Raw genomic sequence first — 144,179 nt, forward strand, 5'->3', positions numbered from 1 at the left:
GGCATATTCCCAAGGAGCTATCGCCAAATTTATGGCACTTTATCGCAGCCAAAGTCGTGATAAATTTACCTCCCCATTCACAAGCTGGTGCTTACAGCCTACAGCACCAGTTTACCTGTGATAGCAGCCACAAAAAACATCGCCACAGAGGACCCCCGCAACTATCGCTAATGATATGCAGAGTGGGTGTTCCCGTGCAAAAAGCCACGACAACACCACTCCTCAACATTCTCAACAAGCAGCCAGATCAGCGAAAAGAACACAAAACCAGCGATAAGGCGCGTTAGGACCAGGAAATCTACACCTGCTCTGACCTGGTATAAAGTCGGACAGCAGCAAGTACCACAAAAGGGAGCCCAGCCCAGGGCCACATCGGAAGTGCAACAGATGCCATGGAGCCACTCATCATGCGGCCCGGACACCCAAGAGGGCCACAACACCCACCAACACCACACCCCGGCCCACACCTCCCTGGCACCCCCCCGAACAAAGACATGCCACATCAGCGACACCAAAACATGTACAAAATATTCTGCTTGATGTCCCACAATCACAACTGGTGAAATGCATGTGTCGTCACACTAATGAGCATCACACATTCACTTTAAGCAACAAATGAAATGTTATTAAAATGAACACTGAAATTAAATGAAGACACATGGTGGCTCCCCTCGGGACACTCCATAGGTCACAGCCTGCTAGACAAAAAACATGATTAGAAGGTGTGTCCTGCGCACATCAAAGGACAGAGAGAGAGCTAAGGAGAGAGAGAGAGGGAGATAGAGAGAGGGAGAGAGAGAGAGAGAAAGAAAGAGAGAGAAGAAGAAGAGAGAGAGAGAAAGAGAGAGAGAGAGAGAGAAAAAAGAAGAGAGGGAGATATATAGAGAGAGAGTTCCGCCCCTGCGCACCCAGGCCACACTGCTCACCTGCTGCCACCGGTGTGTCTACAACCACTTGCCGGTATGTATAGCAGTATACCAGGTCACACATCTGAGTCAGAGCTGTCATCTGAAACAGAGTCCAGATACATGACTGGCACAGTACACACACTTGCACAAGACAAAATCGCCTGCCCGCCCATGCACACCCAGGTAGAGGCACCCCAACCCTTCCTGCCGCACGTTGGAGCATGCCGGCCCATGCACACCCAGGCCACACTGCTCACCTTCCGCCTGTGTAGACAGGATGTCCCACCACGTGCTGCTGCAAGCCACAAGCCCGGGCCCACGAAGATGGCACCCTCCACACCATGCAGCCAGACTCCGCAGGCCACCAGGTCTCACGTCTGGTGCTGGATCATGATACCTCCATGGCATAGGATATACCAGTGCACCCGGCCTACACTGCAGTCCAGCAGGGCACACGAAACATGAGTTGTACGGACCTCCGGGACGGGCATCATCACAGGCTGCCCACCTGCTCAGCAGCTTAAGTTGCCACTGACTCAGTGCACCCAAAGTCACCGTCCTGTGGCGGGGTGCCCGTGCCAGCCGCAATCCGCCGGGTGGGACTAACCCTGTGCAACCCCAGTCAGCGCCACATGGTGGTCTGCCCGTGCCGTACGCACGCCTAGGTTGCCACTAACCCTGTGCACAACAACTCTTGTGCCCTTTATGATTGAGAACCGTGGCGTCCGTCCGCCAGTCACCATGGCAGAGGGGACTGTAACGTCGTCGGCCCCTTATGTTGGCGGAGTCACATGGCCTGTGATGCTTGTGCCGGATGGGTGTGGTGTGCGTGCAAACCTGCCCTCAGGGAGTGTCTGTGACATGCTGACAACTAGACCAGTGACCTGCACACCACCAGCAAGTTTGTCTGCGACAGGTAGCAATGAGGGCACCCCCTCGGAGTGTAAGCGGAGTGGTCTGGCCTGCTGTAAGCTGGACCAGCGCAGGGCTTGTAACAATGACTCGTGGGCTCTCGGCGTGGTTCAGTACATGTCTGGACAAGGAAGTGAGTGATGCGTGTGTCCCTGTTGCAGTGTCCACGGGACGCGGTACACAAAATGCAATGTAGCACCCTCTGACTAGCATCCCTCAGGATGAGCATCATTGACGCAAGGGAAATCACTGTCCCTACATTCATCCACACATGCATGCATGACTGATGAAAGATATGACACAGCAGTGTGTCACTGGATGTTTTTTGCACATCCAGTGCTGTCATGCAGCTGGAGCGGTACAGGGCAATGCCGAGCACACTACACGATATGGGCCCGTGGAGGGCCATCCAGAGTCCATCTGGGATGACAAGTGCTGCGGAAGGGAAGGGTACAGTCCGCAGTCTGGTCGCCGTGTCATTGGTCATCAAACAGGATGTGGCAGTCCATGTCGCTGTCCAAGGTGAGTGCATTGGAGAGTATCGGGGGTCAGTGTAAGGTCATGAGGCCATGTGCGGGACCAAGCAGAAACAGGCCTGGTGGCGGGAATAAATGCCAGTGCCTGGTCCTTCTGACCGCAGTCCCATCCACGTCCTCATTCCCGGGTGTGTGCCCTGCCCCACCTGTGGGTGTTGCAGAACTGGCTGCGTCACTGTGTGCCACTGACACATCAGGGGCCTGAGATTTCTGCTGTTCAGGCTTTCCGAACATCTGTGTTGATGTCATTGCCATGGGCAATGCTCCCAGTGCCTGCGGAAGCATGCTGGCTGTTCCCGGTGCTCAAGTCAATGCCACAGCTGTAATGACTGTCAGTGAACCCCTCTACCTCACCCCCCTTGCCCGAACTGAGAGATATGGCAGCGGCTTCCCTACACACACCAACCCTGGGTGGCTAGCCACATTTTTCTGTGGTGACTATGGGAAACCGGCAGCAGACTGTGCATGCGTTTAGCAGGGGGATGGTGAGGCGAGTGAATGGGAGGCATTTTATACAAAGTGAGCCTGCCGGAGGAAAAAAGGCTGTGACTGCACCTTGCTGAAGGGGCCGATGCGAATGAGATGAGATGAGGGCAAGAATTACAACCCTGTTTAAAGAAGCAGATCCCGGAACGCCCCCTCCTAGTAAGTGCTGTTAGAAAAAAAGAAGTCTTTAGAACAAATTCTATAATGGGACAAGTGTAAGGATACAAGTAATTGGGAAGTGCCCTGTGGGAGCAAACAAAACCCGCAAATGTGGGACAAAGTCAAAGGATTAACCACTAGCAAGCATACATTTTTGAATGACAACCAAAGGGAAAAATAAAAAAGTCAAGGGGCGCAGAGTAAATGCAGCATGTATTGAAGAGACAGCGCAAGCGCTGCCTAGGCTTGACCTAAAAACACAATACCTCAATTTACTGTGAGAGCAGTGGACGGATACTAATTAGGTTAAACCAATCTGTACTTGGTCCATGATCCCCACAAACACAGGTAAGTCTCACAGTAAGTGGCGCCTTGCAAGTACTGCCGAATAAGGATGCCAATAAATGATAAGTAATGCACGGGCTTAAAGCCCCTTTTTATTTAAAAAAATATATTTTTATTAACATATTCTGTTATAAACATTGATGCAGTATCACTCATAGTCATTTTTGCACACATGATAGTGCAGGACAATAGTTTAGCCACATTATTTGGTAGGTCCGATAGTACATACACAGGGTTTTCTTTTGCATCCTCAACTTTGTTCATGTCCAAATCCAGTAGGAAGTGTTTTTTTCGCAATAGCTAGTCACTTTCTTCTGATAGCGATTCCTCTTGTGGGGCTTCACAAATATTGCTGCGATATGTATTCCACTTTCCCCACACCTGGATCCACTTTTTAGGGTATATTCTATGTAAATACACAGATTTTTCAGTTACCATTACACCGTCCATGTCCTGGCACCACCTTCTAAGGGTAGGGGTCGATCTGGAGCCCCATAGTTGCGCTATATTTCGTTTCGCTATTGCCATACCCAACACCACCCAATCCTGAGCCGCATGATTAAGATCCGTGGGCTCCCATATGTTTAGAAGACATCTTTTCGGTTCTGGTGGAATCGTTACCCCTATTACTTGGAAAACCGTGTGCATGATCGTTTCACAGTATGTGGTGATTTCTGCACATTGCCAGATTGTGTGCCAGAATGTGCCCAGTGCACCGCACTGTCCCAGGCAAAGTGGTATATCAGTCTTATCTATTTTGTGCAGTAGTGTTCTTGTATAGTATGTGCGATGCAGAACCTTCATTTGTATTAGCTTTAATCTAGAGGCGATCGCTATCTCCTTGGGGGACGCAAATGCTTCTTGCCAGTCCGCCTCGTCTAATTCTCCGAGGTCAGCCTCCCATCTGGTTTTTAGGACAGCTGTGGGGTTCGGCTGGTTGTTTATTTTTTTCTTATATGTGAGCGATATGGCTTTCTTTGTCATGTGGTCAGTGAGTAGCCGATCTAAGGCCAATGACTCCGGCAATTGAGTGCCCGGTGGGATCAATGTTGTGAGTGCATGTCTGATCTGTATATATCTGTAGGCTTCCGTCGTCGCTAGGCCGTAGGTATGTTGTAGTTGTGTGAATGGGATAACCTCACCTTTTTTCCACAGGTACCCCACCTTCGAGATGCCTATCAGGTCCCATTGCCTGAATCCTTTGGTATTTTGTAGTTTGCCTAATTTTTGTGTCCCCCATAGTGGTGTTGCCTTCGTCATGACACCCTCCCATCCTAGTGTCCATTGCGCCTCATGCAATATCTTGACTGTATGTGCCGTTGGCCCTGTCAGAGTCCTTGTTCTAGTATTATTATATAATTCCCTCATCATCCCGTCCATTCCCAAGAGATGTCTATCCATGCGATAGGCTCGGTCATCCTGTGCTGCATGTAACCATTGATTCAGCACCGCCAGTTGGGATGCCCAGTAGTATATTTTGATATGAGGGAGGGTGATGCCTCCATCATACCAGCTTTTTACCATTTTATGAATGGCTATACGGGGTATTCTGCCATCCCACAGTAGCTTATTCACTTCAGTGTCGATTGCTGTGATGTATGCCGGGGGAACCGGGAATGGCGTGTTGTGCAAGGCATAGAGGAATCTGGGGAGCGCCATCATCTTAAAGAGGGCTGCCCTACCCAGCAATGTGAGTGGTAGGGATCGCCAGTGGTGGACATCATGGCGAAAACGCGCTAGGGGCTGCATGAGGTTTTCTTCCCTAAAATGCGTATCTTGATGTTATATAGATACCGAGATATTTAAACCCTTTGTCAGCTATTTGTATGTCGCAATTTTGCGGGAGTCCCGAATGGGAGCCATGAAGTATAAAAATGAGTGACTTCGCCCAATTTATGGTATAATCATGTATAACCTGACACCCGCCCGTATGCCGCACAGATATCTAGGAGGCAGTTAAGGGACCGTGCGGGTGAAGCCAAGTATAGCAACACATCATCGGCATACAGCGAGATGCGATCTTCCTATCCCATAGCCCACTTGAGTCCACAAATTACCGGATCTTGCCGTATCCATGCTGCTAGTGGTTCTAGAACTATTGCGAATAAGGGTGGTGACAGAGGGAAGCCCTGCCTTGTCCCCTTACCCAAGAGGAAGTCAGCCGAAATACGTCCGTTTGCCATCACCTGCACCATGGGTTTAGGGTAGAGCAGTTTCACCTATTAACAACATTTGGGACTGAATCCTATGTGGTGAAGGACTGCAAAAAGAAAAGGCCATTCTACCATGTCGAATCCCATTCGTGCGTCCAGGGACAGAATAATCGCATCCTCGTCTATAGTGGATCTACACGCCTTGACACTATGGACCCTCCGCGGATTCAATGCCGTATTGCGATGTGGCATAAATCCGGACTGATCCGGGTGAATTACCATTTCTAAATATGGTTGTAATCTCAAGGCTAGTACATTTGCAAGTATCTTTGCTTCCGCATTTATGAGGGAGATCGGTCTGTATGACATGGAGTCCTGCAGTGGTTTGCCCGGTTTATATATTGCGACTATCATTGCCAAGCGCTGATCTCTAGGGAGTTCCCCTTTTTTCAAACTGTCCTCATACATGTTAAGTAGGTGTGGCCCGAGAGTAGTGGCCATCTGTTTATAGAATTCTACTAGAATACCGTTTGGTCCCAGGGCTTTACCTGTATGTAGGGCATGTATCGCTCGAATAAGTTCATCGTGGGTCAAATCTGTCTCCAAGGATTGGGTTGACGTATGGTCTTGTGTTGCCATTTTTATGTCTTTTAAAAAGGCTATATTTCCCCTACCGTAGTCATGTCTGATGGTGTGTAGTTAGTCTCATAATGGGTCGCTAATGTGTCAACTATTTGTTGGGGGTCGGAAGTTGTGACTCCCTGCTTTACTTGTAGTTGAGCTATCCATCTATTAGCTCTTTCCTTTTTATCTAACCACACTAGGAGCTTTCCTGCCTTATCACCCTGTTCATAAATGGTATGTTGCGTGGCCGTGAGTCTCGATGTTGTCTCCTCCCATGCGAAGGCCTTCTATTCCTGTTGAGCTAGATGGAGCCTATGTGTTGTATCATCAGTGGTATCTGTGGGGTGGTCTGTCTCTGCACTTGCCATCTGTTGCTCTAGCGTCTGGATCTGGTGTTGCTGCATCTTTTTGTGATTTGTCACCAATGAAATAGCCTGGCCGAGCAGGACTGTTTTGTATGCCTCCCATAGCGTCGTTGACGTGGGTACCGAGTGTTCGTTTTCTACAAAATATTGATTTTTGGTTTTGGTCAGGCCTTTCCTGACCGCTTTGTTTTTTAGATAGCTGGGGTATAATGGAAAAAGTCTGGAAAAACTGAACAAATGTAAACAAAAACCCCATTAACTGAACCCAACCCCGCTCACCTCCACCCTGCCTCCCTGCAAGGCGGACTCTGAACTACCCGCCAACCCAACTGAGCAGAGTGCTTAGTCCCCAGAACTTTGTACTTGCGTGAAGGGGGGGAGCTGTTTGCGATCCTTTTCGGAACCTCCCGTAGTCTTGATTTGTGCCCACGGACTGACATATACCGTTCAGTGATACAGGCACCATAGCCTATCGCCATCGATGAAAACAGTGCATATCTTCTGCGAGTTTGGGTCCACTTTGTTTCCACCACAGCATATGGCGTTATCAGGTCCACAGACATCTTTTTCAGTGGTGAGTGCTCCTTTTCTCGTTACACTGTCCTGACAGTTTTGTTCTTTATCTGAGTCTCCATGTCATGTTTTGCGTCGGTACTCCAGCAGTTGCTCCCTTTTCCGGTCTGTCCGATGCCACCAACCTCTCGGTGGACTATCTGTTTCTCTGTCCTGGTCTTCTGGGCCCCGTGGCCTTACGCCACACATCCAACCAGTCATTGGCCTCCTGCAGTGAGATAAAGAACCAAGTCTTTCTTTCAGCCTCCACCCTCAGTTTTGCAGGGAAGAGCATTGCGTACTTGAGTTCTCGTTTGCACAGCTCTTTTTTCACCTCCATAAAATCCCGTTGCTGCTTGGTTACCAGACCGTGTAGTCCTGGTACCACTTCACCTTGCTGTTTTCCACCTGTATGGGGGGTGCAATATGTGCAGCTTGCAGAATTGCATCCCGGTCACGAAAGTTGAATATACGTGCAAGTATACTAAAGGCCTGGGTGGGGTGCCCGGCCGGGGTCTCTCGCCAGGTACTCGATGCGCCCGTTCCACAGAGAAGACACTGGACAGTCCACATGGTTGCAGTTCGGTTTAAATGAGTGTGAGGGGGTGCTGTACCTGACGTGCCCGATGTCGGGCTCTACCCACACCTTTTTTCACAACGACTTACCGATCAAGACGGCCGCAACGGAGCTCAAGAACGGAAAGACGCTATGTTCTCATGTAACTCCTCCCCCGTGTCCTCTGCCTGTACAGCGTTGTGACACCCACACCGCCGGAGTGAAAGGAGGTGGAGCTAACACCGGAAGTGGTCCATCGAGGGAGGTGAAAAGGACCAGAGAAACCAACGAAGGACGCGAAGAAGCCAGAAGGAAGTAAGAGTGCTGAGGGAACCGAGACAAGGAAGGAGAAGTCGCAGGAGAATGGGAAGAAGAAGACGAGACATGGTGCGAGGACAGATGGTCCCCACCGGAGGTGGCTGAAGAGCGGTCGCAAATCAGGAGAGTTGTGGCGGAGCCGGTGAGTGTCCAGAATCAGGGGAAAAAGGGAGCGGGGAATCGGGTGGTTTAAGGGTGTACAGGAGGGTGGTGAGAGGTTGGTAAGATAAAAGGGGGGGCGGTTTCTTTATACAGCGCATCGTTTTTATTTCCCTTTATCCTCACTATTGCACCCGGCCGGGGAGTGAGATTGCACTATACCTTAGGAGGGTTGCATTTAGTTTCATCCTTTCTACCACATTATATGTGAGAGCAAGAAGTAACTCAGCTCATAATAATTTGTGGCACCTTTATTTCACCTCCTCTTCTATTCGCCTGTCACCTCTGTGCATGGTAGACACCCCAGATTACTCCTCCACTGCCTTCCCTCACCAAAAACCAACCCCTCTTCACATTCCCGTCAAACCCTGGTACCCCTGAAAACACCAACCGGGTGTTGTCTGGAGAGCGTAAACCCAGAAACAACTGACGGCTCCCTTTTTGTTTCTTTCCTCTTCTGAGCCTCCCGGGGAAGACCATCCAGCACAAAGACGGCCCAACTGAAAACGGAGGAGACCCAGAACCATCAAAGAAGAAAATCCCGAACAATAGCCGCGGAACCCCAAAGTCGATACCTGGAGAAACACCTTGACTTCTTTGTATTGAATAAAACAGTCCAACTGGCCCACTATATACAGCCTCCTCGTCTGTTTGTCCGGCCCGCCCTCCTACAATGAGTTCTTCCACAAAGAGGTCGAGAGCCCGCCCCTTCACACCTTCGGGCATTCCCACCAGGCGAACATTATTGCGTCAAGAGCGGCCTTCCTGGTCGTCAAGTTTAGCCTCCATTTGTTTATGTGCTCTTTCCAGATTTTGGACTTGCCGCTGTAGCATCACTGTGTCAGTGGGCAGAGCCGCCGTCGTGGATTCAACCTCTGTTAATCTCGTACTGATTTTGGAAACATTTGCTCGCAGCAGCGTGATGTCAGTGGATACAGCGCCAACTGATGTTTGCATCTGGTTCAGGGTAAGCATTATATCCTGTAGGGTTATCTCTTTAGGTTTTGCGGACTGAGATCCGTCTTCACCGCCCATTTATGTCTACGAGGCAGGCGGTTTATCTCCTCGGTAGTCCTATTTCTCTAATTTATTCAGTTGCATCGTGCGCTGGACCCTTCCTCGCATATCGTCAGGATCGCCTGGTGGCTCTACCAATGCTGTCGCGTGTTAGCCAGTAAACACCGCTGCCTCACTGCTTGAATAATTTCTACGAACGGCCTTTCGGCTTTGCCAGTCCCTACCGCCGTCGGTGCTAAGTGCTTAAAATGTATGTGCCCTACCTATAAACTCCACGGCAATACTGTGTTTCTTTCGAGTGTCGGTTTACTTTTGGCAGGTTTTGGTCTTCTTTTCCAGTCAACCTGTATTTTCCCACAGTCCTTTTGTGCACCCTTCGGTTAGGATTTCAGTCGCGCTGCGCCCCTGAACATGGACGTTTCGCCGCAGTGTGTGCGTAGTTAATAGGCCGTCTGTAGGCGCGCGTCTCTTACCTACGGTCCGTAGCTGGATTGCGCGATGCGCTGAGCACTCTCCCGTGTGGGCCTCTATGGGCCTTCACCAATTAATTTGTCTTCAGTGAGGCACTCAATGTGGGCGCTGTCTTCCAATTTTGGGTTTGCGATGTAGTGTGTCTATCAGCTGAGGCTCCGCGCTCACGCTGTGTCTGGGTCTAAATCAAGCCACCGGGATCATGGCACCACTCCCAATGATTTCTATGAGGGCTGCCACGGGGAGCAGTCTCTGTCAGAGTTTCTTTTAGCTCGCCTTTCAGTCTCTGCACTCGATATCGCGGCACTCGATCAGCGCCCGTGTCCTGCTGCTCAACTCCTTGTTCCCCGCCGCCAGCCCTCTTGTTAACTGCGCTGCGTTGTGTGCATGCGCGGCCCTGACTCACATCCACTGCCTAGGCCTCGGTCTCCTCACATGACGGAGGTCTCGTCCTGATGGTTGCAACGTATCCAAGTCAGCTTCTGTGGATACCAAATCAGTCCCGCGGCCTCTTCTGGTGTTGGCTTCCGCTCTCCACTTTGGTCCCCTATTCAAGGCACTGGGGGTACGTCACCGCTCTTAAGTTCCCTTTGTGCAGGCGGCAATGAAAGTCTTCCTTGTCCGGCCTCCTTCAGTCGGCTCTTAGTCACGCTGTACCTGATATCTCAGCACTCGGTCCGCGTCGGCACCCCCTAACGCAGCTTTCCATCACTCGCCAGGAGCCACTGCGTCAGCTGTGCCGCGCTACGTGAGGCCCCGGCCCACAATGGCTGTGTAGGCCGCGGTCCCCTCACACGACACCGCTCTTTTCCGGGTGTTCGTAGCACTCCCAAATCAACATCGAAGAATGCTGCGACGTTCCGGTGCCTGCTCCCAGGTCTAAATTTTACTGTGTCGTCAGATTTATGCCAGGATTGATGGGGAGAGATGCTGTTGATCGCGGAGCTCCCCTAGGCTGCGGCTATCTTCGTCGGCTGCTAGTCACGCCCACTTGAAGCCCCTTTTTTTATTTTTTAGATACAATAGGTCATTCACAAGCAACAGTGCAGGCTTGACTTAAATACGTAGCTGCCAAGAGATAGTGCATGCACACTGCCTCACAGCTTGGTCTATAAAGAGGGCTCGTCTTACAGGTCACTCTCAATTGTACCTGTGGGTCAATCAACAGGATATGATACTGAACAACCACCTGTCGGTAATGTTCATCACCTCTATGTGTTGTCAACCATGGTGTATGCCATTATGTTGGTGTTGTGTCTTGCCCAATATTACCGTACCAGATTGAGATCCCTAAATACCATTATTATTACTTTGCTTACACAAGTGTGAACAGGGAAACGCCCCTTGTCATGACCGGAATACTTAATTACCCTTCATGTGAGTGTAAGTAGGTGATAAATAAAGAGTGTTCTACACTTGCATGCCACGATTGCTGTGTGGTAGTGAAACATAGTCCACTTTCAATGGGGGACACAGCCTTAAAGTGAATTGCAGTAGCCACATTATGTTGGGGTATAGTGATTCACATCAAACAAAGAAGAAAAAAAGCATTGGAAAATGTAATGAATTTGACACTAGTTTTAATGTAGCCGGTTACAGTAACTTTGGGTGACCACGTCGGGCAGGGAGCCAGTCAGAGGGACAAGCAATGCAGGCAGAAACAGTTACGTCCACAGAAGTAATCTCCAGAGTGTTCCAGGAATGTTATCCTCATTGCAATGGATTCCTATGGAAGTGGTCCTGATGCTAGGGATACAGGATGTTGCTGATGATCAAAGAAGATATGGATGCAACGTGGTTGACAGGGGTCTTCCTGCAGCTGATTCTCGGGCCATGGGCTTTGTGAGGAAATCGTGGCCACAGGGTCGATGTCTTCTTGGGCCTGGACTGTCATTAGTCTGGAATCGCGGTCTCAGCTAAATGTTTCTCTGGACAGTAGCTTGCCTTCTTGGCAACCAAGCTACCCTATGGCTACCCTCCTGGGTTCAGCAGACTTGAGTGCAACTTCTGAGAGTCAGGTCTTGGTCCTTGGTGCTGCACAACAATGAGGAACAGTGGTCTTGTGTAAGACAAGCCTTTGCAAAAACAACAGTTGATGGACAGAATGCAGAACAATGTCATACATTCACCCCAGTACAGAGATCTGGGCCTAAATCCATCGTTTTTTTGCTCACCATGCCATTCCAGTTTGAACCCAGCCATATGCAAATCAGTCTTGACCCAGTGCTTCATGGGAACAGTCCAGCCCGAACTGCCAAGCCAGGTCCTCCCTGGACTGGAACCAAACATCCTAAGACCGGTTTCGGGATTTCACCCCTCTTCAGCCAGGATAGCTTGATTACAGTTGCATGGAGAGCACGGAACTCACGTCTGAGCATACCCGTCCCACTCGGGGTGACAAATGCAAAAACAACAATTGATGGACAGAATGCAGAACAATGTCATACATTCACCCCAGTACAAAGATCTGGGCCTAAATCCATAGTTTTTTTGCTCACCAGGCCATTCCAGTTTGAACCCAGCCATATGCAAATCAGTCTTGACCCTGTGCCTCATGGGAACAGTCCAGCCCGAACTGCTAAGCCAGGTCCTCCCTGGACTGGAACCAAGCATCCTAGGACCGGTTTCGGGATTTCACCCCTCTTCAGCCAGGATAGCTCGATTCCAGTGGCATGGAGAGCACGGGACTCACATCTGAGCATACCCGTCCCACTCGGGGTGACAAATGCAAAAACAACAGTTGATGGACAGAATGCAGAACAATGTCATGCATTCATCTCAGTACAGAGATCTGGGCCTAAATCCATCGTTTTTATGCTCACCATGCCATTCCAGTTTGAACCCAGCCATATGCAAATCAGTCTTGACCCTGTGCCTCATGGGAACAGTCCAGCCCGAACTGCCAAGCCTTTAGCAGACTTCTTCAGCTTTTGTGGCCCTGTGCTGCAAACAGCAGGCCAGCAGCTGACGCTTGGAATCTCTTGGTCCAGCTGGGCTTTGGAAACAATAGCTTTATTACACACATCAGCAGGGCAGTCTTTCTTCCAGTCCAGTTGAGATTGGAGTTCAGAGTGCCAGGAGTGCCCCATTTATCTTTCACCTCCCAGACCTTCTCCCTCCCATGTGGCGTTCCACAGGGCTCATCGCTAAGTCCAACGCTTTTTAATATCTATGTATCGGACTTAGCGAGGGTGATAAAATCTTATGGAATTGCCCTGACAACCTACGCCGACGATACCCAATTAGTACTATCAGTGCACAACAACGGAGCATCTATCGCCGCCAACTTTCAGGAGGGAATGAAGGCCATAAGCTCCTGGATGTCATCAAACTGCCTCAAACTTAACTCCGATAAAACGGAGGTGATGACATTCGGGAGCTTGCGCCCAGCATGGTCCCCTCAGTGGTGGCCACCTCAGATGGGTTCCCCCCCCCAACCGGTGGTCAAGGTCCGAAACCTCGGAGTCATTTTTGACAATAAACTTACTTTCATACACCACGCCAACGCTGTTGTATCATCTGCCTTCTACACTCTAAAAAAAATTAAAAAATTACTTCCTTACCTACCACAGTCCGCGGGCAAAACACTCATCAGCACCTTAGTGTTCTCGAGAACCGATTACTGTAACTCTCTTCTCCTGAATGCCCAAGAACAGGTCCTCAACAAGCTCCAGACAGTACAAAACGCGGCGGCCAGAACCCTACTATCCATTCCTAAGTTCACTTCAATCTCAGCTCATATCAAGAAACTACATTGGCTTCCGGTTAGGAGCCGAATTAAATTTAAGGCTCTATGCATAGCCTATAAAACTCTGAACAATGCAGGACCACAGTTTCTAAAAAGAGCTCTCCGCCCACTGGAACAATGCAGGACCCTTCGATCTTCCTCTGCCTACCTGCTGAACGTTCCTAGGACAAGAAAGGCCAGCTGGGGAGACAGATGTTTCACAACCGCCACGGCCAAATTGTGGAACACCCTACCACTTCATATTAAAACTGCCCCCACGCTCCTCAAATTCAGAAAGAGCCTTAAAACATGGCTGTTTTCATTGTCCTAAACTCCCCCGTCACACCATCAGCGAGCTCTGTAAACACTAGCGCCGAGACACCCGTAGGGGTATTTGCGCGCTTTAAAAATTGCAATAAATAAATAAATAAAATAAATAAAAAAATGTCATCAGGGTAGGATGCGGTTGGTAGCCAATGGGCTACTAGATTCCGTCCCCCCTGATTACCCCTTCCTGCAAAGGGAGACATCTGGCTATCCCAGGATGCACCATTCTGCCCACTCCCAACATGGTGTCCATTGATCCCTAGCCAAACCCAGAGGTGTGGCAACCAAAAGGCAGCATGTCCCTGAAAAAACAATTTGGCAACTGGTTTTCCCTTTTCTGTCCCTTGTGCCATCCTGTCTGCCCAGACAAAACAGCAGCCCCTCTTCCAAGTGTTTCCCATTTGCCCTTCAAAGATTCTCCTTTGAAACTCACCTTTTGGGCCAACACCCATGTAGCTTCATGCAGAAGGGAGATAACACCTCCTTCCAGTGAAGGCCCCTATTGTATCCTTTCCTGGGAGTCCCTAGCACTTCTCCCCAGGAAAGCAGAAAGCAGACTTAGCGACAAGACCCGATGTGCAACCATTAAGGTCACTGGGGATTAAAAGCAACCCAATGGCAATTTTGTAAAAGTTGCACATCACATCTGGTTACATTAATTTCCTTTTGAGAATGAACTTGAGATTAATGCAATGATTGTTTGATACCCTCGAGTATCAACTTTCCAGAGTTAGCACATCTGAAGAGTGAGCATTCTAACTCTGCACTCGCCATCTGGGTGACCAAGACTTTCCTCAGGAAAAATGAGAGGTCCACAGGTTTACTGCCAGAAGATGTAAAACACATGTTCTACCCATGAAATATGCTGAACCCTGCCTTAGTGCTCGCTTCGCTTGCAATAGAGGTGACGTACACATAGTAAAGAGAGAGCATTCGTTTTTCGATTACTTTTAATGGCAAAGTCAGTCCAGCAGTTTAAAACTGCTCCTCAGGTCTACAACAGTGGACTGGGAAACATGATTTACTTGTATCACACCCAGAGTGGCACAACCAGTGCCGCAATCCCCTGGGTGACCCTCTAACGTGCATGCCCTGGGTGCCATATCCTAAGGACTGATAGGTAGGCTAGCTTATGCCTATTTGATACCAGAGAATTCCACATACATGTTTTGGGGTCAGGCACTAGCACTGAGGTCTGGTTAGCAGGCCTCAGTGCACCCATAGGTTAAAAAAAGCAGCAGCACCAGTCCAGAAACCTGGGAGGGACCAAACAAAAAGAGGCCTTTCCTTACAGGGGTGCTGAGTGGAAGCGAGGAGATAGGGACAGTTGGAGGGACAATGGGGCCATGACAGCATCCACCTGCTGTTCCTATAACAGAAGAAGGAAACATGAAATAAAGAAGATACCTGCTACCTGTATGAAGACCATACACTCCGACTACAACATAGATCTTGACACTGAGCGGTGACAGGGCTCCTTTAGTTAGTGCACAAGGCCTTTTAGTAAGTAAGGAGCTGCTCATTAGTCTTCCCGAGGACTGCCATTTGGTGAATGGTAGGAGTGAGGGGTGGGACTGCAGACTTTCTGAAAGAGGAGAAAGCTGCCTGCCCATTGGTATTTCCCTGATTACACCTTTGATGGGCTGATGACAGCCGGGTGCAGAAACCTCACACCTCTTTGTGTCACTGTGGTGGGTTCTCCAGAAAGTAGATGACTGCTGTGAAGAGCGTCACTCTATGCAACGCCTGCATCTGTGAAGAGCATCACTCTACGCAACGCCTGCATCTGTGAAGAGCCTCACTCTAAGCAACGCCTGCATCTGTGAAGAGCATCACTCTATGCAACGCCTGCATCTGTGAAGAGCATCACTCTACGCAATGCCTGCATCTGTGAAGAGCATCACTCTACGCAACGCCTGCATCTATGAAGAGCATCACTCTACGCAACGCCTGTAGCTGTGAAGAGCATCACTCTACGCAACGCCTGCATCTGTGAAGAGCATCACTTACGCAACGCCTGCATCTGTGAAGAACATCACTCTACGCAACGCCTGCATCTGTAGACCAGTCTGGAATAGACAGTGCGTCAAGTGCTGGACGCTGGGTCCTCAAGTCCTTTTTCCACTGTGGTTGGGTGACACCCTGGCGACCCTTTCCAGTAGCCACAGTGCCGTCCACGGAAAGTAGTCTCATTGGACTACTGCTGCCTTCAACAATGAGCCCCCAAGGAGGAAAAAGCCACAAGGACAAAACACCTTCAGTAGTCACTGTAGCTGAATCCAGAGGAAAATGTAATCCCAGGCGAAAGGAGTTCAATCATCAACAGGTGAAGCACTGGGCTGACGAACCAGGATTTGGAGGAAGGAGACAAGGCAGGAACAGAAGGGGAGAAGTATGTGATTATAGAAATCCGAAAGGGTTCAGGCACACCTTCCTCCAGGGGTGCAGAAACCTCACACATCTTTCTGTCTCTGTTGTGAATTCTTCAGAAAGCAGATGACTCTGCTGTGAGGAGCCTCACTCTACACACTGCCTGTAATGGACAATGCACCAAGAGCTGGACGCTGGATCCTAGAGTCCTTCTTCCACCATGGTTGGGTGAGAGCTGGATGACCCTTTCCAGTAGCCACAGTGCTGTCCAAGGAAAGCAGTCTGACAGGACAACCGGTCCCTTCCAAAATGAGCCCCCAAGAAGGAAAAAGTCACAATGACTAAAAAACCTTCAGTAGTCGCTGGAACTGAATCTGGGGGAATCAGGAGTCCTAGGAGAAAGGAGTTTTGTCATCAACAGGAGAAGCACTGGCCTGACAAATCAGGACTTAGCAGAAGGAGACAAGACGGGGAGAATTATGTGATGAAAGAAATACGAAAGAGTTGTGACGCACCTTCCTCCAAGCCGTGGCTGTTTAAGTACTCCCCAGACAGGAAGATAGACCACAATACTCTCTGCTGCCATCTTAGATTGGGCTAATCTGAAGGAAAAACACAGAACACAAATGATCTTGGATCGGGCGCATAAAAAGACTCTGATTCACTTCCTGCAAGGTCAGCTGGGAAGATGGAGATATAGACAGATGCCAAGGAACCCCAGAAGAGCGGCAAGATTCAGGCCCTAAATGTTACAGGAATGCTGACAAAAGACACGCTGGAAAAGAGCGTGGCCCTGAACAAATGGAAAAGCACACTCCGGCCTTTATGCTTGCCTTGGGAGTGGTGTATAGTAGAGTGTCCCGTTTGAACACAGCTTTGCCCACTCCCATCCTTTCTATTAGTGCGAGTAGAAAAGGGCCATTCTACAGAATCAAAAGCTTTGGCTGCGTCTAAAAACACTGCGACTGCCCCAATATCTTGGTCGATGTGGTAAGAGCCCAAGAAAAAGTGTGCTAAGGTTGTCTGCGGTTGATTACCCCCGGAATGAAACCGGACTGTTCTGGCAGGACCAGGAGAGGCAAAAGAGGAAGTAACCTGTTAGCGATCATTTTTGCTAGTATTTTATTGTTGACATTTATTAGTGATAATCAAACCTGTGCAGTGGCTTATCAGGGTCTAATAATGTAATCACAATGGCTTCTCACGTGGTTAGAGGTAGCTTAGACATCTCAAGCCTCATTGTACGCTTCTACAATAGCAGTGCAAAATTCCATATAAAAGTCTGTAATTTACTGAAGAACTTTAGTTGGGAGGAGCCTAAGTGCACCATCCAGAGTTTCTATTGCAACTATGTCTGAAGATGTCGGCTGAATCATACCGATCAGTGTTAGGCCAGATGCCCACTTTTGCTGGTCCACGGGGGCAGTAGTATGCTTTCTAGGAATTTACCTTCACTGTGCCACATAAATCCAGCCTTTTTATGTTTAATATACCTAGGGCCCAATTCACAGAACTAACTTGAGACAAAATCCTAAACTTACTACCATTTTGGTATTCAAAGAAGGCACTTACTCATTTTGGTATTCACAGAAGGCACTTACTCATTTCAGTATTCACAGAAGTTAGGAGTCCTAACTTTAGGACTCCTAAATGCCTTCTGTGAATACTGAGAGCCCTAAAATTAGGATTTTTCTCAGTTTCGTAGTAGTATAGTTAGGATGTGTCATGATTTTAATTGTGCAGCATTTGCAGTGAAACCAGGCCCTAAAGCTCTAGGCACCCCACTAAACACATAACATTGCTATATTTTACTACTATATAGGCAGTCACAAGTGCAGTTACCTTGCAAGCACTAGGGTCATGTTTTCAATAAGGCTGCAGGTGCAGTGACACTGGGACCTAAAGCTCCAGGGACCCCCCCCCCCCGCCCCAATAAACACAGATTATTGCTATATTTCACAACTAAACAGGCAGACACAGTTGCAGTCATTTTGCAGTTAAAAGGGGCTGGATGTGGATGGTACAGTGGCATAGGGCCAACAGCTCTAGGAACCCCACTAAATGCAGAATATTACTATATTTAACTACTAAATAAACTTTCACAACCGTAGATATCTTGCAGTACTAAGGTCATGATTTCAATGGTGCAGCAGGTTAAGTGACACCAGAGCCCAAAGTTCTAGGTACCCCTCTAAACACTAAATATTGCAATATTTTACTACTAAACAGGCAGTCACAAGTGCAGTTACCTTAGAGGCAATAGGGTTATGATTTGAATGGTCCAGCAGGTGAAGTGGCACCCGACTCAAAAGTTGTCAGAACTCCATTAAACACCAACTTATGCTATATTTTACTACTAAAAAGCCAGTTACAAATGCAGCTATCTTGCAGGCACTAGGGGCAGGATTTGAATGGTGCAGCAGGTGCAGTGGCACTGGGCTCAAAGATTGTCAGAACTCTTCTAAACACGTAATATTGCTATTATATCAATTCATTCTATTTTTTCCCGCTTCCATTTCTCAAAATGTTGCTATTACATACCTGCACTATACCACTATTAACAGCACAACATATTGCGTTTGTGTACATAAAAAAGTCGTAACACTTTAATAGACTTCCTGTAACTTATATTGTACAACTACTCAGCAAGCTACAACTTACAAAAAAAGGCTGCTTAATATAATCACATAGGCAAAGTATAATGCATTTACCAATGCTTGCCTTAATAGTCTCAATCCAAGAATCAATGTCTCCAGGATGGCGAAACAATTACCTATCAATCGCCCCTTCTGTCCATTCAAAGAATGAGGATTCCTCTTTGTATTCTTCCCATTGTGGCTCTTTGGTCAACAGCTGGGTCCAAACATTTCAGTTATATTATGTTTTTGTCTTGTTTATGAGGTGGGAGCCCAGCCGGAGACGGGAGTGTGGTACAGCGCTGTTGTATTTGTCATTACAGTTTACTATAGTAGGCTCTGGAACAGGAATCATCACAACCAGCAGTGACATCACAGACCACCTCAATCTAAGTAAGCAGATATAAAGTTGATAAATTCAAACAATGTCTCTCTCGCATTGCGTCAATGGTTTGAAAGTTGTATTGAGCTTATATATGTAACCAAAACAATATTTTTCTATGAACAGCGCTCGGATTAGTTTGGGTCATGTGCACACTTGATAAAACCCTGTAAATAAAAATAAACAAATAATTATATAAACAATTGGGATTGAATGAATTTCTGCCACATCAGCATCATTGCAAGACACCGTGGGACGGAGGGAGCGGGTAATAGATTACTTACTCACTTTGGAAGAAATTAAGGGGGGGGGGGGGTCCATCGACCAGGTGCTCACATTTTATAAGACTAAGGGGTTGGGTACACATAGCTGACATCTCATGTCCCTCTCCATTGCTTCTAAACATCAATCCTCACTCCGAGTCTCCTCATTAACCCCCCCCCCATTTCTCCCCAATGGTGGCCATGAAGCTTATCCTTTTGGAACAAGACTCGTGGGGAGATAAGGCCTTTGCTTTGTCTTTCCCTATTCAGGCAAACAGATTAATTTGTGTTTATCTATTGCACGGGCATAACCTGTATGGACATTAGATAAGTAATAACCTTCATATGGTGTAATACCGTTTACATTGTTCAAAACTCTAGGATTGCAGTTGGTAATTTTAGGAGATGTTAATTTTATTCCAGATCAGCGTGTTAAAAAATACACTGCACAGAAGTAGAAAGAATACAATTGTTTCCTCCATGTGAGATAGAAGATTGTAATCAATGCCCTAAGTAGAGGCCTCTTTTTCACAGGTTGTCCAGCAAACTGTCCTGCAATATCTGTACAAGTGGTGGCAGCTTCTGTCCCGCATGAAACCATAAACCTGATGCACACATGCCTCGGGGGCTGCAAACCACTAAGGCCAGTGGCATCCGACTTCCAACTGACCCTCAAACTCCACTTGTCGTCTCCCAGGCAGTGGTGTTATTGACAGAAACAATGCCAATGATAAACTGCATGAGTATAAGATCCTATGTAACAAAGTCTGAATGTTATATCACAAATATCCCCAAAACTGTGGATACGAGCCCTAGAAGGCCCTGCAGAACAAACCCCACATAACTGAGTAAGTAAGCAGAGCCAGGTGATATCACGAGGAAGCCAAAATAGTCCTAATACCACAGAAGGCCAGGAACAGGGAAAGAAATCTAGCGGCTGCTTTCTGTAACATTTGCATTCTGTTGTCGTTTAAGGCTCCCTGGAGTCTGCATAGTGTCACTGCTGTGGGAAACGGGTAAGTTGTCCTGGGACCTTTTCTTGACTAAAACTGCGGCACCTACGATGACCGTCACTATTTCTGTTTCTTTGCTCCACATTTAGTTTAGGTGTTTCAACCCCTATATCTGTGTACAGATGTGGATTTTTTTTACATAGACACTGATGACTGTTTCAAATGAAACACTTCACAATCAGTACAGCCTACACCCTGGTGGCCTTTTTCATACATCATCAGAGTGCGTGTTGTAGGAAATGCTCTTTCACGTCTATATTATTCAAATGGCTTCTCCCCAGTGTATAATTTCAGATCAAGTGTTAACTATTCCTGGGGGGGGGCGGGGGGGGGGCGTGGCTATGCAGGCAATTGAGTCGGGCATGCTTTGTTAGAGCTCTATTGCTGACTCCCCTTTCCCTGCTGCAAACATCCATCACAGTGGATTTTCAGGGCCGGTGACCAGCTCGGCCGGGTACTGGTCTAACCTGCGACACACTGTGAAACTTGGAGAAGCCGCGGCTGGGGCCAAACAGTGGAGGAGACACCGAGAGGAGGTGAAGGGGGCCCAGTAGAAGTCTCCACGCAAGTCCAGGGATCCGCCTCACTCAGTGGGTAGCGGTGCACAGCGATTAGTGCGCAGCTGCGCTGGACTCCCGCTGGCCACTAACAGGGCCTAAAGGTACTGACAACCGGCGTTTCAACAGAACTACCGGTACAGCGACCGACATCCAGCTGGGGGAATCGTGCAAGACATTAAAGTGCACACAGGGCCCAAAATGGCAGATAAGCAACCCAGAGCCTGGCGGTGATTTTTGAAAGTCCATTCAGACCCTGGAAGCACACAAGAGATGATGCTAGAGGCATACTAGGACCAGGCAAGCCCCCGATAACAGTGGAGTTGTACTGGGTGAGACACGGCGACCGACGCCCAGATTGGGGAATTGCACAAGAAATTAAAGTGCACACAGGGCCCAAAATGACAGACAAGTAACCTGGAGACCGGCGGTGATATTCGAAACACATCCAGACCCCAGAAACACACGGGGGACGACGCCGGAGACACATTGGGGACAGGCGAGTTCACGATAACAGTAGAGTTGTGATGGGTGAGGCTCAACGGCCAACGCCCAGCTAGAAGAATCACGCAAGAAATTAAAGTACTCACAGGGCCCAAAATGGGAGACATGTAACCCGGAGCCCGGTGGTGATATTCAAAGCGCATCCAGACAGCAGAAGCACACAGGGACGACGACGGGGACACATTGAGGCCAGGTGAGCACACAATAACAGTGGAGTTGTGCCAGATGAGAGTCAACGGCTGACACCCAGCTGGGGAACTCGCCATGGAATTAAAGTACGCACAGGGCCCAAAATGGCGGATATATAACCCAGAGCCCGGCGGTGATATTCAAAGCATTTCCAGTCCCCAGAACCTGTGCTTACCGACAACACCCTGGGGCTCCTGGGCTGAATACGTGCGTTGTGGGGACCCCTGCTGCGACTGGAGCTGGGAGGCTGCATGGGCCTGGGATCCTGGACGCAGCGGCTGGCGCACCAGAGACGTGGATTTGCACCTGCATGTATATTCTAATACACCACTTTCTGGTCTGATGGAGTTGGGCAACGACCTCCTCTTGCTCACTTTACACCGCCGCGTTAGGGTGGTTGGGCCTAGGCATTCCGCCTCGGCCCTATGTTGCGTAGGGGCCGACTGTGGATTGGCACTGGGGGCTCACTGACCCAGCCCCCCTGACCTGCGCCCAGTCCGATAAGATTCCCGAGGAGGCATCACCTGCCCCAATGTCCAGTAAATTGGATGCTGTGTTGGCGGCGGTGGAGAAATTGGGTGACGCTGTGGACCAGACCCGTACGTTCCTTGAAAGCAAAATAGACAAGGTGGCCATTGACTTGAATATCCTACATCTGGACAACCGCAAACTTACGGACAGAACGTCGGCAATGGAAACAACCATGGTGGAGATCTCTCCACATATGACAGCTGTGGAGAAACACAGTAAAGACCTCACGACCCGGGTGGAGTTCCTGAAAATCAGAGCTGAAGATGCCGAAGGGAGATCGAGGCTCAATAATGTAGGCGTAGGGGACCTGCCGGAAGGCACGGAATGTAGGGATGCGGTAACCTATACTGAATCTTGCCTGGGAGAATTGCTGCCAGAGGAGACACTCTCTCCCCATTTCGTCATTGAACAAGCACACAGGGTACCGGCTAAGCCTCCACCTCTGGGGTCCAACACCAGACCACTCCGGATACGAGTGTTTAACTACAGGGATAGGGACCCCATTCTCCAGGAAACCAGGAATTTGCATGACATACAAGAGGATAATCACAAAATTATGTTCTTCCCCGACTTCATGATACTGGTACAGTGGCAGCGATACTCCTACATGGCAGTGAAGAGGAGACGTCGGCAGCAGGACCTTAAATACTCCCTGCTGTTTCCAGCCCATTTACGGGTAGTGGCAAGTGGCACAACTTACTACTTTGATACCCCGGATGCAGCGGGGGACTAGCTGGACACACGAGTTTCCACAGAGGGCGCCACTTTGACGGCGGGAGTAAACGACATGAACACTGTCGGCCTTCCCGGAAGACGTAGGATGGGGGAAGAGGTGCAAAACAGCTCAATTATTCCAGAACCTTGGACCCAATCCAGAACAATTGCTACAGGGTCAATGCAACGCCCTTCAGGCGGCAGCAGAATTAGGAGGGAAACAATGAGAAGCATCCTCTGTATCCAGTTTGCAAGGACGGGACAGTGAGGGAGAATTATCAGACGAAGTCCTGAACTCACAGGACTCAGATAACCTACTGCAGATCACTCCTCAGACTGCAATTGGCATTATTTAGGCTACGGTATAGAACTCTGGACAAGCACCGATCTGAACACACTGCTGCCCACGCAAGTATAATAAGACTCTGTTATTGATGTATCACAATGCTGGTCTGCTGTAGTGTACATGTATGCTTACATAGAATATAGATCCTGGGTGTGGGGCCTGGGATGGAATGGGCTCACTCCATATGATGCGCAACTTCTCCCAAGCAACCGGCCTGTGTTCATTGCCATGAGGCCCTGATTTATGCAGTCTTCTTTGGGGACAGGGAGTCTTCACGATAATGTACCTATTGTATTGGAGACACACTCCGCTTGCGCGAAAACCCCCCCCTTGTCGTTGACAGAATGAGGTTTTCATTTACTGTTTGGACGACTGCATGTTGTACTCTCGCCCTTTTGGTATTATTAGTTTGTAGTAGATTTGCCGTCCGCCACACACTAGGTCGATGCATACAAAGTATTGGGTATATAGCCGTCCAACAGCAGCTCCCACCTCAGACACGCGTTATGCCTATTAATACAGCCATCAGGCCTCCCATAAGTTACATGCCATTCTTGATTTTACATCATGGCACCTGTTAAAATATGCACATTGAATGTGAGAGGCATTCACAGTCCGTCCCGCAGATACCTCATTTACTCGCATCTCAAACGGTACCACATACAAATTGCTCTTCAAGAGACACACTTGCCAGGGTCGGAGGTGAAACAACTGTAGAGAAGATGGAGAGGACAGTTACATGCCACAGGTTACTCAGCATAAGGTAGGGGAGCTTTAATTTGGGTTAGACCAGGCAGCCCATTTCGCATAGAGGACTCACTCATTGACACAGAAGGCCGTTATGTTATCACGCGGGGAAGATTAGATGGCCAACCCGTTGTCATTGCATCCATATAGGCACCTAACATCGATCAGGCTGCATTTTTAGAGGCCCTGTTGAGTAAGCTGGCTACCTGGCACGGGGTGCCGATGATTTTGGGGGGATTACAATGGCGTTCTGGACGTTTATTTGGATCGCTCCTTTCCTTACCTCCCCGGTGCGCCCATGCCATGAAGGCGCTAAACAACTGGGCTACACAATGGCACTTAACGGATGCGTTGAGGCATAGGAACCCATATGATAGGGTATACTCATTTTTCGCCCAGGCACATGGGCTGCCTGTTCGCCTTGATCAAATAATGGTATCTGATGACCTTTTAAAAGCTGTTGCGGAACCCCAATACCTCGGGAGGACTCACTCGGACCATAATCCACACACGCTACAACTAGAATGGATTAGTGACGTACCACCGATTCCGAGATGGCGCCTACAACCAGACACACTATTAGATGCGATGTTCCAGGAGTCATTGGAAACAGCCGTAGCACAATACTTTGAGGTCAATGCAGCCACTGCCTTGTCTCCTTTGATAGAATAGGATGCCTTTAAGGTAGTCACCCGAGGGCATTGCCTGGGCACACAGGCCGGCATGCGGAAAGAGCTGGAGACAGACCTCACTGATTTATAAAGGAAATTGTCCCATGAGAGAGAGGCGGTTGAGGGCTCAAACAGGAGGTTAATTCACAATAGAGAGGAAAATGCCCGATTACAAGAAAAACTCCATTGCCTTAACTATGCAGCACATTCAGTGTGTACACATGATTCAGGCGGCAAGGCTGGCAGGCTCTTAGCTTGGTTGATCCGTCATGACGACGCCACCTCGTCCGTCACTTCCCTCTATTCTATGCAGGGTGCTACAGTATACTCACAAGACATACACCGTGAATTCACAGCTCACTATACCACATTATACAAATCCCATACTTTAGCCACAGTGGATGAAATACGCAGGTACCTAGAAGACAGTGCCCTGCTACTGATCATGCCTGAGCAAAAACTCGACCTGGATGACTCCATTTAATTGGATGAAATTAGGGCGAGCATACGCTCATTGGCAAACGGCAAAACTCCAGACCCGGAAGGCTTACGTGCGGAATTTTACAAGACCTATGTAGAGGTACTAGCGCCCCAACTCAAGAAGGTCTATGAGGCCTCAATAGAGAACTCTACCCACTCTGACACACAGAATGAAGCACTACTGATCTCTCTCCCTAACCCCGGCAGGGACCCGGAAGTGCTTGGCTCATACAGGCTATTGGCGCTACTTAACACAGACTAAAAGGTCCTAGCATCCATTAAAGCAGCTCGCTTGGCTCCACTAGAAGGGACCATGGTGCATGCGGACCAGAATGGGCCTGTCCCCATTAGAAGTACAGCGCTTAATATACAAAGGCTTTTCAGGGTGCAGCATTGTGCGGCAGACATTTGGCACTGCTCCAGTTGCTTGGTCTTGGACCTGGAAAAAGCCTTTGACTCCTTAGAATGGCCATAGATCTTCGAAGTGTTGCGGGGGTACGGGTTAGGAGATATATTTCTACATATGGTTCAACTATTATATATGTGACCCTCTGTTAGAGTTCTGATGGGTCGACCGATATCAAATAGCATATGGGTGAATAGAGGTACCAGGCAGGGTTGCCCCCTGTCCCCACCCCTTTTCTCATTCGCTATGGAACCGCTAGCGGCATGACTCCGCAGGGAACGAGCGGACTGGGGCATCCGTCTGGGAGACGTCCTACATACCGTTTCATTGTATGCTGATGATCTGCTCTATACCTAAGGGACCTACATGATATCCCCACTACCATAGCGAACATACTTCAGGACTTTGAAAGGATATCAGGTCTCTGGGTGAAATTGACAAATCAGGTCTGTACCCCTTTTGTGACAAAATCACTGAAACAAACGTGTGTATGAACAACTCTTCTCTGCGCTGGTACCCATCTACGTTCCAATACCTAGGCATCTTTATATACCGGAACCTCACCGATATTCTGGTGGGAAACCTGACGAGGGCTATATCTGCCATCAGAGCTCAAATTCAATTAAGTTGCTTCCTCTTAACATGATGGGTAGGGTCACACTGACCAAGATGGTAATATTACCAAAATTGTTGTACTACTTTTCCAACCTCCTGGTCTATGTTCTGGTCAGAATATTCTGCGACCTCGAACAATTGATCTGCAACCTTATTTAGAGCAAGGGCCGACCCCGCATAGCGCTATGGAAACAGCACAACCCTACCATTAAAGGAGGCTTGGCGGTCCCCATAATGGAATTGTATTATCTGGCGGAGAAATTAGATGATGGTTTGCAGGTCTGGGCCAAGAAGATACAGTCCCCATGCAGCCGCCTTGGTCCCAATCTTAGATATATCACCTGTTTCACCCTATCGCCCGACCAATGCTCCCATCGCAGACCTGTCTTGCCCTAGCACACCATTGTTACAAGAGGAGCCTATACCTCACCAGAGATACGTTCCCTAATGCCCAGTTTCTGCCTCTTCTAGGGACTGCCAGGGGCAGGATGGGCACCTCTGGCGGGGTGGTTGCGCGCTGGCATGCAGCAAAATTGTGTACATTGGGCGATCTCTACGCAGAGGGCGCTCTGATACCCTTTGAGACTCTAGCGGAGGATTATGACCTGCCCACAGGTCAATTCTTACTGAATAATTAAATCACAAGATCACTTTCCATGACATGGGGCGATATCACCTCCGAACCGGAGATGCATCTCCTCATACAATACTTACATGTCATGGGCAATGGATCACACATTTTACACTGGCTGGCTGAGGCGCTACTTACTCACACAATAACACCCACGACTGCCCTTTGATTACGGTGGGAAGCAGATAGGAGACAACAATGGACAGGCCAGGTTATAAACACAGTGGTAGCTAGCTCCACTTGCATTCTGAGAAATTCTAAATTCAGGCTTAGACAGACATTCAGGCTTATACAGACATATACAATGCAAAGGGCTTACCTCTCCCTGGACAAACTAAACAAATATTTTCACATTACCACTTCGGCATGCTCACTCCATGACACAGACCTCCTCCATATGCTCCGGTCTTGCGCCTCCCTGCATACATATTGGCAAGACATTACCAGGGCACTTGCAACATACACTAGCAGGCCAATAACACACATGGGAGGTATGGCTATGAGGCCTTTTCTCCAGATCAAAGAACCACAAGGTTACATCCAGATTTATTGACTTAGGATTAATTGTAGCAAAGAGACTAATAACCAAGAGATGGAGCACACTGAACCCCCGGTCGTTACCAGTTGGAAACAAATCGCTCCCTGTGTGGGCACAAGCAGAAAGCACATCACTGCACAGAGAACAAAATATCCGGACTATGCAAATACCCTATTGCACAGTACTGGGATACCATACTCACTGATTTGGCACGCATGGATGGGGGAACAGTTCTTCACAAGCAGCTGATGCACGAGGCGTGGACACGGACCCCCAGACACATAACACTCCAAGTTCAGGATAGACCACGGATTGACATGGAAAAATAGGCTGCACTCAGGATACACGAGCCTCAACGGAGGGGTAACCTAACCGCCTACCCTATCAGGTCTTCCTGGCGAGGACGGAATGGTGAGCTTGACACACTTGTGTTGGGAAGGCAACATTTATACCACATACACATTGACCCAGACATGGCGAGTAGACAATGCGGCTGTTTATTTGTTTGATTATAAACTGTATCATATTTTGCCTCGTCCTTTCTTCCCAATTGCATGATCAGGTACAAACATTCATGTGAAATACCATTTGGGCGCATGGATAAAATGACAACACAACGGAGGTCGAGACAAGTATCTTGCTATCCCAATGGACCTAACAGTGCACCTTCTTGGACATTTGAACGCGACGCAGTGCATGGAGGTCACAATATGCATCTATTTTCCTACTATATGGAATTGATATTAGGCTCAACTTGGCATGCCTCAGCAGTGAGAATGGGACTCTCACGTTTGATGTAGTCAACTGACCCCTGCTTCATATATGTATGCGGCCATCTGTTATTTTGAAAGAATAAAAAATGAAATAAAGATATTAAAAAGGAAAAGTGTTAGCTATTCCTTTGTAATGAATGTCTTGTCACACTGAAGGCGGATACAGTTTCTCCTTGGAATGCATGTTGACAAATTGGGTTCCCCGTGCGAAGAAAAAGCCTTTCAAGAAAATATGGCCTATCTGATCAGCACCTGGTCACATGTATTGATTGCTTCTCCCCGATGTGGATTTTCAGATGTTGCATTAATAGTCCCTTTGCAACGATTGTTTTGTCACAGTCCTCAAAAAATAATAAAAATGTGACTGGACCTGCAGCTCTGTTGACTTAAATAATCTACTTGATCTAATTGTAATGCTCTTGACCCAGAAACTGCTTTTAAATTATGTGATATCGGGCAAATATTTAATTTCACTGAGCCGCCGCCATCTTCTTCATTGTCACATATGAGAGCACCTTCAAATAAACAAGTTCAGCATGCCTGATGTACAAAAAACTCTTATTTGATTTAACAAATTACATTTCTGGTGCATATACAATACAAATTTAGCCATATTTAGCATACCCTCTAGTTGCCTTTTTGTTCATTAAGAGCATTGTCATCAGAATGTTTCTCAAAACATATTTAAAAACCTCTCACTTTTTATACAAACATAACTAAAGCATGAAGTGGTAGCACACTCACTGACATGCGGTTTCACTTATAAAACTATAGAAAGTACAAACAATAAGGTTTGGAAATTGAGTTTCTGCAAATATTTGTCATTTGCACATCACCAAGTAAAGTGTTCTGATTCATTTTGCTCCTATTTAAATCTTTGTTTGCAATACACTTTTGAATTTTAAAAAATGTGATTTCCTAATTCCTGACATATTTTGAATATTTGCACTATTTAAACGTGGTTAGAAAAAAAGTGACTTTCAAAAGTCTTTTGTTTCACAATGAATGTTCGACAGCTCACTTGACAAAAAAACTAAAACTGTAGTAAGAGAAAGAAAAGTACACACCAGTTCCCAAGATAAGCAGCTATTTGACCTCTGTCCTTGAACAGACAGCAAACGTGTCCAGATAAAGCAGTTTTAAAGCAGCTTTATTTCATATTCACTTTCTGAATGAACAGAAAATCTGTTCCTTTCCAGCTTAAGCTCACTTACCAGAACAGACCCGTAGGTCCTGAAAATAGGCTGGTCTGATTAAATCTGACTCACCATAGTGTGTGGGCAAATAGATTTTTCAAGGCCTGCTATGTAGTCGCTCTTGTGTGGAGGACAGGTGTCCCACAAATAATGACTATCTTTTTTTAAAAATAATGTTAAAGATTGGCATATATCAACAGACATGAAGTATAATATGAAGCAGTTAGAGGCACACATCAGTGAGAATATAAGTTTGTGCAAATATGGCATGACATAATTTACAATAACAACCGTTTCATTCGACCCATTATACCCCTTAGACGTGGTACAGTGTGGCAGGTCCTGTCTCACCAGTCTGTGTTGGTTAGTCGTTATCATCCGATATCTGCTCAGGTGGGGGGGGAGGGGGGCTCGCAGATATCACCCCGATAATGGTTCCACTTGCCCCATATTCGTGTCCATTTATTGGGGCAGCCTCTGTGGATGTAGACAGCTTTCTCTGTTACCATTGTGTTGTCCATGTCGTGAAACCATTGCTGTGATGTCGGGGACTGTTCCGAACCCCAACGCTGGGCTATGTTTCTTTTGGCTAACATCATTCCTAATGTGACCCAGGCTTGGTCTGCATGAGTCAGGTCTGTGGGGTCCCAAATGTATGTTCAGGAGGCAGCATTTTGGGGCGAGCTGGACAGTAACATTAGTGACTTGGGACATTAAATGTAAGACAGAGATCCAAAAGGGTGCAATCTGTGGGCACTCCCAGAGTGTGTGCCAAAAATTACCCTCAGCTCCACATTGTCGGAGGCAGAGTGGAGTGTCTGCCCTACCCATCTTGTGCAAGAGAGTTCTTGTGTAATAAATGCGGTGTAGGACTTTCAATTGAAGTAGCCTAAGGGTGGAGGGTATTGCCACTTCCCGTGGGGACATCAGGGCCGTTTGCCACTCTTCCCCATCAAGGTCGCCCACCTCTACCTCCCACCTCCTTTTCAAGATCTATGTTGGATCCTGACCACCTTCTTCCACCACAAGATCGCAGACATCCACAACAGCTTCAATGCCGCGACTGCCCCGGCAACCACTGAGACCCCCGCCCCCACCATCCGCCTGCTCTCCTGGACCAACATCAACGACAACAACACGATCAAGATCATGAAAACCGTCCACTTCGGATCCCCGTCAGACCCTTGCCCACACCACATCTTCAACAAAGCCAGCACCACCATCACACCCCATCTCCGGAAAGCCATCAACATCTCCTTTGAGACAGCGACCTTCCCGGAGAGCTGAAAGTACGCAGCGATCAATGCCTTACTCAAGAAACCCAAGGCAGACCCCAAGGTCCTCAAGAACTTCCGGCCCATCTCCCTGCTCCCGTTCCTGGGGAAGGTCATCGAGAAGGCTGTCAACAAACAACTGACCAGCTTCCTCAAGGAGAACAGCATCCTAGACCCTTCCCAGTCTGGGTTCCGCAGCAACCACAGCACCGAAACTGCCCTCATCGCTGCCACCGATGACATCAGGACCCTGCTAGACAACGGAGGAACAGCAGCCCTCTTCCTCCTGGACCTGTCAGCCACCGCACACTACGAACACGCCTCTACGACGCCTGAATCCAAGAGAAGGCCCTGGACTGGACCACCTCCTTCCTCTCCCGCAGAACACAGAGCATCCGCCTCCCCCCTTCCACTCCGAAGCCACCGAGATCATCTGCGGCATACCCCACGGCTCATCCCAATGCTGTTCAACATCTACATGGCACCGCTCGCCCACGTCGCCCGACCTCAACATCATCTCCTACGCCGATGACACCCTGCTGATCCTCTCCCTTACCAAGGACCCCCACACCGCCAAACCCAACCTCCAAGAAGGAATGAAGGCCGTGGCCGACTGGATGAGGAACAGCCGACTGAAGCTGAACTTGGACAAGATGGAGGTCCTCATCCTCTGATCCACCCCCTCGGCCTGGGACAACTCCTGGTGGCCGACTGCACTAGGAACAGCCCCAACACCCACCGACCACGCACGCAGCCTAGGGGTCATCCTCGACTCCACCCTCTCCATGACGAAGTAGGTCAACGCCGTCTCTTCCTCTTGCTTCAACACCCTCCGCATGCTCCGCTGGATCTACAAGTGGAACCCCACCGAAACAAGATGGACGGTCACCCAGGCCCTCGTCAGCAACAGACTGGACTACGAAAACGCCCTAAATGCAGGAGCCCCGGCCAGACTCCTGAAACGGCTCCAACACATCCAGAACGCCTCCGCACGCATGATCCTCAACATCCCTCGCCGCAGCCACGTCACACCCCACCTGAGAGACCTGCACTGGCTCCCTGTCAAAAAGAGGATAACCTTCAAGCTCCTCACCCACGCACACAAGGCACTCCACAACACCAGACCAGCGTACCTCAACAGCCGACTCAGCTTCTACACCCCCACCCGCCAGCTCCGCTCCGCAGACGTGCCCTCGCCACTATCCCCCCGCATCTGAAGAGGGACTGCAGGCGGCAGATCATTCTCCCACCTCGCCGCCAAGACTTGGAACACCCTCCCCATCCGCCTACGGCAGACCCAAGACCTTCTGACCTTCAGAAGACTTCTCAAGAATTGGCTCTTCGAACAGTAGCAGCATTCCCCCCCCCCCCCCCCTCAGCACCTTGAGACCCTCTCAGGTATGTAGTGTGCTTTACAAATGCTATGATTGATTGAATATTATTTTCTGATAGGTCAGGGATATGGCTTTCGTTTGGAGGTGGTCAGTGAGTAGTCTGTCCTCGAGCGGCGAAGATTCAGGTAACAGTGTGCTCGCTGGGATTGCTGCCTGCAAAGCGTGCCGTATCTGGGCATAGCGATACGTTTCGGTCATCCCAAGCTTATATGTGTCCTGCAGCTGAGTGAATGACACCATCCCTCCCTTCTGCCATAGGTCCCCCACCTTGGAGATCCCTATGAGGTCCCACTGGTGGAATCCCTTGGTGTTTCTCAGTCTTCCAAGTTGTTGGAGGTCCCATATAGGCATTTCCTGCGTTAATTTTCCCTCCCATCCCATCGCTCTCTGTGCCTCATGCCAGATTTGCAGTGTATGGGCCGTGTGGCCCATGTTGTGTGGCTTTTTATTGTTGTTATACAACGCTCCCATTATCCCCTCAGCGTCAAGGAGATGGCGATCCATTCGGAACGCAGGCACATCCTGCGGTGCATGCAGCCACTGGTTTATTGCAGTGAGTTGCGATGCCCAATAGTAAGTTCGTATCTGCGGGAGAGCAATGCCACCATCATACCACCCCATAACGAGTTTATTCATGGCGATGAGAGGAGTCCTACCGTCCCAGAGGAGTTTGGTTACCTCAGTATTTATCAAAATAAAAAAGGAGGGGGGGGGGGAACATAAAAGGGGGTATTTTGTAGGACATATAAAAAACTGAGCAGTGCCATCATTTTAAAGAGCGCTGCTCTGCCCAGTAGCGTAAGTGGGAGATATCGTCAATGCTTCACATCACGGCGGAAGCGGATCAGGGGCTTCATGAGGTTTTCGTCTGTGAATTGGGGGGTGATATATATGCTAAGGTACATGAAACCCTGCTTCGCTATCTGGATATCACAATTGCGCGGTAGTTTTGGGAGAGTATCGTGTAAGATATACAGCAGTGATTTCGACCAGTTAATGGTGTAGCCAGAGGCTCTACCATAGGCCGCACAGATGTCCAGGAGACAATTTAGCGACCGGGCGGGAGACGCCATGTAGAGTAAGATATCGTCCGCATATAATGATATGCGGTCTTCCCATCCCATCGTCCACTTGAGCCCCCTGATGATGGGGTCCTGACGGATCCACGCCGCCAAAAGGCTCCAACACTATTGCGAACAGTAGAGGGGAAAGTGGGCACCCCTGTCTAGTACCTTTATCCAGAGGGAAGTCCTTTGAAATGTGGCTGTTCGCCACTATGTGCGCCATGGGTTTATTATAAAGGAGTTGTATCCAGGCACAGAACTTGGGGCCGAATCCCAGGTGCAGGTGCACAGCAAAGAGGAAGGGCCATTCCACCAGGTCAAATGCCATGCGGGCGTCGAATGAGAGGATGGCCGCATCTTCATCAATAGTAGAAATGCGAGCTATGACCCCCTGTAGCCTATGTAGATTCAGGGCCGTGTTACGGTGAGGCATGAAGCCCGATTGATCCGGATGGATCAAAGTGGTGAGGTATGGTTGGAGGTGGAGCGCCAGAGCTTTGGCAAGTATTTTTGCCTCGGCGTTCATAAGGGAAATTGGTCTGTACGATGCACAATCGTGCGGAGGTTTACCTGCCTTGTGAATCGCAGCTATGGTCGCTAGGCGCTAATCCCTGGGAAGCTCACCAAGTGCTAGGCTGGCCCTGTAGATATTGAGGAGGTGAGGCATGAGAGGAGTCGTAATCTTTTTGTACAGCTCTATCGGAATGGCGTTCGGGCCTAAAGCCATGCCCGTTTGGAGTGCCCCAATGGCAGAGGCCAGTTCGCCCTCGGTCAGTTTGGCGTCCAGCGGCAAGACCGCATCCCGTGATAAGGAAGGCATGCGAATATCCCTTAGAAAGGCAAGGTTGTCTTCTGGTGTGTTAGTGGCTGTTGGCGTGTATATCCCCGTATAATAGGTGGCAAGAGAATCAACTATTTGCTGCGGGTCCCTGGTCATCCCTTCGCCTTCCATTTGGAGCTGAGCTATCCACCTGGAGGAGCGGTCTTTTTTGGCTAGCCAGGCAAGGAGCTTCCCCGCCTTATCGCCTGCTTCGTAAATGGTGTGTTTTGTTGCCATGAGTTTTGCCTTCGCTCCCTCCCAAACAAATGTTTTGTATTCCTGTTGTGCCAAACTCAGTGCGTGTGTAGTGTCGTCAGTCAAGGCAAGTGCGTGGTTCACCTCGGCGTTTGCAAGCCCTTGCTCGAGGTCTTCCAGCTGCTGTCTCTGTAATTTCTTGTGGCCGGTTATTAATGAAATCGCATACCCGCGCAGAACTGTTTTGTAAGCTTCCCAGAGCATTACTGGGGAGGACACGGAATGTGTATTTTCAGTGAAATAGTGCTCTGTGACTGTACGAAGCCCCTTTCTTATTATCGGGTTTTGGAAATATCCTGGTTGTATTGAGAACACCCTCCGTCGTGTAGTGTACTGAGAGGAGAATGTTAGGAAGAAAGGTGAGTGATCCGATATTCCGCAGGGTAGGTGTCGGATCTCCGTTACGCGCTCCAGCCCCGTCGCTAGCGTAAATATATAATCAATTCTAGAGAGACTATTGTGGACACCTAAGTGGTATGTGTATTGCCTGACGTCGGGGTGAGTAGATCTCCAAGTGTCTATTAAGCCAATGGCTTCAATAAAATCCATAAGTTTGACGTTTGCGCTACGTGGATCTCTGGGAGGTTGTTTGTCAAGAGTTACATCAATCACAGCATTAAAGTTTCCCCCCATAATTTGTGTCACCTGTCCGTAGGGATAACAAGAAGGTACCCAGGCCTGGGAGAGCCGTTTGGTGCAGCGCTGGAGGGAAATTAGGTTATAAAGTCACCCTGACCATTGGCAAGTCAGTGCTGCGCAGCGTCCCTGGTCGTCTGTTTTTGAGTCAGTGAGTACGAGGGGGAAGCGTTTGTTGAGCAGAATTCCCACCCCGCGAGAGCTAGAAGTGAATTCCGAGTGGACCGCCATCTTATATCCCCATCTATTTAAGGCTTTGGTGCCGAGCCAGTGAGGTGCGTTTCCTGTATCAGGACTACTGCTGGACCTTTACGCTTTATATATTGAAGGACCAACCCCCTTTTAATCTTATCACCCAGTCCGTTCACGTTCCAGGAAAGTACCGTGAGAGGAGGGGCCGGGCCTTCCGGGTTGTGAGGAGGGTTGTTGGGGACGTCAATCATAGGGGTCGCGTGTGCCATTTGCGTCTAAACTTACACATGGTTATGAAAGGACTTGTAGTGCCTATCTTAGTCTGTTGATGTGAGTGCCATTGTGGAAACAAAAAAGAAACAATAACATAAAAAACAAAAAATGTTCCCCTGATCGGGGGGGAGAGGGGGGGAAATCACCCTCCGTGCCCAGAGGATCCCAAACTACCCGCCTCCCCAACTGAGCAGAGTGCTTCAATCAATCCCATAACAAGTACTTGCGTGGGGGGTGAGAGTCTGTCCAAAAGCATCTGAGGCCCCCTGTACGATGATGCAGCAACGGCCTATGTGACGTTCATAGGTGCAGTCCATGCCCACAGAAGCATGGATTTTCCTATGCATGCTCCTCTTGTCCGAAATGGGCGAACAGTAGTTGTGAGCCTCCCAACAGAGCAGCCCGAGTCACTGTATTGAGCTGTTCAATCCCCTTTGTCACTTGATTCTGCCGATCGTGATCTCTCCGACTCCTGTCGTCAGTGCTGTTGCTGGGTCTTGAGTTTCGCAGGTTTCGTCGCCGGTCGCCAGCCAACCAGCCAGTCAGGAGCCTCCTCCGGTGCAACAAAGAACCAGCTCTTCCCCTCCATCTCCACTCTCAGTTTTGCCGGGAACAGCATGGAATATTTAAGTTCACTGGCTCTCAATTCTTTAACGTCCATAAAGCCTCGCCGTTGTTTGGTTACGGCAGCTGTGTAGTCTGGATACATCGTGATCACTTGGTTTTCAACACGGATTGGTGGGGCGATCCTGGCAGCCTGGCGGATAGCATCTTGACCACGGAAATTGAAAATGTGTGCCAGAATTGGTCTAGGGGGAGCATGCAGCTTGGGCCTCCCACCTGGTACACGATGTGCCCTTTCAATCGCGAAGAAGCTTGAGAGTCCACGCGGTTGTAGCTGAGTTTTGATGAGGTCCTCTACAAAAAGGTCAAGGGCCGGCCCGCCCGTGTTCTCTGGCACGCCAATAATGCGTATGTTGTTGCATCTTGAGCGGCCTTCCTGGTCGTCCAGTTTGGCCAGGATATGTTTGTTGTCAATCTCCAACTGGCGCACCTGGCGCTGCAATTCTGCGGTGTCAGTGGTCAGCACCTTTGTTGTAGACTCTACCTGAGTTAGTCGTCCAGAGAGTTTAGAAAAGTCTGCACGGATCAGGGATATGTCTGTGGAGATTGTACCTATAGAGGATTGGACTTGTTGTAGGGCGGCCATAATGTCGATAAGTGTGACTGAGTCTGCTGCCTGTTGAGTGGGAGTTTCCCATTGTGTGGGATTTGCCTGCTGCTTGTCGCCCTGGTCTTTAGTGTAGGCAAATGTGTCCAGCTTTCCAGCAGGTGCACCCCGTGGGCCGCGGCCCGCCATTTTGGCTCGTTAGTACGTTGAGCTGCCGGTTCTGGGGGGTGGGGGCGGTAGTCATTGCTGCCTGCCGCGTTGTAGTGCGCAACGCGCAGCCTTTCAGGTTTCCTGCCTCTGGCCCTCTGTAGCTTAGGCAGCGAGAGAGGCATAGCTCGTGTCCGTGCACTGCAGGGTGCTGTAGAGCCCAGGTCGTCGGGCCTGTAAATACCTCTTGTGCGAAGTGTCGACCCGGTGGTGCAGGTTGACACTGTTAATGAGGCCGGATTTTCGTGCCCAGTGGAGTGAACCCCGCAGCGTGTGCTGTACCTGGGTCTTGTAAGCTGTAGGTGCCAAGGCTCTCCGATGTGCAGATCGTGAAGCCCCCGCCCGCTGCCTCAGCCTGTCCCCATATGCGCACAAGACACTTGTCTCTGGGGGATGCTGGTGGGTTTCCAAGGTCGGACTGTCGTGGCTGAGGGAGGATGATGTGTCTGCGCAAGGGTGCCTCGCCCCCACCAGCTGAATCTGTTGTGGCCTGGTCCACTCCTCGTGCAGGCACCGGGGCACAGTCTCTATCCTCGAGGGGCCCCCACTGGAGCGAAATTGCGGGCCCTGCCCAGCTCACCTTTGTCTCTGGTGCACCGGAGCAAGGACCAGTCGTCGCCCCTAGGTCAGGGGGGGGGGGGGTCACGCGGGGTTCTGGAGCACGCGAGGTCCCGGCGTCAAGTCTGGCAGAAGGCCTCCCGCTCCCCTCACGGATATCTCCGGGGCCACACGTTGTGGGAAGCCACGGGATGTCTCAGTCTGCGCCGCTCAACCTCCGGTGTATCTTCCTCTCAATTCTGCCGTGTGCATGACGGATTAATGCGCGGATTGATGGTGGAGGCTCTCGCGGAGCTCCTCTAGGCTGCGGCCATCTTGCTTGGCAGCAAGCCACGCCCCCTGAGTAATTACTTTCTGATGCTGCATTAGCTTTGCCTTTGTAAAGGATGCCTTGTCACAGAGTGCAGTGATGTGCATTCTTCACCGTCATTATTATCTCCCCTGTGTTGACTTACGGTTATTGTATCAGCTGGACCTGCCAATAAATTGACTGTCACATTCAGTACATTTATTCAGCTTCTCCCCAGGGTGGAATTTTTGATGGTGGTCTTTCTTTTGATGCTACTTTAGGTTGGTCTTCCTTCAGAATACTTTATTACATTCTGTACATTTATATGGTTTCTCTCCTTTGTAAACTTTCTGAAGTTGCATTAAACTGTGCTTTACAATAATCGTCTTGTCAAATTCAGCACACTGATATGGCCTCTCTCCTATGTGACCTTTCAGGTGGTGTATTAATTTTTGCTTTTCAATAAGTGCTTTGTCACATTCAGTGCATTCATATGGTCTCTCCCTACTGTGGACTTTTTGATGTGTTAGGTTTCCATTGGTAATAAACGTCTTGTCGGACTCTGTACATAGGGTTTCTCCCCGGTGTGGACACTCTGATGTTGCATTAATTGAGATGGTCTAATAAATGCCTTCTCACATTCAGTGCAGTTGAATGGTCTCTACCCAGTGTGAACTTTCAGATGGTGTATTAAATTTTGCTTTCCAATAAATGCTTTGTCACATTCTGTACATTTATATGGTTTTTCTCCAGTGTGGACTATCCAATGTACTGTTAACCTTTGACTTGTCATAAATGCCATGTTGCATTCTGTACATTCATACGGTTTTTCCCCGGTATGGACTCTCTGATGTCTTATCAACCTATACTTTGTAATAAATGCCTTGTCACATTCAGAACATTCATACGGTTTCTCTCCTGTGTGAATTTTCAGGTGGTCTATAAATGTTTGCTTTTGAATAAATGCTTTGTCACATTCAGTGCATTTATACGGTTTCTCTCCGGTGTGGACTTTCTGATGTTTAATTAAGTGTCCATGAGTAATAAATGCCTTGTCGCATTCAGTGCATACATATGGTTTCTCCCCAGTATGGAATTTCTGATGTCGCATTAGATGTGCCTTTCTATTAAATGCCTTATCACATTCTGTACACACATAGGGTTTCTCTCCTCTGTGGACTTTCTGATGTTCTGTTAGATGTGACTTGCTAATAAATGCCCTTTTGCAATCAGTGCAGTTGAATGGTCTCTCTCCAGTGTGGACTCTGTGATGTTGCTTCAGCTTTGTAGTTGTTATAAAAGCCTTGTCACATTCAACACAATTATATGGTTTCTCTCCTGTGTGGACTTTCTGATGTTGCGTTAGTTGTCCATTGGTTATAAAGGCCTTGTCGCATTCAGTACATTTATAGGATTTCTCACCAGTGTGGATTTTTTTATGCACTTTTAGATACTTCTTCCTTCGGAACACTTTATTACATTCTGTACATTGAACTGTGTGAACTTTCAGATGGTGCATTAATCTTTGCTGTACATGAAACCCTTTGTCACATTCAGTGCATTTATACGGTTTCACCTCGATGTGGATTTGTTGATGCTTCTTTAGGTTTGTCTTGCTCAGGAACATTTTATTGCATTCTGTACATTCATACAGGTCCTCACCAGTGTGGACTTTCATATGTAGCTTTAGACTATTTTTCCTTTTGAACACTTTATCGCATTCAGTACATTTATATGGTGTCTCTACAGTGTGGACTTTTTGATGTTGCTTCAGCTCCCCATTTCTTATAAATGCTTTGCCGCACGCTGTACATTGATATGGTTTCTCCCCAGTGTGGATTTTCTGATGTTGTTTAAGCTGTCCGTTTGTTTTGAATGTTTTGTCACATTCATTGCATTTATATAGTTTCTCCCCAGTGTGGACTTTCTGATGGTTTTTTAGATGTCCATTGGTAATAAATGCCTTGTCAGATTTTGTACATTTATATCGTTTCTCACCAGCGTGGATTAGTTGATGCTGCCTTAGACTGTTCTTCCTTTGCAACACTTTATTGCATTCTGTAGATTGATATGGTTTCTCCTCTACTTGGACACTCTGATGCTGCCTTAGGTCTTTCATTGCAAAGAAAATGTTTGCACAGTCAGCCCATCAATATAGTTTTTCTACAGTATGAAGCTTCTGATGTCTTTCTCTGCCTAATAAATGTGTTGCCACATTCTAGATATTCATACAATATCTCTTCTGTGTTTTCTTGCTGATATCAGGTTGGCGTTTCCTTCGTAATGAGCACCTCATTAGACTTGTGTCAGTATGTCAGTGTGTTAAGTCTTCAATGTACATCATCTGATGCCTAAGAGCCAAGTACAGACCTCATTGGGCAGAGTGGGTTTTCTGCTGTAGAAAGACTTTGGTGAAGCATTAGAATTCAAGGGAAAAGATTGAGGTATACTGTTTTACATCACTTCCTACACGTGTAATGGCTTTACCTTCTTCATTTATTACTGCATTTATTTCACCTGTTGGATTAAGAAAAAGAGACACTAAATAAGCTGAAATGCAGAGTCCATCACATAAATCTATTGGAATTCAATTAGACATTTCATTGTTAATATACACAAGTGTGCTCAGAAATTCTAGATTACACTTTCAAAATAAAGATGCAGTAGGCAGAGTAAGAGTATACAATCCTTCCCCTTCTATTGAGTAGTTTGGGCTCAAGGAGTAACCAACTCCAGACAAGATTCCCTTTTCAATGAGTCAGACCCTCTCCCTGAGAAAACACTACAATGTTAAATTCATAGCAACAAGAGGTCTCCCTTCTTGTGCAGGGAATGCTTCCTATTATCGCACATACTTACAAATAATACAAGATGGAGTCTTTTCCAGTAAATGGACCATGCAACACAGAGCATCACAATAACGTCAGGAAACAGCAACTGCTGCAAGGGAGTCTTTTACATTATCAGAAAACCTGGACTAGGACCCGAACAGGTAATCTGAGCATCTTCTACATAGTTTAACTCCAGAGATCCGAGGCTCTGACCAGGTCTGCACAGGGAACAGGAGGTCTACAACCATTTTAAACACACATTGGCAAAGTCAATAAGTCTCCGCTTTTAGATGTATCTGCTTTTGCAATGCTGCACAACATCAGAAACAAACAAGCATTCACAATGCAATAGGTTTTGCATTTGGGAGGGTTTGAGCTCTTGGCTTTGTAAATGATACCTTTTATTTATGTGTTCTGAAAACCTGCAAGCGGTGCGTAAACACACACTTCGAACTTATAGTACTTGCTTATGAGGAGCAAGGCTGGCAGTAAAAGAGGCACAGTTCCTGCCAGCCTTGCTTTTTGTAAGCAAGGACTAGAAGTACAAAGTGCGTGTTTGTGCACCGCCTGCAGGTTTTCAAAACACATAAATAAAAGGCACTGCCATTTACAATGCAAATAGCTCAAAACTCTTGCAAATGCGAGACCTATTGCATGGGAAATGCTTGTTTTAACATGGAGATTGGCGTTTACAAACACTTCTCACTTTGCAGTTAGCGAAAGAAAAGTAAAGTGAATTATGTGACAATCTTGCTGGGCTAGTAGAAGAATGAAAGGAAAGTATGTCATATTTTTATAACGCACAACAAAATGTAAATACCTATATATGAATGGTATACTTTGAGCAGTTAGGACAGGAAATATGAAGCAAATGTTTGTGTAATTCTGAAGTGTGATAGAAACAAAGATTTTAGTGGTATCAAAACAATTTAAGACACTAATTGGAGAGACATAAATGAGAAAATAATGCAGAACACAAAGAATAAGACTCCCGCCATTCCTCTCAGAACCGACAGAGATCAGATGCGGAGTACCCCAGGGATCCTCCCTCAGCCCCACACTCTTCAACGTGGCCCCCCTCGCAACCATTGTCAGAAACCACGGGCTCAACATCGTGTCATACGCCGATGACACTCAACTCATTCTCTCCCTCATCAAGAAACCAGGCACAACTTCCAAGAAGGGATGAAAGCCATTCTGACCTGGATGAGTAACATCTGCCTGAAACTATACTCGGAGAAGTCAGAAGTCCTCATCCTTGGTTTCACCCCCTCCACATGGGACAACACCTGGTGGCCCCCCGCCCTCGAAAACCACCCCACCCACCCACCCCTAGGTTCATGCATACAAGCTCCGCATCATACTCTACTCTTCACGCACCATGAAATGCAAGATCAACGCCGTATCCTCTGCATGCTTTAACACCCTCCTCATACTTTGCAAGACATTCAAGTGAAACTCCCCAACTCAAGGAAAACCATCACCTACACACTCATCACCAGCAGACTGGACTACGGCAACACCCTCTATGCCGGAATCAACAAACAAATCCTCCTCAAACTCTAGAAAGCCCAGAAAGCCGCAGCCAGACCTCGATATTCCATGACACAACCACATCACCAAACACCCACAACTCCACAACCTTCACTGGCTACCCGTCAAAAGAAGAATAGCCTTCAAGCTGCTCACACACGCCCAAAAAGCCCTCTACGACACTGGACCCTAATACCTCAATGAGCGAATCTCCTTCCACGCCCCCAAGAGAAACCTCTGCTAAGCCGACCTTGCCCTAGCCACAGTCCCTCATTTCTACAGGACCAGAGATGGTGGAAGACCCTATCTCGCAGCCAAGACCTGGAACGAACTCCCCATTCACCAACCGAAGGAGCCCGACACCGCACCCCTTCAGAAAGGACCTCAAGACCTGGCTATTCGAATGACCCTAACGGAGCTGCTTATCCCCCCCTGCTTTGAGACCCTAACTGTTAAGTAGTGCACTCTACAAAACCCTGATTGATTGATAAATATTCACTGAAACCTAATTTCCACACATTATCTTTTGTGCGCAATATTTTTTTTGTCAGTATGACAGTGTACTACCACACCATGCTTTAGACACATTAAAAAAAATCACCCAGCTTGTGGTTTCTATTAAAGCTAGGTTGCTGGTTTGTCATTCTAAAAATTTGGTTATGCTTCTTAATTATTTGGGAAGCACTGAATTAGCCACCACAACATTCTATTATTGAGGTCTGCACATAACCTGTCAACATGGTTCCCTGTCAAATACTACTATCGCCTAAAACCATACATTGCCATGGTATACTCCCGGAGCTAAATCTTATTCCAGGCATGAACTTCTGGTATAACACTCCCATGAATTAGGCCTTTGGTAGATCTTGACAAACATCTTATAGCAATCATCAACAAATGGTCGGAGGTACCATGGAAAAGGCACACAATAGAAATAGTACAAACAGCAAGTTTCTAATGAGACAAGAAAGCTACACACCAAGCAAAAGCAAACAAGAAGAAAATAAAATATAAGAAACTAAAATAAAGGCTCCAGTTCAGCATCTGCCTATTTGGTAATCTCAGAGGAGACGGTGTTCCTGGGTGTTCTACAACTAAGTGAAGTCATGGTATGCACTAGGGAGAGGGACAACCTCAACTAGAGGAGATGAAAAGGAGCAATTGCTGGGCACCTACAAAGAATGGTATTTCAAGTCAAACAACATCTGACAGAAATCAAATTATCTGTGGCCATGGAGGTACAGCAGGCAAGGGGATGCTTTGGGATATCTTCAAATATTGGAAGAATGAGGCGGTAACTCCAACAGTGGTGATGTATATTGAAAGAGAAGAGGGCCCAGACCTTCGGGATGCTCTAAAGGAAGCAATTGGAAGTCTCAGAATGCCACTATAAGTTGTATGTAGCGTCAGAGTAGTAAGAGAAGAGCAGGCAAGGGAAGAGGCAGAGATACCCAACTCAGCCATTATTGACTGGTAAATGTTGTAGTTCATGATGCTGACAGCACATAGAGATCAAGTAGTTTAGAGGGTATAAGTAAGGGGCACGTGTTATATCGTGATTGAGTTTTGAAGACAGTGGGCAGGTCGCAAGCACAGACACAAGTTGGCAGACTGATGTCATTTAGGAGGAGGGTACTCAAGGAAAGGGAGAGGTACGGCAAGGATGCCAAGAAGGATGTCTAGTTTGTGGAAGAAGATGGTCAGCAAGGAAGAACAACTGTCAAGGGTGTCGGTGTAAAGAAGCAGCTACAGAGGCACTTGAAGGATCGGAGAAAAGTCTGAGAGGGAACAGGGATTGTGTACTGTGGAATAAAGAAACATTACTGACCTGCGGGCAGGTGAAGCGTTGCTGCGTGCGGGTCTAGTGAGTCCATGCATCCTGCACCTCTGCTGGTAAGCAACATTTTTACCAAATAAAGGCACACAAAAAAACTGAAAACACACAGTAAGCAAAACCTGAGCACGAGCTGCCATGTTAGAAGATGAAGCACGCCAGGCGCTGTGTTGATGAAAGAAAACAAGCTGCGTGCTTCCTTAAGTGGCCGGCATGCTGCACCATGCAAGTAATAATCAAGGGTGGTATAGGAATGTGGAAGGCCTACAGAAAACAGAAGCAGGGAAGCTGAGAAGAGCATGGAATGGTGGATGGTCAAGAGTCAGACACTGTATTGATTGAGGCCGCCTTGCTCAAGGGCAGAGTCCTGCGAGCGGTATGGTGATGTTTGCCACCGCCATTGTTAAACAGAAATGAAATAAAAACAGGAAGTAGACGCCATTGCTCACAGGGAGTGTACCGTGAGTGGTGTGTATGGCGCAAGTTTAAAAAGTAAAAGAAACCCAAAGACTCCCCAAAAGAAGCCCAAAGCTACATCTCAATCAACGGGGAGGGGGCATCAGGGGAAGAATTACGAGACTCCAAAGGCTGGGGTGTGATTTGACTGTAGGTTCCTAGGGCACAAGAAGGATGATTCTGCATGCACCAAAAAGTCACCCATTGGGGACATTCTTAAGGGGATAGCCAGTGTAGGGATAGGGGTGGAAGTTGTCCCTGGGGATTTCAAGGGGTACACTGAAGCCACATTAATTTCCCAGGGTGGTGAGGAAGTTGAACCTTTAGCCTACTGGCCTGTCAGTATTTTAAGAACAGGTGATGGAGCAAGGACTCGTAGGAAAGAGACTTGCTTGTAAGCAATCCCCTCGTCTAACTTACTAACATGGTATTAATTACGTATTGTGTAAAACTGATGCGCACCACACAAACACGTGGGTTAGAGAAGTTTGCTTATGTATTTGCTAACACTAACAACATGAATAAAGGACTAAGACTGCTTAAACGGGGAAATCTTTACTGCACATGTGTCAACTGCATTTACGCACTATGACAGAATAATGCTTGGAGGGAAATTCTTGCGCATGAGCAGAAAGCACTAAAATGGCTTCTTTAAAGACCCACATGCATGGCACCTGCGTAGCTGAATAGAAAACAAGCTACTTTACTAATGCTACTGCGGGAAGAGTATTAATAAATAAAGGGGAATAGAGTAGAGATGGGTGGTATACAGTGAAACCATTTATTTTTTCAAGTAACATTTGTCTTTTTTGACTATTATTAGTGCACATTTGGGCATCTCGTGTATGACCAAAGTGAGCTGAGCCATGTGACAGCTGCACATGACTCTTGAAAGTGAACCCGGAAGGATGGTGAAGAGTTTGAATGGAGTCAAAGGACACAAAAGTATCCTAGTATGAGAACGGATGGTAAAAACTTCAGCTGGATGGACCTCAATATTACAAATGTTGCAAGTGTAATGTGAATGCAGGTGGGAAAATAAAGTTTTAATAAAAAGTAAGGGGATGGGTTTGTGAACAATGGTCAAATTGAGTTAAGTGACATGTAAGCATGGTGTGATGATCATCCTCCCCTGCCTGACCAATTCGAATTTGTAATTTGACGATATTGCAACTTTAGTGGGTGGTACATGAAGAATGAAAGTTATAATTGAGGGAGCCTCAGTTAGTTAGTGAGATGCAGATGAAGAGATGAGGATTTGCTTAATGCTGCAGAGCTCCGGGTGCTGTCGGAGTAGCGAGAGATGCTGATGCTGTGAGACAACTATGGGATCTGCCACCTGTCACAGGGCATCACCCATGCGGATCATGCACAGCATGTCCCCTCACCGCAATCCACAAGACTGTCCAATTCCATAACAACTTTAAATGGGAGTTGCGCCGTCACACTAATTGCAACACAACTAATTGCGTGTATTTAATCACATGCCCCTGCAAACTACAATACATAGGCATGACAACCCGCCCAGTCAAGACACGCATGATGGAACATCGCAGCAATTTTCGTTGTAAAAAAATCGACACCAGAATGTGTACACACTTTCAAGAAAAGGGACACCTCCCTGAATCGTTTAGATGGCTTATTTTGGAGTCATTCTCCAATATCACTAAAGAAGCCTTACTAGTTAAAGAACAGAGGTGGGTGTACAGATTGGGAACCCATGTCACAGGACTCAATGATGCCATCCCTTGGTCCTCCCTCAAACCACCCTGAACATCACTCACCAGACATTAAGTGATTATCTGCACCAAGCTATCTTCATAATACTTAAAGTTTGGGCAATTACATTACAAGTCCCTAACCGTTGTCTCCCCTTAAAACATGCTTGAGTAATGAACAAATCCGCTATAATTGACCTAATCTTGGTATATTGCAACCACACATTAATGTCCATCATCATATGTCCATACCTTTATATAACTGATCACGACGTTACTAATTTGAGCATAACATCCTTCAGCACATCATATTTATCAATACTTGAATGGTGAATTTATCTGTCTGAATATTACTTTCGAGCAGTTAGAAATAAAGGCATTTTGAATCATTACATGCTAAGGATCAACACACTTTGCATTCACCCGGTATTAGATATGTCCCCATCCAACATGGCGACCACATTGAACCATCAACACAACCGGCAACGGACTAGCGGTATCCCGACTCCCACTTCCGCTAGCGAAAGCGGAACACCTCTTATACACTGTACGATACCGGGAACCTCACCACCCAGACCTGGTAGAGCGGGGTAGGTGAACTGGAGACACGGACACGGCGTGTCTGTGAGTATTTCGAATCTAATCGTTTTATTCTACAACTGAGATGATGCCCGAGCACACGGGTCAATCCTGTTAGAATAGGCTAAATTAGAGAAACCACCTACACGTTACATACACCAGCAACATGGAGCTCGAGGTCTTTACAAAGAGTATTTTTAGACACATTACGAGGGTGACGCACGAGAAATAGTGGCTACCAAGTAATTGTTTAACTCTGTAGAGATCATATCTCTAAGGCTAGCGACGAGAGGAGGTACACGCTTACACGAGAGCATGATCCGCATAACAGTTACGTTTCTAAACGAGTGAAACCTGTACATCAGATCCAAGTAAACTTCGCAAAATACTCGTGTGAAATATTCTTAAAAATATTTCTAGAAATATGGAGGTTCCAGAAAACATAGCGATCTCGAACACCAGTGACCCCCTACCAGTATCAGTCTTTTTTGCAAGACTATGTGTGACAGAGACTAGGGGCTAGATATAATCTTGAATACATCACCTCATATGACAAACGTTTTTTCTTAAGTGTGACTGCATAAATAAGAGAAGGGGATAAATTTACCCTGGAGTATTATGGTGTAACCATTTCTGAACTACTAGCTCTTTCCACTATATGACTTACAGAACGCAAGGAACTCCTTGCTTAGCCTACCAGGAACTGCAGAGGATTATCCTATGGAAATCTTAGGGTAAGTCCACCAACACAGTTCCTCTAGCAATTTTAAATGTTTTAATAACCACCACTGGTCAGAGTGATCACTTCATGAGGCTCTTATTCACTGTAATTTATATGTTTTCACCACCACGTATAGGGTGCACTATCACTATAGTAAACTCACGAGACACACCATGTTTATACACAGTGATTGTTTAAACGCGTTCTATAATCATCTTGGTCTTTTCCTTCTTATCCCGCAGGTAGACCGAGCTGCAGGTAAACTACTGGTTAAATATTAATATTGAGAATGTTCACTGTTATTTAGGATTATCAGTGTAAATTCACATGTAGATAGAACAACTCTTGGTCCTGAAGAATCGCCAGAGAATTTCTCTATTTGAGCGAGAAACATGTCGACCCCAATGAGGCAGTGTACATAACCTAGTTCATTATTCTAAGTTACCAACACTCCACCTCACAGTTTTAATTAGGCAAGGAGGCTTCCTAAATAAATATTTTGAGACAAGCACTCCGAACCCTATTTTAATTATTGTCTTTCATCTACATTACAAAAAAAACTAGCCCCACACTCCCACCTCACCCAACGGCTGTACCGGATAAAAAGATCTCCACAAGAGTGCTCCCTAAAAAGAGCCCGTCGGGTATTGCACCAGCCGACTCGACGCAGGAGCAGCCCGATGATGACACGATACATCCTGAAGGGTACGTGATTCACGACATCCTGATGGTTGTGTGAGGGCCACAATATCCAACAATCAAAATCCTTTGCACACTACATGGTTTGTCTCATCCCCTTTGTAAAGGGACAGCTTTGTAATTAATTTTCTGATGCTGTGAGATGCCAATGAAGAATCGAATGCAGAACTTTCTATCCTAATTAATTGGGTTAGATAAGAAGATTGCGGAAGAATCTCGAGGAGGAAGAGCGTGTCAGAGAGGGGTGTGGTGCAATCGTCAGTTCTAGAGAGGTCAACTATCCTGAAGCCTCTGTTGCCTGACCTATCCCAGGGGACCCTTACCAGCTCCTTGGCTAGGGGGTTGGTCTTCACACCATTCTTGGTAATTATAAATTTTGCATATTTGCCGATGTTCTTTTCTCTCTATCCTCTCCTTTCTGAGCATAGGTCATTGCATGAGTTCGAAGTATGTGTTTGATTAATTGACTTTTCTCTTCTACGAATGATGGTGTCTGTATTGTGTTTTTGAAGTGGTTCACATGCACTTAAATTTTAGATAAAGGTTTTGAAAACTTCCAGAGTTTGTGGTTATTTGCTTCAGAATTAACCCCTTCGATGCGAGTGACGGAGCGGTTCCGTCATGCGCGTTGGTTGCGCTGTGCGCATGACGGAACCGCTCCGTCATGGCCCTGCCCACGCACGGAACCTTCAGCACGGCGCGGTAATCCGCGCCGCGTTGAAGGGGTTAAAGGTAAGAGTTAGAATTATGTTCCTTGTCACCATCAACTAGTTCAACTAATGGTTCATCGATCAGAGGAAAGAACTTTTTGATCAGTGAAAGGTTAGTTAGGAATGAGGAATAACTTAACTTGGATATTGTGAAATCATATAAACTTTGACTCCAGCGGTTTACTCGATTGTATGTGTGTTTAATGGGCCCAGGTGAGTATATGGTAGTGGAGTATCTGTTAGTACGCTGCTAGATCAGTTTTCTGGTAGCAGAGTTATGGTTTTAATTGACTAGTTTGGTGATGGGTATTGATTATTGATTTATGTTTAACAAAAGAGTTAGTTTCTTGTTTTATGTTGTCTGGAAATTCCCGGGGAATGAATAGTGGGTCGTGACAGAAGCCACACTGCAGTGAGGTTACTCGTCCGTTGGAACAGCACTGAGAAGCTACGCAGTGCTGGCAGTGTTAAATTAAGGACTATTTCGTATAAAAGTTGGGATTGAGTGATAGCAGAGAGTTCGCTGGTGAAACTTTGGTCTTATTTCCTAGTAAGGGTAACACTGAAGGAGTAACAGGCTCTTCCGAGCCTGAATGAAGGATAAAACAGAGGTTTTTACTCGCAGTAGAAGAGGAGCAATTCTGAGACTCCAAGAATAAGTTGAAATCTATCATTTGCTTTTAGTAGAACAGGCAGAGTATCGAATGTTTTTATGTTGTTATAAATGAAGAATTTAATGAAAAAGTATTAAGAAATAAGTTTTCCAATTACCTTGTGAAGGGAGGGTCAGTCGCCGGAGTTATACTGACGTCACAGAGAACCGCACTGGGATCGGTTGAAACTGCGGCCGTGAGACGGAAGCAGATTGTAAAAGAGGAGTCGGTCGTAAGGAGTGATACTGACGTGACAAAAGGCCGCGCTGGGATCGGTCAGACTAAGAGCGTCAGCCTGAGTCTGATTGGTTGAAAAGATAGAAGCAGCGCTACGATTGGTCGAAAGAGAAATTATATGTTGGATCTGATTTGAGTGAGTCGTGCAGATAGAAGATTTCAAGGGTTTGTGGAATATAACTATACATCGTTCATCCAGAATGTATGGAGAAAAGAGAAAAAAAATGTAATAAAGAAAATTAAGAAATTTCTTTAAGAAAGATAAGCCATTGTTGACTAGAGAGGGCATTCCTATTCCGCCACCAAAAACACCTGCTTCCTTTATGATGATAGAAAGAGGGTATCATACTTGTGTATGGTTAGAGAATTGGATGGAATATACGAAAGGTGATGGAGTGCTAGCTTTTCCTGAAAATGGTACGTTTAATGGGAGAATTGTTCAGAATTTGAGGATGAGAATGAATGATTTAGAATCAAGACCTTGGTTAACTCAGTATGAGGCTTTAGAAGAATGGGAGACTGAGTCATATGAACGAGAGAAATGCAGAGCTTGGAGATATACAGGATTTTTCCCTGATATTTGCGTGAGTTATGTCAAGGTCAGATGAAACAATGGAGAAGAGCTATGGTATCAGAAGGTTTATATCCAGTTTTAATGGCTGAGGAACAGTCTGGAAGCAGCTGTAGGGAGAAAACGAAACACCTGAATGTGACAAGATTTAGTGAATCAGATGATGAATTTTGGGAGGAAATTTTAACTAAAATTCCTCCACCGTATCAAGAAGAACCAAGTAGAGTAGTCACCCCCAGTGCACCGGAAATGGGAACACCCTTAGTTCCTCATATTTTACATGATACATCAGTCAATAGGGTACTTCATGATAAAGAAAGAGAAGCATTAAATAAAAATAGGGGAGAATTGATACAGAAAATAAATCAGTTGAATTTGAATGCTGAAGCCTTGACAGTTCCAGTGACTATAGGTCCTGTTATTCTATTATATGAAGATAAAATAAGTTTCCCAAAACCTCAAGCTGTAATCATTCCTTTGAATAACCCCAGAAAAGAGGTAGTAATAACAGATGATCAAGCTAGTGAGTGTGATTCCGTCATTTCATTAATGGACCTTCCTATAAGGGAGCCTGTAATTGAAACTCCGAAATTTGAAAGACAAGCATTTGCAATGCAATAGGTCTCGCATTACTGATAATTTGAGGTATTGTGTTGCAAATAATAATGCAACGTCAATAGCTCATACTATCAGTAATGAAAGAACTAGTGCATTGCAAATGATTGCATAGTGAGCCAGGCACCAGTACTGCATGTCTCAGTGCAGTACCGCAAGTTGCTCCTAGAGGTCCCTAGTGAGCAAGCCACCAGCACTGCATGTTTAGGTGCAGTACCGCAAGCTGCTCCTAGAGGTCCCTAGTAAGTATCATTAACTTTTAAGAAATGGTTAATCCACCCTACCCATAATGCATTGCATGCAAGACAGTACCACGAGCACATTCAAATAGCTATGTCCATATATACAATTAGTAGCTTTGAAATATGACAAAAGAATTATATTAATTCCGGATTAGGTTGTACTCTATGTGGAGCTGATGAAGTAAAGTTTAACCCCTTTGCTGCCAGGCCTTTTCCCCCTCCTGTGCCACGCCCTTTTTTGGCTATTTGGGGTAGTGCGCGCTGAGGACCCTGTAACTTTTTGACCACATAAGGTATCCACGCCAAATTTGCGTCCTTTTCTTCCAACATCATGGGGATTCTGAAGGTACTCAGGGTTTGTGGATTCCCCTGGAGGGGTCACAGAAATGAGCCAAAATACAGCAAAATTTAGTTTTTTGGGGGGAAAATTGGAAAAACGGGCTGCAAATGAAAGCATCTGGGTTTTTCCCTGCAAATGTTATCAAAAAAGGGTTTGTGGGGCTGAAATCACCATTTTCCCAGCTTTTAGGGGATACCAGACTTTTGTCGGAAACCCAACCTTTTTTACACAGTTTTGGCATTTTTCTGGGACACGGCCTTATTTTTGCTATTTTTTGTGCTTTCTACCTCCTTCCAGTTAATGGTAGAAATGGGTACAAAAGCAATAATGGATCCTGGAAAGCTATACATTTTAGAGAAGTAGATGAAATTCTGAATTCAGCAAGGGGTCATTTGTGTAGATCCATCAAGGTTTCTTTATAGAAACTAACAGTTAAATATAGGATAAATTGAATAAAAAATTCAAAAAGCACCTTTTGTGTCAACGTTTTCACCTGTAAATTCTTCTAATTTTGACAGCTCTTTGAAAGCAATATACCGTTACATCCGCTGGACATTACTGGTTGTGGGGATATATAGGACTTGTAGGTTCACCAAGAACCCGACGAACCCAGAGCCAAAAACTGAGCAGCAACTTGCAATGGTTTTTTATTATGTACCGGGTATATAGTAATTATTCTGTAAAAATGTGTACCTGTAAAAATGTGTACATGGAAAAATCCGTATGAAAGACACCTATGTATTTCTGAAATGGGGACAAAATATAGAGTTTAGAAACAGTAGATATTTGCAAATTTCCGAAATTGGGAATACTCATACTAGCGCGAGAATTATCAGTCATTTTTTAGAATAACTTCTTTTTTACACAATGTCTTTCATTTGGAAGGCAGAAATGTACAAACCTCAAATTTAGCTGAGAAAAAAAAAAATCACCTTTTTCACACATTTTTGGGGGAACGCTGGGTGGTAGGAAATTTGTGTCAGCCCGGTGATGCCACAACCTTCCCCCACAAAAAAGTGTGAAAAAGGTGATTTTTCAGCTAAATTTGAGGTTTGCAGGGCATTCTGGGTAAGGAAACTTTGGGGGATCCACGCAAGCCATACCTCCCTGGAATCCCCCGGGTGTATAGTTTTCAGAAATGTGTGGATTTGGTAGGTTTCCCTAGATGGCCGCCAAGCCCGGGGCCAAAAACTCATGGGACCCCCTTTGCAAAACCAGGTTGTTTTGTGATAGGTAATTTTGATGTCTCCTCAATAGGTTTTGGGCACTAGGCCTACCCACGCAAGTGAGGTACCATTTTTCTCTGAAGACTTTGGGGAACGCAGGGTGGGTGGAATTTTGTGGACCCACGCACATTCCAGAACTTTCCACCACAGAAATGTGAGGAAAATGTGTTATTTTGGACACATTTTTAGGTTTGCAATGGATTCTGGGTAACAGAACCTGGTGAGAGCCAGTAAAGTCACCCCATCCTGGATTCCCCTCGGTGTCTAGTTTTCAAAAATGTACAGGTTTGCTAGGTTTGCCTACGTTCCAACTGCGCTAGAGCCCAAAATCCACAGGTATGCACATTGCTAAAAATAATTCGGAGCCCAGTGGGCTTTCTGACGCCCTCGGGGGGAAATCGGGGAAGGGGGTTTCATCCCGAAATGCCCCTAAAGGGGCAGAAAGACTGTGGCTATTTTTTGTGGGGGTGGGGGCATTGGTATGACCATTTTGGGCAGCCCCCACGCATAAAAAAAGCCTGCGTACTCGCTGGCGTCTAGTGGGCTTTCTGCCCCCAGGGGGCAGATCAGGGGCCACTGCCACCATCTGCCCTCCCGGGGGGGGGGGCAGAAAGACTGGAATTTCTCTGGGGTGGGGTAATGTCATGCCCATTTTGGGGAGCCCCTACCCCAACACTAATAAAACAAAAAAGTCCATGGTTTCTAGTGGGCATTCTGCGCCCCCAGGGGGGGCCAGATTGGGGGTTAAAGCTCCCATCTGCCTCCTGGGGGGCAGAAAGACTGTCATTTTTGTGGGGGGGGGAGGGTGGGGGCATTGGCGTGCCCATTTCGGGCAGCCCACACCCTAAAAACAATTGCGCAAAAAAAAATCCCTGGTGTTTAGTGGGCTTTCTGCCCCACGAAGGGGCAGATTAGGGGCCAATGCCCCATCTGCCCCCCAGGGGGGGCAGAAAGACTGTAATAATTGGGGGGTGGGGGCATGGGCCTGCCCGTTTTGGTCAGCCCCCACCCCTATTTTTTTATTTTTTTTTATTCCCTGGTGTCTAGTGGTCGTTTTGCCCCCCCCGGGCGGCAGATTGGGGGGCCAATGCCCCATCTGCCCCCCGGGGGGGGGCAGAAAGGCTGTAATGGTGGTGGGTGGGTGGGGGCATTGGCGTGCCCCTTTCGGGCAGCCCCCACCCTAAAAAAAAAACTGAAAAGAAATCCCTGGTGTATAGTGGGTTTTCTGCCCCCCGGAAGGGGAGGATTAGGGCCAATGCTCCATCTGCCCCCCCGGGGGGGGGGCAGGAAGACTGATAATTGGGGGTGGGGTGGGGGCATGGGCCATCCCGTTTTGGGCAGCCCCCACCCCTATTTTTTATTTTTTTAAAATTCCCTGGTGTCTAGTAGGCTTTTTGCCCCCCCCGGGGGGGCAGATTGGGGGCTACTGCCCCATCTGCCCCCCAGGGGGGGCAAAACGACTAAATTATGCCAAAATTATTTGGGGGGAGCAAAGGCCCTTGCCCAAGGGGCCTCTCCCCCCTCCCTGGTGTCTAGTGGGTGGATCCCTGCTTGGGGATCACCCTCCTGTGGCGATCCCCAAGCAGGGATCCACAGGGGAGGGGTACCATTGGAAAGGGGAGATTATTCCCTTTCCAACGATACCCCTCCCGTCTTTCTACGTGCTCAGGGGGCTGAGATAGCCCCCTGAGCACGTAGAAAGTGAAACTGAAATGAGCCTCTTGGCTCATTTCAGTTTCACTTTCAGTGTAATGACGTCGGCGCGACGTGCACACCGATCGTCATTGCACTGAAAGCAGAGGGGGGGGGCCTCGGGAGCTGGGGAAGCTCTTCCCCAGCTCCTGAGGCTATTTTCAGTAAAAGGGAATCCCTCTGGTGCCCGCACCAGAGGGATTCCCCAGGGAATGCCCCATGACGAGCTGGACTCGTCATGGGCACAGCACGACTGTGCTCCATGACGAGTCCAGCTCATCATAGGCACAGAAGGGGTTATAGAAGGTCTAATATAAATGTAATATGTGGTAGGTGCAGTACCACAAGCTGCTCCTAGAGGTCCCTACTGAGCAAGGCACCAGCACTGCCAGTACAACAAGCTGCTCATAGAGGTAACAAGTAAGCAAGGCACCAGCACTGCCAGTACTGCAAGCTGCTCCTAGAGGCCCCCAGTGAGCATCAAACTTTTGGTCACATATGGTACTTCCCTAATGCATTGCATGCAAGACAGTACAAAAAGCGCGTTTAAAGTGCTATGTCCATACATACAATTAGTAGCTTAGAAATGTGACAAAACAATTATTATATTAATTCTGATTAGGTTGTACTCTATGTGGAGATGATGAAGGGAAATTTATAGAAGGTCTAATATAAACTGTTGATGTGTAGGTGCAGTACCGCAAGCTGCACCTAGAGGTCCCTAGTGAGCATCATAAAGCTTAAAGATATACTAAATCCACCCTACCCATAATGCCGTGCATGCAAGACAGTACCACAGTACATTCGATATATACAATTAGTAGCTTTGAAATGTGACAAAATAATTATATTAATTCCAGATTAGGTTGTACTCTATGTGGAGCTGATGAAGGGAAATTTATAGAAGTCTAATACAGATGTGTAGGTGCAGTGCCGCAAGCTGTGCCTAGAGGCCCCCTAGTGAGCAGCAAACTTTAAGTCACATATGGTACTCCCCTAATGCATTGCATGCATGACAGTACCACGAGTACATTCAAATAGCTATGTCCATATATAAAATTAATAACTTTGAAATGTGACAAAACGATTATTATATTAATTCTGGATTAGATTGTACTCTATGTGGAGATGATGAAGGGACATTTATAGAAGGTCTAATATAAATGTGAAATGTGCAGGTGCAGTACCATAAATTGCGCCTAGATGTCCCTAGTGAGCATGGTAATTTTGAAGATATGGTAAATCCACCCTACCCATAATGCCTTGCATGCAAGTCAGTACCACAGTACATTCAATATATACAATTAGTAGCTTTGAAATGTGACAAAAGAATTATTATATTAATTCCGGATTAGGTTGAACTTTATGTGGAGCAGATGAAAGGAAATGTATCGAAGGTCTAATATAGATGTGTAAGTGCAGTACTACAAGCTGCGCCTAGAGGTCCCTAGTGAGCATCAAACTTTTGGTCACATAGGATACTCCCCTAATGCATTGCATGCAAGACAGTACCACGAGTACATTCAAATAGCTATGTCCATATATACAATTAATAGCTTTGAAACGTGACAAACATTTTTTATATTAATTCCGATTAGGTTGTACTCTATGTGGACCTGATGAAGGGCAACCTAGAGGTGCCTAGTGACTACAAACTTTTGGTCACCCATAATGTATTGCATGCAAGACAGTACCAGAGTACATTCAAAAAGCTATGTCCATATATACACTTAATAGCTTTGAAATGTGACAAAACAATTATTAAAGGGAAATTTATAGAAGGTCTAATATAAATGTGACATGTGTAGGTGCAGTGCCGCAAGCTGCGCCTAGAGGTCCCTAGTGATCATGATAATTTTGAAGATATGGTAAATCCACCCTACCCATAATGCATTGCATGGAAGACAGTACCACACTCAATATTTACAATTAGTAGCTTTGAAATGTGACAAAATAATTATTATATTAATTCCGGATTAGGTTGTACTCTGTGTGGAGCTGATGAAGGGAAATGTATAGAAGGTCTAATATAAATGTGAGATGTGCTGGCGAGTAAAGTAATTCCTGCTAACCTTGTTTAGGACCAAGTGAGTATCCTGTCTGAAGGCTTTTAAGAAAATAGTGCCTTGAGGTTGTAATTAAAACCTAGGGTGTAACAACACATGTAATAGGGGAGGTCCACATGGGAGGTTACAAAAAGAGACAGGAAGTTCCTAAGGAGGGACTACAATGACTAATAACCAATGAAAAGCCACCATTTACATAGTACATGGACAGGAGCCAATTAAAAAATTGGGTAAGAAGTAAGGCGGAGCTTTATTCACATATCCTGAATACAGCATATCTCGAAGAGACAGCACAAGCGCTGCCTAGGCGAGACCTAAAAATGGCTTGGGCAGTAGGTATTAGTTGTTTTTAATGTATACTGAATTAAACATTTACTGTTCTGCTGATCTCTAAATTATACAAACTGTGTCATCATGTAGCAGTTCTCATAAGTGCCGGTGTTGACAATTAAGTGCTGATACTGAACATCGAACGCCACTGGCTCAAATTAAGCACTGAAGCATGTACGAGTTCCGGAAAGTAGTGGTATAGGAGTTCTGTGTTACAGACTCTTACATGCCTGCCTGTATTTGACTGAAAGTCCAACTCCCTATTTCTTTTTTTTTTTTTTTTTTTTTATGTTTGAAAGCTTTATTAGAGAAAAATAAGTATGACAGTAGGGTGACATCAGCAAATATGAGAAAAAAAGGTATAAAATGGGACAAAGAAAATAGAAGCAGCCAATATCACAGTGAAAAATAAAGCATTTTTAAGTTATGGGGAGGGAAGGAGGGGGGGGAAGGGAGGAGAGAAGAAAACAAAAACATGGTATTTATCGTAGAAGATGGGTAAGCAATAATAGGAAATACAGTAAATGGCAATCAGTAAGTACAGTAAAAAACCATCATATGAGTAATTGCATGAATGAAACAGAAGTATGAAGAAGGTCAATACAAAGCTAAATAATTACAATATTGAGACTGAAAAATATCATGAAAAACTGCAGGGAAGAGTACATGTGTTCAGGGGGGCTTGAAATTATCCGAAGATAGTGGAGAGTAACTCTTTTTGGCGGATTGGTCAAGGTATAGAGTAAGAGGTAGCCAGTAAAATTCAACATTTCGGGAGGGTTTACAGGAGGAAGCAAAGGCAACATCAAGTCTGTGTGAGTGACATACAAGATTCCACCAACAATTGAGAGACAATTTGTTCAGAGATTTCCAATTAGAGACAATATGCTGTAATGCCAGAGCCAACATAAGGTCAAAAAGACCGCGAGAATGTGGGGGGAGGTCTAAATCCTCTGAAAGGCTACCAAGAAATACTAAAGAAGGAGAAAATTGAATAGAGAGGTTGAAAATGCGAGAAAGGCGAGAGAATAGCTGAGACCAGAAAATACGAGTTGAAGGACAGAAGAAGAAGAGGTGGAGAAGATCCGCAGAAGGGGCATTACAGGTCCAACAATTAGATACAGCATCAGGTTGAAAGCGAGAGATAGAAAGAGGAGAAAGGTATAGTCTGTGGTAAAAGAAAAATAGGGATTGAGTGAGAGAGGCAGTACGGGAAATCTTCAAGGATCGAGCCCATATTTTGTCCCAGAGAGAAGTCGGCCATGAAGAATGTAAGTCTGTCTCCCAAGACAATTCTAATTTTGATTTGAGACGATCTGGATTGGGGGCTGAAAAGTACCGGTAAATGATGGAAGCCTTAGGAGATGTAGAAAGGACAGTGAGTAGAGAGGAAGATGAGGTAGGTAGATCTTCAGAGGGGAGAGAGTAATAACGATCTAGAATGGTTTCCATAAGGGTAGGGAATTTCTTTGCAAAAGAAGGAGGGCAATGGAATTGAGACCGAAATGCAGGAAATGAGCAAGGGGATGACCCATCAAAAAGATGACGTATCCAAATGATACCTTTCGCTCTCCATGAGAGCCATGCAATAGGTCGGTTGTTAATTAATAGAAGTGGATTGTACCATATAGGCAATAGTAGGAAGGATTCCTGCGTTACTGAGGAAGGTGAAACTAAAGGGCGCAGAAGAGAAGAAGTATGCTTGAATAAAAGGGGATTAAGGCATGGGGCTTTAGAAGTAAAACGAATTACTTCTTGGAAAGAGTACGGAAGCAGTAGTTCCTGTTCAACAGAAAGCCAGAGGGGAGAAAAAGGGGAGGGTTCCTGAGATAACCAGCGGGAAGCCTGTCGAAGGGAAAAGGACTTATGATAGAGGCGAAAGTCTGGAAAGTTGGTACCACCATTGAGTTTAGATTTACGTAAGTTGAAAAGCGATATGCGGGCTTTTTTCTGCTTCCAAAGAAATTTGGACAACGCAGAATCAATGCGACGGAAATAGGAGTTTGGAATACGAAGTGGGAGCATGGATAATAAGTAAATCAAAATAGGGGCAATCATCATTCTGATGGAATCAAGACGGCCCCACCAGGAAAGAAATAGTGGATTCCAAGAGGTGAGTAATGAGTCTATCCTAGATATGACTGCATTCATGTTGAGTTGAATGGAGGAGGATATAGAGCTAGAAAAAAGAACACCAAGATATTTAATTTTTGTAGAATTCCAAGCAAAGCCAGTAGCCGTGAAAAAATGGGGGAGACAAAGTTTGGTTAAAGGAAGAATCTCTGTTTTGTCCGAGTTTATTTTGTAACCGGAGACCAAGGAGAATTTCTGAAATTCGTCTAGTAATGCGGGGACTGAGGTAGGCGGGTCAGAAATAAATAAAAGAATATCGTCAGCATATGCAGACAGTTTAAGATGACGTTTACCGTACGGGAAGCCAGAGATGGATGGATTATTGCGTATGGAGGTAAGGAAAGGTTCAAGCGCTAAAATAAATAAAAGAGGTGATAAGGGACAGCCCTGACGAACACCACGTTGGAGTGTGAATGGGGAGGTGAGTTGACCATTAACGAGAACAGATGCTTTGGGCATAGAATATATCAAAGAAATATAAGATATGAATTTGGGGTTAAAGCCGTGCCATTTTAAGGAGGCCAGAAGAAAAGACCAGTCGACTCGGTCAAAGGCTTTCTCAGCATCTACTGAAATGGCTGCAAGGGGAATCGATAGTGAAGGGGCTTTACTTAAGACATTAAGGAAGAGTCTAGAATTATCCGAAGTCAAGCGGCCTTTAACAAAGCCGCATTGTTCTTTCCCTATAAGATGTGGCAGGAGCGGGTCAAGGCGAAGAGCTAATAATTTCGCAAAAATTTTATAGTCAACATTAACTAGAGATATAGGTCGATAATTTTTACAGAACTTAGGGTCTCTACCATCTTTAGGAATAAGGCATATGGTAGCGTCCTGAAAAGAGCCTTGGGCTGATCCAGTAGAACAAAAAGACTGAAATAGAGATAGAAGGTGGGGTAAAAGAAGGTCTGAGAAATGTAGGTAAAATTCAACTGGGAAGCCGTCAGGTCCTGGGGTTTTCCCCTTAGTGAGGGAGGATAGAGCAGAGGAGAGTTCCGAAATCGTAAGATCAGAATCAACGGCCGAAATATTAAGGTGGGAAGTATCTGGTTGAGGTATGTTGTCAAAGTAGGATTGAATAAGCTCTGGGGTGGGAGGGTTTTCCGGAGTATATAAAGTCTCATAAAAAGAGTGGAATTGTTCCAAAATTTCTGCATTGGTATGAAGAAGTACATTAGATGGGGAATAAATAGAATCAATATTAGTACGTTCTTTACGAGATTTTAAATAGTTGGCTAACAGTTTACCTGATTTATTTCGACCTCCATAAAATCGCGCGCTGCTCCGGAGAAGAAAAGAGGAGGCAGAGTCTGTGGTAAGTTTGTTAAAGGCAATCTTAGCCTTAAGCAATTCAGGAGACATAATCTTATCGGAAGAAGTATAGAATTGATGTTCCAGAGATTTAATATGTGCAAGGGTGACTTTACGTTTTTGTAGGAATTTTTTCTTTTTTTTAGAGACAAAATCAATAATAAAACCTCGGGCTGTGGCCTTGAAGGAATCCCAAAGAATATGAGGTGGGGTATCAGGCGTAGAGTTAAGATGAAAAAATTCAGAAGCAAAGGCACGAAAAGAGGAGGAAAAAAGAGGATCAGTAAGAAAAGAAGGATTGAAGCGCCAGCGAGAAGATTTAGGAGTAGGAGGAAGAAGGTCAAAAACAGTAATAATAGGAGCATGGTCAGAGATAACAATCGGTTCAATAGAAGAAGAAATAAGATGTTGAGAAAGAGATGAAGAGAGAAAGATATAATCCAAGCGGGAGAAGGAAGCATGAGGAGGAGAGAAGAAGGAGAAATCCATAACGTCTGGGTGAGTGAGCCTCCATGAGTCTACAAGATGAGTTTGGGCAATAGTGTCAAGGAATTGTTTATGTGGTTTATGAGGGGAAAAACGAACAGAGGATCTTCGGTCTAAAAATGGGTCAATGATCTGGTTACAATCTCCACCCAATAGAAAGGCATCATCTTTATGCTGAATACATTTTGCTGTAATGGAAGGCCAAAAAGAGGAGTCAAAACATGTGGGACCGTAAACATTGAATATCGTAAGTGGGATATTGTTAATTAGTAGTTTAGCTAAGACCCAGCGTCCCTCGTCATCCTTTTCTTCTAGAACTACTTTACACTGGAGTCGCTTATGAATCAAAATGGCTACTCCATTCTTTTTCTGAGAAGCAGGTGAAAATAAAACAGTTCCAACCCATAGTCGCTTTAGCTTTAAAGATTCGATGTCAGATAGGTGAGTTTCTTGGATAAGGGCGATATCTGGATTGTAAGAGGAAAGGTGGGAGAGTACTCTTTGCCTTTTGATAGGGTGATTAAATCCTTTCACATTCCATGAAACAACTTTGAAGGTGAAAGCTTACTAAATTGATCTAAATCAAGAATTGCAAAAACATACTGTACATGTAATAATAATTCAAACTGTATAGAAGTATTAACCATAAAACTCTTCAAGAAGCAAGAAGGAAGAACAGGTAGAAAAGGAAGAAGAAAAAGGAAAAGGGAGGAGGAGAGGGATGGGAGAAGGGAAGGGAGATCAGTGGGAAAGGAAGAAGGAAGAAAAGAGAGAATGCATAGAAGACAGTACAAATCCAGAAGGATGACTGTATTAAACATACCTGAAAGAGAAAAAATACACATAGGGAAGGTGGGGAGGTGGTGATGCATTACAAGACGCACGGACCAGGATCAGGAGGAAAACCACATCGAGACCGCACAAAAGGAACATGGAATGGGACAAGGTGTTGAGAGAAGTATCCGATACATATCCGTCTGGGGAGGAAAAAAGGGAAAAATGTTAACCTACATAACATGTAGACGTAAAAACAGAAGTCCAGAAAGTAGAAAAAGAAAATAGAAGGATATATAGGAGATGCCAGAAACAGATAAAGGAGAGAAGAGATACGAAAAGAGAGTGTAAAAACTGAGATGAGAAGTAAGGAGAATACATGAAGTCAAAGACAAGCCATTAGGAAGACAAACAAGTTAAACAATAAAAATCCAATTCAGCCACTGGTCGAGGCAGAAGAGGAGGCGTCCATCCCTTCTTCACGGTGTAGAAGAAGAAAGTTCCTTAATTCTCCAGGTTCCTGAAATGACCAAGTCTTTTCTCGATAGGTGACTCTGAGAGTACAAGGATGAAACAAGCCATATCTTGCTCCTAAGGCGCGCAGAGAGGGACGCATAGCCAGAAATTCTTTACGTCTGGAGGCAGTGACGTTAGAGACATCCTGAGATAGATATACTCGTTGACCTTGCCAAGAGACTTGTTTTATACTCCTCGCAGCTGAGAGAATCAATAAGAGATCTGTGTATTTCAGAAATAAAATGATGACTCCACGAGGTTTTGAGGAGGAGCCCGTTCTGGCACCTAGTCTATGGGCTCTTTGTATACTAATGGAGGTGGAAGGTGGTAGGTCCAGAAGTTTCGGCAAGAAAGTGGTGAAGAAAGTTACTGGATTATCTCCCTCAAGATTTTCCGGCAGATTGTAAATACGGAGGTTATTCCTCCTATTACGATTTTCCAAATCCTCTGTATGCTTTTGGAGTGAGAGGACCGTTTTTTCTAAAGAGTCTATACGTTGTGTGTTGGACTGAACTTCAGGAAGATGCTGTTCAACAGTAGAAAGACGGGCATCCATATTTTCCCATTTATCCTTTAAAAGCTGCATATCTGAACTCGTTTTTTCAATAAATGGGCGCAGCGCACGCAATTCCTCCAGAATTTGGTCAGTAGAAGAATGTGAAGGATTGTCTTCTGGGGTGGGAGAATTTTGCTTGAGGCGCTTGCCCGCCGGAGCGGGTGGGGAGGACTTACTGGTGTTAGTATGAGCCAATGATGACTTTGGGGTCGTCATTTTCGCAGATGCAGTGGCTCTATTTGTATCAGATGAAGATGCTCCTGAATTACTCCCCGATGGTGTGAAGACAAATTTAGGTTTGCGTAAGTTGACCATAGAAAGAAATGAACGTGCGACAATATAGTCTCAATTCCCTGTGAGACGACTAAAGGTGCATGTGAAATGTTCCAGAAATATCTCCAAAGAGAGGGTGAAGCACCAAGACGTAACTCAGTGGAAAAAGCGACAGGGAATTAGATTGTGTTAACTAAACGAGTACAAAAAGGGGAGGATGACTAAGATGGAAGCACAGGAAGGAGCATCCTGAAGTAGCTGAGGCGCAGGAGAAACGGGCAGAAAGTCTCAGAGAACGTTGATGCCATAGCGTCATGAGGAAGAAATTTAGGCTAAAAAGTATTTCAGAGCAGTGAGCATGTTAGGGCGGGAAACATCCAGTTGTCAGGGGTGAAGCGCCGTAAAAACTGCGTGTTTGGATGTTTCCTCTAATGTGGAGGAGGAGAGAAAAAATGCAGCAAAGGCGTCTTGCGCAATATATATAAACCTCACCCCTGAAATGAAGTCGGTGTCTGAAAGTTCATTGTTGTCCAGTGGCATATCGTGTAATGACAGCTCCTGTCAGCAGAGGCTCCGATGTTCGGAAGAGCTTCAAAATGGCGGCTCCGTGAGGGGCAGGGAATTCATCGCGGAGAAGGGCGAAAACGGCTCCACCAGCGGTGAAAAGCTGCTCCGCTGATTCCGTAAATGTTCCACCAGCCAAATCCGGCGACGGTGCTCAATGGCGGTCCCGTTTACATCGGGAAAAATACGCCGTGAGGTGATCGATGCGGCGGAGCTCCGTACCTAGTCGGCCATCTTGCGCGGCATCCCAAACCAACTCCCTATTTCTAAAAGTGCAACAAGGGCACCGTATATATATTTTTTTACTAAGCCTGTTTCAATATTTCATGACTATGCCCCTTTTAGTAACACTTTCGATGTTTTAGTGCCAATTCACAAAAACATATGAGTACATAGATGAGTCCTAGAGGAGCACTACTTTACACACTCCCGAATGCCTTTGTGAATAGGCCCCTATGAGTCGCCGGACATTTGACCATTTACATCCAGCAGAAAAAAGGGAAGTGAAAATAGTTTAATAGAAAATTGCCAGCGGACACCAACACGCCCATCAGTTTTCGCACCAATTCTGCTGCCCGAACAAAATCAACTTCAATTATTTCTCAGACGTCCAAAAACCAGTGCACCCACATCTCAACGAGGTAAAACCCTACGCAGTTCACCAACTGCATTTTGCTTTGGGGCTTATGTTTCAAAAGTCTAAATTTAAAAAAAAAATCATTTTTTTCAGCAAAATCACAAAACCACTTTAAAATAACGATGCCGCGTCCACCCTTAAACCATGGGCACACTTGATACTGCAAGGAGAGAGGTTATGGCCAAAGGGCCAGAGCTGCCCGACTGGAGCTAAAGAGCCAGGTTCGAGTCTCAGGGTCGGTTCAACATCCTGTGGTTCGGGGCAAATCGCTTAATGTCCCCGTTCCTACCAAAAATGTATGTGTCCTTGTGTAATGTAACTGGTGCTCATGTAAAGCGCTCTAATACGTTTGGGTCGAGTTCGCGCTATAAAAACTGAAGAAAAAAAAAGGGCTACCAGTATAAGTCCACATACAAGTCCAGGGAGGACCAGTGCCGCACATATAGCAGCATAGAAATGTTGGCTCTTCCACAGAGTTAAATCAAGACAGCTTTAAGTTTCACTTACAGCTGTCCTTGTGGGATGATTGTTTTTTTTGTAAGTTTCATCAGTGGTTTCATTGCCAATACAGCCAAGTGGGGTTTTGACCCGCGCTCCTTGTGTTTGGTGGCTGACAGTCTGGGCATCTGCTACTGGGCGCTGAATAGAGGCCAAGAACAATCTTCAGATGAATCACTGACTAGACATCTGGGGGGGACCTTCAGCCACCACCAGACTGGTTCAGATCTCAAACAATGACCAAGATGTCAAAGGTCATCTGACCCCAAGTCAAACCGTTGAGCCGTCAAGTCACCCAGCTTTCTGGAGCAGAACTGGCAGCGAAAATGGGAGTGATGGATGCAGATGGCATCATGAATACACTTGGCATCTGCTCTTTGAATGGTGGCAGGAAACGAGAGGAGTTGGTGGTGGTCCACAAACGCAGATCTCCCCCACACCCAGTCTGGCTACATCCCACCCTGCCATCAGGGAAGTAGCTTGGTCAGTAAGTTTGGGGGGGGGGGTGTAAACTTCAGATTTACTGACAAACAGGCTGGCATTTAATTTTGAAACATTATACCACAAGCAGGGTGTGTGTGTGAGGGGCCTATGGGGTAGGGGAAAGGGAGAGGAGTGCAGAATGGTAGGGGCGCTAAAAAAGAAAACATTATTTTGTGAAATAAACAATATTTTTGAGAACTTTCAAAACAGAGTGAGAGATTGTGTGTGTGTTTTTGTCTGTGTGCAGTTAAAACGTCCTGCTGAAATCCGACTGGCATCTCACCATACCCGACTGAAAGCACTTGTACCCAACTATTTATCAGAAAATAATTTAGGAGGGGGGTGTACCACCCCAAACAGCCCCCCTGAAGCTACACCCTGCCCGCCATCATGAGCTTACAACCACTCCTGTAGTCTCCAATTTCTCTCTCCCTTGCTGTAATCCCCGCCACCCCATCCACCCACGCTCTCTTTTTGTATTTTAGCACCTCAATTTTACAGTGCTATCTTGCTTTGAAGCTCATGTTTGTGACATATACGTACACATTACGAGAGGGAAACGATAATGCAGCAAACCCTAACATACACTTAAAGCACCGCAGAGTTTTTTCTAGCTTGAACTCACTGTAATTTCATTCTAAAAATCATTTCGAAACAAGACACATATCAACCACACATAACCAAACGTCAACAAACAAAATACACTACCAAAAAACACATTTCAACCACAAACAACCAAAAGTCAACAAAATCCACTATCCAAAGACACACATTAACCACACACAACCAAGAGTCGACGAACAAAATACACTACCAAAAGACACATTTCAACCACACACAGCCAAAAGTCAACAAACAAAATCCACTATCCAAAGACACACATCAACCACACACAGCCAAAAGTCAACAAACATAATACACTATCCAAAGACACATATCAACTACACAGAACCAAAAGTCAACAAACAAAAACGCTATTAAAAAAAGGTTCTTCCACTCCTGCAAGAGAGTGTGCCTGGATGAAGGCCCTGCTAGCATGCCACAAAAATTGTAGGAAGCACATTGAAAGTGCCAATAGAATACCATAACCTAATACAATATAAATTAAAATAAAATAACATATAAACATGTTGACATTGCAAATATTTGTACAATAGGGATAGACAGTTGGAAAGCCCAATGGGCAACACTTGAACTTTGTATCTCTTTAGTATGGAATACTTGGCAGAAAGCAATATAAAATGGCGGTAGCAGGAAACAATAGGGTTAAACAAAAACGACAGCTCAAAAAGAGCAGTAACAGGAAGGCCACTGGAATTCTGTGATTCTGCAACCGAAGTATTCTCCACATAATTATGCATCTGCCACATAATCTATAATTTGCAGATTTCTCACAAAAAAAATTCTATTTTAAATAGATCAAAAGTTACTAAAAAGCCTGAAAATATGGTTCTCCATAATGCCACACCCTTTGAAGAGGATAAAGGATGCCATTTCAGTTTCTGATTGCTGTATTCCGATTTTAATCAGTATTAATGACGTTCAACCGCATTTCTAAGTGTTGAAATGGCAACAAAAAAAAAAGATTTGATACCGTCATGGATTGTGCTGCATAATGTGTCCTTTCTTGCTACACAATTTTGTAAGCTCTGCTGCATGCTTTGCCCTCCACTGCCACACAATTCCAGGGGCCCCGATTAAGAGCTTTCAATAGCCTGGGTAAAACTGGAGACCTGGGAAGAGGCCGACAGTGCCATGAGCCCCAAGGCAAGCAATGAATATATCTTACTGCCCCGAGAAGAGTAGTGAAAGACAACTATAGCAGGGTGCTGTGAGCCTCTCACACTCAGGGGTCCCGGTACCTCTGCACCTACTGCACAAATGGTAGCTATAGCCTTGGAAGTGACAAAATTAGATAGATGTGTACCCTCCTAGCATCGCTGTACATGGAGCTTTGAAACTCAGGAGGGCACCTAAACAAATATTTTACGTGCCTTAAAGTGCTCAGAATTACCCAAATAGCAGCATACATGCACCATAAGGAGTATCTAAATAAAAGCTCTATGTAGCGGAGGCGGGTAAACACATCTCGCGATAAAAAACAAGCATTAGCATAGCCAATTGGTCTCGACTTTGGGACCTTATAAGTGTTTAGCCGTGCAACAGTTTATGTAGTTGCACCAAGGATATTGTGCTGGATAACTAAACACCTATAAGGTCCCAAAAGCGAGACCTATTGGCTATGCCAATGCTTGTTATGTCTATTGTGACTCACGGTTGCTGTGACAACCATGTTGTGCACCATGTTGTGCAAATGCAAGTGCATGCATTTGCACTGTAACTCAGTGTTAAGTTTAGCTGAACAAGTGCCTGGAATGTAACTCTTTCTGGGACTTTGTATTAAGCAGTGAACTCTGCCCAGTTGGCTCTGTGAGGGACCTAATCACAAGTTCAGCTGAGGTATCCTTTGTTCAAAGTGGATCTCACTCTAAAGTATACGAAAGGACTTTTATGATCCAACAATTTCACCTTCTACATTTATATCGATGACCAAAGCAGCACTGCCCAACCTAAACAACTCAACACTTGTGAATATTACACTGGCACACCCTTACCTCTGTGAAAAAAGGAGCGCATTAAAAAAAAGTTAGAATGAATCGTTGGAGGACAGAAAAGGAGCTTGGCACAGGCTTCAGCTGAGCAGCATCAAACACTGGCGACCTTTTAAACAATTCAATGAATCTTTCCAATATATCCAGCTTCAGTGTAAGGTCTTTCAAAAGTTATGATCAGTTTGTAATGGCCAATACAAACCAACTGGTACTGTAGTCACCCCACAGAAAGTGCCTTTACACATTTATGAATGAATCTTATAAGCTGACATTTTTAGGTCTCGCCTGGCGAAAAGCAGCGCATGCGCTGCTCTTGTCAGAGAGACCTTTTGGAGTCGATTCTCCGCCATGGACTCATGCACGCGCCTGCATGGACAAAGATGGCTGCTCTCGCCATCTGTCCATAGCAGACAGCATGCGCGTGTCCGTGGGACTGTGGACAGTCCCACTCCATTTTGTTGCTATAGCAACGAAAATGCCGCTTTGCTCATAGCTCTGAACCAGCGCGCACCCTACAGTTCTCCCGGGGCACAAGCAGGCATCCACTTCTGTCTGTTTGCATGTCAGCCTTCACAGAGTACAGATTGAGAAACTGCTGGCAGCACCGGGCCTCTTAGTTGCATCAACAGATGTTCATCCTGTTGGTCTCATTGAGCTTAACTAGTTACGGTGACTACTTTGGCAATACCACTTTATAGGTGTAATGAGCCTGTCCCCCGATTCGTTGGAAAAGGTCAAATGTGTGGGTTTTTTTGGTTTGTTTTTTTACGAAAAACATAATTTGGCTTAGGCAGAAGACCTCTGTTTTAATTGGCTGTGTGAGGCAGCCGGGCGGTATTTGGCATGAGCGAGCTGGGCGATAAAAACTTACTGCAAATACATTCCCTTCAACCTTGGCGATGTGTGTTCGAGGCCTGCCACTGCTTTGATATAGCCAGCCAGGGACAGGCCTGTGAAAATGGGCTGCTGCTTCTGCCGCCTCGCTTCATTTACTAGCACTGGCGATGGCGGCACATTTGCTGTTGGAGCAAGGGCCGGCTCTGAAGCCAGTGCACCTGCGCAATTCTCTTTCCCTTGGGTCTCGAGTATGAATTTCGTATGAACAGCCCACCCCGTCTGCTTCGTGTATTTGATCATCTATCGTAAACTGCAAGATCACAAGTCCCAGAATACACCCAAAAGACCGTCACTTGCATCTCCAATGACGGGACTTGTTCCTGTAGTTGTCGTGCAGCATGCGCGTGCCCTTGGCGTGCACAGCCAGGCACGGGCCGATGGAAGAAATGCTGAAGTTGTGCAGCTTTAGCTAGTCTTAGAACTCTGGCTTGGACATGACACACCAGCATGTGGCTCCTATGGTGTAGTGTAAGAAGCAAGGGAGTTTGTGTAAAAATGGAATAGTAGTTGGGCGGTGTCCGACAGCAAATGTGACTAGTTCCTTTCCCTGCTTTCTTGCACTCCGGTACTGGTAGTCTTCATTTCTAAAGGCGACGATAAAATGAAAGATACTGTGACACCAACCCCCCCCCCCCCCCTCAACACACCCACCAACAATATTCACTGAATTTAGTATCCAACGTCCGCAGAATGTCTGCCCTTCTCTTAGAAGGGGCTTTCGTAATGCAAAATAAACCCGTTTTAATAAATTGGCTAGATTTTCAATGTGACAGCGAATGCATGTGTAAAACCCTTGCGTGCTCCAGTGAATTAAGTGAAATACAGTTGCCACACAGTTTACACATATTTGACTTGCTCAAGCATTGAAATACGAGGATGCGTTCTACGAATCCAATTAAATAGAAAGTCTAAATATTAAAATGGTAATATGATTAGTTGTGTTAATATTTTTCTTAGCCAATAAAGCCTCGTCTCCTATCTTATAGCTCCTTCTTGCTCTCTGGAATGCTCCTGGAAGCCTTGTAAACTGCTATTTTCTCATGACATTGTATTCTTTCCTTTTGCTTGTAGTATGTTCAATGTTGCCTAACCTTTTGTCAGATGGTTTCTCCCGGGGCGCTATTCCGCCACACACAAGTAGTGCCTTGAAGTGCATTAGGTTTTTGCCTCGGCATCTCCTGGGGCCCAGTCTTTCGCAGCAGAACACGTCCATGAGCATCTTTTTGTAAACGCTTTAAGGGGTCATACTACCAGTGTTTACAATTCTTAAGTGTCCATAGCGGGAAGCCTTGAACGCCACCTTATCTTCACTCTGGTGCACCCTTGTGGCCGGGGCAGGCCTTTCATCAGAACGAAACTACATTTGGCGGCCGAGCCAATCGTGCTCCACGCCCTCCCCTTACATTGGTGATGGTAGTGGGTGACCCTTTTGTTTTCACAGATCACGTCCTGTACCTCAGCAGTGACCAGCCAAGGAATGCACACTTTGCCCTTTGTCCCCTAACACCAGTCACCTGTGCAGCTGCTAAACTGCAGGTGAAAGTCCCTGGGAGGGGACTGAACTTGAAGGGTGGTGGGAGAGGTAATCGAGGGACTTTAAGAAAGCATGATTTTACAAAGAACTTGAAGGTAATGAACTGGTGGTCTGGAATACGATATCTTCATGGCAGCTCCGGCCTGCTGTCTGTGCGCCCCTCCAACTGTAGGGGGCCTAGGTCAGGTTGTTCCTGCCAAAAGTTACTAGATTTGTATGATCTAATCTGTAGGTGTTGCTTACTGGCACACTTTGTGTAGTACTTGTGCTTCAAAATATCTCGCCATCTCCTAAAGCAGGGCTTTAAGTGGGCCGGGTCTCACCGGTGCTGAGTACCGGCAGTTTGTTTTTTAATGGGGGCCTCGAAACGGGTCTCTATCGGGCTCCATCTTGTTTTTCCGGACTGCAGTGACCGCAGGCACATCACGTGCGCCTGCTCACGCTGCTCACTTCTCACTAGTGGAGAAGTTACGGCATGACGTCATGCCAGGTGAGCATTGTAAGGTGGAGTAAATCCTTTAGAGTCATTTTCTCTGGACTTCCCTTCTCTTTTTGAAACTCAGGAGCAGCAATATTGTGGTGGTGTCTGCAGGACCTCAAATGTAAGTTTTTTCAATATTATATACAAGCCATAGTTGATGCATATTTATCTTATACAACTAACAAGCATTGACAAAGCCAATAGTCCTGACTTGTAGGTATGATACTTGTACTATATATCTTGAGTGAATTACAGGTTCTCATACTGTAAAGTTGATACAGTCTTCCGTCTTTCTGAGATTGATAAGACGAGTCCCATTTTCGATTGGGTGATAGTAACTGTACATACAAAAGTTCCTCACAAAGCACTATAGAAAAAATATATTTTTATTGCTTGAATTGACCACTGGTTCCTCAGCCATGTCAGTTGTTAGCTAAATACTGGGTTGAAAAAACATTGGTTTCCACTCACGGTGCTCTTTGGGCAGCATGTGGAATGTCTGCAATTGTGGTAGCATCTGTACAGAGTAGAAGTGTGCGTTTTAAATTAGAATAATATCTGTCAAAGGGAAGATAAAGATGTAGCAACATCATAAGTTCTTACTTGGGTAAATTGGCTAAATACGACCGTAAATTTGTATTACAAATGTAAGCTGGGCTTAAAGCCCTATGACGTGCACGTTAATGTATTTTTAATGAGTTCACTGTGATTGCATAGCTGCAAAGTAGCCCCATTTCATGTAAGCTTTTAGTCCTGACTTACCTTTTGGAATCGATTCTGCCGAGGGCTTGCATGCACGCGTCTGCATGGACAAACATGGCTGCTCTTGCCATTTGTCCATAGCAAACCGCATGCGTGTGTCTGTAGTTCATAGGGAATGTGGACAGCCCGACACCATTTTGCATTTTGGTGTCCTAGCAACGAAAAGGCTGTTTCCTGTACGGCGTGGAAGGTGTCCTAGCAATGAAAATGGTTGTTATTTATTTATTATTAACCGGCACGTTTCTTAAAAATGTCGCTTACACGGAGTTTGTATTTATTTTGTTGAAATGCGCGCCGTGTAACTTGGTGCGCATTTTTGTTTGTTTTTGTTGATAAAAAAACTGCTTTCAGTACACAGCTTGCCGGGGTATGTTGACTTTGAAAGTACGCAGCTTGCCGGGGTTTGATGACTTTGAAAGTAAGCAGCTTGTCGGGGTTTGAAGAGTTTTGAAGTACGCAGCTCCTAGCAACGAAAATGGTTATTTATTTATTCTTAACCAGCACGTTTCTTAAAAATGCCACTTACACTGAGTTTGTATTTATTTTGTTGAAACGTGCACCGTGTAACTTGGTGCGCATTTTTGTATGTTTTTGTTGTTAAAAAGGCTGCTTTCAGTACGCAGCTTGCCGGGGTTTGATGACTTTGAAAGTACTCACTCTCTACTACTCACTCCCTACTACTCACTCTACTATACTCACTCTCTACTACTCTCTCTCTCTACTACACTACTCACTCTCTAATACTCTCTACTACTCACTCTACTACTCTCTACTACTCTCTACTACTCACTCTACTACTCACCTCACCCTCTACTACTCACTCTCTAATCACTACTCACACTCTACTCACTACTCACACTCTACTCACTACTCACACTCTACTCACTACTCACACTCTACTCACTACTCACACTCTACTCACTACTCACCCTCTACAACTCTACTCACCCTCTACAACTCTACTCACCCTCTACAACTCTACTCACCCTCTACAACTCTACTCACCCTCTACAACTCTACTCACCCACTCTCACCTACCCACTCTCTACTACCCACTCTCTACTACCCACTCTCTACTACCCACTACCTCTACCTCCTTCTACCTCTACGCACACGTATATATATATATATATATATATATATATATATATATACACACACACACATATATATAAACATATATATACACATCTGCATATCTATATAAATATAAATATAAATGCATGCATATACATATATGCTTGCATATGCATGTTATGTACATGAAAGTTTGAAAAACACTAATAAAAGCAAAGCCAAAAAGCAACTTAATTACAAACAGAATTTCTTTAACTTAAACTAGGGCGAGACCTATTGCATTTTCAATGCTTGTTATCAAATGCGATGAACTATTGTAAGGATCAGGATCATTTTTGGAGGGTGGAACCTTACAATGAAAACAACTGATTTTATTCTAGCTGGCTATATGGTTTGTAATTGTGTGCTTGCTAGTCCAACATTTAAAAGTAGATATATGTATGAGAAGGTATGCGGTTTACGCAGTTAATTTAAACCATAACTGAACTGGAATAAAAAAAATTTAAAAACAGCGTGGAGCGAGACGCATGTGGAAGTAGAGTGGTACAGGAACGAGAGCACAGTGCTCTAAGAGACTTATGTGGAAGTACAGAGCAGTACGGAAGGAAAGCATAGTGCAGATCGAGATGCATGTGGAAGTACAGAGTAGTGCAGGATGGACAGCACAGTGCTCTAAGAGACGCATGTGGAAGTACAGAGTAGTACGGGAAGGAGAGGATGCTACAATGAGAGGTGCACGGGAAGGAGAATATGCTGCAGTGAGAGGCGCATGGGGAAGTACAGAGTAGTTCGGGAAGCACAGCTCAGCGTGAATAAGACGCGTTTGAAAATACAGAGTAGTATGAGAAGGAGAGCACAGTGCGCTGTGAAGCAAAGTCGAGCAGGTTGCAGTATGTGGACCGAGGACAATGAGAGCATGAGAAAGAAGTGTGCACAGGACAGAGTGAGGGAAGGACAGATCAGCAATCAGTGTGAGAAGGTGTGCGGTTTATGCAGTTAATTTAAGCCATAACTGAACAGGAATCCAAATTTTCAAAAAAACAGTGTGGAGCGAGACGCATGTGGAAGTACAGAGTAGTACAGGACGGAGAGCACAGTGCTCTAAGAGACGCATGTGGAAGTACAGAGCAGTATGGAAGGAAAGCATAGTGCAGATCGAGATGCATGTGGAGGTACAGAGTAGAGCAGGATGGACAGCGCAGTGCTCTAAGAGACGCATGTGGAAGTGCAGAGTAGTACGGGAAGGGGAGGATGCTACAATGAGAGGTGCACGGGAAGGAAAATATGCTGCAGTGAGAGGCGCATGGGGAAGTACAGAGTAGTTCGGGAAGCACAGCACAGCGCGAATAAGACGCATTTGAAAATACAGAGTAGTATGAGAAGGAGAGCGCAGTGCGCTGTGAAGCAAAGTCGAGCAGGTTGCAGTATGTGGACCGAGGACAATGAGAGCATGAGAAGGAAGTGTGCACAGGACAGAGTTAGGGAAGGACAGATCGGCAATCAGTGTGAGAAGGCTGCACAGCTAAGCCACAGAAGCCAACAAGTGAAATAGGGGGGCAGCGCACTGAAGCGAGGGAGGAGTACGGCTCACAGAAGCGAGGTACAACAGACACAATCACAAAATAGGGCGGTGAAAAGTCAAGAGAGAGAAACACGGAGCGGAAGAACACGGAGGGAGAAGCTGGAACCACATGCACTCATGGAATTCTTAAGCAAAAAAGGAATCAAGAGAGCAACGCAGGTGGAGAAAAGCAGCAGTACGATAGAGAGCAACACAAAGAATGGAGAGAAGCACATGAGAGAGATCTAAAAACACTTAAAAATCTCGCAGAAAGCTTAAGCAAAAAAAAACCAGCATTGGCCGCGCGGCCGTAAAAGTAACGCCGAGCGGCCGTGAAAGTGATCGCGATGACGCGCTCTGTGCTAAGCATGCGAGGGATGCGCGCGCAGCAGTGATTGGAGAGGCGGAGCGAGGCGCGCGCGCGTAAGAGCAAGCTGGTAGCCAGCAAAAGCCTTTGGTAGCACTTTAAAAACCCGCTTACTAAATGTCTCGCAGAGCAGCGCATGAGCTGGCTCAGGCAAGACCTAAAAAAGGGTCCATGGCACCTTCAGGAACTAGAAGTACAACAGTGGTCACTCCAGAAGATTTAGAAAGATGTGCAAAAGGAATAGAAAGACGAAGCTCAGTACCAAAGGTTTTAGATATTTACAAATTAAAAGTTGAACTGGAAGAGATGATAGCTGGAAATGTGGGAATAGAAAGATTGAACCTTTACAGTGAGGAAGAGTTGTTGTTTATATGTAGGAGTATAACAAGAAATGCAAAGGTGTATCATGAGAAATTGACAGAGATGGCTTTAGAGATTGGAGTAGAAATAGGGAGATCAAAATTATTACAGAAAACATATCAAGTGGAGTGGGGAGACATTGACAAGTGGAGAAGAAAGAAGGAGGAAGCACAAGCAAAGGAAACATCTTCAGCATTCTTACTAAAAGAATCAGAAAAGGCAGAAAGGTTGTGTCCCATGAGAGAAGTTCCTGGTGGTGGATATGTTCATGTTCCGTGGAGCAGACAGAATATTTTGTCATTTACAAACTATTTCCTTAGGTTGAGAGAGAAGCCCATTGAATGGTACAAACAGGTTGAAAGATTTGTGAATGTCTTGAAGGTTTTTTTTAAAGATCTGGATGGTTTGTTTGATATTGTAGTACCTGCTGACTTGTGGACAGAGTGTAAGATCACAGTTGATTGGCCAAGTGAGGAGTATCCAAGAGACTCGAAAACAGGAGCACCGTCAGATTTTTTGATGAAGAAATATCATCAAGTAATTACTTTTTTGAAAGGGAAAATTCCTCCTAAAGAAACAGATTGGGTGAAGATAGATAGAACAACTCAAGAGCCAAATGAGTCTGTACATGCGTACTACGGGCGGTTACTGCAGGTGTTTAAGCAGTACAGTGGTTTTGAGAATATTGGTGATAAGGATATGGGACATTTTGTGTATCGGTTCGTGTATTGTTTGAAACCTGAGATTAGTCAGATGATTCAACAGGACATGTTGTGCTGGCAGAGCAAGTCTATTGATGATATTTTGAAGTACTCCAAATATTGCGGGGATGACATTGAGGCAAGGCATAGAAAGTTGAAAGAGAAAATGATGTGGGCACAAGTGAAATTGGCAGAACAGCAGGAAATAAAATTAAATACCCAGACTGATAGTCAGGTGAAAGAGCAGAATCAGAATGATCAAGTGGTGAATGGTGATAAAGTAAGAGGACGAATTAATAGAGAGGAAGCAAAGAAGTTTCCTGGTCATCCGTGCGGAAAGCTTGGACATTAGAAAAACAAGTGTAAGAGTATTGAGAATAATAATGGGCCAAACCACAGACGCAGAATGAAGTGATTATGAATCAGCAGCAGCAGGTAGTTAATCCACAATATCAGGTGCCACCGACTCCTATGCCAAACTGTGTGAACCAACAAAAACACAGTACGGACGTCGGATTTCAAGGAGGAAGTGGTAAGAAAAATTCTATGGTATCACAATATCTTTTACCGAATAATGATGACGAAAATTATTTGCAATAACAGTGCCTGAGGGGGAAGGAAGAGGCGTGCGTACTTGGCGCATCCTTGCCGGTAGATCAGTCAGGTCCATTTATTGATGGGAAAGTGGAAGGTAGTGATATTCTATTGGATACTGGTGCTACCCGTTCTACTGTGAGAACAGCAGATATCCCAAACCTACCCCTCTCAGGAGATTCCATCCAAGTTGTAGGAGTTTCGAATCAACAGATTAGAACCCCAATCACAAAGCCAATGGAAGTGCATATTGGAAATTTAAAAGACATGCATCGCTTCATAGTTTGTGATTCCAGTCTGGTAAATCTATTGGGAAGGGATCTAGTGTGCAAAATGAATTGCACAATCTATTGCACACTGGATGGTGTTGCTTTCCAAACCCCTGATGAAGATCGCGCATATAAAATAATGCTTGCTAAGCAAGGTCCTGAAGTAGATGAAATGTATTCATTGATGACTGGAAATGAATTACCAGAGGAGTTGAGAACCACAGTGAACCCATAAGTGTCGGATTTTACAGGAAAAGATATTGGGTTGATAGCAAATGTAGATCCAGTGAAAGTGACGGTGAAAGAAGGTGCAGTTTATCCAAACACACGACGATACAAAACGAGTCCAGAAGTGAAAGCAGGAGTTGCTCCAGAAATTGACCGAATGATTAAACAAGGCATTTTAAAAGAAATAATAAGTAGTCCTTGTAATTCGCCCATAATAGGACTTAAAAAGCCTAGCGGAAAGTACAGAATAGTAGAGGATTTAAGAAAGATCAACAAAATTGTAGTGCCTTGTTGCCCAGTAGTGCTAAATCCAGCAGTGATTCTTTATCAGATACCCTGGAAAGCAGGCTGGTTTACAGTAATTGATTTATGCCAAGCCTTTTTCTCTATTCCTTTGCACCCAGACAGTCAGTATTTGTTCGCATTTCGGTTCGAAGACCGTGTTTTGGCATGGTGCAGAGTTCCTCAAGGGTATACAGAGAGCCCCTTGATCTTTAATCAAATCCTGAAAAAGTGTCTAGAAACATTAGTCATGCCCCGAAATTCAGTCCTGGTTCAGTACATTGATGACCTACTGGTGGCATCAAAATCATGAGAAGATTGTGTCACTGACACAATCGCATTACTGAACCATTTGGCAGGAGGAGGACACAAAGTGTCTCCAGAAAAATTGCAGTTTTGTCAACAAGAAGTTAGATATTTAGGCCATAAAATAGAAAGAGGAGTGAGAAAAGGGACACCAGAAAGAACAAAAATAATCAAGCAAATGTAACTACCCCAGACACAAAGGGAGGAGAGAATGTTTCTCTGAGTAGTTGGGTACTGTAGGCAGTGGATTACTGGATTCTCCTTGCTAGCCAAACCATTAATTCAATTAACTCGGAAAAGCGCAAAGGACCCGATTGTCTTGACTGATGAATGTGTGGAAGCATTCGTGAGATTGAGAAATTGTCTGTATGAGGCCCCTGCTTTAGGCATGCCTGATTATACGAAAGAATTGGCATTGTTCTGTTGTGACAGAGAAAGTTGTGCACTTCATTATAGCCATGTTGGCCTGTTTTGTCTTCTGCGTCCGGTCTTAATTTCCCTAAATGCGGATGACGTCACCCTCTACATAAAAAACCCCCGCCAAAATCTGAATCCGCTGCTGCGCGAATTTATTAAATTTGGTGGCCAATCAGGCATCCATATCAATTGGTCCAAATCCCAAATATTCCCGCTGACTAGTTCCGCCACTCCCTTCGAGCCGGATTATGCCATTGTGTGGTGCGCTGACGAGGTTCGGTACTTGGGGATCCGAGTTGTAGCAGACAGAGAGGAGCTGATGCGCCTAAATTATGGTTGTGCTATGGAATATGTTACCGGATGCATTAATCGCTGGATAACGCTGCCGTTCAGTATGGCCGGTCGGATCTCCTTCATTAATATGGTCATACTCCCCAAATTCTTACACCTTTTCCTCAATATTCCGTACGATCCCGGGAGGCATTTCTTCGCCACCCTTCGGTCTGAATTGATTAGACTAGTATGGGGCGGTAAACAACCTCGCATCCAATGGGACATACTCGTACGGCCCTACGCGCATGGAGGTTTTGACGTACCCAACTTCGAATTATACTACTTAAGTGCCCAAGCGCGCTTTGCCCATTTTTGGTTTAAGTCACCCCGATACACCCCACATGTCGCCACGGAACACTGGCTTGCAGATCCCATCCCACTGGATGGTGTCCTTCTTTCCACAGTTGAGCCCCGTGGGCGGTCCCCCACTTCGGTGGACTGCACGATTAGGGCTTGGTCCCGCATTTTGGCCCACACGCCTGCGTTATGCCTCTACTCCCCCCTTTTACCACTCACTTATCACCCAGAAATATCGCTGCTACAAGAATAAATTTTTAAGAAAGTTGCACGTGCCCGCTATCTCCACTCCTGGGGAGGTCTATACGTAGGTGGTAAGTTCCGAACCCTGCAACAATTAGGTCATGACCCTCCACCCTCAACTATGGAAATCTTTTTATATGCCCGCCTTCGCCATGGCATCCAAGCGAGCTACCCTGTCTATCCCTCTGAGCCGGCTACCCTGACTCCACTCCACCAGACACTGCACGCGGCCTCCGCCTCACACTTGGTGTCCACGCTTTATCACACCCTATACACGGATGCAGTCTACCCCCCCATGCGCGGCCGTGTCAGGTGGGCGGTGGAACTTGGTCAAGACCTCACCGACGTACAGTGGGCATATAGTTGCGCGCAGACGGAACGGGTCTCCTCCAATAGCAGACTTCGTATTATCCATTATCGCTTCTTACATCGTAGTTATTACACCCCAGCTAGGCTTCACAAATTAGGCCTACGGGATACGCACAGATGTGACAGATGCAAGGCGGAACACGCAGATTTTTTGCACCTCGCTTGGGGATGCCTTGACATACTCACCTACTGGAGACAGGTGCTTACGGCCCTTGATACTATGACATCTGAACCTGTCTCCCGATCGCCACTCATAACTCTTCTTGGATACACTGCACACATTCCTGCTCCACATCGGAAATTCGTGTCCTTTTGCTTGGTGCTGGCCAAGCGCCGAGTGGCCTGCAGATGGGGCCGGGGCCGGGCACCTAAGTTTAAGGACTGGCTGGGGGATCTGATCCTTTGGCAGGACCAACTCTGTACATATGCAGAGTTGCTCCCTCACTCTTCACGTCCCCGCGACATCTGGGGCCCATTGCAGGCGTACCTACTAGATCATCCACTCACTACTGTACAGGACTCCTGAGAAAGGCCCCCGGGCCTGTTCCCACGTCCGTGTGCCGATGTCCTTGCTTATGCAATTTATATGGGTTGTGCCCTCTCTGCCCACCCCCATCCTCCGGGTGACCTATACCTACTCCTATTCTGACATATAGTGTAGGCTAGCGCTTGTCCTGATGATTCCATGATCTGCCCTCCTCCCTCCTCTTCCATATGCCGCTGTACCGACTGCTGGCAATGTGTATTAGTCTATACTGGGTGCTGTTGCTTGTCCTTGTTCTTTTTCTCCTCTCTTTCCGGATATCTTTCTTGCTTCATGATCCTACTCTGTTGTCTATGATATGATTGAACATTCGCTGTATACGCTGGGATTTTGATTGTACGTCATTGTTGCAAAAAAATCAATAAAATAAAATTTAAAAAAGAAAGTTGTGCACTTTTGAGTCAAAGGCATGGATTAAGCCGACGTCCAGTAGCTTATTTCTCTCCTACTTTGGATCTTGAGGCTTCAGCTTTACCTGGCTGCCTAAAGGCAGTAGCTGCTACTTGTGTGAGTCTGGAGCAAAGTGAATCAATTGTGATGAGACATCCAGTCAAAGTTTTCGTCCCACATTCAGTTGAGATTCTTTTAACAAGAACTCGAACTCATCACCTTACTCCTAGTCGGATGTCTAAGTATGAAAGAGTGATTCCAGGGGCAGAAAAATGTGACAGTAATCAGGTGTACAATAATGAACCCTGCCACACTATTGCCAGACCCCTATTGTGAAGAAGTGAAAGATGAAGTGGATCATGATTGTTTGGATGTGACTGAGATGTGTACCAAGCCCCGTCCCGACATAAGAGAAGAGCCACTGAAAGAGCCAGATCACAAACTATTTGTAGATGGCTCATGCCTAAGAACAGAGGGAGGAGGACTTAGTACAGCTCATGCTGTTTGTAAAGTATAGGGGGTCATTAAGCATCCTATTTACCAGGAGTCAAGTCTGCACAAGTGACCGAATTGGTGGCCTTAATAAAGGCATGCAAAATTGGGAAAAATTGGAGAGTAACCATATTTACGGACAGTCAATTTGGTTTCGGGGTTGTGCACGACTATAGCCAGCTCTGGATGCAGAGGAGATTTCTGACCTCTTCAGGATCTCCCATAAGAAATGGGAAAATTGTGAAGGAATTATTGGAAGCAATACAGTTGCCAAAAGAAATAGCAGTGGTCAGGCGTGCTGCTCACCAGTCAGGAAATGACTATGTGGCGGAAGGTAACCGATATGCTGACCAAATTGCTCAATATTGTGCAAGAAATAACATGGCACTTAAATCGAAAAATTGAAACAAGTGAAATCAGCTGCCAACTTATGTTTTTCTCAGCTCTAGAAACATGGGATGAGGTGAGACAATTACAGGATGAAGTTGAGACAAGTGAAAAAGAAATTTGGATGAGGTCAGGTTGTGAAAGAAGGACAGAAGATGACATATGGGTATACACTGATGTCAGACCAGATATGCCAGATTGACTACTCTCTCAAATGGCCAGAATGTATCGTGGAGACACGCATATTGGTAGGAACGCCATGATTAGACTATTCAGACAGAGTTGGTACAATCCAAGGTTCAGGGTAGTTGCAGAGAGCCTTTGCCAAAGATGCTTAATTTGTCAGCAGTAGAATCCAGGCAGGAAAACAGTAGTCAGTTGGGGAAAAATTGGAAAGGCTGAAGGACCATTCACAAGACTGCAGCTTGACTTCATAGAGTTGCCTCCAAGCAACAGAATGAAGTACGTCCTTGTTAAAGTGTGTTTGTTTTCACGATGGGTGGAAGCATATCCCACTAGCCTCACAGTTGCTAAATTACTGTTGAGGGAACTGATTCCCCGTTTCAGTTTCCCAGTCACTTTGGACTCAGAGGACCTCATTTTAATAATGAAATAATTTGATTAATCTGTGAAGCATTCAAAATTGAACAGAAACTGCACTGTGCATACCGCCCAGAGGCTTCTGGAGTGGTTGAGCAACTAAATGGCACAATCAAGCCAAGATTAGGAAAAGTGTGTGCATCGACATCACTGAAATGGCCAGATGCGTTGCCTCTTTTGTTGATGGGACTCCGAAGTATTCCTGACAGAAAAACAGGATTATGTCCCCCATGAAATTATCATGGGAAGGGCAATGAGACAAGCATTTATTCATGGACATATATTAATGAGTATAACTGATGATCTGGTATTGGACTATTGCAAAGGATTGGCTGACCTAGTGCGTTCTGTCTCTCACAGGGTTGGAGAAGACGCAGTTGCCAGCCAGCCAACGCAAGCGCTTGATTTGAATCCTGGAGACGGGGTGGTAGTGAAGAAACACGCCAGAAAGACGTGCCTAGCACCCAGGTGGGATAAACCACGTCAAGTCATACTGGTCACTACAACAGCAGTGAAGTGTGCAGGTTTACCCAATTGGATATATGCGAGCCATACCAAGAGAGATCCTGGCCCCACTGAAGAAGAACAGCAACTGATTGAACCAGCTGAGACAGCTGAAGGTTGTGAAGTGGAAGAATCTATAGTGATAGATTCTAAAGTGATAGACAAGGAACAACCGACCACAAATCATGAGGGTTGTACGCCAATGATTGACATACCTGAAGTTGTTATCCAGACAAGGAGAAGAACAAGATTAGAAAGACAGGACAGTAGTGAGGATCAGACAGGTGTAGAAGAACACGCTCAGGTAGAAGAGAACAAAGCTACCAGAAACCTTGAGCAGGATCAGTCAGGGAGAGAAAAAGATACTCAGGCAGAGGTGAACAGATCCACTCGAAGACCTGAGGAGGGACTGACAGGAGAAGAACAACACATTCAGGCAGCAGAAGAACAAATTGTAGGAAGACCTGAACAGGACCAGTTAGGAGAAGAACAACAAGTTTGGGCGGAAGAAGAAGATCAATTTGAAATAAGACCCAAACAGGACCAGATAGAAGAAGAACAGGTTCAGGCGGATGAAAGAATAATAAGACCTGAACAGGAACAGATAGAGAGTGATTCAGAAATTGAAGGACAGATTGTGCCTAGACCCCTTGAAAATAAAAGAACTTTGGAAAGAGACGAAGAGGGTGAAAGTGCAGTTAAGTCAAAAGGGTCAGAAAAGGTGATAACTGGCCAGGTGGAGTGAAAAGATAGATATTATCTGAGAAAAACAAAAGGAAGACCAGAGCAAGTGAATGAGGTTACTTGTCAAGCTCAGTCTAAACAATTAACTGATACATACGAAGAAGTACAAGATTGAGAATATTGAACAATAAATACCAGGCCCCTGAGTGGACCTATGTTATTTTTGAAGAATTTGTAAATCTGGACTTAAGAGAGGAATCCGAAGAAGTAAATGCTGCGCAGATTGATGAAAGAAAAGTGAGACCACCTTAAACAAAAATCTGAATTTCCAGGTGCTGAAAGTAAGCTAGTCGCCCCCCGCCGTGATAAAATGTCACAGGTCGGGCGCGATATGTTTCGTGATTACATTGCCTAGACCGCACCAGTTTCATGATAAAAGACTACAATTCCCCATAAGACATGGGCTGCACGTCACCACGCCATTTCGTCATTAGCCCGCGCCCGGTCTTTACGCAGATCACGCACAGGTTACAATGGCAGTGACGTTTTCCTGGTCCTCAAATAGGATTCCCTACTACCAACGTACACCTCCCCTTCTCGCTCAGCAGCCGCGAGAGGTACCGACGGAGAGGTAAGGTGTACACAAACTATATTTTGCGAACCATTTTTTTTAATCATGCGGAGTACCGTCCTTATTCTCTACCTAAACATGTGTTCGCTATGCTAACGAGCATTTGGTATTATTCAGAATAGACGGAACCGTGCTGTAAGGCGTAACGAAACGGCATCTTTGGTAAACAGGTTGCCTAGTCAACATGACACATGCCTTCGAGTAAGAGAGTCTCTCACTTTCGCGCTGGTTTGATTCTCATCACGTAATGGTTCTAGCATAAGAGACAGTACCACACTAGTCGCCTGTATTAGATGATATAGTCTAGTAACCATTAATGATGATTTCTAGCATCTAGCACATCAAAGACCAGGACAGAAATAAAGGTCTATTGATCTACACCATCTTTGGGCTATATTTTCTCGACATAGAGTGACACAATTGCAAATATCCACAGAGGTATGCTTTGTCGATGGTCAGACTCCCGTGTGCCCAGTCCGCCTTGTTTTTAAATTTGCGCTGTATGTATTAAGTGTTCAACATTCTAAGAACCATGGTCAGGTGACATAATGTTTTTCACTTATATTATTCCCTAGAGCGGTGCCTCCTAACCTGAGCAGTTGCCAGGTGGGGTGAGGCACATACCCAGAAGTATTCGGGTGAGTGACAACATAATATTTTTATCACTTGATGTGATGGCTGTATAGTTGTTTTAGTACACTAACTGGTATTTTCGCAAAACTGATAGATTCAATATCTTTGCGGTTTTTTGACCAAATTGTAACGCATTACCACTCTGTTTTCCTGTTTGAATTCTTTACTGCTGTTATTCTTACAGGTATTTCCCTGTACCAGGAACAAGGTCCAGGTTGTATGATTTATGAGATTTTTGTATTAAATACACCACAATTTTGCAGTAGCTTTCTGGTCCTGACGAAAGCTGGGATACAATTTATCCGAGAGCTGAAACATGTAGACCAGTCTTTTCCAACACAGTTATTTGTTTAAACTGTCATAGCACTGTTTTATTTTATTTTGGTATCAGGGTAGCACTCTAATAAAAACACATTTGTGCCTTGATAACCAATTTTAATCATCACTTGCCTCATCACGTGCACTGCATACATCACCCCTTATCATCTTTTCCGTGGTCTCCCTCGATTCACACAATATACCGACAGATACATTTGGGACACACATTGAACCAGTATCTACGTTCAGCTGGTAGAAGATGGTTCTCTGGAGAAGTTCCCAGGTTCCCAAATGATGACGCGAGCCACTTGCCGTGGGTGATGGGAATCTTTCTCATGCATACACACACCCATTGGGACACTTTGGACATTTTTGACAGCAGTTAGATTTGTATCAGTATTCACTGAGTGGTAGCGATAAGGTCACAAAACTATTTTTGACTCACAGTTTTTCTTATATATACTTATTTCTAACAGTAGCAGCGACTTTACTTATGATAACCAATAAGAACAATGATAGAGTTACTCATGAGAAAACAGCCACAATTAAAGGAGATAGGGTAGAATTAGAAGCAGCAGAGGAGACAGATTTCCAATACACAGCATCAGATAATGACATCTTTGAATGTCTTCACAAAGTTTTTATTTCAGTAATGTGAGCCATGTGACAGCTGCGCATGACTCTTGTGAGTGAACCCGGAAGGATGTTGAAAGGTTTGAATGGAGTCAAAGGACACAGAAGTATCCTAGCATGAGAACGGATGGTGAAAACTTCAGCTGGATGGACCTCAATATTAAGAATAAGAACAAATGTTGCAAGTGTAATGTGAATGCGGGTGGGAAAATAAAGTTAGAATAAAAAGTAAGGGGATGGGTTTGTGAACAATGGTCAAATTGAGTTAAGTGACATGTAAGCATGGTGTGATGATCATCCTCCCCTGCCTGACCAATTAGAATTTGTAATTTGACGATATTGCAACTTTAGTGGGTGGTACATGAAGAACGAAAGGTATAATTGAGGGAGCCTCAGTTAGTTAGTGAGATGCAGATGAAGAGAGGAGGATTTGCTTAATGCTGCAGAGCTCCGGGTGCTGTCGGAGTAGCGAGAGATGCTGATGCTGGGAGAGATGCTGTGAGATGCCGATGAAGAATCGAATGCAGAACTTTCTATCCTAATTGGGTTAGTTAAGAAGATAGCAGAAGAATCTCGAGGAGGAAGAGTATCAGAGAGGGGTGTGGCACAATCGTCGGTTCTAGAGAGGTCAACTATCCTGTCCTGATTCCTGTCCTGAAGCCTCTGTCACCTGACCTATCCCAGGGGACCCTTACCAGCTCCTTGGCCAGGGGGTTGGACTTCACACCATTCTTGGTAATTATAAATTTCGCATATTTGCTGATGTTCTTTTCTCTCTATCCTCTCGTTTCAGAGCATAGGTCATTGCATGCGTTCAAAGTATGGGTTTCATTAATTGACTTTCCTCTTCTACGAATGATGGTGTCTGTATTATATTTTTGAAGTGGTTCACATGCACTTAAATTTTAGATAAAGGTTTTGAAAACTTCCTGAGTTTGTGCTTATTTGCTTCAGAATTAAAGGTAAGAGTTAGAGTTATGTTATGTTTTTAATGTGTTTTAACAGCAACACTTCCAAATTGTTTTTCGGCAGTAGATTAAGTTAGTAGCCCCATTGGCTGACACAGGGTTAGGGGTTGACACCCCAAAACGGCTAACTCCTGAACCTTACTAACTGGGTCTAGTAAGGTATCAAATTAACCCAACCTGATGCTCTGCTCAAACTTATTACCACTATTATATTTAAGCAACTTTTTTTTTTTTTTTTTTTTAGAATTGCCACCCTGAACTCCAGCATGCCCAGTGGCTTCACAAGTGCTGTTTCAAAACTTGAGGGGGCCCCCCTGCAAATTACATGGAGGGGGCCCACCATCTACCACTTTTGCTGAGGGAGCCCCATGGATCTCACCCCCCCCCCCGTGGGGGCAGCAGGGGCTTTTGTTATGCCCCTGGCACACAGACCGCTTTCTGACTGCCTTGGGAGATGTGTGAATGACCCCCCAGCCAAGGAACAAAGTCAGTAGCTACAGAGTGAGGTGTCACCTCCTCTCCCAGGATGGACACTCAAGGTGTTAGCCAAAAGGGCGAGCTTCTAATGTAAAGCTGCCTTTGTGAGTGAAGTAGCGCCAACATCCCAGAGCAGGATGCCTTTTGTTCCTGCAGACAAAGTGGAGTCAGGGCTAAGGAGGGAAAACTCACACCCAAACCAGTTCTACCATGGGCATGTTGCCATCTAGTAGCCACACTTCTAGGGTGGACTACCCAGCTCCTAACGACTGAGGAAGGGTCATGCCATCTTGAAAGGGCAAGAATGTGGCACTCCGGGATAGCCAGATGCCACACATCACAGAAACTTTGCCATTAGGTAGAAGAGTAGGAGAGCGCGTGCCTGAACCCTCACCCACAATACCCCGTGTTCAACCCGACAGCCTTAGGGTGGTCTTCCCTCAACATTTTGCCTGTCTCCCTCAAACTTTTCTGTACCCATTTTTGCTGTCTCTAGGACTCTGCGCACTTCAGCACTGATAATCAGTGCTAAAGTGCCTGTACTCTCTCCCCTAAAACACTGTACCATAGGATCGTACGCAATTGGCATATTTAATTTGCTTATACGTCCTTAGTAACGTGCACTAGAGGTGCCCAGGGCCTGTAAATGAAATGTCACTAGTGGGCCCGCAGCACTGATTGTGTGGCCCACGTAAGTAGCCCCCTAGCCATGTCTCAGGCCTGCCATGGCAGGGCCCGCGTGTGAAGTTCATGGTCATGTAACATGGCAGGTAAAAATACTTGCCAAGCCCTGAACTCCCCCTTTTATTACATATAAGTCACCCCTGAGGACGGCCCTTGGCAACTCAGAAGGGCAGGGTGCCATGTAAGCAAAGGGAAGGACATTTGCTTGTTTGCTTTACATGTTTTGTAAGGGAATTGAAAAACAGCCTATTTCGTTTTATCACACAAGTGAGGCCTACTCTCTTGATAGACTAGCATTGGGATTTCCCGTACTTGCTTCTAAGTGGTAATTTCTGATCTCAGGGGCATAGCTTTATCATATCTGGTATGGGTGACATGGTAGTGATAAATGCACTTTGCTAGTAAGGTTGGATTTAACACTAGTGCAGAAATGCCACTTTCAGACAGAGGGCATTTTCTGCTCCTAACTTTGCTCTATGTGACCTCCAGACACATCTGGATGGGTGACAGTTCCCATTTGTGCATTCTACCCTGACTGCCAGAAACCCAGGAATCCCAGGGATGGCTAAACTCCCCTCTGAATAAATCTGCATTCCGATGGCCGTCCAGGGCAGATAGGAGGAAAGGCGGAGCCCACCGGGACATCAAGGTGTAATGACCCGAATGGCTGGTGATCCCCATATGTAACCTGGCAGACAGGACTGGCATGAAAGCGGTGCTCGTGCACTTTAAAACTCCTCCTTTAAGTTTTTGCCGCGTCAAAGTTACATTTGAGTATAGGTTCTGGAACTGCTTTCCTGCTTGTTACCCTGCTGCTCTCCGACTCTCCTGGAAGGAGTGCTGGACTCTGCCTTCCCTCCAAAGTGATCTCAAGGGCTTGTTATCTTGCCTCCTGTTTCTGAAGTCTCAGGGACACAAAAGACTTCCTGCAGGACTCCGCCTTCTAATAAAATAAATCCCTATTTGTAAAGCGCGAACTACTCACCCATACGGGTCTCAAGGCGCTGGGGGTCGTTGTGGAAATGAAGTGAGCTATTGCCCAGAGTCACACGGTGCTGAGCTGAGCTGCCACCGGAGCCGGGCATCAAACCGTGAGCCCTGTGCGCTGAAGTCAACTGCCCTGGCAGCGGCACGACACCTCTCCACTCCTTCTGCGGGTCCTAACCTTGCCTAAGGGGCCCCCTTCAAGTTCTGGGCCTCAGGAGTGGGATCTGCAGCTGAGCTTCTATCAAATCTGATGCAACGTCCCGCAAAGCCGCTCACCCCAGGCGACAGCCCTCAGGACTGACGCCGGACGACACGGAGCCTCGCAAAGCCTCATTGCACAGCCTCTCGGAACCGATGACGCGAAGCTTCACCCGGAAGACTGTGCCTCGGGATCCAAAGTACTGTGTTCAACAGGCCCCGGGGCGTCTCTATAGCAGGACCACGCTAAATCGCGGTCGGCCTGAACTCTGGATTTGCAACGGTCCCTTGTGACCTGCAGTAACCTTTTTAGTGCTACCTTCTTCCAAGCACTTCATTGCATTTATTTCTTCAACATTCAATATCTCGCCTTTGATCATTTTGGTCTTGTTAGATATTCTTTATTTTTCTAAGCTGTTGTGTAGTCTTTTTGTGTTGTATTTACTGTGTTGTTGTATGAGATATTGCAGAAACACTTTACACATTGCCTTCGAAGTTAAGCCTGCCTGCTCTGTGCCAAGCTACGTGAGGGGGTGGGGTGGGGGCGAGCACAGGACAATTTGGGATTGTTTGTGACTTACCCTAACTAAGTTTGTGTTCTCTACGTGGACAGGGTGCATACCTCTGTAAACAAGAGGGCCGATTCCCTACACCCTTCCATGGGGGCGAAGCCACTACCGGCAGACAAGCGAATACCGGAGAACGAAGACAACACATAACAGTTAAAAATGTGTTAAACAAACATCACTTTATATCAAATCCGCTGCAAGATGACATCACACCCCTACCTCTTCATGACAGCTACTAATAACCACTTCACAAGGATGACAGGCTGAGACAGCCCTGCTGGGGGTCTAAGGCTGAGGGCCTGATCCTGAGGGGCCCCTTTTACGTACAATAGTTATGGCAAATTTAAAGATGGAACATACATAAAGGATGGGAGGGGGAGAAAGAGAAAGCTGTAGGAGGGAAGGGGGCGGAGCGGAGAGAAGCAGGCAGAGGGGAGGGGCGAGGGAGAGGGGATGGATGGGGAAGAGGGGAGGGGCAGCTGAACTGCGCACGCATTTATACCAATATAGCCCAGTTTCACCGGTCACCCGCCTGAGGTCCTCCGGGGGAGGGGTCGTTGGAAAAGATAAAACTCCGTTTTTATTTATTTTTAGCTTTCATTAGCGCGAACTCGGTCCGCATGTATAGGAGCCCATTTCATGAGCACCAGTCCCATTACACAAAGATACAGTCAGGCGATTCGCCCACAACCACAGAATGTGGAGCAGACGCCGAGACTCGAACCTGGTCATCCAGGTCCCGAGGCAGCAGCTCAGGCCCTTTCACCAGAATTACACCCAAGCAGAAGGAGGGAACAACACCCCCACCCTCACTGTGTAACATCCCCGGCTCCAGCCCTCCCTCATTGACAACTCACCTGCAGCAGATCACACGGCGCGCTCAATTCACGGGATGAAAATAAGTGAACTGTATCTGCCATCCAGCAGTGATCGCCCCGCCATTGCCAGTGACGTCAGAGGTGGGGGTGGTCAGCCGGGGGAGCCCCGGAACACCCTCCAATCACCCCCACTCGAGGGATGATTAGAGGTTGCAGGACGGAGGGCTAAGGGGCGGGGCCTATAAATAAACTTGTTTTTATTTAACAATTCAGGAACAAGCGTTTAGATGTCATTATGGATACATTAGGCAGCTCTTCTAACACGCCGCCCCAGACTCCCTCACTCTCTGATTGACAGGAGTGAGTGAGCCCGGGTCATTCATTTCTAAAATGAGAAAGATATGTTCGGCGGCTGTTCGGGGGGAACAGAAACAAGAAAAGCTGAAAACAGCCCCCAGAGGGCGCTTCCGAGGGCGGATATTTTACCCTCTCACAGCTGCAGCTCTGCCAGGGACAGTGCAATGCTCCTGGCTGTGAGAAGAGGATACAAACAAGCATTGGCGCTGTGATTACAGACTCTGTAAAGCGAGTGCACGAGCACTGGGGACTGTGCTGGTAATTCAGAGCCGAGACAACGAGTCTGATCTGATCTCAGTTGTTTATTCCCGGATCTCCTGCTGGATTACAATACACAGGGAGCTCCGTTACAGGGATTACTGCTTGGCACTCTGCTGGATTACAACACACAGGGAGCTCCGTTACAGGGATTACTGCCTGGCGCTCTGCTGGATTACAACACACAGGGAGCTCCGTTACAGGGATTACTGCCTGGCGCTCTGCTGGATTACAACACACAGGGAGCTCCGTTACAGGGATTACTGCCTGGCGCTCTGCTGGATTACAACACACAGGGAGCTCCGTTACAGGGATTACTGCCTGGCACTCTGCTGGATTACAACACACAGGGAGCTCAGTTACAGGGATTACTGCCCGGCACTCTGCTGGATTACAACACACAGGGAGCTCCGTTACAGGGATTACTGCCTGGCACTCTGCTGGATTACAACACACAGGGAGCTCCGTTACAGGGATTACTGCCTGGCGCTCTGCTGGATTACAACACACAGGGAGCTCAATTAAAGGGATTACTGCCTGGCGCTCTGCTGGATTACAACACACAGGGAGCTCCGTTACAGGGATTACTGCCTGGCACTCTGCTGGATTACAACACACAGGGAGCTCCGTTACAGGGATTACTGCCCGGCACTCTGCTGGATTACAACACACAGAGAGCTCCGTTACAGGGATTACTGCCCGGCACTCTGCTGGATTACAACACACAGGGAGCTCCGTTACAGGGATTACAGCATGGCACTCTGCTGGATTACAACACACAGGGAGCTCAGTTACAGGGGTTACTGCCTGGCACTCTGCTGGATTACAACACACAGGGAGCTCAATTACAGGGATTACTGCCTGGCACTCTGCTTGATTACAACACACAGGGAGTACCGTTACATGGATTACTGCCTGGCACTCTGCTGGATTACAACACACAGGGAGCTCCCTTACAGGGATTACTGCCTGGCACTCTGCTGGATTACAACACACAGGGAGCTCCCTTACAGGGATTACTGCCTGGCACTCTGCTGGATTACAACACACAGGGAGCTCCCTTACAGGGATTACTGCCTGGCACTCCAAGGGACCGGAAGAATCAAGTTATTTCCAGTTACAATCTGAAAATATGGAACTTCCGCATTAAAAACCCGTACAAATACAAACTGCACCTGGTGTCCACAGGGGGTGGGTCACCCACAATTAATGCAGAGTCTGAACAAGTTAGGGGTTCTTTACCTTCCAGTATCTGACATATACGTCAGGCTCCTTCAGGGGCACGTACATATCTACGTCAGACACCTGCAGTGCTTTCATAGGGTTCTGACGCACTTACATATCTACGGCAGACATCTACAGTGGAATTTACAGGACTCTAATATACTTACATATCTATGTCAGACACCTACAGTGCTTTCCATAGGGTTCTAATATACCGATATTTCTACATCAGACACCCACTGTGCTTGCTATAATGTTATGATATACTTACATATCTATGTCAGGCACCTACTGTGTTTCTCTAGGGTTCTGATATATTTATATATCTACATCAGACACCTGCAATGCGTTCCATAGGGTTCTGATATAATTAAATATCCACGTCAGAACCCTACAGTGCTTTCCATATGTTTCTGAGAAGCTTACATATCTACGTCAGACACCTGTAGTGCTTTCAATAGGGTTCTGATATACTTATATATCTACGTCAGACACCTGCAATGTTTTCCATAGGAATCTGATTTAATTACATATCTACATCAGACACCTACAGTACTTTTTCTAGGGTTTTGATATACTTACATAACTACGTCAGACACCTGAAGTGCTGTCCTGAGGGTTGTGATATACTTATATGTCTACATCAGTTACATACCATGGTTTCCATAGGGTTCTGATATATGTACATATTTACGTCAGCCATCTGCATTAATGTCCATAGGTTTCTCATATACGCACATATCCATGTCAGACACCAGCAGTACTGTCCATGGATTTCTGATATACTTACATATTTATGTCAGACACCTACAGTGCTTTCCATAAAGTTTCGATATACTTACACATCCTCATCAGACACCAACAGTGTTTTCCAAAGTATTCTGATGTACTGACATATCTATGTCAGACAGCTGCAGATCTTTCCATAGAATTCTGATATACTTGCATATCTATGGCAGACATCTACAGTGCTTTCCATACAGTTCTGATATAGTTACTCATCCTCATCAAACACCCACAGTTTTTTCCATAGAGTTCTGATATACTTACATATCTATGTCAGACACCTGCAGTGCTTTCTATAGGGTTCTGATATACTTACATATCTATGTCAGACACCCGCAGTGCTTTCTATAGGGTTCTGATAAACATATATATGTACATCAGACTCCTGCAGTGCTTTCTACTGGGTTCTGATATACTGAAATAGCTATGTCAGGCACTTGCAGTGCTTTCCATAGGATTCTGATGCACTTACATATCTGCACCAGACACCTGCAATGCTTTCCATAGGGTTCAGAAATATGTACATATCTATGTCAGACACCCACAGTACTGTCCATAGAGTTCTGATATACTGAATTAGCTATGTCAGACACCTGCAGTGCTTTCCATAGAACTCTGATATACTTACATATCTAGGTCAAACACCTACAGTGCTTTCAATAAGGTTGTCATTGACATACATATCTATGTCAGACACCCAGAGGGCTTTCCATAAGGTTCTGATATACATACATATCTACATCACACACCCGCAGTGCTTTCTATTGGGGTTCTGTTAAACTTACCTTTCTCCGTCAGACACCAGCAGTGCTTTCCATTGGGTTCTGATAAACTTGCATATCTTCGTCTGACACCTACAATGCTTTCCATTGGGTTCTGCTATACTTACATAAACTCATCAGACATCTAAAGTGCTTTCAATAGGGTTTTGATACAGTTACGTCTCTACACCAGACACCTACAGTAGCTTCCGTGGGATTCTCATATACTTACATATCTACGTCAGACACCTACTGTATTTCCATAGGGCTCTGCTGTACTAACATATCTACATCAGACACCTGCTGTGCTTTCCTTAGGGTTCTGATATACTTAAATATCTACATAAGAACCCTATGTTGCTTTTCATAGAATTCTTCTTCATTTTTAGGTCTCGCCTAGCGAACGAAGCGCATGCGCTGCTTCACCGTGGCAAGACTATAGTTGTCGATTTGGTGCGTGAAGGGAGACAAACCATGTGCGCGCACGGACAGGCGATGTGCACACGCATGGCGTCTCCTCTCTGCCTCACCCGCTCCCACCGCGCTCTCACACACTCCCACCGCGCGCTATGCAAAGCAGACACGCACTTTTTTCTACTGCAGCAGGTTTCGGTATTTTCAAGCCTGGCCAAGATTTAGGGGAAAGCGGGAGTGGAAGTGCAACTCAGTAATGCTTGCGCAATGACCCTTTGAATGTTTATGCATTCATTTCGAATAGAGATGACACCAGGGTTGGTACTGGGGCTACATGGCCAGTGCAGCGTTTTAAATACACTCTAATAAAGAGATTGTAAAGTGTTGGTACGGAACTATGAGCAAGTGATGTTGTTTACAGACCACTAGCCCCACTGCCCGATGGGCCGGGACAGCAAATGTCGGTACTGGACTACGAGGCAAGCGTCACTGCAATTCTAGGACACCTGTCCTGCCTGAAAAGGGTCTGTGAAGGGGTGTTACTGGACAGCAAGGCAAGCAGCAAGGCACCCGGCAAACCCTCTGACCCCTGATGCTCCAGTGCAGGGATAGTAAAGGGTTGGTACCAGGCTGTAAGGCAACTGGCACTGCATGCTGCCAACCTCGCGACCTCCAGCCCTCCCTGGGCAGGGATGCAGATGCGGTAAAGACTGTTCGTGAAACTGGCTGGGACGAGCCCAGCCAGAAGAGCCTGCTTGCTTTAATATTATGTGTTTTTCTTTTTTTTCTTGGCAGAACTTTTGACTGGGCTCGAACCAGATGAGTAAACAGAAGAATCTCTCCAGGGGGCGCTTGAAAACACAAACATGTGGCACTTGGGAGGTGAAGACGAAGCCCGGGGCTCCTCGCACTGAACCCGCCAGGGCCCGATGACGCGGGAGAGCAGCGGGGGCATGGGGCGTCGGAGAGGACTAAGAAATGCATCTATCCCCTCTCACTGGGCAACGGCACCCACAGGTGACAGCGCAGCCCACAGTCTGCGCCGCACCCGCTGAGCACTTCTCACAGATTCAGACTGGTTGTTACCCCGAAAAGAGGCTGGTGAGTGGGGGGTGCTGGTGAGTGGGGAAGGCTCCTTATTCACCGTGCTTTTTACGCCTTTCTGCACAGTCTCTCCGGCTGGGGCTGAGCGCGGCCTCGGTTGATGAAGCAGTAATGCGTTTGAACAGCACAGGCTCAGCTGGAGGAGGAGCTGCCGTGGAGGTTTAGGCACGAGGGGTGGGTTTGTACAGGCGGGAGAGCGCCAGTCTACCTTAAGCGGACACAGCTATGGGTGCAGAATTATCCCCGGCCTTCTCCTGGGCTTGAAATACGGGACAGGATGTGAAAGGAGAGGAAAGTGCCCACCATTTTGCAGAATTCAAAGTGATACTTCCCCACGCAGATACGGGCATTCACCTTTAAAGCATGACTCCTAGGTGAGAGGCACTGGATTCCAGTTTCACTTGCAGCCCCCCATGCTGCAGGACAAGGTTCCTGCAGCTCATGATGCCCTATCACACGCCACCCCATGCAGGAAATCTCTCTCTGGTAGCCTGCAGCCAGCTGCCATGCTACTACCACGAGGTGAGAGCTGGTGAAGCGGCACAGACTGGGATCGACATTGCGGCCATTTTCAAACAAGCACTGGCAAAACCAATAGGGAGCGCCTGTGCATGAGCTATTGACTATGCCAATATGTATTAGAAATGTTGTACACTAGCGTGGTTGCGGTTCAGCATTCCTAAAGGTTAGTGAGGTAAAGGAGAGTGGCGTGGAGAGGAGTGGCGTAAAGTGAAGCGGCATGGAGCAGAGTGGAGTGTTATGGAGTAACACAGACAGACGTGGAGTGGTGTGGAGTAGAGTTGAGTGGCATGGAGTTGAATGAAATGGAGTGGAATAAAGTGGCATATAGAGTTGAGTGTCATGGAGGGAGTAGTAGAGTGTTGTGGAGTGGAAGGGCATAGGGTGGAGTAGAGTGTAAGAGTGGAGTAGAGTGTCAGAGTGGAGTGACAGAGAGTGGAGTAGCCTAGAGGGTGTTGCGCAGAGTGGAGTTGACTGTTGTAGAGTGGCACAGAGAGGAGTAGATGGTCGTAGAGTGGAGTTGCATAGAGTGGAGCAGAGTAGTAGAGTGGAATCGCTTAGTGTTGTAGAGTGGAGTGACTCAGAGTACAGAAGAGTGTCGTAGAATGGAGTGGCATACAGTGAAGTAGTGTCATAGAATTGAGCGGAGGAAAGTGCCATGGAGTGGTGGAGAGGGAGTTGCTTAGAGCGTCATAGAGTGTAGTAGTGTCATAGAGTGGATTAGAGTGTTGCGGAGCAGCACAGAGTGAAGTAGGGCGGAGTAGAATTAAACTGAGCAGAGCATGAGAGTGGAGTATAGTAGAGCCCAGTGTTGTAGAGTGGCCTAGTGTAAAGTGGCGTAGAGTCCAGTGGTGCAGAACAGATTAGCAATGAGTGCATTAATGTAGAGTGGTGTAGAGAGCAGTGGCGTAGAGTGGCGCAGTGTAGACTGCAGTGGCATAAAGTGGAGTGGCACAGACTGGAGTAGAGTGCAGTGGGATAGAGTATATTGTTTCCGAGTTAAGTGAAGTGATACAGGGTGAAGTGGTGTGAGGTACGGTGGAGTGGTGCAGCGTAGAGTGCAGTTGCATAGAATGCAGTATAGCAGAGTAGATGAGAGTGGACTAGAGTGCAGTGGCATAGAGTGGAGTGGTGCAGAGTAGAGTTGTGTAGACTGTAGTGGTGTAGAGTGGCACAGTTTATAGTGGCGTAGAGTAGATTGGCATAGAGTATACTGGTTTTTCATAAAGGGGTCTGGAGCGTATTGACGTACAGAGCAACTGCGTAGAATAGAGTGGCATAGAGTTAATTGGCGTAGAGTGGTGCAGAGTGGAGTGGCACAGGGTAGATTGCAGTAGCGCAAAGTCTAAGGGTGCAAAGTGGAAAAGGGTGCTGTAGAGTGCAGTGGTGTAGAGTAGATTGATTCAGAGTAGAGTGAAGTAGCAGAGTAGAGTGTTGCAGCATACAGTGGTGCACATTAAATTAGAATGGATTGGTGTGGAGTGCAGTGGTGCGGAGCGCAGTATAGTGGCGGAAAGTAGAGCTTGGTGGCCTGGAGTGCAGTAGTACATAGTAGAGGGGTGTAGAGTTCAGTGGCATAGAGTGGAGTGTTGCAGAGTGGAGTGGTGCAGGGTAGAGTGCAGTGGCACAGGGTGCAGTGACAGAGAGCGCAGTGACAGAGCGCAGTGACAGAGCGCAGTGTTGCAGAGTAGGCTTTCATAGAGTACTGTGGATTATAGTAGAGCAGCGTAGAGTGATTTGCATATGGTGCATTGGCATAGAGTGTTAGAGAGAAGAGACAGAGTATGGTGGTGCAGTGTAGAGTGCAATAGCAGAGTGTTGCAGAGCAGAGTATACTGGTGTAGAGTGCAGTGGTGCAGAGTAGAATGACGTAGAGTGCAGTTGTTAGGGTAGACAGCAGTGGCGTAGAGTGGTGCAGCGTAGATTGAAGTGCTGTAGAGTGGAGTACGCAGAGTGCTGTGGCAAAGAGTAGTTTGTTTCAGAGTATAGTGATGTGGCGCAGAGTGGTATACGGTAGAGTGGAGAGGTGCAGGGTAGAGTGCAGTGGCGTAGAGTTGAGTGGTGTAGAATACAGTGGTGCAGAGTAGATTAAAGTGGCGTACAGTGTATTGGCATAGAGTGCCCTGGTGTAAACTGATATAGAGCGCACTGTTGCAGAGTAAAGTAGCAGAGTGCAGTGGCATAGAGTGGAGTGGTAGAGTGCATTGAAAAATGTAGAGTGGTGCAGAGTAGCGTGAACTGGCGTGGAGTGGTGCAGAGTGCAATGACGCAGTGGGGAGTGGCGTAGAGTTTATAAGTGGAGTGGCATAGAGTAGAATAGAGTGGAGTGTTGTAGAGTGGAGTATGCTTGGTGTGGTAACGCACAGCCATCACAGACAACATATCTTCAATTGAAATGACCATTACATTTGCGCAGACATGCAGTTTTACTGATAACACCATACAGCACACAAATGATGATGTGTGGAAATAGCATCATCTAGTGTATTGATTTGTTTTGATTATATTAAAATATTTGTTTCCACCACACTTAAGAATTTCCCAAAAATTTAATTTATTTGTGCTTTCCTAAATCTGCTATATTTTGAAATGTCTGCACAGTTCATTAACAGATATTTACATTTTGTTTTCTGCTAGAAAACAAAAATAACATTGTACAGCCTTCCTCCCGCACACCCTTAGTAGCCAGCATGATTGTCACTCAAATCCCCTCACTTTGAAGTCAAAGAAAGAAATGTGAGCACTAAGTTCCATGGGACGATAGAGCCTGACATTTCACCTCGGTGCGACAAGAGAAGAACAAGATTTAAAAGCCTGTTTACAGAAAACGTGCACCCGCAAGGATACAGCAAATAAGGTATGGGTCACTTTAGGGACAAACTCAAACTGAACAGCCTAAAACAAACAAGCATTTGCAATGCAATAGGTCTCGCATTACTTAAAGTTGGAGCTATTGGCCTTGCAAATAATAATGTTTTGTTAGATTTTATTTGTCAAAAAATATCCCAGCAGTGATGAATACAGGCCCAAGCTAGGCCCGCAAGGCACAAGGGTTCGCTCTCCTGTAACGGAATCTATAAGGAAGTTGGCACGGAAACTGCAAAGTACAAAAACAGCATTTATTAACCCTTAAGGGTGGTCCTACAATCCACACAACACTCTTCAGTATTGCATGGAGTAGCACACAGAACTTGCGTACACAGTCCCCTTTTATACACAATAGAGGGGCTCATAAGTGGGTGGATACAACATGAGGCCGAAGAACATTACCATTTATGGTCATTCTCGATACTGAATCAATACATGGGCGGAGCCAACACACTCCTTGAGCCCGTGAACACATGGTCAAGCAAAGCTAATTATAACAGATGTGGTCAAGTCTGGGCATGCGCCAGATGGACAAGAGAGCTATTTATAAACTGTTACTAGGCAGATTACAAGAGCAACTAACACAGAGGTCGGACTCTCCTCGTGGCGAACACGTGGCAGCATGACAATACAAAATGGAGTCCAAACTTCGGTCAACATAACGGAGAAAACATGATCTAAAGGGAAAGGATTAATGTCTTCAGTAAATGCTTAATCACATAGCTGTTTCAATTTACAACAGACGACCCTTTCAGCATTTACTGAAGACATCCGGTTTACAGGAATAATCATCATATATGTCAATGGTCATCATTCCTTCGAGCTCTTTAGCTAGATGCTTCTGGTGAGCAACGTCGGCAATAGCTTTCTTATCTGGAATGCAGAATGAAATGCATACAGAACAGAACAATGGTCCACATTGAACACACATACAGAAAAAGAACAGAATTGCTATAATAATACAGAGACCAGTTAAGACCTTCCATCCCCAGGCAGTAACCAATGTCCAAAACCACCCGGAAAAGGACCAAGTGCCGTTTTCTGTGTGGATTTCAGCTGCTATTTTATGCAGCTTGTTAATGGCGTTATAAACTGATGGCGTATGATCAGGGATGAACACACAGCAACTACTTCCAATAATTTTACAAGCTCCACCTCGATCAGCTAACATTACATCTAATACCATACGATTCTGCAATGCAACAATCCTAGTGATTTGTAACTCTTCCGTAAGATTCCCAAGAGCGGCAGCAGTCTGATTTGTCACAGCTTCTACCACTCTTGTTAATCTTCGGATCTTCCTACTATTCAAAGCGGCTCCAACAAAAAAAAACAGTCCTAAGTTAAAATCAATATACTGTTGCAAGCTGGTATCAGTCTGATCCACATCATCAATCGATAGAGTACGTCTATACCTATTTACAGTCACATTATTCAACAATTTCAAATCTTTATGGTAAGATGCGGGTGCTAGGAATACAGGAGGTAATAGGAATGATACATAGCATACCCCAGACCACCCAGCCGGCAAACGGTAATAACCTTTATTTCCACACACAAAGTAGGTATTATGGGACGCTAGGAAGGTACTATTATTCAATCCGTCAATGTTCAAGACAGTGATGCAATCACTGACACCAACAGGGATAAAACCCACACTCTGGACACACAGGTCCGCTTGAGCTTGTGCCACTTGGATCACAAATTTGTCCTTCCCCACAGTGTCTCTGGTGTTCGTGAAGATATAGGGAATGGATTCATTGTCTGGTCGGTACTCTTCCCATTCCCAAATTGTCCCATTCGCTTGCGGATATCCATTTTTATCCTGATGACATTCTTTATTGAGTCTGAAAAGCAATCGTCCCACTGTCGGTTTCCGAGTAGCAAACAGCAAAGTGTACCATGCTCTACAAGAGCCATTATGAGAGAAAGGAAGTGGTATGAATGGCGTACCTCCTTTCTTCTGATGGGCTGGCATCATCCCACATATCCAACAGTTCGTAGCATTTGTAGCAACGTGGGTATGATGCAGCATCTGAATGAAAGTGTTATTCAAATAGGACTGTTGATGCTTCAACTCTTGATACGGTAATGTATAAAAGTAGTGCTCCGCAGGCACTGGAGTCGTCAACACAAGTGTTTTCCGAGCAGGAGTTACCTCCTCCACAAACCATGTGGTTATCCCAACAATAGCTACTGTTAGCATGAACCCCAATGCACAAAGGATTTTCTTCTTCTCCATGTCAAAGGAAACAATACCCTGATATCTTCCTGAAACTAAAAGGTCTGTCAGAACTCTTCCCCTTGGGCAGCGGTTGATTTCTTCACCAGCGGGCCAAGACGGGTGTCACTACACTAATGCAGGGCTGATCCCCCCCCCTTGCCTCATCGGCTCTCCGTTTCACTAACCCAAGGGCCGTTCTAACAGTATGTCCCGGTACTGGAAACCTCACTTCCTCGGTCGAAGATGATATCGCCTTCCTCCAGAAGTCGCGTGGTCCGGAAAGAGCTCCTCAGTGTCACTCGGCTCCGCAGCACGGCCTGTCTCGGCTGCCAGGATTTCTCGTTGATCGGTCAGCACGGCAGGCTCCACCAATCCAGGCGGTACCTTTCGACAGTGCAAGGAATGGATCCAATTCTTCCTGTTCGAGACTCGCACAGCCGTCCTCGTCGCAAGGAGGACTTGCTCAGGGCCCACCCATCTCGGCTCCAAACTGTTCGTTCTGTCGAAGACTTTCACCATAACATGGTCACCAGGCCGGAGACCATGTCCTTCACCGGTAGACCGATCAGGGAGCGCCTCTCGGACCTGTTGATGAATAGAAACCAAGTTATCCGTTAACTGTGCCAGATAATCGCTCATCATTACACAAGGTACATCATACACAGCCTTAGGCCTTGGTGGACCCCAAATGTTCATTGGGCGTCCAAATACAATTTCATATGGCGTAAGGCCAGTTCGAGAGTGTGGCACTGATCTAATTGACAATAACGCCAGTGGCAGGGCATCTGGCCAAGTCAACGACGTTGAAGCTTGAATTTTGGCGATCTTAAGCTTCAGTGTACCATTATACTTCTCGACTAGTCCTGCAGACTGAGGGTGGAACACGGCGTGGAACTTCTGAGTGATGCCTAGGCCCTTCAAGACATACTTTATAACATCCGCTACAAAGTGAGGCCCATTATCACTCCACAGAAGTCTACAGACGCCGTATTGAGGGAAAAACTCTTTCAGCAGTAGCTTCGCCATAGTCATTGCAGTATTGTCTTTCGTAGGGTACGCCTCAACCCATTTGCTGAAGGCGCAAACCACTACTAGAACATACTTCAAATTGTTACAGCGCTCAAGCTGGATATAATCCATCTGCAGAACCTCAAAGGGTGCAGTGGGCGTCGCAAATCCTCCTGCTGGAGTTCGAGTACCCTTTCCTGGGTTATACTTCAGACAGATCATACAGGTCTGCACCACCCTCTTTGCCGTGCTAGCAATCTCTGGATGCTCCCAGACTTGGGTAAGCAATTTCACAATTGCGGAAGCTCCAACATGTGCTAGCCCATGTGCCATCTGAACCATAGGTTGTACAAAAGCCGTGGGTAATTTCCATCTATCCATCTGCTTATTCCTCCAGCAGCCTTCATCATCCAACTCTCCCTCGCTAGCCCATTGCTCCCGCTCTTTATCAGAAGCGGTCCGTTGTATTTCTCGCACCTCCTCCTTCGCATCATGCCATCTTTCCACCTGTGACTTTACTACATACATGGCAGTAGTACCGGGCTGCATCGCAGTCTCCCGTGCTACTCGGTCTGCTAACGCATTCCCTTCTCCAACTTTATCAACTACTTTCCTATGGGCGCTACACTTAACGATGGCAATTTTCTTTGGGTACGTCAACGCGGTTAAAAGATTGTGAACTAACTCTCCATGCATTATCTGTACCCCATGTGACGTTAAAAACCCTCTCTCCTTCCAGAGTAGGCCAAAGTCGTGCGCTACTCCGAAGGCATAGCGACTATCTGTATAAACATTCACACACAATCCTGTACTGAGCTCACATGCTCGTGTTAATGCTATCAATTCCGCTGCTTGAGCTGACTTCTGTGGTATGCGTGCTGTCTCCACTATCGTTTGCAACGTGGTAATTGCATATGCCGCTGAAGTCGTCCCATCTGGTAGCTTCAGGCATGATCCGTCTACCCACAGTTCTCCATCTACATCTGAAAAGGGCGTATCCTGGAGATCAATACGACCCTTTGTTTGTTCCTCAGTCACAAGAATACAATCATGCGCTTTCTGTGCCTCAGGCTGGGTCTCGGGGTATGGCAACAATGTGGCCGGGTTTAATGTTACGCACCTTTTTAACGTAATATGAGGAGCCAAGAGCGTCAACTCATATCCCGTTAAACGGGCACTGGTCAAATGCTGCGTCTTTGTTTGATTAAGCAGGGCATCAACAGCATGGGGAACTAACACCAACAGCTTATGGGATAACACAATTCCTTCACTTTGGCGTATTGACACAGCTGTCGCCGCAACCGAGCGAAAACACCCTGGTAATGCTCGGGCGACAGGATCAAGCACAGCCGAAAAGTATGCACAAGGGCGTTGCTTATCGCCATGCATCTGCACTAAAACTGATAATGCACATCCATCTTTCTCATGCACATACAACGAAAAGGGTTTTGCGTAATCAGGGGTCCCTAACACTGGTGCTGAACAAAGGGCCTGTCGCAGTTGCTGAAAAGCAGCATCACACTCATCTGACCAAGGGATTGGGATAGGCGTGTCTTTTGTCAAGAGAGCTAGCAATGGCTTAGCTATGTGTGAAAACCCCAATATCCACTGTCTACAAAAAGAAACAAGACCCAAAAATGCACGCACATCCTTCTGCGTGGAAGGTCTTGGTGTGTCCAAAATTACTTGGATACGATCAATTACTTGGATACGATCTGGTGTGAGTGCACGCCCCTCCTTAGACAAAAGGTGACCCAAATAAGTCACCTTTGGTCTACAGAATTGCAATTTCTTCCTAGATACCTTATGATTGTGGGATGCTAAAAAGGAAAGTAAGGATAACGTGCTTTTCTCGCACAACTCCAGGGTGTCAGCCGCCAACAAGATGTCATCGACATATTGAATGAGGGCGACCCCCTCGAGCAGAACAAAAGAATCCAACTGTCGTTTCAAAGCCTGACTGTAAATACTAGGGCTTTCTGTGTAGCCCTGGGGAATCCTACAAAAACGATAAGATCTATTATTTAATGTGAACCCAAAAAGAAATCGGCTATCGGGGTGGATGGGAATTGAAAAGAAGGCATTTTTCAAATCAATCACAGAGAACATGGTCGCCGTAGGCGGGACCAACGTAAGCAATGTCGTGATATCGGAAACCACCGGGTACTGAGGTATCACGATCTTGTTTACCTCTCTCAAATCAATTATAAACCGATAGATCTTAGCATCCGTGTCCTTTTTCAGAATGGGGAGAATCGGACTGTTACAGATATTATAGGGAACTTCTTCCACTACTCCTACTGCGATCAAGTCTTGCACAATCTGTATGAGAGCCTCCTCGCCCTCCTGGGAAATACGATACTGCGGGAGGCGTGGTAACACCGCCCCCTCCTGGACACTAATGTGGACCGGAGGAATCACCATTTGTCCCACATCTGTGTCTGAAGTCGCCCATAAAGCACGAGGGAGGGTAGCCAACAACGCATCCTCTGATATCGTACACATCCGCCCAGACCGGGGGTAGTTGTCATTTAAGATCACCCTCACACCCTCAGGGGAGCAGCGGATCGTAGCCCAAAAGTGCTTTAACATATCAAGGCCCATAATGTTATCCGGTGTATACGGGGCAAGCAGAAACGGACAGGGCGCAGAAAAAGAATCAACCTTAAATGTAAGGGGCTGTGAAAGAGGGCTTCGGGAGAGTGTACCGTCAAACACTACCGATGTAACCATTGAGCCGGATGGGGGAGCCCCCGGAACCAAGTGCCTAGACAATGCACTACGTGTCGCTCCTGTGTCTACTAGGAACTGATCAGTAGAGCCTAAAACCTCAGCCGATACATAAGGACCCGTCTGATCGACCGGCACCTCAACTGATTCGTACCCCCATCCAACGCATTCCTATGCATGCTGAGAATCATGATATTCCGATCGGTCAATCTCCGACGCGTGATACTGATGCTGGCGATCGAAAACATTTGATCTATCTCGGTGCTGCCCAGCAGTATCGAAACGGACATTATCGTTAGAATTCCCTCTAGAACTTGAGAAACCCCCTCTACCTCTCGGGCCACCCGGAGTATGCCCCTGACGCGAAGCACGCAACACTGGGCAATCCCTGGCCCAATGGCCCGATTGCTTACAATACGCACACTGGTTCCTATTCAAATCAGATCGGCCCGAAGGGGGACCATAAGATCCTCCCCTTCCTCTATTATTACCCCGCCGGGGCGGGCCATATACTTGTGCCAACATTACCTTAGTCTTGAGATCTTTCGATTTCTTCTCCTCCTGGCCCTTCGCCTCGTGCTCCTGACGCTCATAATACTGAGCGATAGTCAGAAGGGCCGTCGGTGTCGCGGAGGACCAAGAACTCTCGCTCGCTTTTAGACGGGCCGCAACTGCCGGTAGCAGATTGGCCACATATTTATCCGCGAAAAGATGGCGGCCCGTTTCGTCAGTAAGCGACTGGCCACTAAAGTCATGAAACGTTTCTTCAAAGCGCGTGAAGAAATCTGCAACTGACTCGTCAACTTTCTGTTTACATGCAGCTAACATATTCCAGTCAATCTTTTTAGGGGGAATAATTGTTTTCAGCTTAGCCACAATAGCCGCAGGGAGATCTAGAATACTCTGGGGCGGTTTCTGCGCGGGCTTCCGTTCCCTATCCTCATCCTCAAGGTCAGACCATCGAGCCTTAAAGGCAACTACATCATCTACCTTTCGAACAGATCGCCACGTGTCCGGTGGTAGGATGAGACCAAAGAACAGGTCTATATCCGCTAAGGTCATAATGCAAGAATTCAAGGCCCCCTCGACTTCTTCGTAGAAGGCCGCTGGATTCTTGCGGGGGTCAGGCAATGCATTCTTTAATGCCATAACATCAGCCCTATGCCACGGAGTATAAACCCAATTATACACAAAATATCCCTTAGCATCGGCGGAGTTAATGTCCGAGCTAGTCCCCGCTCCTTTAGGAGGAACATACAAAGGCGCCGCCTCTCGCATTGGTTTAGCATGCACTACGTCATCCTTATCTGACTGGGAGGTGGATGGGTGGCCCCCTGCTGCAAACGAATCCGACTGCTTCTCCTCCTCCGTTTGTTGGCGTGCTTTCTCTCTAAGGGCCAGCACCTCGTCCCGCAAGGCGAACAGCCGCCGAGCCGCATCAGGAGCCTTAGGGGGAGAAAAAACACCATCATGCAATGCTTTAGCATCCGATGTCACTTCTTCAGGCTCAAAGACACTAGAATATTTTCGGAAAGTAGCAATCACTTCCTCAGCGAAATGAGACAGAAAATACACCCTCTCTCTATCTTGCCACGACCCCCAAGTATGGAGCAACTCCTCCTTAGACATCTTGCCCTTAAGTGCACGGAGGGAAAGTTTCCGAAGCTCAGCCATATGCTCGGCCGATAACATAGACCGTGTGTCTACCTTACCCGAAGCCGGGCCAGAATCTTGCGGCCGCGGAGCAGATGCGCCGACATAAGGGGGCGGAGAGCGATCTAGTAAATAAAAATCATCATCAAGATTATTAAGGACAGGATAAAGTGGCTGGCGAACAACATATTGACCCGAAACTTGTAGCCTACGCTCTTTCTCTTGTCTGTCCGTCTGTTCTTTATCCTCCCGACGCTTCGCTTCCTGCGCTCGCACATGATCATTCTTCCGTTGTTCTTTATCAAACAGCGCTTTCTCACGCTTCTCTCGCTCACGCACTTCCTTCACCCATAATCGCACACACTCAAACATATCCTGACGAGCACGTCGCTTACACATACACTGTTCCACATACTCAATCTTACGTATATCAAACGATCCATACAAAGGCCATCGCAACTCAGAATCCTTTTTTGTGTATTTCCTCCATACTGTGCTGTACATTATGGAAGAAAGACCATGCTTCACATACATATCCCTATTAAGAGTCCCCTCTGGGGGAGCTGGAGCAGATTCCTCGAGGTTCAACCGGTGTCCAAAGCAGCAACACCACTTACGGAGTGCGCTAAAAGCAGGCATGCTCAGAAATAATGCAAAATATGCAATATTTATAAAGGAAAAATGGCACTTAATCGTTGCGCCGTTCAAAGTTTACACAGCTCCGGAGAAATCTCTCCACATTACCTGCCTATATGTGTTGCAACGCATATATTTTCACAAAGACAAATACAAAATATGACTAGTCATCACCAATCAAACTCAAATAGCCAAACCAGGCTTCAAAAACTCGGAGCAAGTACCGTACAACGGTTCTTACCAATCAAGAGTCCAGATTCCAACTGCCAAGCTCCACAATCGCCCAAACGGCTCTCACGGCAGGACCGACAGAAGAGGTCTCAGTCGATGACCGGCGCCACCCAGACGGTCAGCTCGGAAGGGAAGGAAGAAAAACCTCGGGATGCCAGGGCTAAGACGCCGCGGGCAGTGATCACGTCCCCGGCCAAACTCCTCACCTTCGTCGCGACCAGTCCTTCGAGCATCCGAGTCGCCGATGAGCCCCACGTGACGGGCGCCAATTGATGAATACAGGCCCCAGCTAGGCCCGCAAGGCACAAGGGTTCGCTCTCCTGTAACGGAATCTATAAGGAAGTTGGCACGGAAACTGCAAAGTACAAAAACAGCATTTATTAACCCTTAAGGGTGGTCCTACAATCCACACAACACTCTTCAGTATTGCATGGAGTAGCACACAGAACTTGCGTACACAGTCCCCTTTTATACACAATAGAGGGGCTCATAAGTGGGTGGATACAACATGAGGCCGAAGAACATTACCATTTATGGTCATTCTCGATACTGAATCAATACATGGGCGGAGCCAACACACTCCTTGAGCCCGTGAACACATGGTCAAGCAAAGCTAATTATAACAGATGTGGTCAAGTCTGGGCATGCGCCAGATGGACAAGAGAGCTATTTATAAACTGTTACTAGGCAGATTACAAGAGCAACTAACACAGAGGTCGGACTCTCCTCGTGGCGAACACGTGGCAGCATGACAATACAAAATGGAGTCCAAACTTCGGTCAACATAACGGAGAAAACATGATCTAAAGGGAAAGGATTAATGTCTTCAGTAAATGCTTAATCACATAGCTGTTTCAATTTACAACAAGCAGTAGCATAAGTAAGGGTGCAGTACCGTATGTGGCTAATAGAGGTCCCTTTACAACTCCACAGGGACATCGAGTAACAGCCTGTGGTACTGCACCGTTTTCTTGCTTCGTGTATTTGATTTTCTTACTTATTCTACTGCTGGGATATTTTTTAACAAAAAAAATAAATAATTAGCATTTTCAACACCAATAGCTCAAACGTTCTGTAATGCGAGACCTATTACACTGCAAATGCTTGTATTTAATCAAGCGTGTAGCAAAACACCAATTCCTCTAATGAGGTTTAACAATTTTTGGTTCATTTAATGGACCCATCAAACACCAAAACACATCTAACAGGCAACTGGCTGGTCGATGTCTATTTGTTGGAGACAAAGGTGGTATCAGGAACACTGACCTCCGGGTGGCAGATGTCTTAGTTAGTCTGTAAGCACTATTTCCTTTAATGAGTTTCTCCACTGCAGGCACGGCATGCTTTCCTGCAACATTCAGCTCGCCATGCATGCTTTCACTTTCCAAGCAGCCCAGGGCAATGGCGGTTGCTTCTTTGAAATGAAAAAGGTCTTGAGCCATTGGAAATGTAAATGACAATGCGTTTAATTTATGTGATAATTATCAAAACAGATCATGAAAGGCATTGCCATTTACAATGCCCATAGCTTAATCTCGCGCAAATGCGAGACCTTATTGCATTGCAAATGCTTGTTGTTTTTTGTCCTCATTCTGCCAACTCTCTTGCTAGGATTGCTCTTATCCCATAGAAACCAAGGAAAAATCAGAGCCCATCCACACAAGGAAACTGCTGTATCCACTCCAACTCCTTTGTTGTAACGACAGGGGACCATCAATCAAGGAGAGGCCGGACCTACAGCATATTTGGCTCAATCATTGGACCTGCTCTCTTTCTCTCTCCAATCCATACATTTTGTAAAGATCTTATCCTTACTCCTGGGGTCACACGCCATACCCGACAGGCTCGCATAAAGAATACTTCTGAGATCTTATCCTGACTCCTGGGGTCACACGCCATACCCGACAGGCTCGTATAAAGAATACTTCTGAGATCTTATCCTGACTCCTGGGGTCACACGCCATACCCGACAGGCTCGTATAAAGAATACTTCTGAGATCTTATCCTGACTCCTGGGGTCACACGCCATACCCGACAGGCTCGTATAAAGAATACTTCTGAGATCTTATCCTGACTCCTGGGGTCACACGCCATACCCGACAGGCTCGTATAAAGAATACTTCTGAGATCTTATCCTGACTCCTGGGGTCACACGCCATACCCGACAGGCTCGTATAAAGAATACTTCTGAGATCTTATCCTGACTCCTGGGGTCACACGCCATACCCGACAGGCTCGTATAAAGAATACTTCTGAGATCTTATCCTGACTCCTGGGGTCACACGCCATACCCGACATGCTCGTATAAAGAATACTTCTGAGATCTTATCCTTACTCCTGGGGTCACACGCCATACCCGACAGGCTCGTATAAATAATACTTCTGAGATCTTTTCCTTACTCCTGGGGTCACACGCCATACCCTTACAGGCTCATATAAATAATACTTCTGAGGCACTCTGCAAAGGAAAGAGGATCTTCTGCTTTCCAGAGCCTACAAATCTCTCGCCTCGCCAGTAGAGATACATAGAAAATAAACTTTGCTGCAAGTGAGTTGGTCCGAACAGCAACCTCTTGACATATTCCAAAAAATACAAGGCTTAGGCTTACCTTCATCTGTTCACTAATCACCGCACCAAGAAAGTCACATATCGAGGTCCAATAAGAGGCGATCTTCGGGCACCACAGGAAATCATGTAGATCATCTGCTAAAGGAAGCCTGCATCTTGGGCAATAGTAAATGTTACCTGTTATTTTTGATAGTTTTGCTGCAGACCAATAAACCCTACAGGTAGTAAAAAGATGGTTATGTTTAAGCGAGACAGGTTTTACAACTGATCGTAAAATGGAAAAGGAATCAAGCCAAAGTTGCTTCACGTCATTATCCCCAAACTCATCTGCCCATAAGTTTGGGATTTCACTTTCCATGCTATCATCCACCTCCAGTAAAACCCAATATCAATATGAGACTTCCTTTGCCCATCGATCAGTTCTCATAACCTGGTTGAGTCTCATGTCGTCTTCTTCATCTGCCCAGTCCTGGGTTGCCCACCAAGGACCTATTTGGTAATACTTACCACTGCAGGTGTCTGACATAGATATGCCAGTACATCAGAACTCTATGGACAGTACTGCTTGTGTCTGGCGTAGACCTTTGTATTTATCAGAACCCTATGGACAGCACTGCGGGTGTCTGACGTAGATATGTAAGTATATCAGAAACCTATAGAAAGCACAATGGGTGTCTGGTGTAGATATGTAAGTGTATCAGAACCCTATGGAAACCATTGTATGTGTCTGTTTTAGATATATAATTTTATCAGAACCCTATAGACAGCACTGTAGGTGTCTGATGTAGATATGTAAGTAAATCAGAATCCTATGGAAAACATTGCAGGTGTCTGATGTAGATATGCAAGTATATCAGAGCCCTATGGAAAGAGATGCAGGTGTCTGACCTAGATATAGATCGGGAGACGCCCAACTGCGAAGAGCAGATCTTTAAGCGCTAGGGTATTGAGGCGCTTGGAAGATGTCGTGACCTGTTGGTGGGACTCACAAGTTTTGGGATGCCAGCCGTACTCCTACAACAAGGCACTAAGCATTTAAGCAGCAGTTGAACGGGGCCCGACTTCCACTATGGAGTAATTTTTGGGACACTCAATTTACCATAATGCCAAGCGGTGCATGCCCATGAAGGCGTAACATTTAAAAACAGCGCAGGTGAGCTGAATATACTTACGATGACCCCGCCGCCTCAAGTCAGTGAGCAAGGGCGAGAGAAGCCCGAAACATGTTTGACAATGGAACAGATGATCATAAAGGCATAAGAGAGGCATGCTGAAAGTTTGCTGTAAGGACTCTGCTGAATCCTACTGAGCCACCAATAAAGAGGTGAATGTTACACGACGGTGTAGCGTCTTAAACCTGGAGCGCTTTGATGTTTGATATATATATATATATATGTATATAAAAACCATCTGGAAAGCAGCCTAGGAGTCTGATGTAGATATGTAAGCTTATCAGAACCCTATGGAAAGCAATGTAGGGTTCTGACGTGGATATTTAAGTATATCAGAACCCTATGGAAAGGACTGCAGGTGTCTGATGTAGATATGTAAGTATATCAGAACCCTATGGAACCACAGCAGGTGTCTGACGTAGATATGCAAGTATATCAGAGACTATGGAAAGCCTTTTAGGTGTCTGATGTATATGCCAGTTGCTGGAAGTCACAGAACCCCTAACTTGTTCAAACTCTGCATTAATTGTGGGTGACCCACCCCCTGTGGACACCAGCTGCAGTTTATATTTCTACAGGTTTTTAATGCGGAAGTTCCATATTTTCAGATGGTAACTAGAAGTAACTTTATTCCTTCGGTCCCTTGGAGTATCAGGCAGTAATCCCTGTAATTGAGCTCCCTGTGTGTTGTAATCCAGCAGGAGATCCGGGAATAAACATCTGAGATCTAATCAGACTTGTTGTCTCGGCTCTGAATTACCAGCACAGTCCCCAGTGCTCGTGCCCTGTCTTTACAGTGTTATGTTATGTTATGTTATGTTATGTTATTAGTGTTTGTAGAGCGCACGATTACCTTTCGGTGTCCTGGCGCTAAGCACTGAAAGCCTGCGTAAAGTGAAGAAAATTAGAACTGAGAAAAGAACCAGGTGTTGAGATTTTTCCTAAAAATGTCAGATGCATTTCTCAACATAAAAGGGAGTTCATTCCAAATTTTTGACGCACAGTGAACAAAACTCCTTCCTCCCCAGTTTACCTTTTTGATGCAAGGTATTTTCACTAGCTTAGCTCCGGTAGATCTAAGTAGTCTACCAGGAGTGTACCAGGAAAATTTGTTTTTGAGAAACTCGGGACTAGTCCCGTTCAGGGCTTTAAACACTATACATGAGGCTTTGAACCGGGCTCTCAAATGAATAGGGAGCCAGTGCAGTCTCTTCAAATCTTCTTTGACTGACACAAACCTAGGAGTCTGAGTCAGAAGTCGGACGGCGGCGTTTTGAATAACCTGCAATCTGTTTTGATGTTGTGATTGCATATTAACATAGAGACTATTGCAATAGTCGAGACGTGATAATATGAGTGCAGTCACCACCGTACGAAGACATCCCTCCGATAGGTAAAGCCTAATTTTTCTAATCAATCTGAGTACCATGGAGCATCCTGAGGTGACCTTGCTCACCCGGTCCCCCATGTTGAGTTTCTCATCGATCACCACTCCCAGGTTTTTGGCTGTCCTACAGGGTGTGGGACAGAGGCCGAGCGAGTCAGGCCACCAATCAGGTGTCCACAAACGGGGATTACTTCCAAACCTAACCACTTCTGTCTTAGCTGAGTTCAGCTTAAGGCAATTAGCCGACATCCACCTAGAAATGGACACCATACAGTCTGAGAAACGTTCTCCTGTTTCCTTTTCAGCTCCCTCCTTCACAGACAGCACAATTTGCGTGTCATCTGCGTAGGAGGTGAGCTGAAACCCAAATGATCTAATGATGCCAGCCAGGGGTGCTACATAAATATTAAAACGCGTGGGGCTTAGAGAGGAGCCCTGTGGCACCCCGCATGGCAGAGAGAAAGGTTCTAAGGTGTCTCCATTAAGTTCAACTGATTGTCGTCTATCCTTCAAGAAGGAAACAAGCAACTTCCATGCTTGTCCTCCTATCCCGATCTCTGACAACCGATTGAGCAGTACCTTATGATGCACGGTATCAAAGGCCGCGGATAGGTCTAAAAAGGATCAACATAGCGTATCCTCCTTTGTCCATCACCTCTCTAATCTCCTCGGTGGATTTGAGAAGTGCCAGCTCAGTGCTATGATAGGCTCTAAAGCCATATTGAGAGTGATCCAAAGAGTTATTCAGCAAAAGAAAATCAGTGAGTTGCTTGTTAATGACTTTTTCAAGCATTTTGGCTGGTAGGGGAAGTCTGGAAATAGGACGGTAGTTGATAGGATCTTTAGGGTCCAAGGATTGTTTTTTTAGTAAGGGAAGCACTGAAGCTTTTTTCCAGGAACTGGGAAAGATTCCGGTAAGAAATACATTATTAAACAGTGGGGTTAAAACCCTACAGGTTATGTCAGCAAACTGCTTGATAATCCATGTAGGACAGGGATCGCTAGGAGCCCCTGATTTAATATTGTTCATGAGTTTCGTAGTGTCTTCTAGGTTCATAGGAAGGAAATGATCCAGGGTACTAGCCGAAGGAGGATGGGTTTTGGTAGTAAAATCATTTTGATTTTTATCAACTAGATCTGACAAAGAGGAAAAGATGATTTCCACTTTCGATTTAAAGAAAGCAGCAACAGTGTTCAAAAGCCAGGGGCAGTCAGAGCCATAGGCGTCCTGGGGTTTGATAATTTAATGACTGTTTTAAAAAGCTCCTTAGTGTCTGATTTAGCTTTTGTAATTTGTGACGAAAAGTATTCTTTCTTAGCTGCCAGGAGGGATTGTTTATAATTCGCAATCGCTGATTTAAACTCAATTTTATCACCCGTAGCATATTTTTTTCGCCAGAATCTTTCGGCCCGTTTACATAGTAATTTGTTTTTCCTAAGCTCTTCTGAATACCAAGGGGCAGTGGGTAAGGCCCTTTTCGGTACCCATTTTCTGGGGGGGGCTGCCTGAAGACACGCATCATTTAACCAATTGTTATACGAACGCGTTGCTGCTTCAGGGTCAGTTGAAACTGTAGGCATTGATTCTATGAGGGAGGATTTTAAGTGTTCAACATCAGCTTTGCCCCAGGCCCTGGTCGTAATTTCCTTCTTATATTTTGATCCCAAAGGTACCCTCCTAGCAGGCTTAAGTTCAAAAGTAACTATGAAATGATGGGACCAAGTAATCGGGAGGCCAGCGATATTCACCAAGTCACAGTTATTTGAAAAAATTCCATCAAGGGTATGTCCTTTTATATGGGTAGGAAAGGAGACCCGTTGTTCAAGGCCTCCTAAGGCCATAGTACTATTAAGCCTAGCTGTATCAGGATCTTCCAAATTTTCCAGATGGAAATTGAAATCTCCTAAAAGCACAAATGTTTGTTGGCTCACGCCCTCTTCCAATAATATATTCAGAGAGTTTAAAAAATCAGACCTCCCTCCCGGAGGGCGATAGATCAATATCCCCTTGAAAGGTTTATAGGGTGTGGAGGAAATGTTAAAAGACAAAGCTTCACAGCCTTAATCGTAGATAGGTAGGAAATACGGGGTCAGAGAATCGTGATATATCACTGCAAGCCCCCCGCCCCGTTTGTGCTTTCGCTCAAGGGAGTAACAACAGAAACCAGCTGGAGTAGCCTTCACCAGGTCAGGACCCAACGTGCTATCCAGCCACGTCTCTGTGATAAATGCTAATTTAATGTTATTATCTTCCAAGAGAAGAGCGCATTCCTCTGAGTGCTTAGCAAGCGATCTCGCATTAAATAGGACACAGTTAAGATGATTGTCCCTTCCAACCGTTTTGTCCATTTCATGAGCAAGTGTCCTATATTTGATAGGTAGGTTCAGTAATGTTGGAAGCGGAAGCATACATTTACTACACTTTAGAGGGCCATCAGCTCTGTCAGCAGCATTATTAACATCAGGAGTGGAGCCTAGAGTCAGTTTGTGACAGTATAGACCCTTATCTCCGTGATTCCATGTATGTAGGTCCTTACCAGTATAGACGTACCTTCCACCTGACTTAGAAGAGCCAGGGGAACTGGCCCTAGGCCCGGCCTGGGCGCGGACGGGCGCAGACGGGCTTGCCTTAGGCGCGCCTTCGGCGCGCCAGCGGCGCGCCCGCTGCGCGCAGGCGCGACAGCGTCCTCCTGAAATACTCCCCCATAAGCCACTAGACCGCTAATCGGCGGAAGTGGTGTTGTCAATATCGCCGGAAGCAGGTTCCGTGAAAGTGCGGTGCAAAGTAGCAGCAACTCCCACTCCCCACTCCAAACAAAGTTAAAATGATTAAAAATGCAGTTTAAAACCAACAGGTCAGTTTTAAATGAAGATAAAAAATGCTCACAGTGTTTTCAATTTCAATTTCAAAGTTCGTCACTAACGCCGCCAGCGAGCATTAAACACAGCTTCGCTAGGCGATCAGATGCTGCGCGGGCGCGACAGCGTCCTCCTGAAATACTCCCCCATAACCAATAGACCGCTAATCGGCGGAAGTGGTGTTGTCAATATCGCCGGAAGCAGGTTCCGTGAAAGTGCGGTGCAAAGTAGCAGCAACTCCCACTCCCCACTCCAAACAAAGTTAAAATGATTCAAAATACAGTTTAAAACCAACAGGTCAGTTTTAAATGAAGATAAAAAATGCTCACAGTGTTTTCAATTTCAATTTCAAATTTCGTCACTAACGCCGCCAGCGAGCATTAAACACAGCTTCGCTAGGCGATCAGATGCTGCGCGGGCGCGACAGCGTCCTCCTGAAATACTCCCCCATAAGCCACTAGACCGCTAATCGGCGGAAGTGGTGTTGTCAATATCGCCGGAAGCAGGTTCCGTGAAAGTGCGGTGCAAAGTAGCAGCAACTCCCACTCCCCACTCCAAACAAAGTTAAAATGATTAAAAATGCAGTTTAAAACCAACAGGTCAGTTTTAAATGAAGATAAAAAATGCTCACAGTGTTTTCAATTTCAATTTCAAATTTCGTCACTAACGCCGCCAGCGAGCATTAAACACAGCTTCGCTAGGCGATCAGATGCTGCGCGGGCGCGACAGCGTCCTCCTGAAATACTCCCCCATAAGCCACTAGACCGCTAATCGGCGGAAGTGGTGTTGTCAATATCGCCGGAAGCAGGTTCCGTGAAAGTGCGGTGCAAAGTAGCAGCAACTCCCACTCCCCACTCCAAACAAAGTTAAAATGATTAAAAATGCAGTTTAAAACCAACAGGTCAGTTTTAAATGAAGATAAAAAATGCTCACAGTGTTTTCAATTTCAATTTCAAAGTTCGTCACTAACGCCGCCAGCGAGCATTAAACACAGCTTCGCTAGGCGATCAGATGCTGCGCGGGCGCGACAGCGTCCTCCTGAAATACTCCCCCATAAGCCAATAGACCGCTAATCGGCGGAAGTGGTGTTGTCAATATCGCCGGAAGCAGGTTCCGTGAAAGTGCGGTGCAAAGTAGCAGCAACTCCCACTCCCCACTCCAAACAAAGTTAAAATGATTAAAAATACAGTTTAAAACCAACAGGTCAGTTTTAAATGAAGATAAAAAATGCTCACAGTGTTTTCAATTTCAATTTCAAATTTCGTCACTAACGCCGCCAGCGAGCATTAAACACAGCTTCGCTAGGCGATCAGATGCTGCGCGGGCGCGACAGCGTCCTCCTGAAATACTCCCCCATAAGCCAATAGACCGCTAATCGGCGGAAGTGGTGTTGTCAATATCGCCGGAAGCAGGTTCCGTGAAAGTGCGGTGCAAAGTAGCAGCAACTCCCACTCCCCACTCCAAACAAAGTTAAAATGATTAAAAATACAGTTTAAAACCAACAGGTCAGTTTTAAATGAAGATAAAAAATGCTCACAGTGTTTTCAGTTTCAATTTCAAAGTTCGTCACTAACGCCGCCAACGAGCATTAAACACAGCTTCGCTAGGCGATCAGATGTGTCAGTGTCTGTAATCACAGCGCCAATGCTTGTTTGTATCCTCTTCTCACAGCCAGGAGTATTGTACTGTTCGTGGCAGAGCTGCAGCTGTGAGAGGGTAAAGTATCCGCCATCGGGAAGCGCTCTTTGGAGTCTGGTTTTAGCTTTTCTTGCTTCCGTTCCCCCTCCCAAGCAGCCGCCGAACATATCTCCGTTTCTCTTTTAGAAATTATCAGGGCTCACTCACTCCTGTCAATCAGTGTGTGTGAGGGAGTCTGGGCGGCATCTTTAAAGATCGCCATAATGTGTAAAATGTATCCATAATGACACCTTAAACGCTTATAGATTATGCCTGAATTGTTTAATAAAGACAAGCATTTCTTGTAGGCTCCGCCCCTTATCACTCTGTCCTGTACCCTTTCACCATCCCTTCGAGTGGGGGTGACTGGAGGGGGTTCTGATGCCCACCGGCTGACCACCCCCACTGGATGACGTCACTGGCAATGGCGGGGCGATCACTTAAGCCTCGTGGAAGGCAGATACAGTTCATTTATTTTCATCCCGAAGTACTGTGTGAAGTTAGCGCGCCGTGTGATCTGCTGCAGGTGAGTTGTCGACGAGGGAGGGCTGGAGCCGGGGAAGTTTTGTGTGAGGGTTGTTTGTTCTCTCCCTCTGTTTGAGTGTCGCGGTGGTGTAAATACCTGAGCTGCTTCATGGGGACTTGAGTGACCAGGTTCGAGTCTCAACAGTCTGCTCCACATTTTGTGATTGTGGGCGAATCGGCTTTGTGAAATGCGACTGGGGCTCATGAAAAGCGCTCCTATACCTTCGGCCGTGTTCGCGCTAAAAAAAGCTACAAAACAAAATGAAAAGGGAGTTTTATCTTTTTCAACAACCCCTTCCCATATCCCCTTCCCTGCGCCCGGGTTATCCCCTAACTCTTCATCTAGCTCCACCAATTACTCCCTATCTCCTCCCCTGACCCCCCCACTCTCTAATAGGCTGTACCCTTGGGAGGCACAGGTCGACCCTCTGCCCTCCCCTCCAATTCTTCCCCCCTCACATTATGCCCCCCCCCCTTCACTTCAGCCTTACCTTTAGCTAACACGCTCCTCGTCCATTCTGCACCGTCCCGGCACTCCATTCTCATCTCCTCCCCCCTATTCCTTCCTACCACCCCACTCTTTAGACCACCTCTCCTCCAGCCTTCTCCCCTAGTTAACTTTCCTTACGTACCCCTTATTCCCTCCTCCTCTCTGCTTTTCCTCCCCCTCCTCCCCTCACTATGTACCCTGATTTCCCCACAAATACATCCCATCTCTCTCCTTCCCCACACTCCTACAGCAATGCTGTGCTACCCCCTTTCCTCCCTGGTAACCCTTTCCCTCTCTCGGGCCGATTAGAACCACTTCCTTTCTTCAACTTCCCTATCTCCCAACCCCCCTACTCTGCCAGATACCCGCTCCCTCACAGCCACCACCTCACCTAGCTTCCAGGACCTCTCCAACCCCCTTCCCTCTCTTCCTCCCAAACCTCCTTCATCCCTATGACTCCACACACCCCTCCCCTCTCCTTCCGCCCCACCACCTCGCTCCTCTTCTATCCCCCCCTAATTTTGTCCTTAATTCCTATCCTTCTTGCAACGCCAACAAAGACACCTCCTTCCACCCCTGGTGCAACAACTCCTGCTCTCATCCAACACCTTTCCCACCTCTGAACCCTATACCCCTACTCCCCTCCCGTTCCCCCACCTCTCCCTGCCTTCCACCGCCAAGTGCAACCCCTCCTGTCTCCATCGAGCCGCCCAACATGCCGTGCTCTGCCTTACTCTCACTGGAAAATAAGCTAGGCTCTCTAATCACCTCCATCTCCCAACTTGAAGCTACCATTTTAGCTTTAAGCTCCAAGATCTCGACTACACCTCAATTCCTTTGGAAAACACTCGCGCTCCCACGAGATGCACCTCGCCCCCACACCCCATAATAGCTAAGCATAGCCTGTCATCTGCAAATTCTCAGAACCACTCGAATGCCACCCTTCTTCCACTTTCACTTCCCAGTAACCCTGCTATCTATACTATTCCGACCATCTCCTCTGTCAGAACCACTCATTCACCTAAACCCTCCAGAGCACCCTCATATAAGTACAATATCCCCATCACCCCTCATAGCCCAAGTGCCCCGTCACCAAAACAGTCGCGACAGAGCTGCGCTGGATGCTCCACAACAGCAGATCTGCAATAAAACACAAACTTCAAATCTCCGATACCATCAACTTGCACAATATTGACATGCTCTTCCTCACAGAGACCTGGTTCAACGATACCTCTCACTCTATGTTTGATCTCCTTGTACCCACAGGATATTCTATACTTAGAAATGACAGAATTGACAAAGTTGGGGGAGGTGTTGCAGTCATCTTTAGAAACTCCCTTCAACTTAAGGCTCTTCCTAACAGCTCCTTCCACACTTTTGAATGCCTATCTCTTGAGCTTCAATTGCACCACCGCTCACCTCTCAGATTCCATGCTATTTACCACCCGCCTGGTAGCAGCCCTTCGTTTATGGAGGAACTCACGGACTGCATCAGCGACCAATACTCGCAAAGCGACAATCAGATCTTTGTGGGTGACTTCAATGTCCACTGGGGCTCGCCTCAAGACACCTATGCGAATTTGCTGGCCACCTTCCTCTCTGCAAACGATCTTATCCAACACTGCACTGAAACAACACACTCTAAGGGCTCAACCCTGGACCTTGTTATTTCTAAAGCAGGCTTGCTGACCATCGCTACCCCTATTCTTGTAGACTGGTCTGACCACCTCCTCATCCCATTCTCTCTTCACTTATCACACTCTATAACTCTTGGCCAGCCTAAGAAGGCTACTTCCTGGTTCCGTGACACTAAAAATCTTGACCTCAGTACCCTCTGCGATTCTGCTTTGCTATCACTTCCAAGGGTAGACCCGGACCTAGATGTTAACAAACTCACCTCCCAATGCCTCATAGTCCTTGCAGTCGAAATCAATAATGTCGCTCCTCTCCAAAGCAAAAAGAAAAGGCCCACTCCCTCAGCACCTTGGTTCAACAAATCCCTCTATGAAGAAAGGAAGTACCTAAGATCCCTTGAGAAACAATGGAGACAAGCGCCCTCCACCGAAAATTTGGCACGCTTCGTTCAGCAAGATCCAAGTACCACAAGCACATCTTCCTTGGAAAAGCATCGCACTTCAAATCCCTCCTTGACTCAGCCAAAAATAGACCCAAAAAACTATTCGACCTCATCAAGAACCCAAACAGCTCTCCCCCAACCCCCAAATTGGAGGATTCCACAAAGAAAGCAGCGGATTTTGCTATATTCTTTGACGAAAAGGTGAAATCACTTGTAGATCAGGTCATTCATCCTACCCCTACAGAGGAGCACAAATCCTTAACCATTTGGCAAAACTTTGACCCCATCTCTGATGATGCCCTCCTTAAATGCATCCTCGATACAAAGCCCTCTAACCATTCTCTTGACCCCATCCCTAGTGCCATTGCCATTGACTTCTATACCCATTCTCTTTCCTATTGGACCACTCTGGTCAACCTCTCCCTCAGTCAAGGCTCCCTTCCTGTTTCCTTCAAAACTGGGCAGGTCACCCCTCTGCTTAAAAAACCCACCGCTGATGCGAACGACCTCAACAACTACCGTCCCATCACTAATCTACCCTTTCTTGCGAAAATCACAGAAAAATGTGTAGCGAAACAACTCTCTCGCCATATCAAGGACAATGATCTTCTTGACAATTTCCAGTCCGGCTTCATTCAAAACTGTAGCACTGAAACAGCCCTGCTGCTAGTGATTGATGACGCGCTGCAGATACTCGATTCAGGGGAGTCTTGTCTTCTAATTCTTCTTGACCTTTCTGCAGCCTTTGACACTGTCAATCATAACAATCTCCTTAACACTCTGCAACAGAGAATGGGCATGGAGGGCACTGTGCTCAAATGGTTTGCCTCCTTCCTCTCTGATAGATCCCAAATGATCAAATTAGCGAACAGTCTTTCATCTCCTTTAGCGGTCAGTAAAGGTGTTCCTCAAGGCTCTATACTTGAACCCACACTGTTCAATCTCTATTTAGAACCGTTGGGAAATCTCCTGAGTAAATCCGGGATCCACTATCATCTATATGCGGACGACACTCAAATCTACCTTAAGGTGGCCTCCACTCACGATCTCTCCTTCCTAAGCTCTACTCTCGACTCCATTCAAAACTGGATGTTAACTCATCAACTGATCCTGAATCCCTCCAAAACAGAATTCCTCCTCCTCTCCTCCTCACTTTCTCCTCCCCCAGTGCAATCATGGATGGATCAGATCAATCTACTGAACAATAAACCCATCATTGTCGAGAGCGCAAAATCCCTTGGTGTCATACTCGACAAAAAACTCAATCTATTCTCCCACATCGATTCCATTGCAAAGTCTGCTCGATACCAACTGCGCCTTCTTTGGGGGATTCGTCGCTTCTTCCCGGAGCATGACCTTAAAACCCTGGTCCAATCGCTGGTTCTCTCCAGATTGGACTACTGCAATTCTCTTCTTACTGGCCTCCCCAAATCCCACCTTTCCCCCCTGAAGTCTGTTCTCCATTCAGCAGCTCGTTTCATATATGGGGCCAAAAGAAGCGACCACATCACACCCATTTTAGCCACCCTCCGTTGGCTTCCGACAGAGGCAAGATCTATCTACAAGACTGCATGTATCACCCACAAAGCCTTGCACTCCTCCTCCCCTCGCTACCTGGTGAATAAACTGAAACTCTCTGGAGGCTCCAGACCATCACGTAATGCAGAAAATGTATTGCTTGAACCTCCCACTTTCTAGAAGGAAAGATCGATGGCCCAATCCTTTTCAGGCAACGCGGTGAGAATCTGGAACTCACTTCCGCCTCAGCTTCGGACCACCACCCCTTCCCAGGCCTTCAAAACTGACCTCAAAGCTCTCCTCCTTCAAAGACACTTCCAAATTTAATTCACGCCCTCTATTTTCTGAAGGAAGTCCTTCCATTATAGGAAATTCTGTTCTCCATGCCTATAGAAGTGCCTTCCCAGTGTGTTTTTGTGTTTTGAGTGTCTGCCATTTAGTGCAGTATTATACCTCTACTTGTACTTTGTACTCTTTTGTAACATGCACACGTCACCTTTCCTTTTGTAACATATCGTTTGCTACCTCTTGTATTTTGTTTGCATTAGATACATACACAACGGCCACCACTGCCTCATGTAACGTAACTTTTGTTTTAGTGTTTTGAGTGTCTGCCATTTATTGCAATATTTTTTTACCTCTACCTGTACTTTGTATGCTCTTGTAACCTGCACACGTCACTTTTTCCTTTTGTAACGTATCGTTTGCTACCTCTTGTATTTTATTTGCTCTTGATACTTGCACAATTGTCACTATTGCCTCATGTAACGTAATGTTTGATTTTGTAACATGCTCACTTGTAATTTTTCTCCTTATGTATCATTACTTTGCCTATTGTGAAGTGCTCTGACACCTTCGGGTAAAGTCCGCGCTATATAAAAACGCATTAAATAAATAAATAAATAAATAAAAAACCCTCCCCCGCTCCTGGAGGACCTCAGGCGGGTGACCGGTGAAATACGGCTATATCGGTATACATTCCTGGGCAGTTCAGCCTCCCCTTCCCATCCCTCCCTCACCTCTTCCTCCCTCTTTCCCACAGCTTCCTCTCTCACCCCGTTTCCTCCCCCTCCCATCCTTTATGTATGTTCCATCTTTATCTTTGCCATAACTATTGTATCTAAAAGGGGCCACTCAGGATCAGGCCCTCAGCCTTAGACACCTAGCAGGGCTGTCTCAGCCTTTCATCCTTGTGAAGTGGATATTAGTAGCTGCATGAAGAGGTATTGGGTGTGATGTCATCCTACAGTGCCAGTGATGTGATGTTTAACACATTTTTAACAATTGTTGTCTTCGTGCTCTGGTATTACCTCGTCTGTGGCTGTCGGTTCGCTTACGCGACAGGATGATAGAAATTGGGTCTCTAGTTGACCGAGGTATGCACGTGTCCTAGTAGGGCCCACAATCCTAGTCGGGGTAAGTCACAATACAATCCCAAATTATCCTGTGCTCACCCCCCCTTGACCCTCCCCCTGTAGCTTGGCACAGAGTGGGCAGTCCTAACTTAGAAGGCAATGTGTAAAGTGTTTCTGCAATATCTCATACAACAACACAGTAAATACAACACAAAAAGACTCCATAACAGCTTAGAACAAGCATTTGCAATGCAATTGGTCTCGCAGTTGTGAGAGTTTGAGCTATTGGCATTGTAAATGGCAATGCCTTTTATTTACATGTTGGTTTTTAAAACATAAATAAAAGTCATTGTCATTTACAGTGCCAATAGCTTAAACTCTCGCAAATGCAAGATTTATTGGTGCTTAGAAGAACGAGGAATAAGAAGCTGTCGTTCTAGTGATTTAATATTGTGTGCTTTGTGCTCTAATCTCATAAAGAGGTTAGTAGAGAGTGTTTAGTAATAAATACATATATTTTATATGTATACCTGGTGTGGATCTCTTTTCATTTGGTCATTCAAGAGATTATAGACTGGTAAACCAAGCTGCTTTACATTCCTTGAAGACTTAGCCTGAAGGCTGATCTCCACAGCTACCACTAGGATAGCTTTCAATAAAGGTTGTCTTTAACCATTCACCATAAGGGGTTGTTTGGACTGATACAAGCTAGAACTAGTGGACAGCATATACCAGGTGAACTTCTCACGTGCTTCACTGTGTGAGACCGACACCCGTTGAGGAAGACTGACTGTGCTGCACAGTGTGAGATTCATATCCAATCAGTGAGTGTTCTTGCCGTTCACCTCTGGTGAGGGAGACTGTGCTCCCCTGTGTGAGACAGACACCCGTTGAGGAAGACTGTACTACAAGGGGGGAGACGCATGCCCGATCAGTGAGAGTGTTCTTCAAGCGCCCATCCAGTGAATGAGACTGCGCTCTACTGTGTGTGACTCACTCCCTAGTTGATGACTGAGTGTCCTTCATGAAATAACACTCACAGTCAGTGGGTGAGCCTTTGCTGCAGTGCAAGGAGTGAGACGGCGCTCTAAGGTGTGAGACTCATTTTGTATTGGGTGAGAATATCTTTCAAGGTAGGGAATCCTCATCCAGTGACCGTGGTCCAAGTTGTGACACCCGAACCCAAGCCGTCAGATTACTTACGGTACTGTGAGCATCAAGAGGTGGCCCTGGGCCTGTAAGGGTGACAGAGCCATGAGGGACACCCTCATAGATCCTAGCGTCCCTCGCTCAAGGGTGTGTCAAGCACAGTGTCTTTCATATAGTGTGTCTCACACCCTGAAGTGCGCCATCCACGGCAGGCATGGGCCTCACACCTTGGAGCACAGTGTCATTCATGGGATGTATCTCACACTCTGGAGCGCTGCATCACTTGGCGGTCATGAGTCTCACACCTTGGAGCGCAGTGTCATTCATACAATGTGTGTCTCACACCCTGAAGCGCTGCATCACGGCAGGCATGAGTGTGAGAAGTTGGCATTATATATGCTGTCCACTAGTTACAGTGGGCACCTTGTATCAGTCCAAACAACCCCTTATTGGTTGTAGGTTAAAGACAACCTTTATTGAAAGCTATCCTAGTGGTAGCTATGGAGAGCATCCTTCAGGCTAAGTCTTGAAGGAATGTAAAGCAGCTTGTTTTACCAATCAATAATCTCTTAAATCGCTAAATGAAAGATGTCCACACCAGGTATATATATAAAATATATGTATTTATTACTAAACACACCCTCCTAATCTCTTTATGAGACTGGAGGTCAAAACACATAAGTTACACTTCAATAATCACAGTAAAATAGCACAAATACACGTCAGGCCCTAGGGGCGAGCCAAACCATATACTAAAATAGTGGTATAAGAACCCCAACTTAACTAGACAGAAGGCCAAGAGCCTGTAGAATCGCTAGGACCCCAAGGAACCACCCATGATAGTGACACAGGGGACCCACGGGGGCCGTGTGCAGTGTGTGAACACAGCCGCGAGCTCCAGTTAGCTTCTATGGGTAAAGTAGCAGTTAGATTTTTAAATATTAGGGACACTTAGAAATGAGTCAGGACCAAACCCTTTCGAACTTAGGAAGTTCTAGGGCTAGCACCCATGGGAGCTCCGGAGTACTCGTGTTACCTCACCCAGGGAAGCCGGATGCATAGGTGTCTTTTGGTGTCGGGTCGCGTTGTCGATTTCAATGTGATCTGGCGAAGACGTGCTGCTGCCATGAAGATGCGAAGTGTCCGAAGAGATCCAAGCCTGGATCGAAGATGAGAAGAACCTGAAAGCAGAGGGGACAGAGTCTGGGTCACTTGCCAGTGACCAGGAACGCGATGAGCAGATACCCACTGATGTCGGGTGATTTCAGGTGAAGGAGGTGAAGCTTGACTCTTCAGCCACGAGGTCCAGGAGGCGTCGAGGTTGACCAGAAGCTGGAATTGAGTTGTCCCATGAAGGATGTCGAGTGCTGCAGCGTCGGTGCCCGGATTGGACCCAACAAGCCTTGGCAACAGCAACCCATGCAGAAACGAGAAATATGCGTCAGTGCAGACCAGCAGGGTCTGTGGGACTCACCACTTGGTTGGGAGTCGGGGCACGTCTGGAGCAACCAGGAAAGCCCAAGGAAATGCAAAGTTACCCTCTCAGGGACCCACCAGTCAACAGACCAGGGATCGCAAAGCAACCTTGAGACGAAACACAAAATGGCGGCCCACGGGTCACTCGGAATGACCAGGCCGACAATCTTCAATGGATTCAGTGCTCGAGGTGGGGGCTACAAGTCAGCCCAAGCACGACTTCAAGAGACATTGGGAAGTCAATGCACTTGCAGAAATGCACTGTGACCAGGAGTTCCGGTTCCACGCTACTCACGGGGGCTGCGGGTCTCAGCTTTGCTGGGGACTTGGGTCGGCCTCTGAGAAGTCTGGAAATCTTCTTCCTGGGCTGCAAACACTTTGGAGTCCGGCAGGAGCTTTGATGATGCAGACTGGTAAATTGCTTCATTGGTGCCTCCCAAGCAGGGGAGTCACTCCTTGACCCCAAGGGAGATTTCTTCAGTCCTCTGGTCTTGAGCAGAGCATTGAAGGTCCAGGATTCAGCTTCAGAGTTTCGTCCAGGGTAATCTTAAGTCCTAAGGACAGGGGTACCATACTTATACTAAGGTAGGGGGTTGGACATACTCTGGGGACCCACCTATGGGAGGGTTTGGAAAGAGGGGTGGCTACACCCATTTCCTTTGTCCAGTTTCGCGCCAGAGCAGGGGCTGGAAGCCCCTGAACCGGTTTGAGCTGGACTCTGCACAGGGACACCAAATGTGCCCCCAGTGCAGGACTTCAAAGCACTCAGAGAGTGCACCCACCCAGCCACAATACACATAAGCCTGTCTGGGAGGTGGTTACACCTCCCTGTGACAGGAAACCTATTGTCCAGGCCTCCCCTGCCGGAGTTTCGGTCAGCAGCAGGAGGCCAGACCCGTGTCTGTGGCTGCAACATTTTGTGATGCCAGGGCTCTATTAAGTTTCTACCGGGTATACCAGTGCTGTCATGTCTCTCCCTCTAGAAGGGTGGGATCATACTCTCACACCAGTTACTGGCGTGGGGGTATGATTCCAAGGTGTTAGACACCAAACACAACATGTTTCCGTGCAGCCAGTCCAAAGTTAGCATTTACCGTATGTTATAATGCACTTAAGAGTATATGGTCAGGTTGCACTACAAACAGCATCAAGAAGGGTCTCTGAACGCTGCAGAGGGGCTCTGCTCATGCAGGGGCACCCTTTCACATAAGAACCAAGCACTCTGCCTTCAGGATTGATAAGGCCTGCCTTAGGAGTGACTTATAGGTTTATATGTGTGTATATGTATAGTGATATAGGTAATCTATATCACAGGAAAGGGTGCTGGCACCACCTTACCCAGGCTACAGTAGCAGACCTGTGATGTCATTTTGGGTGGCTTTCCAGGGGTGGCATAATACATGCTTCAGTCCCTGGTAGGCCTCTGGGGTACCTATGCTCTGGGTACATAGTATACCATATAGTAGGGACTCACAAGGGCACCTCAGATCCAATCTGTAATGTACCTAAAGTACATGGAATCAATTTAGAGAGGAAGCAGCTAGGCTGGGGCCCTGAATAGCAGGGTCCCAGCCAGACTAAAGTCGAAAAACAGAGAAACACCAGCAAAAAGTGGGGGTAAACATGTGAAGCAGACCCTACTCTCCTACAATGAGTCTCATACCGCGAAGCACAGTGTCATTCATATAGTGTGTCTCACACCCTGAAGCACTGCATCACGGCGGGCATGAGTCTCACACCTTGAAGCACAGTGTCATTCATATAGTGTGAGTCTCACACCCTGAAGCGCTGCATCACGGCAGGCATGAGTCTCACACCTTGAAGCACAGGGTCATTCATATAGTGTGTCTCACACCCTGAAGCGCTGCATCACGACGGGCATGAGTCTCACACCTTAAAGGACAGTGTCATTCATATAGTGTGTCTCCGCCCTGAAGTGCTGCATTCACAGCAGGCATGAGCCTCACACCTTGGAGCACAGTGTCATTCATGGGGTGTGTCTCACACTCTGAAGCGCTGCATCACTTGTGGTCAGGAGTCTCACACCTTGAAGCACAGTGCCATTTATAGTGTGTCTCACACCCTGAAGCGCTGCATCAAAGGCAGTTATGAGTCTCACACCTTGAAGCACAGTGTAATTCATATAGTGTGAGTCTCACACCCTGAAGCGCTGTATCATGGCAGGCATGAGTCTCATACCTTGAAGCACAGTGCCATTTATAGTGTGTGTCTCACACCCTGAAGCGCTGTATCACGGCAGGCATGAGTCTCATACCTTGAAGCACAGTGCCATTTATAGTGTGTGTCTCACACCCTGAAGTGCTGTATCACGGCAGGCATGAGTATCACACCTTCAAGCACAGTGTCATTCATATAGTGTGAGTCTCACACCCTGAAGCGCTGTATGCCGGCAGGCATGGTTCTCACACCTTGAAGCACAGTGTCATTCATATAGTGTGTCTCACACCCTGAAGCGCTGCATCAAAGGCAGTCATGAGTCTCACATCTTGAAGGACAGTGTCATTCATACAGTGTGAGTCTCACACCCTGAAGCGCTGTATCACGACAGGCATGAGTCTCACACCTTGAAGCACAGTGCCATTTATAGTGTGTCTCTCACCCTGAAGCGCTGCATCTAAGGCAGTCATGAATCTCACACCTTGAAGCACAGTGTCATTCATATAGTGTGAGTCTCACACCCTAAAGCGCTGTATCATGGCAGGCATGAGTCTCATACCTTGAAGCACAGTGCCATTTATAGTGTGTGTCTCACACCCTGAAGCGCTGTATCACGGCAGGCATGAGTATCACACCTTCAAGCACAGTGTCATTCATATAGTGTGAGTCTCACACCCTGAAGCGCTGTATCACGGCAGGCATGGTTCTCACACCTTGAAGCACAGTGTCATTCATATAGTGTGTCTCACACCCTGCAGCGCTGCTTCACGGCAGGCATGACTATCACACCTTGAAGGAAAGTGTCATTCATATAGTGTGTCTCCGCCCTGAAGTGCTGCATCCACGGTAGGCATGAGCCTCACACCTTGGAGCACAGTGTCATTCATGGGGTGTGTCTCAAACTCTGAAGCGCTGCATCACTTAGTGGTCATGAGTCTCACACCTTGTAGCACAGTGTCATTCATACAGTGTGTGTTTCGCACTCTATAGCGATGCATCACTTGGCAGGCATGAGTCTCACACCTTGGAGCACAGTGTCATTCATGGGGTGTGTCTCTGCCCTGAAGCGCTGCATCACGACAGGCATGAGTCTCACACCTTGGAGCACAGTGTCATTCATATAGTGTGAGTCTCATTCTGAAGCACTGCATCACTTGGCAGGCATGAGTCTCACACCTTCAAGCACAGTGTCATTCATATAGTGTGAGTCTCACACCCTGAAGCGCTGTATCACGGCAGGCATGGTTCTCACACCTTGAAGCACAGTGTCATTCATATAGTGTGTCTCACACCCTGCAGCGCTGCTTCACGGCAGGCATGAGTATCACACCTTGAAGGAAAGTGTCATTCATATAGTGTGTCTCCGCCCTGAAGTGCTGCATCCAGGGTAGGCATGAGCCTCACACCATGGAGCACAGTGTCATTCATGGGGTGTGTCTCACACTCTGAAGCGCTGCATCACTTAGTGGTCATGAGTCTCACACCTTGTAGCACAGTGTCATTCATACAGTGTGTGTCTCGCACTCTATAGCGATGCATCACTTGGCAGGCATGAGTCTCACACCTTGGAGCACAGTGTCATTCATGGGGTGTGTCTCTGCCCTGAAGCGCTGCATCACGACAGACATGAGTCTCACACCTTGAAGCACAGTGTCATTCATATAGTGTGAGTCTCATTCTGAAGCACTGCATCACTTGGCAGGCATGAGTCTCACACCTTGAAGCACAGTGTCATTCATACAGTGTATGTCTCACAACCTGAAGCGCTGCATCACGGCAGGCATGAGTCTTACACCATGAAGCACAGTGTCATTCATATAGTGTGTATCTCACACCCTGCAGCGCTGCATCACGGCAAGCATAAGTCCCACACCTTTGAACACATTGCTATTCATGGAGTGTGTCTCACACCCTGAAGCGCTGCATCACATCAGGCATGAGTCTCAGTCTTGGAGCACAGTGGCAATAATGGGGCGTGTCTCACACCTTGAAGCACAGCATCACTCCAAAGGTTATGTATCTCACACATTCAAGCACAGTGTTATTCATGCGGTTTGTTTCTGTTGGACAGGCCTCACAGACGGCTCGCTCCCTCCCCGCTCGACAAGGCCCGAACTCCGGCCCACCTGGCATATCCCCGCGACAAGCACCTGTACTCCGTCTCCCGACGGACCCTCTGCCCTCGGACCCCTACTCATCACGGGGTCCAGCCCCACCGGCTTTCCCGGCCGGGTCAAGCCGCCATCTTGGGCCCTGCACCACGCGGCCGCATGGCCTCCCCTCGACCCTAACCCCGGGCCTGGCCGGCCCCGACATCCCGGCACCACTATCCGCCCAGGAGGTGAGCGGACCACTTGGCAGGTCAATGGGAGACCGAAGTGTCAAGGGCTCTCCCCCGCCAGGTGCCGATCGCCCCCAGCTCCCCCAGGCACTGGCTCCACCCCCTGCTGGGTGTCTGGACACCTTCATCCCGGACCCTCCGACCTCCAAGTGCGAGGGTCCGGACATCAAAGGGCACCAGCCCTATAACTGAGGCAGCTCCGGAGCAAGAAGGCAGTTGTATCCTGGAGTCGAGAGACACCGAGTGAACTCAACCCTGACGGTCTACTGGCGCTGCCGTAGCCCGCTCTTGTGAACCATCGTCCTGCCTGCCGGCGCTGCCGCGGCCTTCTGCAACAAGTCATCTTCCTGGGACCTGCTGGCGCTGCCGCGGCCCGTTGTAACGACCATCCTCACCGGGACCTGCTGGCGCTGCCGCGGCCCTTCTGCAACATTCATCTTCCTGGGACCTGCTGGCGCTGCCGCGGCCCGTTGTAACGACCATCCTCACCGGGACCTGCTGGCGCTGCCGCGGCCTTCTGCAACATTCATCTTCCTGGGACCTGCTGGCGCTGCCGCGGCCCGTTGTATCGACCATCCACACCGGGACCTGCTGGCGCTGCCGCGGCCCATACCACCTAACCACCAAGCTCGAGGATTGTGAGCTCATCATCACCTCAACCGAACTACCTGAGTGGTAAATAGACTGTCCCGCTACCCCCTTCCCTACCTTGCGAGACTCTAATCGAGGGGACCCCTGAGTCCAGACCTCCTTGTACCAGTTCACCGTACCTTAAATAAGTGCCTATAAAGATCACTGAACCTTATCCGTGTGTGATATTCGTCTGTGGGGGGGAAGTTACTTGTCTGTACGATCGCTGGAGACGGCTTTCCCCGGAGACCTCTCCTCCTGACCCCGGCCGACCCTCCCGGTCCGTCTACCTTTTCTAACAGTTTCACACCTTAAAAAGTAGCATTACTTATTGGGTTCGAGTCTCACACCTTTGAGCTAACTTCTGAGCACACATTCTCAGCTCTCCCTTCAGTAGCCTCTTATGACCTGAGGCGTTTGCTGTATCGGCATCGCTGAAGACAGGGTGATTAATATCCCTGTTAACAAAGGAGACGTGTTTGATAGTAACCAGTGCTACGAGTCTCTTCCTCCCCCGAAACGTTCGTGCAATCAGGGTAAAACACACACACCGTTCTGTGCGGCTTGTGTTGCTACAGCACACAGCTTGTTGGGGACTCTGTTTACTTCCTTCGAACACTCCTCCTCCTCGATCGTCTGTTGTGGTTCAACCTGGCATCGCCCTGGTCCCTGGGCGGCGGCAGCAACAAGAGGAGAGGAAAGAAATGCTTCATGTCTGCGTGTTTGAAATGCGCCAAGTTAGAAAAACACCACATTCTAGGCACTGTTTGCAATGCTTTCATCCATGCTCTGTCATACTCATTCCTTTGTTTCCTTCCACAACAGATTGATGATGAATGATGTGCTGCTCATTGCTCAGATGAATGTTGTCCTTGTGTAGTGTTTGTATTGTCAATCCTTTCTCCAAATCCCCCTTCCCATCTATTCTTCCAACCCTTAACCCTCTTGCCTCAGGCTGTGTGATTTATTGAGGAGTGGCTTAATTTACACCATGAACGGATCACACACTTGGTGGGGCGGATGTGGTGAAAGCAATACCAACTTATTGCAGGATCTTCTAATTAATAGCCCACACTGGTCCCATTTACCCACCCACGCATGAAAAGTGATCCATGTTTTAGTCATCAGCATCATCATCATTCAGGCTTTGTGTTGCGTAACAGTAAACGCCTAACCTAAGCTTGTCCACTCCAGACTTTGAGTCTTTTTTTTTAAACTCGAGGACTTCATAAATACTACTGGCTCCCCATTATCCCAAAATTGCTAGTATTGCTATTTTTTGCATTTAAACACTGTCAGGAAATCTTGTGTCATTATGTGGTACTCTGGGGTCAATTCTTTGCAAAGCTTTGATAAAATACAAACCACCAACTCAGTCTTTTGATTTCCATTTAGTTGCCTGCAATGGATCATTAATCATTCGGATTAATCCTACAGTTGGAGCTCGCCTGGGTGGAACTGGAAGTGGGACCTCTCTTGTGAAGCTGTGATGCCTCCCCTGTTACTGCTTCCTCTATATTCAGGTAAGACAACCAGTATGGAGTGACCTGAACAATTAACTTAGTAAGTAAGTAACTAACTGCTACTATTGTTTATCTAGGTTGAACTTGCTGTAGACAATATAGGTCATGTCAGCATTCCCCCAGTGGTCAAGATAGTTATAAAAGTATAACTGTATAAGTAAGTGCTACACTCTCTTTTATAAGCACTTAAACAAGCTGCGTAAAAGCTGGAGGCAGCAGTGCAAAGTAAATGTAAAACAAACTATTTCAGGCATAAATTTCGATGAAATAAAATAGTTTCCCCTTTTAATTTTTTTACAAAGAATCCCACCCTCTCCACCCACACACCATGCCCACCCCTCTCCCCAAACAAACAGACCCAAGCCCCAATGCCCTTAAATTCAAAATGCCCAAAGGAAGTCAAACCCAGTCCCAATTCCCTCCCCGCCCTCTCCACCTAGCCCCAACAACAACAATTCCCTCCCACCAAAACAATTTTGTTTAAAAGGTCTAAAAAAGGGCATTTTGGATTTTGGTCCAGGCTTTGCTCCATTGTGGTGAGCTGGCTCTCGATGTGGCGCAGCAATTGCCTGGTGGTGTTGTCAGTGTCGGAGAGGGTGGCAGCAGTTGATGGGAGCTGGTAGTGGTGCCGGTGATGGGGTGGCCGGGAGGCTAGAGGTTGAGGGGGACCGGCTGCACTGGGGCCCAGCTGACAGTCATTTGTTTCCTCCTCCTCTTCTTCCAGGACCACCAGCCAACTGTACTCTTGCTGGCTACACTCCAGCCCCTGCTGTCGGAACAGACAGGTGGCTATCTCTTGCCTCTTGAGTGGCCCAGCTGGACCAGCAGGAGCAGCTATACTGAGAAAAACAAAAAAGGCAAATTGTAAATAATGCTTTATGCAAACAATTGTTTTAAATTACTGCGTACAGTAGCAGTACATTTCTGGTCCCTTTATTTCATTGAAATTTCATGTGAGTAATGTTAGAAGAGTCACACGGCCAATTTTGTGTTTTACCCACACATGCCTTGCATAGAAAGCACTGACTGTATGGCAGAAAAGAATTAACCCCTTCGATGCTCATGACGGAACGGTTCCGTCATGAGCATCGGTTGAGCTGTGCTCATGACGGAACCGTTCCGTCATGACCACGCCCGCGCTAAAACCCAGTAATTTGATTGTTTTTTTCTTCTAAAGGCTTTTCAAGTAGCTAACTATAAACAGACACTTTGAGTTGAAAAATAAATTACCTCTCATTAACCCCTTCGCTGCTGCGGACATTCCGCTGCAGCGCTGGGGGGGGCAGGGGGGCAGCGCGGCGGGCCTGTGCTCATGACGGAGCCGCTCCGTCATGAGCCACAGTTGAGCTGTGCTCATGACGGAACGGTTCCGTCATGACTCCGCCCATTTGCGTTGTCGCCCCGCACAGGCGGGGAAACAGCGCCGCGCAGGCGGAGCGGCCGCCGGCAGGATTGTCATGACGGAACCGTTCCGTCATGAGCACACGACAACCGTGGCTCATGACGGAACGGTTCCGTCATGAGCAGGGAAGGGGTTAATGAGTACGGCGTCATGCACTATGGAGTAGAAGTTGTTTGTTGTGCTAAAATAATGATGCCATGCTCATTGTTAGCCAGCACATCGGGTAGTTTGCTAATGTCTGCAACTGGGGCAGCTGTAATTGACAATTACCTCTTTCTAATTCCAATGGCCCTGCTCTTCTCCAAATGCATTGCTCTTTCTACCCTGCCTCCAAAGAGGCAGATGAATAATAAACAAGATACTACGTCACACACCTCACATATGAAATGTAGATATTATCCTGTCTGCTGGATTGTATTTGCAACATTTGCCACTCTGCATCCCATACACCAAACTTGACATCAAATCATGCACTTACTCCAACTTTACTCTGTGGCCTTGCCCACCACCACATATTATTTTTATTTCCCAAAAATATATGCGCTGGCAGTAAGCAAGGAAAGGAAGCATGACTTACTCTACTGCAGGGTACGGTAGAGGGATTAGACAGGTCTGGCAGAGCTTTTTTGATATAGAATAGAGGGGCCACTTCACTGATTATCAGTTTGCCATCTTTGGCTTAGTCAGTTACTGTACAAGTCGAAAGGAGAAATCCTGAACAGGTGTAAAATACATTTGTCAGGGGAGACTATGAAATATATTCTGGAATCATTTCACTTCATATGGTTATTAAATGAAATGTGGCACATGCCAAGAATGGATTTTCCAATTGGGTAGGCTGGGACAGAAGAACTTAGGAAAAGTTAAAGGAGTGAAGTACTAAGAGGTAGGTGAAGGTAAACAGCACACCTTGTGTGTTCGGTTTGCAATGCATTGAAAACATTGTAAATACTGCATTAACTGAAGCTGAAGCACATTGCCCAGCCAGCAACACTGCAGTCACGAATTGACGCATACTGCACTTCAGTCATACGTGTCAAAAAAACTGCTGAAGGCGGGGACAGTGGGTGATGAATGATGGGTGGGATACATCTGGCTCACCTAACAAATACAGCGATTGAAGGGAGTAGAACGAGGAATAAAAAATGCCCCCCACTTTGAACCATGGCGTTGATAACTCTACAAAAACAAAGTAAGCAAGTTAAGTGAGCAGCATGCTCGACTGCACTCATTCCTCACATCTACCCCACTGTTGTGTGGCTTCCCGCAGGGCTCCTCATTAAGCCCCACCCTGTTTAATGTGTATCTTAAACCTTTGGCCGACCTGGTCCTTCCCTTTGGAGTGCAGATCGTAATGTACACAGACGACACACAGCTCGTACTGTCCCTTAACCACTGTAAAAAGCATGAGATTGACCTAGAAGCCTGTCTGAGTGCAGTAGCCACTTGGATGAACCACTCCTTCGTCAAACTGAATGGGGAAAAACGGAGCTAATGATTCTAGGGAACAATAACAAAAGCTCCCGCCAATTGAAATGGCCCAGCACCCTAGGTGGCCCCCCATTCCTAAAGAGAGAATCAAAATCCTAGGAATATGGCTGGACAAATCCCTAAATCTTGAACATCAAGCAGTACAGGTTGCAGCCACCTGCTATGGAATTCTAAGACAACTCCGGAAAATTCTGCCTTTGCTTCCAGACTCAGCCCGCAGAACACTAGTCCAAGCCCTAATATTGCAGCGACTGGACTTCTGCAACTCCCTATATTTGGGTACCCCTAAGGCTACCACGAGGAGATTGCAGGTGGTTCAGAACTGTGCAGCCAGACCTCTTCACAATATCCCCAGGAAACAATCGGCCAAGCCAGCACTTAGGGCTTTGCACTGGTTATCGATCTTAGAACAAATAAAGTTCAAGTCACTCTGCATAGCTCACAAAAACTCTGTGGGGCACCGGTCCTAAAATCTTACAAAACCTACTGTCCTTCTACTTACCATCTCGAAACTTGAGATCCTCCAATCTCTATCAAGCCAGTGTCCCCAAGATCAAGAGCGGGCAGCCGCCTGTTCTCAGTCAATTCCTCTGTTCTCTGGAACACGCTACCAACCCAGCTGCGCTCTTTGAACAACCACCTCGAATTCAGGAAGAAGCTAAAAACTTGGCTCTTCATGAACTTGCAGTAAGTCTGCAGTTTTCTGTTGAAGGTTGGCGCAGAGCGCTGGGATGCCTACGGGTACCCATGCATTATATTAAGAATGCATTAATAATAATGCTCCTCATGAAAAGGTATGCCTTGCTTATTTATCCAAACAATTCAAATATTAATTCAGCTTTTCATTTTAATTTACCCATAGCCACCATAATTAAGCTTTCCTTTCGCTCATCCAGTCTTTCACCAAAATGTCCAATCCATTATTCATCCATTTACTTATCCACCCTTTCTTCAAACCATCGTTTCGCCCATCTATCCCGTTACCCACCCTCACACCCTTTCATCCACCCTTTCACTCCCATAACATTTCCTTTCTTTTAACCTTCCGTTCTTTATGCCTCCCTCAATGCCATCAATGCTCATTCTGTGAGCTGCAGATAGAAGAGGCCATAATAACTCACCCACTGCTGCAGCTGGTAAAGCTGTAGGGGGTTCAACGTCACGTGTTGTTGACAACGCCCTGGTACTAGCTAGTACTTTTAGTAATTGCAAGAAATTATGTGACTTACAAGTGCCCATCCCTGTTGCCACTTCTCCCCCTCCAACTGATACCGTCTCCTCCTGCATCGGCACTGGAGCCGGCACCACTGGTATGGTGTGTGGCTAGAATAAAACATTATACATATTTTAGATGCCAGATATGCCACCCCAAATTCAACTGCAATTCATCACTACAGTTCAGTTAGTACTGCAGTATCTTCTAACAAAAATATCACTCTGGTTATTTGATTGGTTCACAAAAGCAGACAAGCCAGGGGTGAAATAATGGTCAATGAAAGACATATGGCGTTGGTGGGCAAATGCAATGGGAGTGGGACCTCGTACTGTTTTTTCAGCCATGCTGCACTGTCATGGGAAACTGCTGGTGTACTCTAAATGTAAATGAATGAGACAGCAGCACACACTGGAGGGTGTGTGGGGTCCATAATGACCATGGCCACTCTCGAGTGAACTCAACTGTTAGAGTAAGAGGAGGAAAAGAAAGCCTTCTCAACAAACACACACGGTGAATAATATATATAATAGTAGCTTCCTTGGGCCTGCAGTCTTCATGGTAGACAATAGAGTACCAATACATGTTATTCTTATTCTTATAGTACCACAGGATATTTAGGAGAGAGGGAAAGATTACCAATAAAGCATAAGATAAGTGAACTAGAGACTAGAGTAGAGACTGGAAAAAGTCAGATACCAAAAAAGAACCATGTAATATAAGAGGAAAAAAGATAATGCAGGGATAATAGGAATAAAACAAAAAATGAATCCATTGTGCTTTGTTCAAGTGGGTTCCTATCCCGTACTCATCACCACGCGGAAGGAAGACGTCAGGTAAGGGTGACAGAGAAACTTTATTTCTTACAAGCAATACCAGCCTCCAGGCAGCAACTCCCATCCTGGAACCCAGCACCAACATTCCAAAACCCCAAGATTCTACCCTAAGCCCACAAAATTCGTAAAACCCAACATTAGGGAAATAATTATAATAAATAATAGGACTTCCTGGGGTCAGCAGAGCACTCGGCAGCAACGCTGGTGGTCGGCGACGGCTGACCAGCTACTCACGGACCTGTCTCCTCCTGAAAGTCCCTCTTCTTGCCCTTAGGTGCTGATGTACGAAATGACGAAGATATAAAAAATAGATTAATAATGCAGTTAATCTCCACAAAATTTTTATGACACGTCGCAGTTCTCTAAAACAGATCGCCTATAGTACTAATTTTTAGTCTATCGACTATCGTTGAGTTTCCTATTCTAATCCTGAAATCCTTATTCCAAATCTCCATAAAACTACATTTGGAACTAACGCACTGCAGTGACTGATCTTTGATTCCATTCTCATTTCTCAACCCCCTTAATGGACGAACTCAGTCTCCCATGTTTGCAATGCATAGATGCAAACTACACAGTACTGTGAAATATCTTGGAACTGTACGACCTACATAAACAAACTCGCATAGAGAATGGACTACTCACTAATATCACAGGTTCACTATAGTGACAGGAGGACAATCTGCAACGGCTTCTTAATTATTCAAAGCAAACACAAGGAGATGATGGACGGAGTGCTGAAGCTTTTCAGACATTCACCCCCTGTCACAGATCTGGGTTGAATCCATCATCGTTCTTTAGCTCACTTCGCTACCCCAGTTCAGACCCAGCCATATGCAAATCAGTCTTGACCCTGTGCCTCATGGGAACAGTCCAGCCCGAACTGCCAAGCCAGGTCTGCCCTGAACCAGAAACAAGCATCCTGGGACCGATTTTGGGGTAACACCCATCATGAGCCAGGCTTGCTTGAATCCAGTGGCAAAGTGAGCAAGGGACACATGTCTCTGCACACCCTGCCAACTTAGGGCGAATAAAGTAAACACAAGGAGATGATGGACGGAGCACTGAACCTTTTCAGACACTCACCCCCAGTCACAGATCAGGGTTGAATCCATTGTTCGTTAGCTTGCTTATTCACTGCAGTTGAGACCCAGCCATAGTATATCAGAACCCTTTGAAAGCACTGTTGGTGTCTGACATAGATATGTAAGTATATCAGAACCCTAAGGAAAGCACTGCAGGTGTCTGGCGTAGATATGTTGGTGTATCAGCACTCTATGGAAAGCACTTTAGGTGTCTGATGGGGATATGTAAGTATATCAGAACCCAATGGAAAGCACTGCAGGTGTCTGACATATATATGTAAGTATATCAGAACCCTATGGAAAGCACTGCGGGTGTCTGACATATATATGTAAGTACATCAGAACCCTATGGAAAGCACTGTAGGTGTCTGACTTAGATATTTAAGTATATCAGAACCCTATAGAAAGCACTGGAGGTGTCTGATGAGGATGAGTAAGTATATCATAACCCTTTGGAAAGCACAGTAGGTGTCTGACGACGATGTGTAAGTATATCGGAACCGTATGGAAAGCACTGTAGATGTTTAACATAGATATGTCAGTATATCAGAACTCTATGGACAGTACTGCTTGTGTCTGGCGTAGACATTTGTATATATCAGAACCCTATGGGCAGCACTGCCGGTGTCTGACGTAGATATGTAAGTATATCAGAACCCTATGGAAACCATTGTATGTGTCTGTTGTAGATATATAATTATAGCAGAACCCTCTGGACAGCACTGCAGGTGTCTGACATAGATATGTAAGTGTATCAGAACCCTATAGACAGCACTGTAGGTGTCTGATGTAGATATATAAGTAAATCAGAATCCTATGGAAAACATTGCAGGTGTCTGATGTATATATGCAAGTATATCAGAGCCCTATGGAAAGAAATGCTGGTGTCTGACCTAGATATATATGTATATAAAAACCATCTGGAAAGCAGCCTAGGAGTCTGATGTAGATATGTAAGCTTATCAGAACCCTATGGAAAGCAACGTAGGGTTCTGACGTAGATATTTAAGTATATCAGAACCCTATGGAAAGGACTGCAGGTGACTGATGTAGATATGTAAGTATAACAGAACCCTATGGAAGCACAGCAGGTGTCTGACGTAGATATGTAAGTATATCAGAACCCTATGGAAAGCACTATTGGTGTCTGGCGTAGATATGTAAGTGCATCAGAACACTATTGAAAGCACTTTGGGTGTCCGACGAGGATATGTAAGTATATCAGAACCCTATGGAAACCATTTTATGTGTCTGATGGAAATATGTACGTATATCAGAACCCTATTGAAAGAACTGAGGGTGTCTGACGTTGATATATAAGTATATCAGAACCCTATGGAAAGCACTTGAGTTGTCTGACAGGATGAGTAAGTATATAAGAACCCTTTGGAAAGCACTGTAGGTGTCTGACTTAGCTATGTAAGTATATCAGAGTTCTACAGAATGCACTGCAGGTATCTGGCATAGATATGTCCGTATATCAGAACTCTATGGACAGAACTGCAGGTGTCCGACATAGATATGTAAGTATATCAGAAATCTCTGCCAGCACTGAGGGTGTCTGAAATAGATATGTCAACATATCAGAACCCTATGTAAAGCACTGTGGGTGTCTTATGTAAAAAATCTCAGTATATCAGAACCCTATAGACAGCACTGTTGGTGTCTGATGTAGATATGTAAGTATATCAGAACCCTGTAAGTGCCCCTGTAGGTGTCTGATGTGGATATGCCAGTTGCTGGAAGACACAGAACCCCTACCTTGTTCATCTCTGCAATTATTGTGGGTGGCCCACCCCCTGTGGACTCCAGGTGCAGCAGTCCTGCCAAGTATCACGCATCAGGCGTGACGCTAACGCATTTCAGTGTGGTGTTCCCGCATCATCGCACTGAAATGCATTGTCACGCATTTTTGCCACTGACCGGCACTCTGCTGACAGCGCTGACACGGGGCCTCCGACACTCTGCCATGCGCCCGGCCGGGGCCGCAGCAGACTTCACTTGCCAGGCTCCGTAACACTAAACAGTTAAAGATCGTGCTCTTCTCACTAGTGCCGTGCTACAATGTTACAATCTGCCCAGCTGTTGCCTGGAGACCCGGGCGCTCGCCCTCAGCAGTTGCATTATTTACAGGCAGCCCTGTGGCGCCGTGGGGGGGGGGGGTCGGATGTGGTCCTGGAACAGGAAGTGAGGTCGGAGAAGCGCCAGGGTCGGACTCGACTGGAGTTGTGCTGTGTCATTGGTCTGAGTCTGAGTGGTATGCGCTTCTGCTGGCTGCCTGTGCAGGAGGGCGAGTGTGAGATGGTGGCCTGATATATGCTGTCCCCTGGTTCTAGTGGGCACCTTGTATCAGTCCATCCAACCCCTTATGGTGATAGGTTAAAGACAACCTTTATTGAAAGCTATCCTAGTGGTAGCTATGGAGAGCAGCCTTCAGGCTAAGTCTTGAAGGAATGTAAGGTAGCTTGCTTTACCAGTCTATAATCTCTTGAATGATCAAATGAAAGGACAACCACACCAGGTATATATTCAAAATATATGTATTTAAGATAAAACACACCCCTCTAGTCTCTTTATGAGACTGCAGTTCGAAGTACTTAGTTTACAAGTGAGCAAGCATCAATAAAAGCACAAATACACGTTTGGGCCCTAGGGGCGTACCAAACCATATACCACAAAAGTGGCATAAGAACCACGACTGGAATAGGCACTAGGCCTATTGCCTCTAGAATCGCTGGGACCCCAAGGAACCACACAAGGGACCCACGGGGACTGTATGCAGTGTGTAAACACAACCGCGGGTTCCAATTATCTTCCAAGGGCAATGTCGTGGTTGGAATTTTAAAGATTAGGGACATTTCTAATCGAGTCAGGACCAAACCCTTTTGGACTTAAGAAGTTCTAGGGCTAGCACCCACGAGAGCACCGGAGTACTCGAGTTACCTCACCCAGGGAAGCCGGGTGCATAGGTGTCTTTTGGTGTCGGGTTCCGTCGTCAATTTCAATGGAAGCCTGCAAAGAACTGCTGCTGCCGTGAAGAGGAGAAGTGTACGGAGAGATCCAAGCCTGGATCTGTGATGTAAGGAACCTGAAAGCCGAGGGGACAGAGTCTGGGTCACTTGCCAGTGACCTAGGGCAGGATGGACCAATGCCCACAGATGTCGGGTGCTTCAGGTGAGTTGATGGGTGTCTTGACTCTTCAGCCACGAGGTCCAGGAGGGGTCGACGAAGTCCTTCAGCTGGATTTGAGCTGTTACACGAAGTCTGTCGAGTGCTGCAGTGTCGGCGACCAGAATGGACCCAACAAGCCTTGACAACGGCAAGTCACTGGAATTCAGAGAAAGGACTGCGGTGAAGACCAGCAAGGTCTGAGGGACTCACCCAGTGAGGGTAAGTGAGGGCACATCTGGAGCAACCAGGTAAGCCCAATCAGAAAAGGCGTCGCCTTTGTGGGGACCTGCTAGCCAACGGGCTAGTGATCGCGAAGGAGCCTCGAGCAGTCGCACTTGAAGCTGGCCCACGGGTCACTTGTGGAGTGGAGGCCAACAATCTGTGGTGCAGGAGGTGCTCAAGGCTGGGGCTACTCTGAGCCCAAAGCACAACTTCGAGGAGGACCAGGAAGATAGTGTTGCTGCAAAAGTTCACGGTGTCCTGGGTTCATGGTTCCACATCATCCACGATAGCCACGGGCCTCAGCATGGCTTTGGACTCAGGGTAGCCTCAGGGAAGTCTGGAAATCCACCTCTGGGGATGCAGAGACTTCGGCGTCCGGCGGGAGCTTCAGAATTGCAGACCGGTCAGTTGCTTCTTTGGTGCCTGCCAAGCAGGGGAGTCACTCCTTGACCCCAAGGGAGATCTCTTCAGTCTTCCAGTCAGGATAGAACGTCGAAGGTCCAGGATGTACCTTGCAGAGTTTCGTCCTGGGTAATCTTAAGTCCTAGGGACTGGATTCCTATACTTATAGTAAGTTTAGGGGATGGACTAACTCTAAGGCCCCACCTATGGGTGGGCCAGGAAAGAGGGGTGGTGTTTACTTTGTCCAGTTTCGCGCCAGAGCAGGGGCAGGTAGCCCCTGCAACCGGTTTGAACTGGAGTATGCACAGGGACACCAAGTGTGCCCCCAGTGCAGGACTTCAAAGCACCAGAGAGTGCTCCCGCCCAGCCCCAATACACATCAGCATGTCTGGGGAGGTGGGGATACCTCCCCTCAACAGGAAACCTATTGTCGAGGCCACCCCTTCCGGAGTTTCGGTCAGCAGCAGGAGGCCAGACCCGTGTCTGTGGCAGAGGCATCCATTTTGTGATGCCAGGGCTCAGGAAAGTCCTACCGGGTTTAGCCAGTGTGAACATGTCTCTCCCTCTAGAAGGGTGGAATGCTACGCCCGCCGCCAGAACTGGCGGGGGAGCTAGTATTCCAAAGCGTTTGACACCAAACACGACATGTTTTGATGCAGCCATCCCAAAGTTAGCATTTACCGCGAGGTTATAATGCACTTAAGAGTATATGGTATGGCTGTATCACAGAACAGCCATAAGGAAGTATTCCAGAAAGCTGCAGAGGGGCTCAGCTCATGCTTGGGCACCCTCTCACATAAAACCAAGCACTCTGCCTTCAGGATTGTCAAGGCCTGCCATAGGAGTGGCTTATAGGTTTTTATGTGTCTGTATAGGGTAGTGATATAGGTAGCCTATACCACAGTAATGGGTGCAAGCACACCCTTACCCAGGCTGCAGTAGCAGACCTGTGGTGTCATTTTGGAGTGCTTCCCAGGGGTGGCATAATATATGCTGCAGCCCCTGGTAGGCCTCTGAGGTACCTATGCCCTAGGTACATAGTATACCATATACTAGGGGCTTATAAGTAACTCAAGAATCCAGATATGTACCTAATGTACATGGAAGCCAATTTAGAGAGGAAGCAGCTAGGCTGTGGTCCTGATTAACAGGGCCACAGCCAGACTAAGGTCGAAAAACAGAGAAAAAACAGCAATAAGTTGGGGTACCCATGTGAAGCAGATCCTACTCTCCTGCACAACGCCCCCCCCCCCGCCCCAAACGCAGGGACATTAAACTAACCTTGACCAGTTGAGTCTTCATGTTCTAAGTGGAAATATGTAGAGAGTCCATCTGCATTGGCATGGTTACTCCCAGGTCTATGTTCCACTGTAAAGTCCATCCCCTGTAGGGAAATGGACCACCTAAGCAGTTTGGGGTTTTCACCCTTCGTTTGTTTTAGCCATAAGAGGGGCTTATGGTCTGTCTGAACAAGAAAGTGAGTACCAAACAAGTATGGCCTCAACTTCTTCATAGCCCAAACCACAGCAAAGTCCTCCCTCTCAATGGCTGACCAACGTTTCTCTCTAGGGGTCAACCTTCTGCTTATGAAAGCTACTGGCTGATCCTGACCTTCTTCATTCAATTGTGACAGAACAGCCCCTACCCCCAATTCAGATGCATCTGTTTGGACAATGAACTTCTTGGAGTAGTCAGGACTCTGTAGAATGGGAGCAGTACACATGGCCTGCTTCAGGTCATCAAATGCCTTTTGACAGCTAGCTGTCCACTGAACCTTTGTGGGCATTTTCTTAGAGGTTAAGTCATTCAAAGGTGTCACTATTGATCCATACCCTTTGACAAATCTCCTATAGTACCCAGTCAGGCCTAAGAAGGCTCTCACCTGAGTCTGGGTAGTTGGAGCAGTCCATTCCATTATGGTCTGGGTTTTGCTCTGCAATGGTTGAACCTGGCCTCCACCTACAAGGTGGCCCAGGTACACAACCTGACTCTGCCCTATCTGGCACTTAGTAGCCTTGATAGTTAGGCCTGCTTTTTGCAGGGCCTCCAAAACATTCCTCAGGTGGACCAGGTGATCCTCCCAGGTGGGGCTAAAGACAGCAATATAATCTAGATATGCTGCACAAAAGGCTTCCAGGCCTGTGAGAACAGTATTCACCAACCTTTGGAAAGTAGCAGGTGCATTCTTCAAACCAAAGGGAATTACCACAAATTGATAGTGCCCACTAGGGGTAGAAAATGCTGTCTTTGGCTTTGCATCATCAGCTAGTCTGATCTGCCAGTAGCCAGCTGTCAAGTCAAATGTACTAAGGTACTTGGCTGAGGCCAAAGTATCTAAAAGCTCATCTGTCCTTGGTATTGGATGGGCATCAGTCCTAGTGACTGCATTGAGACCCCTGTAGTCCACACAAAACCTCATCTTTCTTTTTCCACCACTGGTGTTAGGTTTTGGCACAAGGACCACTGAACTAGCCCAAGGTCTATCTGAGGGTTCAATCACACCCAAATCCAACATTTTCTGGACTTCTGTCCTGATACAGTCCCTGACAGGGTCATGTTGCCTATAAATCTTATTTTTAATAGGCAGACTCGAACGTACACGGGGGGGGTACGACTCGAACGTACACGGGGGGGTACGACTCGAACGTACACGGGGGGTTCGACTCGAACGTACACGGGGGGTACGACTCGAACGTACACGGGGGGGTACGACTCGAACGTACACGGGGGGGTTCGACTCGAACGTACACGGGGGGGTTCGACTCGAACGTACACGGGGGGGTACGACTCGAACGTACACGGGGGGTACGACTCGAACGTACACGGGGGGTTCGACGCGTACAAGGGTGTACACACAGGGGGGGTCGGCGCGTACCTACGGGGGCTGGGGGGGGGGGGTCGGCGCGTACCTACGGGGGCTGGGGGGGGGTCGGCACGTACCTACGGGGGCTGGGGGGGGGTCGGCGCGTACCTACGGGGGCTGGGGGGGGGTCGGCGCGTACCTACGGGGGCTGGGGGGGGGGGGTCGGCGCGTACCTACGGGGGCTGGGGGGGGGGGGGTCGGCGCGTACCTACGGGGGCTGGGGGGGGGTCGGCGCGTACCTACGGGGGCTGGGGGGGGGGTCGGCGCGTACCTACGGGGGCTGGGGGGGGGGTCAGCGCGTACCTACGGGGGCTGGGGGGGGGGGTCGGCGCGTACCTACGGGGGCTGGGGGGGGGTCGGCGTGTACCTACGGGGGCAGGGGGGGGTACGGTGCGTACCGGGCCACCTACTCTGGTCGATTCGCGCCGTACTTCGCTTTTGCGGCACTTTTTGGGTGCCGTGAAAATATTGCCGTCCGGACTGCTGTCGGTTCGAAACGTAATTCCTGGTTCGTGAAACGCTGCCTGAAAGCGTCCCGACGTCACGTCGCAGCATTCCCGGATCACATTCGTATGTATATTTTCGTCGGTCGGTGTTTTGTACGAATCGTACGGAAATGGTGTTTCCGTGCGAATCGTAATTCCATGTTTGTGAAGTTTTACGACCGGGTACGAGTCGGACGGGGAAAACGCTCCGACCGACGGTTCGTACCCGGTTTTTACCGGATCGTGATCGGCACCTTGGTGTCTTCAGACATGTATGGCCAGTGAAAGTGAGGAACAATTCTGTCCCAAGTCTTGTTCTGGCCTAGGTGTCCTGCTAGGGGAATATCATGGGCTAGTGTCAATAGGAAACCCCTAAACTTCAGAGGTATAACCATCCTCCTGGATGCACCAGGATTGGGGTCTCTACTCTCTGAGTAAAGGAGTCCATCATCCCAATAAACTTTATGGGTGCCACTAGCATTCCCAGCAGCCTCATCAGCAGCTTGCTGTCT

General features: G+C 46.7%; 1 protein-coding gene across 1 annotated transcript; it reads right to left on the bottom strand.

The window, feature by feature from the left end:
* Window positions 1-28,522: 28,522 nt before the first annotated feature.
* On the bottom strand, window positions 28,523-88,963 carry LOC146822334 (uncharacterized). Its single transcript, XM_085613412.1, has 3 exons — window positions 88,838-88,963; window positions 61,114-61,267; window positions 28,523-39,827 (listed from the first exon to the last, which is right to left on the bottom strand). The coding sequence occupies exon 3, from the start codon at window positions 39,427-39,429 to the stop codon at window positions 37,972-37,974; it is 1,458 nt and encodes a 485-aa protein (XP_085469538.1). The 5' UTR covers window positions 39,430-39,827; window positions 61,114-61,267; window positions 88,838-88,963; the 3' UTR covers window positions 28,523-37,971.
* Window positions 88,964-144,179: the final 55,216 nt, after the last annotated feature.

The sequence above is a fragment of the Triturus cristatus genome, chromosome 6, assembly GCF_964204655.1.
Source record: "Triturus cristatus chromosome 6, aTriCri1.1, whole genome shotgun sequence".
Taxonomy (NCBI): Eukaryota; Metazoa; Chordata; class Amphibia; order Caudata; family Salamandridae; genus Triturus; species Triturus cristatus.

What these genes read in the sequence shown, in the direction of transcription:
- LOC146822334 (XM_085613412.1), bottom strand. Translation starts at nt 39,429, where the DNA reads ATGAAAGACCTAAGGCAGCATCAGAGTGTCCAAGTAGAGGAGAAACCA.